Source organism: Emydura macquarii, unplaced genomic scaffold (genome assembly GCF_026122565.2).
Source record: "Emydura macquarii macquarii isolate MOO-44397 ecotype Brisbane River unplaced genomic scaffold, CSIRO-AGI_Emac_v2 contig_1790, whole genome shotgun sequence".
Classification (NCBI taxonomy): Eukaryota; Metazoa; Chordata; order Testudines; family Chelidae; genus Emydura; species Emydura macquarii.
Genome location: NW_027131927.1, coordinates 16644747 through 16770143, shown reverse-complemented (window position 1 = coordinate 16770143; position 125397 = coordinate 16644747). Strand labels below are relative to the sequence as shown.

General features: G+C 39.6%; 2 protein-coding genes across 3 annotated transcripts; both read left to right on the top strand.

Annotated features, from left to right (window-relative positions):
- Window positions 1–34020: 34020 nt before the first annotated feature.
- MTHFD2L (methylenetetrahydrofolate dehydrogenase (NADP+ dependent) 2 like) lies at window positions 34021–111933 on the top strand. Of its 2 annotated transcripts, XR_010921562.1 has the most exons (10): window positions 49705–49833; window positions 52619–52741; window positions 67898–68050; window positions 69815–69922; window positions 87029–87121; window positions 91705–91830; window positions 100806–102012; window positions 105650–105739; window positions 111008–111125; window positions 111919–111933. XR_010921562.1 is itself a non-coding variant. In XM_067557364.1 (8 exons), the coding sequence occupies exons 1-8, from the start codon at window positions 34807–34809 to the stop codon at window positions 100916–100918; spliced, it is 1026 nt and encodes a 341-aa protein (XP_067413465.1). In that variant the 5' UTR covers window positions 34021–34806; the 3' UTR covers window positions 100919–102409. The 2 variants fall into 2 exon arrangements, 1 of the variants encoding a protein (XP_067413465.1); XM_067557364.1 differs by lacking the exons at window positions 105650–105739; window positions 111008–111125; window positions 111919–111933 and adding an exon at window positions 34021–34931 and having other exon boundaries at window positions 49649–49833; window positions 100806–102409.
- EPGN (epithelial mitogen) lies at window positions 105212–112805 on the top strand. Its single transcript, XM_067557365.1, has 5 exons — window positions 105212–105739; window positions 105936–106043; window positions 111008–111125; window positions 111919–112071; window positions 112484–112805. Exons 1-5 carry the CDS (start codon window positions 105631–105633, stop codon window positions 112515–112517), a joined length of 522 nt encoding a protein of 173 aa, XP_067413466.1. The 5' UTR covers window positions 105212–105630; the 3' UTR covers window positions 112518–112805.
- The last annotated feature ends 12592 nt before the right edge of the window (window positions 112806–125397 follow it).

The following is a 125397-nucleotide window of genomic DNA, read 5'->3' as shown; positions in this document are numbered from 1 at the left end:
ACTGAATAGTCCTTTCCACACAACACACCACTGTCAAAAAGTGCTAACGAAACTGACATGGTTAAATGGGTGATGTATTTACTGGACAGAAATCTCTCCTGAGCTCTACCTTTGTGGTGTTTGGCACAGCAAAAATCACCTTTCTAACATGTGAATTTTTCATGATTAGCACCATTTGCCATCTTTTCCCCAGCCTTTCTGCTTCACTCACAAGCTATGATGTAAAGCTGTAAAGTTTCATTGCAAAAAAATAGTCTAAATAATTCCATTTTTCAGTTAATGTTAAATAGGAAATTTTCCATTCTTATTTTCAGCCCACAGAAGGTGATTTCTTCGGTGTGGAAAGTTGTAGCCAACTCATTTCAGTTATTTGAACACACATGTAATCCCCATTAGGGATCTTTCCATTAGGAATCCAGTGCTCGGATAGTTAAAAGAAGATGGCATGTTTTGAGAATCAAGTTTGAAACAAGCCATAGTTAAGAAAAATATGTTCACTAGGATTTAAAGATAAAATTGTCAAGATGCCCACGTGATTTAGGAACTTTAGGCCCATTTTCAAAAATCACATTGAAAGTCGACAGGATAAAGGCCCCTAAATCACTTAGATGTCTTTTGAAAATATTACCCTAAATCATAACCATCTGAGTTTAGTACCTAAGGCCTGAATTAAGACAACCTTAACAGCATCCTCAAATTTTCCAGATGGCCCAAAACTTAAGATTGCAGAATTTTGGTGTTTAGATGGGTTAAAGAAGCCTCAGTTAAGGATGGTTGAGTTTATACAGGTTTTAAACCAAGGCTAATTGTTTGAAAAGCCACCTATCTTCTGCAAGAGTGCTCACCAATGTAAAGAAATGGCACCGAAGTGTATTTTCAAAACTTAAAAGTGTATGCAAGACACAAAATGGAATACCACAGATGGTTGTGAAATATTAGAAAACAGTATCTAAAAGAATATCATGGATTATCTTTTTTACAATATCCCAAAGTGTGCTAGTTATTTATGGAACAAGATGGGTTTCTGCCCCAAAAATCTTAGTTTAGAATTTTTATATGACACAGCATATAGAGATAGGAGAAAGATCACAATTACTAGATCATGTGGTTACTCAGTTTAGGCATGTGCACTCTTAAAAAACAGAATGCTAATGTATATTCACTATGACTCAATAAGTGAGCCAAATTCTGATTTTGGTTATACCAGTATAATCCTCAGTAACTCTTTTGGCTTGGGTTGTAACTGAGATCAGAATCTATCTTTGCAGTTTTATTTTAAAGAATTATATTTACGCTGATACGATCTGGTATTTTCTAACTTTCCTTCAGGCTTCCTAAACTACCTGGCAGATGGCCTTTATCTGTGTGAAATAGGGAGAGGTCTGTAAATATCTAATGGCGTTCTCACTGGTTCAGGAAGAATTGCTTTTTCACATAGCTCCATCTAACCTGACACTGAGGTGCTTTTCTAGTTTTTTTTGTTTTTTTTCCAACCGTCTCCTTTATCCACTCCCAACAGACCTGGAACTCAAGTGTTTATGTACTCCTCTGCCTTGTGAATATTATGTTTATGAAAGTAAAAGCTCTAGAAAGTTGTGATAATGTCTCAAATTCAGAAATGTCTTGTGTTTTTTAATACAACACAATGCACAGTGAGTGTATTTATAAATATTTAGTGGCTTTTTTGCTGAACTTTAAAATAAACGTATAAACATGCCCTTGTAACCAGACATTTAGCCTGATTCTTCTCTCCCTTAGCCGTAGTGTAAGACCCTCAAGCTGAGTAGCTTTACTCCTAATTATATTAGGTTTTCAGGATTCTGAATCTGCTGCAATCCAGTCTTATTTCTCTAATCCGTCTGACCTAAAATAAAGACTGGCAAAACCCTTCTGTTGTATATGGCACAAGAATATATATATGTATATGGCTTTTGAGGTCAATAGATCACAAATGACACACACAATTGTATTTTTGCTCTTCACATGGGTAAGGTTCCTCTTGGTGAATTATCAGGTACCCTCTTTCTAGGGCCAAGTATAATTCCAGCTCTTGTTATCAGATTTTCCTAGTTATCTTAAGGTATGTGACATATGAGTTTTCTTACGCTCTTCATTTTTTAATCTCTTATGACATTAAAAGCTGAATTTGAGTGTGGAAGTAGACGGATGAAGTGTTAACTAGTTATTCCTATCAAGCAGTTACGCAAAACAAACCAGAGTGTGCTCTTCAATGCCAGTTAATGGTTCAGACTGTCATATGGTGAGTGTTAAACAAGCAATGAAGACGACATTTGGAAACAAAGCAAGTGCTAATATGTCAGATTTAATTTTTCTGAGAATATTAGAAAAATGCACCCACTTCAAAATATTTGTGTCTGGAAGTGGTATTTGTTTATGCAATTTTTGTAAACCACAAGTATCCACTGTGGTGAAACAAATATTGAGTAAAGTTTCAATTTTAGGCCATTAATTTTGGAATAGTTTCTACTGGTTCACAGAAAATTTCACAATTATGGCACATGTTTAAAGCGGTTACAATACACTTTTTACGTGAAGGGAAGATGAATCCTTTGGCTTGCCCCATTAAATATCCTTGTTCATGTGGTAAACAATCCTTTAATAAATGCAAACAATATATCAGAATAAAGTGTTAACTTGATCCAAAATGTAACTTCACTGACTTCAGTGGAGTTATCCCAGGATATGCATTCCCCAAAGCTTTTCATCATCACTGATATTTCCAACTCAATCCAGTGCTGTTGAGACATGATTCAGGAAAGCACCTAACTCTCTATTTGAGTATGTACATGGGATTTAAGCACACACTTAAAGCTAAGTACATGCTTGACTGCTTTCCTGAATAAGGATGTCTTCCTAAATTGGTGCCTTGGCAACAATCTTGCACTCATGAGGATGCCAATGTCAGATATAAGCCTAATTCAAAGTTACTTTAATATTGTCAATCACGTGAAGATCTTTAATGTTTAGAGTAAACACATTGCTTTAACATTAAAGTTCCTGTATGATTGTTAAACCAAAAGTAATGCAGATTCAAGACTTTGATTTTGACATTGGGTTCCTGTAGTACTATTGATCTTTAGACAAATGGTCACATTGTGTTCATGGCATAAACACAGAAGTTAGATGAAATGCCCTTGCTGGAAGATTGCAGTGTAACACTATTTTGTTTCTTAGAATTCAGAACGATAACGCACAATAACCCAGAACCAGAGACAAATCAGAGGCACAACTCGCCCCCAACTTATTCTACACTGTCTAGCTGCAGACTGCCTTTAATCACATGCGTCCCTATAGAACCCAGTGACTGGGACTAAAAATTGGCCCTGGTATTTAAAGCACACTGGCCAGAGCGCTGCTGGGCTCACGTGGTGGGAGAGAGATGGGGGAAGGGGCGGGGCTGGGAGAGGGGAGCTGCTGCTGCGCTCTGGCCAGGCCGCCACTGGGCCCACATGGTGGGAAAAGGGCAGGGGCAAGGGGCGGGGCCAGGAGAAGGAGGTCCAATTGGAGGTCCTGATGAAAGGCTTCTGTGGCGGGCCGACCAGCCCACCAACCGTTGAGTGCATCGGCCACTCTGGCATTTGACAGAACTGCCAGATGGCCAGTCTACCCATGATAGAACCCCTAGCCTGCAAGTAAGATCAGGAAAACTCTTACATTTAAAGTAATAGCTTACCATTTTAACAGTTGTCAATACATCACAGTCACCACCTGCTGTTGGTTATGAAATAACTATTTCAATTAAGAATATGTTCACATTTATCACAGGTGTGTCTTATTACCCCATATTCACATGCAACTCACTGTGCTGAGGAATAGAGAATCATAGAATCATAGAATATTAGAGTTGGAAGGGACCTCAGGAGGTCATCTAGTCCAACCCCCTGCTCAGAGCAGGACTAACCTCAGCTATATCATCCCAGCCAGGGCTTTGTCAAGCCTCAGCTTAAAAACCTCTAAAGATGGAGATTCCACCACCTCCCTAGGTAACCCATTCCAGTGCTTTACCACCCTCCTAGTGAAAAACTTTTTCCTAATGTCCAACCTGTCCTCAAACAGCTCTCAGGAGTGGACTAGGTTTACTTGGTCCTGCCTCAGTGCAAAGGGCTGGACTAGATGACCTCTCAAGGTCACATCCAGCGTGATTCTATGTCATGCCTGTGTTTTCTGTTGGAACCTTTGATAGAGGAGTATATCAAGAGCAGCATGTGCCATGCATGCCAGCCAGATCATTTCACACACCCTTTTGTTCTCTCTGGTGCAAATTGAAGACAATGGGCTTGTGGAATGCAGTGGAAAGCATGCTTTGCAGGACAGTACTGAAAGAGGTGCATGTAATAAACAGCAGATCCAAGGATATGGTAATGGAAAGATACAATATGAAAATGTTACCTGAAGTGATTTTATTCAGCAAACACTATCTTCATGCCCATTCATTTTCAAATTTTCATTTCTCTCAAAGCAGAGAAACTTGCAAGGTAATATAACCATGAATTTTCAGAAGTACAGGTCAAAAACTGAAAGCCAAAAACTAGACTTCTAAATTTCGACTCCTAAATTAAGGTCTGATTTTCCAAATCTCTGAGCATCCAGCAGTTCCTACTGCAGTCAAAGATTTATTTAGGAGCCAAGCTTCAAGCATCCAATTTTGGGAATCTTGGCCAGTTTCCCTTTAATATTAAATTATTCCATCTGGCATAGGGGCTGTAAAGTAGATGTAAAATGCAAAGTGGACTAAGCTGAAGATAGTTCTTCAGGTTGAAGAGTCAAAGGGCTTGGTTCTTATTTCTCTTTCACCAGCCTCACTTCAATGTACCTATTGATTTCAATGGCATTACTCCTGATTTATAACTGTGTGAGAAGCCAGATGAGTCATATTGTAATGCTATTCCTGTATACAGCTTCTGTATCAGAAGTAAATATGCACCTATATTATAAGAAGGAAATCGTCACTCTTGTGTTTGATAGTATTGTATAGCAATCAAAGGACTCTTGGATTGGAGAATCCAGCCCATTCTCTTTACCTGTGTTATGCCATTCAGGCAGCACAACATAGACAGATTCTTGCTGGAAATGTTGAGCAGAATGGGTTCCTCTGCCAGATAAACCTCAGCCTGGAAAGGAATGTCAGGGGTAAGTGGAAACTGTTCTGCACTGGTGTAAAATGGAGCAATCCCCATCTGTTCTAACTTCTGCTGGGACTGACCAGCACCAGATCAGAGAACCATAATCACATGCCTGCAGCCATCCTACTGTGACTGAATAGAGCAGGGGTGGCCAAACTGTGGCTAAGGAGCCACATGTGGCTCTTTTACAGTTAAACTGTGGCTCGCGCAGCCCTCTACACCACCCCATTCTCTGCCTATCAGACTAGGGTAAGGAATTCAGGGCTTTAGCCCCATGACGGGGTGGTGGGGCTAGAGGCTTTTGTCCCATGGATGGCACCTGCCAGGGCTCATGGCTTCTGCCCCATGGCGTGTGCCTGCTGGGGCTTCAGCACTTCAGGGAGCAAGGGAGCAGGGTCTCGGGGCTTCTGCACTGTGGAAGGTACCTGCACTGTGGGGCTTCAGGGGCAGTAGCCCGAGCCCTGACAGGCACATCCCGTGGGGCAGAAGACCTGAGCCCCTCCACAAGGCTGAAGCCCTAAGGCTCGGCAGGGGTGCCGCAGCTCTCAAACTTCTGAAGATTGTTGTATGTGGTTCAGAGTCAGTAAATTTGGCCACCCCTGGAATAGAGCTTCGGTGGGACTGGGACTCTAGCCCATTCTTTGTGTGGTGTTTAATAGAGAGAGTAAACGTAACTTTTTCTTTGTGTCTTCTTCTCTTCTTGGTTGTAGCCATCAAAATGTCAGAAAAACTTACACCACCACCCAGGGCTTTCATTTGTATGAAATAAGGAAAGAGCTATATCTAATTTCTAAACAGCTATTTCATTTGGAAAAGTGTAACATCATTAACATAGCAGCACCAAAAAAAACAAAACAAAACAAAACAAAACAAAACAAACCCTCAGAAATTAAAGCATTAAATTTAACTATTTTTTTCTAGATTTTTAAAATTTATTTTGAAAGTAGCCAGTGTCTTTTTTTAAGAAAAGAAATATTCAGTTTTTCACTAGATGTGTCAGGCCCTGCAATAGGCTCGATGGACAACCTGAGGGACATGTATCCCTAGATCGTTTTAACTTAAAAAAGGGATAAAAAGCTAGTTAGACTGATCCCAGGTGCGTCATTTCCATGACAAAGCAGGTAGGGATGTTCAGCCAAATTGACCAATCACTTAGCTAAACATTAGAAGACCTTCTAATTGCATAGTAAGACTAAAGAGGTTATTCATTTCGACTTAATTACAGCAAGCCTAGGGCGCTGTTCAGTGCAGGAGGCCAAAGGCAAAATGAGAAATGTTGTAATAGCTGAGAAATGCAATAATTTCCATGAAATGCATTGCCTGACATGCCTTCGTATTTTTATTATTGCAAACCTGGCACAATCAACCATACCTGGGTGTTGAAATTTAATGGAAATTGGCCCCCAACTCCATTAGGCATCTTAGAAAAATCCCAGACTGCATAGTGAGATTAATTTCTCAAGTGGCTGCTTGAAGTCCACCAGGAGCTTCAGGGGTGTTCTATGGGCAAAGACTGCAGCAGGATGTGCTAAGTCAGCACATCCACAGCTGCGGTGGTCATGCCCCCTCCTTGGTAATGCTGGGTACATGGGAGTCTCATCCACAATAGAGAGGAGTTTGTGAGAACTATCACAGCTCTTCACTGCTGGGGATCTTCTATGCCACTTCCTAAAAGCACAGAACAGAAGTCAACCTGGTCCAGAGACTACATGTGACAGCAGGGATTAAGTACAGATTTCATTGAGCTACTAACCAAAATGAATAAAGAACTCTCCTTGGAGCTTGCATAGTGCTTTGTTCTTCATCTTCTGTGTATGCGTGTCATACTACTATGGTAATGACAAAGGCAAGAATCCATGAACTATTATGCAATCAAATACATTATGTATTTAGTTCTAGGCATCTTGCAATTTTTTTCCCTCTAATTGCTCATCTTCTGGCCCAGTTTTATGACCATTGCATAGTTTACTGAAAAGGATTAAGTAAAATAATAAAAGCATTGCTGCTAAATGAGTTTATTATGATTACCTTTAACCCAATGCATGCTAGTGAGATGAATAGCCTCCCATTGTCAGTGCTTGTGAGTGTACAAGGAGCCCAAAATCCAATTCTGTATTTGGGCTGAAATGACAAAAAGTGTTTTGATGAAGAGGGTAGTGTTTTAAGTAAGATTCACAGAACAAAGAGAGTTGTATTCTGTTCAAAATGGTGTTACAGAAGATATGTATTCTCAGTTGATCCATGGTTTATAAATATGGTCTATGTTTACTTTTTTGTTCCGTTGCCATACGATTATACTGATATGATCAGGCTTTTATAGAATAATCAAATGGATTTGTGGGAACAGACTGTATATGTGTACTGTAGGCCATTGGTGAATGAACTATCATACCTGCTCATATATGTGTGATAATTTATTGTACCCTCTGGAGATTGCAGCCTATAGAAGATACATACACAGGCAATAGCCTCTACATCTCTAAGGGCCTGCTCTGGCTCTGATTTAAGTCCGTGGCAAAACTCAGTGATTTCAATGGTGCATGGCCAGGGATTATGCTTCTAAAAGGAAAAAATAAAAATGAGTTTGCAGCTAAAAAAAATGAGAGAGAGCACAATGTCAAAGAGAAGAGGAAGAATAATCCTTAAATTCCTGTCCCAGGATGCCATGGGTTTATATTAAAAATTGAGAAAGATCAAAGCTTGGCAAAGCTTTATAACAGAGAACAGATTAAATGCATTGATTTAAAGACCAGAAAGGACTAGTCTGATCATCTAGTCTGACTTCCTGCATTATGCAGGCCAGGGAATTTCACGCAGTAATGCCTGTGTCTAGCCTAATAACTTTTGGTTGCTTAGAGCATATCTTTTAGAAAGACAACTTAATTGTGATTTAAAAATGTCAAGTGATGGAAAATGTACCTATCTTGGTAATTTGTTCAGTGATTAATTACTGTCATAGTTAAAAATGTGTGACTAATTTCCAGTTTAAAATATGGTGAATTCAAATGTGATTATTTAGAAGGTTGGATACAGACTGATCCTCTTTCTCCCTGGGTCTCTAGCACACACGTCTACCCAACAGTGTGTGATGCCTAGCTTCACCACACAGGGCTTCCCTAAATCCTAGCCTGGATTAGAAATCCTATGGAAAGGACATTTGATTTTGTTCTAAGGGCAGGCTCTGATGATTCTAAACTCCCGGCCAGGGGTTATTCTCAGGATGTTACCCAGTTATCTAAGATGACATTTCTGTCTTCTGGGGATATCTGCAAAGGCCATTTGCTCAGCCTCCCCTGCTGCAAAGCCATGATTCACAGCTCTGCTATGCCAGCTAGGAGAATGAAAGAAGGTTCAGGGCTAAGGTGTCATTTATTTACAAGCTTTTCATCACTGCACCATCCGTGTTCCTCCTAAATGTTAATGAATGTATCCTTCCATCCTTGTGAAATATTTTCCCTGTTTTACAGAGACTATAGGCCCAATATTCCAAAGAATTTAGGTCAAGATTTTCAAATCCTTTGCACACCCAACTGTAGCTATATTTTAAAAGAGCTCTGTTCCCATTTAAGTATCTAAATAAGGGAGAGATTTTTCAGTAGTGCTCAGAACCCAGCAGGTCCCATGACCAGATTTGCAAAAGGACTCAACATAAGCGCTTATTGTGGTGCTTAATGTAGTAATGTCAGTCCCAAGATTTACAAACTCATAAGTCAAGTTCCCAAATGAGATTAGCTTATCTTAAAAGTATTATTTAAACAAAAAAATACAGAGTTTAGCTTTTAGGCATCAAGTTTCTCTCTGCAACCATGAGGTCTAGAAACATAGCTTTCGCTATAAAAAAAGTGAGATTCTCACATAATCACTTGACCCCAGGAGCTGGGGCTTTATGAAGAACACTAAATATCACAATGCTAATGATAAAGTCATTGAAGGTAGCAACATTTTCTTTTGAAAATGCAGCTCTTCTGAGTCCCAGCCCAGTCCCTTCACAAGAACATCCTTGCTCTCATTAAATAATGATGTTTAGAACTGGAACACCGAGTCATGGGTAGTAGATTAGGGCTTGCCTACACAGGGAAACTGGCTGTAATAGTTATTGCAGAATAGCTATTCCTGTCAATTTCTCCATGTAGACAAGCCCTAAGGGGATGCATTCTGCTTCCCCAATGAGTTCAAGTTATCACCGCAAAGCTCTTTGCATGAAGTAGCTCACAGTCAATAACACCCAGCTCCGAAGTATGAGCAGCAAAAATTGTTATGAATGTTCTATAGGAAAGAGATATCTCTATACCTCTGAACTTTTAGATAGCTTATATAAAGAACACCATCTACTAGCAAATAAACGTATGTAGCATATTTCATTGGCATGTAGGTTCAATAAAGTTGCTGTTATGCACTGCAAATGGCTTCCTAATTAGGTCTTAACAAAAAATCTTATATAATTATAACAACCTCAGGGGTTGAGGCTGCAAGTTTGGCAACTTTGTCTGGACTGGCCTGGACAGCAGTAGTAATTATGTGTCTTTCAACAGAACACATTTATACATGATCTCTGTACTTCAAAAAGATGCCTGTACGTAAAACAGGAATAGGGTTGTGTAATGCACAGATCAGGTATGTGCTGGAAGGGGTTCTCAGATTAAAGGGAAAGCTAGGATGATTTTTCTGACTTTGGAATCACCCTCTCTCTGGGTACTGTAAATCCCCTCTTGCTAGAGACTATTGATCCCTCGGTTTGTAAAAATACTTCTGATGTTTTATCTTTGGCATAGGTCAGCTTGTAAGAAATGCAACAGGCATTTTTTGAAAAATGTACTGTGGGAGGATATGCATGGTTCTCCTAAAGATCTTCCCCCCACATCTCCAGTCACACTCAACTTCTGTAATTACTATCAATATATTCAATCTAGTTTTCTAAAAGCACAAATACTGTACTTTCAAGACAGGGCACCTTAAAAGCATTTCATTTGCTGCAGTGGTTGCCTATTTTTCTAATATACACTTCGGTATGCCTCTCTTCTTAGTTTGCAGTGATAAAGTTTGCAGCTATAAATCTGATTTTATTTTTTTCACATAGGTTTTTTCCTTACCGACGTTAGTGTAGTTGAGGGTTAGATGTGAACCAAGACCTCATGTCTCCCACACACTTTGAAGGAACTTCAATATCCTTTGTATTGTGGCTCAGTTAGTTTGTACTGAGTAAAATGTTGGTGACGTCTTTCACTAAGATTTGTTAGTCTCTAGGCGTTGGTGAACCCTGGAGAAGACTAATTAACAGTGCTTCCTCTGAAGCCCATCAGTGTTGATCATTCCTTCAAAGGAAAAAACCAACAAACAAATATTTTTTTAAAATATTGGCAGCATGGACTTCTTGTTGTCAGGTTGTTATATTGTTGGTTTCTTTTCTTTTGCAGCTCCCACTTCAATGTATACTAAAACACCATAAAGCCTCTAACGCTCTAATCTCACAGTTTCAAACTGTTCCTCTTTGTATCACTTTCTATTTTCAATTAAAAGAAATGTTCATGATTTAATTGCTACCCCTTGCAGGCTAAAAGATTTATTTTAGAAGCTATAAGCCTCTGGCTGCTTACACAGAAGATCCAAATGCAAGAGGCTACCACAGTCCTACACCCACAAATGCTGGGATGTGCTGAGCAGACAGCATTCACTCCTTGGGGAAGAGCCTCACCCAGGTACGCAGCAACCTTTTATGTATCTAAGGCCAGGAGTGGCACTGACAGATTACAGAGGGAGATATGATTAGCCTTAGTTGAGTAGAGAAATGATGTGCCAAATCTCAGGGCTCTACATGTGGGAGGAAAGATAAAGATGCTATCATTTTCAATGATATGTCATATTTACATAATAAGCAGCAAATTACCAGTGTTATTCCAAAATAAAGGCAAAACAGAGCACAGCTTTTTAAAATATGTATTAAAAAGCAGCAGACACACAGGACAAGAAAGGAAAACAGCATTACTGGAGGAGACCCAAACAGACACATTCTCAGCTCAGGCCGTGTGGGCATGCCCATCTTCGCACAGGCATGCTTCTCAGCACTATCACTTGCACATGTAGGTGACAGAATGCACATGTGCAAACCCAACCTGTCCAAGAGATAATCTTCAAGTGCATGTACTGGCAATAGTTTGTGTCAAAAGGTTTGAGCTAAAAGGTTGACAAAAACAGTCCTTTCTAGTTCTGGAACATTCATTTTGCATCTCTGAGGCTACTTTCCATTATATTTATTATGCTTTAAAATAGTGTCTCAACTATCATTCTTAGACATATTTCTCCCCTCCTCCTTTTTGGTCACATGTTCATTGGTACATCTTAACAGATTAGTTTGGAATCGGAGAGTGTCTCATTGTGCAAGTCTGGATTTTCTTCTCCTTTCCAGCAGTTATATATTGTTGTTACTGGAACAGGAGTTCATGACCCAAGAACAAAAAGAGCTAATAACATTAGAAAAGTAAACAAACTCCCCTATTTATTTAGTAGTTGTCTAACTGGTAAATGCTGTTAGTTCCTAAAAATTTTAGTTTTCTTCTTAAAGGTTCATATCTGTACACTATTTGGAGACAATGTTAAGCAAAAATATATACAACATTTGTAATATATGGAAAGTATACACAGTAGCTTGTAAAGCCATTTGAGTCATCTGAAGACATAAATCTACACTAGGCCAAACCCAAGGATCACAGAAATTTTGATCAGAAATTATTTGTTGCATGTCACTTAACACTTGTGGCCATTTTTGTTGGCCTAAATTTGGTGGAACTGGAAAGTGGATTTCTGGTTGAAGTTCTGGTTTGCAAAGTTACTAATGCAATGGGGACCATTCTTGGTTGGTCTCTAGACACTATGGTAATAAACATGATTAATATTAAATACCCCTGTTTATAAAAAGACAATATAAAAAGATAGGGAGGAATAGCTGAAAAGAAGACTGGATGCTTTCCTCAGTTGCCAACATTGTAATTTATAAAAAATTATTCAGTTTCCAAACTATAAATTACTAGTTCTACAAGGGATGTTTTGAGGATGGATACCAATAATGCTGAATACATTTTTGTTGCAATTATCTAAGCAAATATTTCTTTGCAGAAAAAAAGTTGCATTTCTTTAATTAAGAGTAAAAACTGAGGCATACCTGATGCTTATGAAAATCTCTCCAATGGAGCTATTCTGGGGATGGAACTATACGAGGGAGGAATCTGGCCTTATGTTTCCTGGCCTTCCCTATCACACAGTAATGAGAGATATGAATTATATTTATTAAAGAGTGAGGCCTCACCCTTTCAGAAGCTTCCCTCACATTCCCCTTTCTACCAACAGTATGGCTCTCTGCTCTAATCCCCTGCCAGCTCCCTTGTATGCTGGGGTGCATAGATGATCCCAGCTAATTTAATCTGCTTGGAACTTTCAATGTTCCTTTTAATCAACTGTAAATCCTTCTGTGTTTTATTGATTTTTGCATTTTTCATCCCCTCCCTGTCTTGAACAGATTCCTCTGTATTTGGTGAATGGGGTGGGAGGGGGGTAGGGGTGGGGGGGGGGGGGGGAGAGAGGAGGAAAATCAGTGGCTTTTTCAAAAAAATGAAAATTTCCTCATTTACCTAACAAAATATACCTTTATGTAATTGACACACAATAGATCAGTATTATACAAACAACATACCATTATATCAACCATTGTGTATTCTTATAAAGTAGTGAATAGTCTCTTTTCCCTAAATATTAACTGAATTGTTATCTCTATAAATTCATGGTAGGGTATTAAACTCTCCAGTTTAGAAAAGAAACAGGATTTAATCATACTGACAAGATTAAAAATAAATAAATATTTACAAAAATCAAATGCAAATTATGAGAAGCATATTTCAAATACAGACAGAAACAGAACTACTTTCAAATGCCCTTTTTGTTCTAATATGAATCTACAGTCACTTGATGTTTTATTTTGCCCAGCATAGCCTGGCTGGTCAAGGAAACTCTGGTCACTGATACTGAGGTTATTACGCTTCCTTCCCCATCCCCCCCCCCCCCAAATCATATGAATAGTCTGTTTTTTGTTCATATTTGAAAATATAGCTTTCAAAAAGATTTCTTCTGAAAATTCTTACATTTCCAAAGAGACAATCTTCAAAATCAGTTATGTGTTTTCATATATCCAAATTAATTCTATTTTGTGAAACACTCTCCCTGATCATAGCAAACTGTATCTGCACAAGATACTCAAGGGCCAAGCCACCATGAGTTTCTCTTCCAACAAGTACCCAACCATCATTACTTTTTTTTCTGTTCTACTCAGAGAAATCTTTCTCAACAACAAGAATTAATTTGCACTTGGTCTAAGCTTTTTCTTTCTAGAGCTAAAAAAGTTTCAACATTTTTACCCCTCCACTGTCTTACCCACTTGCTGTGAAAGTTTTTATGAGCAACAACATGGCTCTGAGTAAGGACTGAGGTGATTGTGATAGGGAGAAAAGAGCAATTTGAACAAGTGGCAACTACTACAATCAGAGCTTCAATTGAGAATTCCTGTCCACCAGTTATCAACAGGGTAAGCAGCTCTGTGGTCCTCTTGGACTCATTTTTGCTCCTGAACACTAATAATTGCAATTACTATAAAAAAATCTGTCATTTTCTACTAGAAAAGAGATTTTGTCCTGTCCTCTTGAAGTCAGCCATTGTGATCTGTAAATTTACCACCTCCAGGTTGGACTATTTCAACTCTCTCTACCTGGAGCTGAAGAGGAAGGCCATGTGGACACTGCATCTAGGTCATCACTGTCATGGGCACAGGTGGCTCCCATCCTGGTCGCTAGGCAACCCAGCAAGTTCAGCTGGGCACAATAAGTTCCCTCCAAATAGCTGCACTTCCTAAGTGGGCAGGGGATCCAGCAATCCACTGCTTGAGTCTTGCAGGAGCAGTAGTACAGTGTCTCCTCAATATATACTATGCCAGCAGCCAGAGGTGTGCATAAGGGGAAGCAAGTAAGGGTATTGCCCCTCTGCCCCCCCCCCAATAATCAGCAGGGGGGCATAGAGCTCTCCTGGCCTGTGAGGCCCCAGCGAGGAGGGCACATGCTCTTCTGATCCTGCCACAGCAGGAGCTGACAGCTCCTGGGGCCCTGGCAGGGACACAGAATGTGCCTATCCAAGAGCACTGGAATTTAAATTCCTGCACATGCCCTTGCTGCAGCTGTGCTTACTTAGCTCTCACTTCCACCTTCTACTCCAGTTCTTGGTTCTAGCCCAAGCCTCTGCCTGCCTGTCTGTTCGGGTTTCTGATGGCTCCTGGCTCCAACTCTCAGCTATGTCCCTGACTATGAGTTTTCCCTTCAGCTCAGACTTTGACTTCTGACTCCCAGCTCTGACCCCCTGACTACAACTCTGACTTAAATGTTGGCTTAGGCTTTGGCCTCTGAGTCTAGTTTTGACCTTCAGCTTAGCCCCTTGATACTGACTCTGGCTTCACAGTTGGACCAGTGCCTGATCCCTGGATCTTTGCTTGTCATTACCTGAACTGCCACCATGACCATCAGGCAAGGTCCTGCTTCACCCACTAGGTAGGCTGCCCATGCCCCAGCAGCTTACAATCATTTTCACATGATATCTCATTCCTTGAGCATGACAGCCCAAAGGGAATATATAATACCAGTGCTCTGCAACCAGTTTTAGCTTCAGATTTATTATTAATCAATATCAGTAATCCATATTAGTGAACTAAGCCTGCTCTCTCAGGCCTGGAAAAGATAACCAGAGTGTCACAGCTAAATACAAGGCGAGACAGATTGTTAAATGTAAGTGGTTAACACTTTTGTTCGTGTGGGTGAACACTTTTCACAAAGCAATCACTTTATATCTGATCTCAGTCTTACTCCTCAAAGGGAAGCTGCATAACACCCTTAAAAGATGAGCATGGGAACTTAAGCTCACAACTCTACTAGACAGTAAAAGTCATGGTCTCAAGAGAGACACTTTTTATGGTTCATTACAATTTGTAACCTGCATAAATTCTGTGATTAGATTTATCACAATAAATCAGTTCTAGGGGAAATCTACTGAATGCTTTGCAGGAAATAAAAACTAACGGGATGTAAAGAAAAAGGGTATTGTTAGAACATGAGCTGGTTGAGGAATATGATGTGAGTTTGATTTCAAGGATTAGTTTTTTTGTCTTAAATTTGTAATGACATCTTCCTTTTATGTTATTAATAATGCTGATTGCATTTTTGTATCAGTATAGTAAAATTTGGTTTCATTGATGTCTGCTAACAGGAAAACAATTTCCAGTATACCTTTTCTCTGGAATTTAGAATTGGGAGAATAAACTCTGTACTATAAAACATGCATCAAGGAACTTGTGGGTCCTGATGAGAGTCTTGCATATCTTGCATAATTTTTACCAGTTTGAAACAGGTCTTTTAGATAGGGTAGTATTAATGTCCTATACATATTAAACTCCTTTATACTTCAATGCTGTATGTCATTAATATGTTTCTTTAAAAGTGTGATGATTAAGTGTATCACTTCAGGTATCAACAATGCGTGACGAGATATCTCAATCCCTTGCTAGCAACGCTGGGGTTAACAAACTGGTGTGGGCCCAAGAGACTATGCCCTCTTCCCTTGTTGGGCATGCGCCCAGTGGAGGGGACATATAAAAGGAAGCAGCTCAGCTCAGCGTGGGCTGGCTGAGGAGTCCAGCCATGCACTGCAGGCTCCAGTAGAGGAGCCGCTGAGACTCCAGACTGCTGAGGCTGAGTACCCTGACTACGCTGTGGGGAATCTATCAGCTGCAGGGACCAAAGTAGATGCCAAGCTGCTGCCAGTGGAGGAGGTGCCTGAGGCGGGCTTAAAGGTAGGAAGGAACCCAGGGACACATTTGGAGACATGGAAACCTGAACCCTGCATCAGGGTAATTGGTTTCAGAGGGCCCTGGGTTGGAACCTGGTGGAGCAGGGTGAGCCTGGTTCCCCTACTCTCCCTGCACTTGCCACTATGCATTGCTGCCCAGAGAGAGGGCAGCCATGTGGACTCTTGCCACGAGGTTCCACTGCTGCTGGGAGGGAGTGACACTTTGGATTTGTAGTACTGGTGCCTTGGACTCTTACCACTACATGCCATTGCTGCCGAGAGAGGGGTGGCCACCTTGGAGCCCTGCTGCCCCCCATGACAGGTGGTGGAGAATGCAGGCAGTGATCGGGTCTTGGTAAAAAGACCAAGAGCAAGAGAGAGTGAAGGGTGATGTAGCTCTACAATCGTTATAGACATGGACAAATTATTAAAGTGGATGCTGAAGAGCCAACAGCAACAGGCAACCTAGCAATAACAACAGCAGACGCAGCTGCTACAGCAAATGGCTATCCAGCAACAGCAGCAGATGGCCCAGCAACAAGAGATACAACAACACTGATCTGGGAACTGGCAGCCCAACATCAGTTGCAACAGGAGCACCTGGTTCAGAAAATGGCAGAGGGGGTGGCCCCCTCGGACCTTCACTGCACCCATTGACACAATGCTACAGTAATAACTTGGGATAAACATAAAAATAAGTGAGGAAACAGTTCATCTGTTTCCTGGATGAACACACACATAATAATACAACACAGGCAAAGTATGCTGTCAGCCAAGGGCTCAATCTACTTCATTCACATCACCACTTCCAACGCTTTGTTCGTCAGAATGACATTTCTGGGCCAAACAGTGCTGATTTAGTAGTCACCAGAGCATCATTCCCAGAAGCATTGGTTCTTTGAGGGCAGCAAATGATGTTTTAGCTTTGGCAGTTCTTTGATGAAAGAAAGGCATCTGTAAGTAGATGAGGTAACAGATATTTTATTGTCTGTTAATCTCTAACATGTGCAGATGATTCCAGTTTATTCTTTAGTCCAGGAATTCTTTCATTTCTGCTTCTAGGAAATACCATGTATTTTTTACAAGACCATTTAATTCCTGTTAGTAGTATTCTCATAGTACAGACTAATTCTCATACAAATTCCCATTGGTGTACACTCTGAAATGTAGTGGTTATGTAGTTAGAGATGAAGATTTTTTAAAAGGAGCGCCTAAAGTTTGTCTCCAATATCTTTATTTAAGCTCCTAAATAAGTGGCCTGATGCTGAACTGCCCACAGCTCCCACTGAAGACTGTCATTCTCTTACAAATGTAGTTCTTTCAGAGGAATTTAATAATTTCTTATGGAGAATATAATTGTAACATTAGCAGAAAGATCGGAGGATCTTATTTCTTGTTATTTTCTCTTTTACATCTCGATGGTCTTAGCTATATCCACTGCTACTGTAGTATGTGTGACATTTTAAAAAACCAGTTTGTGCATTTCATGTGTTTTTTCCAAACTACTGATGTTTATAAAGGAAGTTGCACAAGAACTGGAAATGTGCAATAGTGTGGCTGTATAACATTTAACCAGCATATCCTCTGAACTCTTGTAGTTGCTGCCATCTAGTGTTTAATTTTATACAATGCATTTTTTTCTAAACAGACCTGACAAGAACTTTGATTTCTGTTATCCTGTAATAGAAGTTGACTTAATGGGGGATGGAGTTGCTGTGATATAGAATCTTGCATATTGGTAAATTAGATCACAATGACTGTGCAGAATGGGAATCTTTAGACCTTGCTTTGACATAATCCTTAAAATGGAAGGTCCAAAAACTTGGAGATTTTTTGAGTAATATGCATTCTTTTCATTTACATAAATGACAAAAAGTAACTAGATTGTAACACACCAGTGTTCAGAATGCATTACTCAGTATCTATTTATCTGCCCTCTTCTCTCTTTCTTTAACTCTCAGTCTAAGTTGTAAGTACTTTAAGATTTTTCCTATCAAGAAGTGAACACGGGAGTGACTTGAAAGCTCTGAGGAGACAGGTGGTTTTCCAACAGAAGCACAGATCATGTTTTCTATTGCACCTGTCCATCTCACATGTGGTAATCAAGACGTATACAAAATACAATTAATTTGGATTAAAACTGTATACATTAAAATGAGTAAAATCAATGCTGTCTGATGTGCCATGTGGCATTTGTGTATGTGTAGAGAGTTAAAAAATCCCTACAGCAATGATTGAAGTTTAAACTGGCCAAATCAAGGTTTGGTAATCTGCTCACTCACTCATCCCCACTTCCTATCAGGCATAAACAGACAACGCATTACTCCGTATAGAACGGGAAGCAAACTGCAAGTTATTTGTGTGAGTTATGTGACCACTGAAAACAATAACAATAATGAGCTGGAAAATGAATGAGTATTTACAAACTATTTTCATGTATGTTTTGGCAGCCAAACTATCTTTTTAGCATGACAAATTTGTTCTTTTAAAAGGATAGCTTGAATTTTCTCCTCCAAAGAAGTCAAATGCAGTTCCATTGATGAACCACTTCTTTTGGTGTTGCAGGCATAGAAGGTAGCAAAGATCTGTTGTTTAACCATCCTTTTTGTGGCCTCATCATTTAAATGTTTTAACATAAGTATCTCTGAGATATTAGCCCAAAGAATTCATACTTGTTAGTTTTTCCCATGTGTTTTGAATTAATGAGATGTAGACTGATTGACATGAATGTTCCCTTCTTACACAGCATAAATATCTTTAATAATGAAATCTTGTTTAGGCTTGTAATGGACTGGGTTATGGGACCTAGCATGGTGAGAGGCTGATAGCCGTGCAGTTGTGCTGACTACTACCAGAAATCGGGCCACCAGCATAGTTGTAGTCCTCACTATACTTCACAAAATCATTATAAGCAACGTCTAAGAATCCAGGGACACAGATCTGGAGAAGCCACAAATGACAAGCATTCCTTATAAACACCTCCATTTCCTTGATGCTTGGGAAAGTCCCCTATTTACAATAGTAGTTTAAATTAAATTAAATGAATATCTTTTCTATATGAATTAGAGATCAGCCTTTACTTCAATTTCATAGTATATCAGAGATTTATGTAGGTGCAGACAACACAGGTATGTTCAGAGCCCTTAGTTTGCCCTGGGCGCTTCCTGCAGTAATCTATATATTTATATGGTCTCTGCACCCCAGAATCTCAGGGCCTTACAATCATTAATGGATTTTATCTTCGCAACCTCCCTGTGGGGTAGGAAAGTATTATTCCCATTTTGCAGATAGGGAACTGAGGCATAGGGTAAATTAAATGACATGCCCAAGGTCACACAGGAAGTCTGTAGTAGAGCTAGGAGGAAACAGTGGAGATGATAATCAAGGACATGGATTTCAATCTCATAGTGTGGAAAGGGCATAATTCTATTTTTATTCATGGCCTGTGGAGTGGAGGATGCACAGCAAAACTCCTACTGATGTCAAAGAGAAGTTTGTACAAAAGTTAATTGATATGTTTTGTGTATCTTATAGTTGCATTCAGCATCACAGTGAGAAAATATGCTCACTAGAGCTGCTTGAAAACTGGGATGGGGGAGGGAAATCATGATAAATGTCAGTTGTTTCCATTTCACAAGGTTTTAAATTAACCATTTTTTACTTTCTTAAAAAATTTCAATGTTGTAGAAACCATTAACGCAATTATTTTTTTTTTCCAATTTACAAAAAGGTTTTTAGTGAATGAAAACTTTTTGTAATCACTTTGATAACAATTTATAGAAATGTATATAAAATCATGAAAATGTTGACAATTAAAATACAGGGGTTTTGCAAAATTTTCATTTTAGAAAAAGGGTTTTTCATGAAAAAACTTTTCCTTTGAAAAATTTCAACCATTTCTAATGCTCATCTTCATCTTTTTCCGCCATTTGGTTCTCTTCTTTCCCCATCCTGCTTTCTTTCTCTCCATTTTTCCTGTCTTTGTGTCTCTCCTACTTTCTTTTCTGTGCATTTCTCTCCCTTCAGCTACATCGTTTCTCCCATGAGCTTTGCTCTAACCCCTTTCCCATCCTATCTGCTAAAATGATCAGCAATGAAATAGTTAACATTCAATGAACTAGTTAATGCTGACATTTAAAGTGTCATCATTAAGTTTTAGGGTCAGCATCCCAATGAGATTAATGGGATATGGGGGAGTTCATACCTCCCAGAACCATTGTTTCAGACTGTTGGCAGAGTTAGAAAGATGTTGCAATGATTATACTTCAAGCTTCGAAGATTAACTTTGCAACTAAGAGGGATAGAAACATTTTATCTTAAATAAAAGTTTAAATTTTCCAGATTCTGAGTATCCCATACAGGTCACATAAATACATCAAACAAAGCAGGGGTTTGACTCCATTGAACTAAATCTAATGGAATGAAAGAATGGGAGAATTTATGGTTGTTTACCTGAAAATTTTCCTTTCTCCAAAAGGATAGATCCACAGATCCTCAGTGTGGGTCATTGCCTCTCTTAGCTGAAGGGGGCAGCATCAAAGCTGATTGGACAGCTGATGAGGGACTAGCCCTCACCTTCCACAGAACCTGTGTTTGTGGAGATCCTTCCAAAGCTAGCTCCTCCAGACTTCAGACTGCAAAACAAAATACAAATCTCTTGTGCAGCATCAGCAGCTTGCAAAAATATTCAACAAGAGAACATTATGAACAACAAGAAAAAATTAATTACTGCAAAGAACTTTAACCATAAGTTAAACAGATCTCCCATTTCCAAATAGGGCCAGATCTGTGGACCTATTCCTTCAAAGGGAACATTTTCAGGTAGGCAATCACAAATTGTCCTGTTTTCTCTCAGGGCTAGGTCTACAAATCCTCAGTGTGGGATTGTCTCAGCAGTGACAAAATTCCTAGGGAGAGATTAAAATAATGTCATTGAGAGAAAGGATTCCCTTATTCTAAGGAATCACCAGAGCATGCAGGACCTGCCTGCCAAAGCAACAGCTGAAGATTGAGTATTTAACTTGTAAAACTTGGTAAGTCTATGCAGGGATGATGAAGTTGGAGCTTTACAGATTTAATTGTAAGGGGCTTGCCCTTTCTCAGCCCATGGTGCCACTACTACTTGTGCTGAATGAGTTCTGATGCCCACTGGAGGATTGAGTCCTTTTGTTCTATACTCCTCAGTAATGCATCAGTATATCCACCGTGATTGATGATTTAGATTCCTTAGCACCTCTTATTCTTGGATAAAATAAGACCACTAAGGCTGTTGTTTTTCTTATGCTCTCAGTTCTTTTAAGATAAAACATTAAGGCTCATCTTACAACCAGCAAATACCAGTGCTTCTCCTTTGAGTGAGATTTTGTGGCCCAAAAAAAAAGGCAATAAGATTTCTTAAGCTCGATGAAAAAATTAATTTACTTTTGGAATAAAGGCAGGATCTGTTGTCAAAAAACCCTTATCTTTGTGAAAGACGGAGCAGGAAAGATCAATTGACAAATCTCCCAACACTGACACCCTTTCTGCTGAAGGAATAGCAATGACTAATTTTGATAATCAAGTATAAAAATGAAACTGATTTCACATGTTCAAAGGACATCTGCATTAAGACATTGAGCACAATGTTCAAATTCCAGGATGGAGCTCTATGCACCTTAGGAGGATACAGTAGCTGAACTGCTCTAATGAAGCAACATATATACTAATGGTGGGAAATGAAAGATTTTCTATACATACTCAAAACTGCATACAGAGTAGATATGTGTACTTTCGAAGTATTAGTTTGCAAGCCAATATCGAAACCATCTTGGAAAATATCCAGAACATGGGACACTTTGGTTATATGATGCTGTCTGTCTCCACACCAAACTTTGAATTTAGCCCAGATCCTGTTTGTTGGTTTCCCCCTAGATGCTAACAGAATTTCAATGAGACCAGAGGAATGGCCTTTTCGTTCTAGAAACTTCCTTTCAAAAATGCCAAAATGCTAGATTTAAGTACTTGGATCCTGGTGAAGAACTGGATCCTAGGAAATAAATCTGGCCTTAGACTCAGGAACAATGGTATCTCCCCTGACACCTTCATGGTGTTAGGGAACCAAGGGTTTCTGGGTTATTGGGGGGGGAGGCACTAAAATCACTTCCACTTCCTCCTTCCTGATCTTCTCTATTACTTTAGGGATGATGGGTGCTGGGAAAAAAACATAAAGCAAGCCCTTTGGCCACTTGAATAACAGGGAATCTATGTCTAGGGTTCCTGGGTCTCTTTTACTTGCAAAGAATTATATTTGCCTTGAATCCAAAATAATCCCGAGTCAGAACTTTGAAATTTCTGATGGTCAATTGAAGGATTCATTGTGAAGAATCCACTGTGCCTGACCCATTTTCCTTCTGCTGAGCCAGTTGGCCTTCACACTGCTGGTGCCCCTGACACAAAGGGCCCTGATAGACTGTATGTGGGCCTCCACCCACTGCATCAATGATGCTGCTTCCTTTTATAAATTCCTTAACTGTGTACCCACTTGATGCCATTGCTGATGTACTGTCTGTCATTACCGGAATATGATTGCTCAGCAATGCTGGAGCCAGCTGCTGAAGACCATATTTGATTGCTTTCAGCTCTAGATAACATAGGCTTTTTTTTTGTTCTGAGAAGGACCATGTCTCTTGAGCCACCAACTTCCTGGAGAATGCACCCCATCCTTCCAGACTGGCATCCGTTGTTATGACAGACCTCTCTGGCGCTGCCATCCTTTCATGTAATCTTCTGGATTTATCCACCAATCCAGGGGTTTCAACATAAGTGATGAAACTTTCACTTTCCAATATGGAAAAATCAGCAAATGGTAGGGAAGGGACAGCAGGGAACTTGGGAGAGTTCCTCATATGCATTCTTGCCCAAGGCACTATCTCAATGCAGGACACAATCATCCTTAGAACACTCATTAGGATGCCTACTGATGTCTGCGGGCACATCCTCAGGGGAGAAATTGCTGATCTGATTTTGTCCCATCTTTTGGCTGACAGAAATATTTTGTGGGCCTCTGACTCACAACACTCAAAGATGAATTAGGTGCTGAGGTGGTTGAAGATAACTCTTTCCAAAATTTACAATAAATCTATGCTGTGCCACATTTTGGATCATTGCCTTTGTCACTTAAGTGCAGTGGTGTGTGCAGGAATAAAAATGGACTGCTTTTGGAAGTGCACGTTTGGTGCCCCTACCGTGGCCCTGGGGCCAGAGGAGCTTGCTCTCCCCACTGCGACTCTGGGAGTTTTGTGCCCTCACTGATTATTGGGTGGGGCATGCCCCTGCTTCCCCCCCTTGTACATGCCCCTACTTGAGTGGACCTTTCTTGGACGGGACTCTGACTACACTGTCATCCAAGAAAGGGTACCCCTTCTGCCTGAGAAAAAACACTAGAACAAGGACTTCCATGAACATTCAGGGTGCGGATGAGTCTGAAAGGCAGCGTTTTGTACTGAAAATAATCAGACCCAGGAGCAAATCACAGAAATTTCCCATGCCCTGGTGAATTGGCACACAAAGATAGGACTCCTTCACATTGATTGATGTAAAGATTCACATTGATTTATCCCCCTGGCAGATTGCTGCTTCTATGGACTTCAAGGTCTCCATCTTGAATCTAGTCATCCTTGTCAACTTGTTCAAGTGTTTTAAGTCCAACATTGCTCTGCCCTTCCTGGATCGCTTGGGTACTAGAAATAAGACTGAGTAGTGGTTGGAGAACATTTCCGCTTCAGGAACTTTCTTTCTTTCTTGTGCTGATTCACAAAAGAAATATTTCACCTCTTTTTCTGATTTGAGGATACTGGAGAAGGGAGGAAACGATAATTCAGAACCTTTTACAATTATGTGATATACCCTTGTTGAACCACATCCAGGACCCATGTGTCTGACATGGAGAGAGGCCATTGGTTCTTGAATTTTAATAGTCTTCCTCCTAGGTGTTGCTCATCAGAACTCTCCTGACTGTAGTCAGGCATTTGCATTGCGGGAGGACTGATATCTCCCTTTTTTGCACTTAGACTTGTTCCATTTGCTTTGCTGTAGTCTCACCTTCTGTAGTTAATGGAATGTATCCATGAATATGATATTTGGCTGGCTATCTCTTTTCCCAAATTTGGAGTTAGATAATCATTTTGGATTTATCTGAGGATTCTGCCACCACTTTGTCTAATGGCTTCCCAAATAACTGACCTCCTAAATATTTTGAAGCCACTAACATGATTTTGGCCTTTATATCATGCTTCCAGGCTTATAACCAGAGGTGCCATCAGTCACCACATTTGAAGCCATCACATGTGCTGAAAACATCAAAGCATCCCTGGCTTCATGCGCTATGAACACTGAAGCCATTGAGATTTTCTGGGAATCTTTTCTAATGGGCTTGTCCTATAGAATATCCAAGTATCTAATCACCTTTCACAACATTGTCACAAATTAGTCAGTTGGAAAAAGATCCTCTTGCTTTACTTTGTCCTGCAATTCAGTGAGAATTCACCTTCCTCCTGTGAAGAACATCCTGACTTTCCTTTTGATTTCTTTTTTCCTCTTTTGGACTTAGATTGAACATATTTCCTGGTCTTCTTTTCTATGGTGATGCCCATGAAGATGAGGATGAAAATGAATTAAATGATGATGAAGAAGAACCTGACACACAACAATTCTATTTAATTCCTTTTATTATGCTTTGGGAGCAGAACCTTTAGCTCTGGTGCTCTTTGGTGATAAGTCAGGGGTACTATGGCTATCTGCAGAACAAGCCAGTTTTCTCCTAAGTTTTGGAGGTAATTTCCTGAGCATTTTTAAACTTTTTTTTTTTTTTTTGGTTACTTTCTTGAGGGGGTGGAGATTGGGAACCTGAGTCAAATGAGGAGTCCTGAGAGCCTCTTCTGCTAACAGGCATCTTTTTCTCTTTGCCCTTTTGCAAGTGGATAGACGGTCTTATGGGACATTGCAGCTGCTGCCTAAAGCTCAAAAGATGGCGGTTTCTGAGGTTAAAGGTGCTTTTTGTGCCAAATCCAAGAGCTCCTTACTCCAAGAGGGAATTTCTTCCTGAGGGGGAGATTCCCTTCTTCTCCCCTCCATGCAGAATTCCTGAATTCCCCTGGGGTTTAGGGTGGAAGACCAAATTGCCCAATGAGGGAAGGGGAGAGAGTGTGATAAGTCCTGCACTGAAGGAGGACACATGCCCAAAATGGTCTGACTAGGCCACTCCTTACTCTGTCTATGGTGGATTCAGCTGGTCCTGCTCATGGTTTTCCCATGCTGGGCCACTGCCCTTTGACGTAACTACAAAGTGTGTGATTAACCAGTCAGTTCGTAAGTCTGATGTTCGTAACTCTGAAGTTATACTGTACCTCCAATGGTCTCTCTTCATTTTCCTGCTATCCTTCAAGACTTTTATGGCCTAGCTATCAAACTCTCCACTGGAGGGGTAACTCTTTGGGAACGAGCTCCTGGGTTAGGGTAAGGTGGCGAAAGTTAAACATTTCTTACTTGGCAGATGAGGAGACTGGAGTGCCCACGGCACAAACCTCTCCTTCTGCTCCCTCTGGCAAGGACAAGAGGAACAAAGTCTGGTCTCCTGTTTGGATGTTTTTCCTCCATCCTCTTAGCCTGTTATCTGAGCCATCAGAGTGGGGGATGGGGCGGACTGTAGTAATTCCAGGCAGATGCCAAATTCCACCACCCTGCCAGTAGCTACTGAAGGCAGAATAAAACTGAGGGGGTTGCCAAAAAGTGGAAGAACAGTTCCTTGCAGTTGTCCAATCAGTTTGATTCTGCCCTCAACATCTACAGACAGGCTATGATCCCCACTGAAGATCTGTGGACTTACCTGAGACAGAAAGGAAAAATGCAAAATTTGATTTCAGAGGAAATTTCCTTACCAATATATATGTAATAATCTCCCAATGAAAATAGGAGAAGACCCACTTAGAACTCTTAGTACTAGTCAGGACAAAGCACTAGTGAATATCATATAGATCAGTGATTCCCAACCTTTTTTCTGCTGTGGCACACATTAATACCTTTAATTATTTTGAGGCACACCACCATATAGTCTCCAAATGAACTCATGAATATTCATGAGCCAATCCAGAACTCTTCAAGTAGTTCTTCAAAAAATTCTGTGGCACACCAGCTCAGGCCTGACGGCACACCAGTGTGCCACAGCACACCGGTGGGAAACACTGATGTAGATAACAATCTTGAACTAGTAGGAAGGTGGATTTGTTATTTTAAACTTCTCTAACTTTCATGATCTTATGAATAGAACTATGAAGCCTAGAATATACAACAATTTATATATATTCCATGGACAAGGAGATTATTTTATGTACTGATAATCTCTTGTATATGCATGCTTTCTCTTTCTTTCAATCATTCATTTGCTGAATAAACTCAGGGAGTTAGGAAGATAATTTTGTTCTATATTTATCATTTGGTACCATAAATTTCCAAAGCAGAAGTCACAACGCTTGCCCCTAACTGTTCAGTCTTAGACAAACAGCAAATAACTAAGGATGAGTTAGAGGTGGAAGGGACAATGATTATAAGTGAACAAATGTGCCTTGGCTAAGTGTTCCTTATTATTTTTTGTGTAAATATAAACAAAATAAATAATAATATAATCCATATTAGACTGTGTATGAAGTTTGTGATTGTTGTAGTTTCTGTTCATCTGAGATATTGGCAAGGCAAAAGAGATGATTTATGTAATATGTACAATATTAGAAAAAAATACGATATAATTGTTAAAAAGTGGATGTAAATTTTCTGTACAAATGCTTCATGATTATTTAGTTTGTGATACAATGCAAGTATTCATAAGCTGATCTGCCAGTCTCAAGAAGCAGAAATTGTAAACTCACTGTCACATTTGGATATTTCACAATGCAGCAGAACCCACCAGCTAGCTAATGAAATTATCGAACTATGACTAGAAGCATACTGGGGCTGATGTTCCCATCACTTTGACATGCTGCTTGTTGTGTGGCTCTTATTTTAGGATCTTATAATTGGTTTATAACCAAAGCCCCATCACTACACCCACACTAAGGTCTTGTCTACACTAGAAAGTTTTAACAATACAAGTTACAGCGATGATCAAAAAGCGCTGTAATTACAATGCTTGTGCCTGTCCACATAGCACTCATGTCGCCGAAGCGCATCCACAGTTGGTGCTCTAGCATCAACAGTAAGAGCAATGCACTATGGGCAGCTATCCCACTGTGCAACTCACCACCTTGTGCCACTAGCAGTTGTGGGGAGGCAGAGAGGATTGCAGTGCATCATGGGTGCAGACTCAACATCCCATGATGCAGTGATTTTTGTCCCACCATTCCATGGGTTTCCGACTGTGTTTTGTGGAATTTTTCAACGGCCCCAGTTTCCTAAGTGCCCGCCATCTCTATCTGAAAGGATGGATCCTGCACTGCTCTCCATTGTAGTATTCAGTGTTCTGAACACATCACGGCTAGTCATGCAGTATATTATGAGCTCCCATTTGGAACTGGAATCTGAGGCACTGATCTGCTGTGGGCCATGCAAACAAACAATGCCGGATTTCTGTTTGCATTCATGGAGCATCTGCACACAGTGCACCGCTGCTTTTGTGTACATGAAACAAGCACTGAGTGGTGGGATCACATTGTTATGCAAGTCTGGGATAATGAGCAGTGGCTGCAGAACTTTTGAATGCTCAAAGCCACCTTCATGGAACTCTGCAAAGCTTGCCCCTGCCCTGTGGTGCATGGACACCAGAATGAGAGCTGCCTTTTCGGTGGAGAAGCTCATGTTGATTGCCATGTGGAAGCTGGCAACTCCAGACTGCTATCAGGTTGCTAATCATTTGGAGTTGAGCAGTCCACCATTGGAGCTGTGTTATGTGCAGGGCCATCAATCGCATTCTGCTACAAAGGACTGAGTCTTGGAAATGAGCGTGAAATAGTGGATGGCTTTGCAGTGATGAGATTCCCTAACTGTGGCAGGGTGATAGATAGCATGCATAACGCAATTTTGGCCCTGGACCAGCTTGCAACCGAGTACATCAATAGAAAGGGATACTTCTCTACGATACTGTAGGTGCTTGTGGACTACTGTGGACATCTTACTGACAACAATGTAGATCGGTAAGAAAAGGTGCATAACACAAGTATCTTCAGGAACACTGGCCTGTACAGAAAGCTGCGAGCAGGGACTTTCTTTCCAGACCAAAAGATTCCAATGAGGGATGTTGAAATGCCCATAATGATCCTGGGAGACCTAGGCTACCCCTTACTGCCATGGCTCATGAAGCCTTATACGGGCAACCTGGATAGCAGAAAGGAGAGCTTCAATAACAGGCTGAGCAGCGGCTGAATGACCACTGAATGTGCATTTGGCAGATTAAAAGATTGCTGATGATGCATTTTTGGGAGGCTAAATTTAAATGAGGAAAATATTCCCATGGTTATAGCCCCCTGCTATGTGCTCCCTAATATCTGTGAAGCTAGGTGGAGTGGAGTGCAGAGGCTGGTGGAGTGCAGAGGCAGATCGCCTTGTGGATGATTATGAACAACCAGATGTCAGGGCTATTAGAGGGGCACAACAGAGGGCCATTAGAATCAGTGAGGCCTTGAGGAACTATTTTGACAGTGAGCACCAACAAGGTGTCTTTGTAAACAGCACTGTGCCATGCTATGACGGCTATCCAACTTGCACTGTGTATCAATGTGAGGTGCAATCACCGTGTGCAAGAGACAAATAATTGTTTATTCTGTACAGAGTATGTCTTTATTAAATAACAATTATTCACAACACAGACAAAAAGCTGGGCTGGAGGGGAAAAAGCAGTGAGGAGCAGGGTGAGCTTTGACAGCTTGGTGTAAATCCAGCTATCATCCTGGAAGTTGTCTGAAGGGGTGAAATTAACAGGTTCTGAGATGGGCAGGGAGTTTGGTAGGGATGTGTGGGTGGCATTTGAGGAGGGCATGGAAAACAGTTCTGTATTGCCTGCAAGGGGAGGCGAACATGCATGAATTTAGTCTGCTATGAATGACTTTAGCAGCTCTGTTTGTTCCTCCATGGCTTTCATCATGTGCTTGTGACCTGCTATCACTCAATCATAGAGTTGGAAGGGACCTCAGGAGGTCATCTAGTCCAACCCCCTGCTCAGACCAGGACTAACCTCAGCTAAATAATCCCAGCGAGGGTTTTGTCAAGCCACAGCTTAAAAACCTCTAAACTTACCACCTCCCTAGGTAACCCATTCCAGTGCTTCACCACCCTCCTAGTGAAAAACTTTTTCCTAATGTCCAACCTAGACCTCCCCAACTGCAACTTGAGACCATTGCTCCTTGTTCTGTCATCTGCCACCACTGAGAACAGCCTAGCTCCATCCTCCCTGGAACCCCCTTTCAGGGAGTTAAAGGCTGCTATCAAATCCCCCCTCATTCTTCTCTTCTGTAGACTGAACAAGCCTAGTTCCTTCAGCCTCTCCTCATAAGTCTTGTGCTCCAGCCCCCTAATCATTTTGTTGCCCTACGCTGGATTCTCTCTAACTTCTCCACATCCTTGTTGTAGTGGGGGGCCCAAAACTGGACACGATACTCCAAATGCAGCCTCACAAATGCCGAATAGAGGGGAATGATTACTTCCCGTGATCTGCTGGCAATGCTCTTACTAATACAGCCCAATAAGCTATTAGCCTTCTTGGCAACGAGGGCACAATGCTGACTCATATCCAGCTTCTTATCCACTGTTACTCCCAGGTCCTTTTCTGCAGAACTGCTGCCTAGCTCGTCGGTCCCCAGTCTGTAGCTGTGAATGGGATTCTTCCATCCTACATGCAGGACTCTGCACTTGTCCTTGTTGAACCTCATCAGATTTCTTTTGGCCCAATCCACCAGGTTGTTTAGGTCCTTCTGTATCCTATCCCTACCTTCTAGGGTATCTACCACTCCCCCCAGCTTAGTGTCATCTGCAAACTTGCTGAGGGTGCAATCTACCCCATCCTCCAGATCACTGATGAAGGTGTTGAACAAAACTGGCCCCAGGACAGACCCCTGGGGCACTTCGCTTGTGACCGGCTGCCAGCTAGACATGGAGCCATTGATCACTACTCGTTGAGCCCTATGCTCTATCCAGTTCTCTATCCATTTTATAGTCCATTCATCCAACCCATACTTCCTTAACTTGCTGATAAGAATACTGTGAGAGACCGTATCAAAAACTTTGCTAAAGTCAAGGTATATCATGTCCACCGCTTTCCCCATATCCACAGAGCCAGTCACCTCTTCATAGAAAGCAATCAGGTTGGTCAGGCATGACCTTTCCTTGGTGAATCCGTGTTGACTGTTCCTGATCACCTTCTTCTCTTCCAAGTGCCTTAAAATGGATTCCTTGAGGACCTGCTCCATGATTTTTCCAGGGATTGACGTAAGGCTGACCGGTCTGTAGTTCCCCGGCTCCTCTTTCCTCCCTTTCTTGAAGATGGGCACTATATTTGCTTTTTTCCAGTCATCAGGGACCTCCCCCAATTGTCATGAGCTTTCAAAGAAAATAGCCAATGGTTCTGAAATCACATCAGCCAACTCCCTCAGCACCCTCCGGTGCATTGCATCCGGCCCCATGGACTTGTGTATGTCCAATCTTTCTAAACAGTCTTGGTCCTGGTTTTCCCTCCTCTCCTGCCTATCAATTGTCTGATTTTCGGACACAGTGTGTCTCCAAGCCCTTTTTTTTCCATCTCAGACGACTGGAGGAACTCTTGGAACATCTCCTTTGCTTCTCCTTGGTCGTTTTCTTATCCTCCATAGGCGCTCAAGCATGTGTGTGTAGGGATTTCCCCTCAAGGGCACATCTGTAGAAGCACAATAAACAATGAACAGCAGCATTGTTGTCAGAGCAATAACAACATTGATGCATTACTGTAAAATACACTTTTCTCACTGTCCCCTGGCAAGTGCACAGCTTGATGATCATGGTGAGTTGTACCTGGGAGGAAGAGGGCACTCAAGCTGGGGAAAAGGTTCTGGGCAGTTGTTTGGGGTACTGATGTAGGGATGCAGGTGTAGAGAGGGACAAAATTTCAAATTGTGCCACCATTTTCCACAGGCGGGGGCCATAGAAGCCAATATCTCACTCCTCAGAGTGAGCAGGGATGCTAGAGTGCATCTCCTCCATGCGAGCAGCTTCAAACTGGGTCCCTATGCTGCTCATCTGTGTGCCGTTTTGGTCCTTGCACAAGTGATTGCCGATTGGCATGGGAAAGTTTCCTACAATGGGGGAGGGAAGAAAGAAAGCAGCTCTGCTGAGGACTCTCCAGCAGATTGGCGAGTACCTCCAGGAAAGTTTCCTGGAGATCTCGCTGGAGGATTCCTGTGAAATCTCGGTATGCATTAATGCTTTTCTGCCGCACTGCCTAGCTGAACAGGGGAATGGGATGCACATGCAAACACAACTACTCTTGTGCATTTCTATCCCTTCAACCAGCTGTATAATGCAACAAAGGACAGCTGTACCTCATGTAACCAAGCAGCATCAGCTCAAAAAATCACGTACCCAAACTCCCCTCTCCTGCAGCCCGCACACAAGAGCTGTAGGGCTGGGACTGGCTTGATGCCTCCTGAGCAGAGAAGAGGTCCTGGCTCCCCATGTCAGCAAATGACTTGATCTCTGCTCCGCATCGTCCTCTAACTCGACCTCCTCACCCACAACTTCTTCATCGGGGCTGACTCGTTTCCGCTGCCTCTGGGCCCACAGGGGTATCCATAGGTCTCTGGGCAATGGAGGTGGGGTTGCCACTGAGGATGGCTTCTAGCTCCTTATAGAAGCAGCAGGTCTTTGGTGACGGTTTGACTCCCTAACCTTTTGGTACCCCTGCCGCAGCCCCTTGATTTTCACACGGCACTGCAGCGTGTCCTGGTCATAGCCCCTCTCCGCCATCGAACAAGAAATCTGACCGTATGTGTCATAGTTCCTTCAACTGAAGTGGATCTGGAACTGCACAGCCTCCTCTCCCCAAATGCCGATCAGATCCAGAAGTTCCTGTGTGCTCCAAGCAGGAGAGCGTTTGGTGCATGGAGCCGCCATGGTCAGCTAGGAAGATGATATGTGAACTCTCCATGCCAACCAAGCAAGAAGTGGAATTTCAAAAATTCCTGGGATATTAAAGGGGGAGGGGTGCATGGCTGCAGGGCAGCAGAGTTCAAACTGATTGCCAAAGCAGTCATGATGGGCATTGTGGGACACTTCCTGGAGGCCATTTACCACGACATAACCAAGTGTGGTGTCTATAATGATGCTTTGTTGCTAAAAGTTTGGTGCAAAAAGCTCTATGCCTTTCGTCAAGGTGGTTTTATTTTGTTGCAAAATCAGGGGAGTTGGGTAAGCGGGAGAGGGGCGGGGGGGTGATTGCAGTGTGCACACCAGCACTGTTTTGGCACAAAAAGCTGACTTTGGTCAACAAAAATCTCTAGTGTAGATCAGGCCACACACACAAATCAGAAGTAGGATTTAAAAGCTCCTTTCAAGACAAAAAAAGAGCAACATTTGAGAGCTGCAACAAACAGAGTAGTCATCAGACAAAGTTTGCACTGGGAAGACAATACAAACACAACAGGGAGGAATGACAATAGATATAAATGTTCCTCTGGATGATAAAGCTGATGAGTATTGCTAAGTGAAGTGTACTGAATGTGACTTTGGGTGAAGGCAGGAGAATAAGCCAAAAACATAATTTGAAGTAAGTTACACTGGTTAGATGATAGATTTCCTAATATAACATAACATTCTCACAGTCACATTCAAATATTTATAATCAAAATTTTAGTGCTCTATGGATAAAGGATGTACAATAGTATATTAAAAGCAGCTTCCTAACAACATACTAAAGTTCCATTCAAATAAGTGGTGTACTATAGAACTGGAATGGTCCTTGAGTGTGCATAGATACCAGCTGATTGTACATCTTTCTACACATATTAATAAACCCTGTACTTGCAAAACTGGATAATACGAGTTGTAAGGACCACAAATCAGAAATATATCAACAAATAGTAGAGAAGGAAGGTGGAGACTATGTGGAGTAAAATTTATTTGGTGTGTATGTTTTCTATATACTCAATTTTAAAAGTAAGAATTTAACTTAGAACAGTAAGAAATGCAGAAATAAAAATACCAGGTTTGTGTATATTGAAGACACATTTAAAACTTAAGTGAGTGAGGCACTATGCACTGAGATGCAGCCAAGTGGAATTTCTAAGGACTTGTGTATATACAACCTCAATATGTAAATGGCTATTAGACTCCTTATGTATGTGTGCATTGTACATAAACATGTATTATTAGAGATCATAGTGTGAGAATATACTGCTCTCCCTTCTTGCAATGAGAGGAAATGAAGCCTCTTCCTTGTTTTATGATTTTTAAGGTTATTTCTCGTCAGATTTTAGTAGTGGTGATTCCTGCCTTTATTTAAGATGCTTATTTTTGCGCAAGATCCTGAAACTTGTTCTTTATTCTACAATTTTAAATTTTCTTCCCTTTTTTTATATCCTTGGCTTGCTGCCACTGTTAATTACTGCAGGAGAATTTATGAGCCTGCATAAATTACAAGTTTGCTAACATACAGCATTTTATTAATAGCTGGCAACGTGTATGACATCACTAAGCACAATGGGGCCATTGCATGCTGGAGGCTACTACCCAGCTAGCACTTGTTCTGTCATGTCTGCGATAGAGACAGAAATATCCTCTGCTTTTATTCTGACCCAGCCTGTATATTTCACCTTGTTAAAAGAGTGCATGGCACTGGACTAGATGACATCTTGAGGTACTTTCCAGCCATTCAGTTCTATGATTGCAAGCCTGCTGAGTCTGAATGGTTTGGAGGGAGATGCTCTGGCTTTGGAGGCACGTTTCCCTGTGGGGATGGAAGGTTTTATAGTATATGTCTGTGGAAGACGGTGTTTTGAGCAGTAATTTTGCACCTCCCTCTCATCTGTTGGCCATTCTATGTCTACACTTCAATAATACACCCACGGCAGATCCGTGTCAGCTAACTCGGGCTTGCAAGGTTTTGTCTGGGGGGCTATAAAATTGTAGTGAAGATGTTCAGATGTGGGCTAGCGCCTAGGACCCTCCCCTCTTTTGGGGCCCCAAAGCAGAGCCTGAACCTCTACACCGCAATTTGATAGCCCCCCCCAAGCCAGAGCCAGCTAAGAGGGGCCACCCACAGATATTTCATTGCAGTGTAAGTGTAATCAGTGAGCTCAGCAAGCAGGGGCATGGACAGCCGAAGCACAGCCTGGCTAGTGAGGCGAGGGCTGCCTGTGTAGGGAATGCTTATGGCCCTTTGTGAGCCTCACAAACTTTAAGGCTTTTATCCCCAGGGCACTCAGGGACAGGGAGGTGCCATAGGTCGAGGAGCTGAGGCCCAGCCTCTCAAAGGTACTGAGGTACCCAGCTCCTACTGCTGTTAATGGGAGTGAGGGGCCTAAATACCTTTGAGGATTAAAGCCAACCCGACCTGCCCACGGGCACACCTGGGCTCCAGCCCACTTGCCCCCCTGAGGTGCCCGCAGCTCTCACGGCCCGGCCTGGCTGTGCCCGGCCGTTGACCTTGGGCTCCCGCAGTTTTGCAGTGATACCTAGGCTGGCCGCTCTGCGGCTTCTCCGCCATTGTGCCCGTGCTGGGGCGCAGCGCCTCGGGGGGTGGAAGGGTGGCGGGGGCGGGGCGCTCTCTGTTGCGGGGACTCCATTATTCCGGGGATGCAGAGCGGACATGGCGGCGGCCGCTGGTGTCTCCGCGCTGCGCTCCTCCCTGCTGAGTCTCGGGAGATGGCGACCCCGGCCCGCAGGCGGAGCCGGCTACAGCAGCAGCTGCTCTTCCCCGCGCAGCGCCGCCAGGTACTGGTCCCTCCAGGAGGCGTGGTGGGGACCGGAGAAGGTCAACGGTCGGTCGCCCAGCCCCAACAACTCCCAAACCAACCTCCCGGCTCCCGCCCGGGGACGAAGACTCTTTCCACGGGGCGGCGCGCGCAGGGCCGTTGCTGGGATGTGGTGGTGGGGAAGGTGTCGCGGGGCAGTGCCTCAGGCTGCAGCGGCTCCTCCGCGAGCAGCTCCTGCTGTCGCCCGGCTGCTGCGCGGCACTCTGGCGTGTTGCTCGGCCCCGAGAAGCGCCGCCTCCTGGGCGAGGAGAAGGGGCTGCCTGGGGGAGTCCCAGGCTGCCCTCCCCAACAGTGGCTGGGGTCAGCGGGCCGGCGGTTTAACGGCTGGAATTCGAGACCCTAACGGCTTCTCTGCGAACGTTCGGGGCTCGGTGGGCAGCGCGCGCGCGGCGGGGCTCGCTCGCTCACCCGGGGCAGCTCCCGCCTCAGGGTCCCATTTGGCTTCTTCCGCACGTGTGCGCCGCAGGAGCCAGCGGCTCCCCATTGGCTTCGCTCGGCCATGATTCAGCCCCTGTGGGCGGGCTCGGGGCAAGGCGTGACCACGTGGTCTGTGGTGTGACGCTGGGCAGCGCAACTAGATGCCTAGCTCCCATGGTTGGGTGTCGAAATGGATTGTTAGGCGCCTGTGCCGCCCTCCAGACAGGTCCTAGGTACCTGCCGGTGGGGCTCTTTCGCACCCTAGGCAGAGCCAGTGCGGAAAGCCAAGCCTCCCTGTGCAAAAATCCTTATTAGCCAGACCTGGAGAATCCTGAGATTTGGCCTGAAAATCATGAGACTTTCTTTCCAAAATAATGCAAGTCTGTCTGTTTGCCTTCTGGTTTCTGCACCTCAAGAATTCCCCCATGGCTCCTTTTCTAGCTTTGCTCTGCCACTCCGGAGGCCACTTGCTTTTTTCCCAGTGAAAACTGAGATTGGGTGTGTGTTCCTCTGACTCCAGCAGCTGGGGCTTGAAGCAAAACTACAAATGTTGCCAGATTCACAATGAAATCATAAGTTGTCAGTGTTCCCAAGTCAGAACTAAAATATAGGAGTTGGGCAAGCATCTGTATTTGGCAATTGAGCTCCCTGACTGATCTCTCCATAGAGTCTCTGGGTATGTCTGTGCTATGGGGACTATATTGGCATAGCAACTTCACTGTAGCTGTGCTGGCATAACCCTGTTGTGTAGACACAGCCTACAGTGATGGAAGAGTTATTTCCATTGGTATAGGAACAGCAGAAGCGTTTTCCTGTTGACCTAACTGCATCTAAACAACTGATTAGATTGGCCTAGCTACTACTCCAGTCAGCAGTGTGGGTTTTTCATATCCCTGACTAACGTAGCCTGTTGATCTAAATTTTAAATGTAAACCAGTGTCACAAGCTGTTCAGACAGATTGAATGAAGGAGAGAGAATTGCAAAATATTTACTCTGAAAATGGAATTTTAATGGATTTATTGAAACATACAATCTTTAATGCCCAGAAGCAGACACTGTAAATGTGCCTGGAACCTTAATCGCCCATGTGGGAGGGGTAATTGGAAATTGATTTGTATTTTTAAAAGGTTTTATTTGACCAAGAGCCACTTCTAGCTACCATTTATTCTGGGTCAAGAATTATTACTGTGTTAATAACCCACAATCTAATATTTTCTCTTTGATAAAGTGTTCCTCTTTATACAAAGACAATGTAATATTGTGTCACTTGTTTGTCCTTTTGTATGGGATTTGAAAAAAGAAATGAAAGATATTGTAGTTGGATGCCTTGTGTTTTAGGATCATTTATTCAGGAACATCTTACAAAAAGGACGAAGTTTTTTTTGTGGGAAGTATGTTTAATATATCACAGCAATGAACAAAAAATCTTGTCAAGTTTCCCATCTCGACTGTGTCGTACATAATTAAACATGCTCACGTGTTGGTTTGCTCATTTAGCCCATAACTACTCTTGGTACCACAGTATGACAACTTTTTGCTCTTGTTGGATGTGGAAGAGGGGATTTTGATCAGTTTAATACCAGGGACCCTTTTTTATCTAAAGAGCCTGTTCTACGATAAATATTAGTAACACTGGCCTTTAAGTACATCATATGAAAAATATCCTACATGGAAGCAATACTATTTGCTCTTCACTAATTCTAAAATGAAACAATCTGCCAGCACTACTGAGACAACATTAAGTAAATGTCCACCCAAATATCTCTTCTTTCATTGCTCTGGAAAAAGTGGAGAGAACTGATCCCATTGTTCTGAGATGGATGTCTAACAACATTGCCTTTTTATATGACTAGCTTTTTGGATGTGTGGTGCTTTTTGCTGTTATCCTTTTTCAGATCTGCCCAAAAATAATTGCTCCAGTAATAATGAATTCAACAAATCACATAGTTCTAAGTATATTGATCTTAGGGGCATTGGCATATCAGGGATTCAAATGGACAGGATGTAATGGGATCTCCTGTGTTGTAGTATTTCTATAACCCTCTGAAATTGATGCTGGGCAACTCTATCTTTGTTATACTTTGCCAGTTACTGCATTTATTAAGAAGAAACATTCACTGTATATACTATAGTGCTGTAAGTCTATACAAGCTTTACAAACATAAGAGGACATTATTTCACTGTTGGGTTTTCTCAGAGCTCAGTCATTGAAGCTTTGTCTATATGGGGGAGAGGGGGGATTGTGATGTAACCTAAGATGTGAGTTTAAACTGACAGTTAAACCAGTATAACCGCCATGTGTAGACACTCTTTTTCTGGTGTGAGTGCCTTTTTTGGATTAATTTTATGTTGCTTGAGAATGAGTTTAAGCTAAACTGAAAAAAATCTACTCTTATACTGGAATAAAAACATCCACACAGGGAGGTGTTACACTGGTAAAACTATATTAAATATAGTTAGTTGAACTTTCCCATGTAGACAAGTCCTTAGAAAAAGGTTTGTCTTCAACCAGTTACTTTCATTGACTTGTTCAGTGCACAGAAGTGCAGTCTCATGGGTTTTTTCCTGAAGTACTGATATTTTATTTCTTAACTTAGTAATTTAAGTACTAATACTAGTTTTGTCTTATTTGGAGTAAGTTGTCTAGATTTTGACCTCTGTAGGCAAGTAGGGAAAAAGGTTTAAGTTGGATTTTTTTATGCTTACAAAATAGTTGAAATCCCCTTCCTTGATGAAAAGTCATATAAACTGTTCTCATCAATATCATAACTCACAGCAGAAGGAAAGTAGTTTGAGATATCAAGGTGCCAGAGGGAGAAATGACAAAATATTGGAATTTTCAATTTGTTTTTCTTTTAAACTATACCTTCTGGACAGTCAGAATCAATTATGATGAAATGGGCAATTGAGATAATGTACAGGGATTTTCCAGTCCAAATGCAAAAGTGACAGTATTTGCTGACTGTTATAAATGAGTGTTCAAATAGTTGCCTCAGTTATATAGGGAATCCCTGGATAGTTGGCTTTCTTCAGAAGAATAAATGAGAGATGTTTCATGCAAAACAATCATCCTATTTGAATTCAGAAAATCTCAAGTTTTTTAGTAGCAGTCTATGCTTGTTTTACTTTAGAGAATTAGTCTCCCAGATTTTTTTTTTTTTAAATTAGGAGATGAATTCATTTGGATTGTTTTTGTATTAGGCCAACTAATACAGGAGTGAGAGTGCAGTATGTGTTACTACTTAAGTACATCTTCCATAGTGTATTTGTCACCAACTCCTTTAAAGTATGCTGAGACTCCTTTTACCATTAATAGCAGTTACATAGTTTGAGAATGTACTCTATAAGATTCTATGGATAGCTATGGAGCAAATAAATGGTGGGAAACTTCATATTTTAGATGAAAAATAGCAGTTACATGATCTTTGCTTTCAATATAACTTGTATTTTACACTTTTTTAGAATGTTTGCTGAAGATGTGAAAGAATATAGTCTTTTCTTAAAGAGAGAAATGCACAAGATAGAAAATATTTACTTTGGAAGGAGTATATTTTTGCCTAAATATTAAATGGTGGCATTGTCTTCTGAGTTTTATATCCATATGGACGCCTGGGAGCTCATTTGCAGTTTCTGCCCATACTGCTGTAGTCCCAAATAATCACTTTCAGCAAGTTGGAAGATATCAGAAGCAATAGTAAAAATGTGAAGTTTCAATATGGTGAAAAAATTCTCATAATAAGTGTTTCCAGAATGTTATAGTGATAAAAGTAATGTATTTATTAATATAACATAATTCATGCAAAACAGTGCCATGAAGAATTAGAATCAGGTTGTGAATGGTGTGATGTTGCATTATAGGACACAGCTAGGGAGGATGCAGGACAGTGTGTTTATGCTTATTGGTTTCTCTTTTCTCTTCTAGGACCAGCAGAGAGAAGGGATTCCATCTCCCAGAATTCACCACTGTCTGCTTCCCCCCATATGCTCCCCTAGATCTGTTTTTTTTAATCATTAAAGGGACACTGCCAAGTAATATTTTGGAATAATTCTTAATATTAATTTTACACTACATTGTATTTAATTGTACTTAATCTTCGTAGAAGTCTAAACATCTGTTATCTCTGCTGATTTTGGATATTTTTCCTTTATCTTGAATCATCAACAATTTTCATGTTATTTTAATTTTTTTATTGTCATGCCAAAATATCTTCATGTCTCTAGATCAGCATACTCGGTTGATGTTAAGATGGCTTTGGGGAAGTAATGGTTAAATGTTACTCTAGTAGAGAAGGCATACAATGGTGGTTTTAGGAGACTTGGAGAAATATTGCGTCCTCTAAATACATTTCTTGTTTGATCAAGTAATAAACTAAAAAAAATGAATTCAAAGGACTGTACTCATCAGACATCAGTTTAAAATTTGTCAAAATTTTGAATCTAAAAACTTTGACAGTGTCCCTTTTGAAAACCTGTTATAAATGTCTTTATAGTTGAAAATATCAAATTACATTTTGCATTGGTGATTTTTAACTTTTGTATATGTATTTGCATAAGAAATTGGGTGGTGGTTTTGTATTGAACATTATAGATTAATTAGCCACTCCCCCTCAAAAAATCATATTTATCACTGTCACAAAACATTGAGCAATTTATTTTACTAAATCTAATAAGAAAGTAGAAATTAACAACCAGCATTTTTCTTTTAACATGCTTTTCTTTACCACCAAAATCAGCATATTCTCTATATAGATTTTTACTGAAGTTAAAGCCACATGTACAAATCTGACTAATAATATACTTTTCCAAGATGCATTGGGCTTGCACATTAGGCATGGACTTCTAGGGTGAAATTCTGACCCCCCACTCACTGAAGTCAATGGGAGTCCTGCCATCGACTTCAATGGGGCCAAGATTTCACTCCTAATTGTTCTTTTTCATAATGTCCCAAGTCCATATTTGTCAAACAGAGCTTAAATAGAAATACATAATATCAGATAACAGGGTATTGATAAGAAATTTAAATAGAAAAATCTCATTTTAACAGCCGTTATTGGTATTGCACATTATAAAACAATCATACAAATGAAGAATAACTTACCTCTCTACTGCACTGACACTTGACATGCACAAGTCTATTTCTTTTTTAAATGTTGAAATAAATAAATTTATCGATGTTATACCTAAGAAACATCTCCACTGTACATCTGCTATAGTAGTCTCAGGAGTTCTTGTTTGTGTAACTGAGATGTCTCAACACACATGGAAAATATGGCAAATTGTGAAAGTATATTAACATATTCTGTCAATGTGCCTTCTATTTTTCTGAATAAAATATGATAAAGAGAATAAGTGTTTATGAATAGCCCCAAAGCATTTAATATGTTCTTAAAGAATGAATATAATAATGTTTTAAAAGCAGCGTGATAGTCTACGCATAAGTATTCTTTCTTTGTCCTTACCTTGATTTGAAATAATTTAAGCACAAGTGGAAATTGAGCAAAATTTTTGCTGGGTGTTTGGCCGTTTAAGGAAGAAGATGGAGTAGTCTGCAAGAAAAAAGAGGTGGCCTGTGATTATTTTGACAAGACTATACACTTAGTATATATGAAGAGGGGCAAGCCTCCAAATCTAGTTTATTTATTTTTTCTCCTTCTGTGGCATCTTCAGGTTGTGTTCTTTGGAAATACAACTATAGGCATAGCAAACAGTGAACTGCTGCACCGAACACTGATTTGTGCCACAGAACTGTCTACGTTTTGGCTCCTGTTGTGTCACGTCATGTATCTTTGCATCTTGTAACTGGTCCAAAGAATTAGGGAGGCATTTTTAATAGTCTGGGAATAATATGGTAGTTGTGATCTTGGATTTCTGAATGATTAAAACGTTGTTTGTCTTTGCTCTTCAGGGAATTTGTATTGATGACAGTTGTGTTAAGTTTTTGTAAACGATAGTGTGGCTAAGGCCAAAGAACATACAAAATGCAATATGTTGGGGTAGTTTTAAAACTCTAATGTTAAAGCCATGCAAGCAAACCATTTCAAAACCGGAGAGTGTACCTATGAGCTCAAAGGCCCACCACTATATGGTACAATAACTCCCAGAGTTCTGATAGGCATAGATGGCAGTAAATAAATAAATGCAATAAAAATAAGATGGTTGGGTCCACTGGACCGTGGTAAAGACAAGATGTGAAATCCTGGCCATTTTTAAATCGATGATAAAACTCCCATTGCCTTCAAATGGGGCCAATATTTCACCTGAAGGGTTTGATTCACAATTTCAAAGAGTCTTGAGTGAGTTAAGGGTTCACAATCAGATCCAGAAGGAGTAACCAATAGTACCATCATTGGCAGTTGAGAGTTCTGTCACCCTAAGTAATACAGAAATAACTAAAGTTTAGTGTCCTTTGTGGCAAAGATTAGTAATTAGCAAAATAAAACATATTTTTTTTACATAGCCAGTTTCAAACTGAGAGTTTCTTTTAAAATAGAGAAGCACATCAAACAGAGATGATCTGTTTCTGCAGGAGTACCCAGGGTAAAGTACCTAAAAGTGAGCTGTGTGTAGTGTTGTAGCTCACTTGCATTTTCCGTGTTACAAACAATATTTTAAATAAAATAATGCTATTAGCTGTTACCTATTTAGCTGTGAAATTTACAAAGTTCTATGTCTTTGATAAAGATCAGTTTCACGTCTACAACTGCTAATCAAATAATTTCAGCATCCTTTAAATAATTTGAATTTATTAATTAAAGAATACATGGAAGAACCAATTTAGGGACAGACAGGAATTTTCTATCATTTTAAAATTTAATCCCCTATATGTAAATAATCATAACATATAATGTCCTTTACACCCCAATAAGACACTGGTTTTACAGGTGTCCTTTTACATTTTTTTTTAATCTTGATTAAGGGGCTTTCTGCAATTACATTTGGAGGTTAAAAATTCAAAACACTTGAATAACCTCTAAGGAGGGAAATGTTGTCTGTGTATTTAATGCAGCCTTAAAAGTTCTGCCTGTCAGCTCACCAGGGACATTATATAGATATATATATATATATATATACATACACATACACACACATATATTATATTATATTTATATTATTTTTAGGTCAGACGTAAAATATCATTAGCCTTATCATCTTGGTAAAAGTGAGAGAAAAGATTCAGTGCATGGGTTGTTAAATTTTCTTTAAACATTTTCAAGACTGATTTAATGCATGCTTTTGTTTGTTTTCTACACATGTCCATGTGTTTTTCTTTGGTTGCTGAGTTTAAGCAGACCCATTCAACTTTAGCAATTTTGGCTAGACTGGCAAAACTCTTTATTTTCCTGCTTGTCCAAAATGTATCCATTTACAAAGGGGCCACCCTAAGGATTTTGCAGAGGTTTAGCAGGATTGGGTTGGTTTGTGTTTTAAGGGGTGGTGGTGCATATCTACAATTAACAGGCTCTTTTTACATACTGAGTATGAAAATAGTCTTTAATGCTGCATTTGCCTGAGGCATAATGATTGCTTTACATTGCTTTGCATTTTAAAGTTTATCTTCACAACAAAAAGGGCTGAAACCTTTTCATCTATGCAAAATGAGATATTTTTTAACATTTCTACTTCCCCCATATCATGGGGGTCTGCAGTGGCATGCTCCTTTGTGCTATAAAGGCCATTTTCACAAACAATAAGATCTCCCTCCCCCCAAAAGCCTTATCTTCAATTTATAGAGGTCTATCAGAGATACGACCCTCACTACTGATCGATTTTATATCTTCTTTGGACTTTTCTCCAGAATTTCTACATATTGTAGAAGTAATATGCCTGAAACTTGGCATGCCATTGCAGGTGGGCCTTGCCATGGCCTTCTACAGAGGTATACATTTGCTTGTTTTGTTTATGTTTATTTACATCTTCTGATGTAGCCTGGAATCCCGTGGACCTTCTGTTAACTGAACAAACTGTGTTCATTTTCAAAGTAGTGCTAACTTGAAGCCTTCCTTTCATTGCCAGTACATTCCACTACTTTATTCTGCATGTTAGAGCTTTGCATTATAATTTTTAATCAATCCATCTCAGCTCTTAAATTTGCTTATATTAAAATCTATCAACTGTTTTATAATTCACTCCCTTAATATGCTTATGTCTTCTTGAAATTTATCCTTGTTACTTACAGCATTAGTGCTATTGTGAATGTCAGTGATTTCAGCAAAATGCATCACTAGGCAGGAACAGCTCTGCATTAGGTTGTTAAAATACATTGAGAAAGCAACATTCTCCTGTGAGCTGTTGCCATTTACAATTACCTCTTGCTTATGCTTGCATATTTTGTTTTATATCAATTATATTTAGAAGGAATAGTTTAGGTACAGGCATATCATGTCTTTTAAGAAATATATATGTTACCTATCAGCCACAATACATTGACATGCAGTTTGTTTTTGACCAAGGTCAATGCACTGTATTGATCTGTTGCATTTTTAATCTGGCACTTCATGCTCTAAAACGTTAGTTTATACCACCAATTTCAGCTTGATGAATGTTAGGGAGTCCTAAATATTTTATTGTATGTAAATTCAGACTTGAATGATGACAGCTGTCTTAGACCTATGTAATGGGACTGGTGGTACTCTTTAAGGAAAAAATCTTGCCCTTTGACGTATTAGAAGGCAGTTTATGTAAGATTAAGAAAGTTAATCTTTGATAATACAGTTACAGTGAAAACTAGGAGAATAACATGATTTCACTTATATACAGTATGATAAAATGTTTTAAAGAGCAGATTAAATACGTATAGAATTGCCAAACACAAGTAACTATAAATCCTTAATTAGCATAAGTACAGAAAAAGAGAGATCAGTGCCAAAGAATTGTAATAGCCAAAGCATATAACATGCAAGATGAGAGAGAGCCATGTGAAGGATAAATAATGACATATATATAACTGAGAAGCATGAAATTATATGTGTCTCCTATCTCTTGTATCATAGTTAAGGAAGGATAGAGTTTCCCAATACAAAATATTGTGGGAGAAAATGGCTAAAACCAGCTCTTGAATGAAAAGAAAAGAACACCAGCTGCATGTTAGTGGTTCCATTTGAACTGATACATATTTATTGTTTGATTAGCTTTGCTGTGGAACAAGTGGAGTTTGTTCTCAGCAGGCTGTTTATACCGAACACTATGACCTTTCTAAGAACGCCTCCTGTGCTGGTTGGTAGTATTAATTGGTAGTTGCTAGAAAAAATACTTTCTAAACAAAGTTTTTCTTGTTACTCACATGTAATTCACTTATTCTAAGTTGAACTCAGTTCAAAGCAGGGCTTTGTCTCTTGCATAGTGTGTGAATGTGTGTATGTATAGTCACAAAACCATATTTCCCTTTCAGAAGAAGGATACAAGGTGTGTGAATGGGAGGGGTATTGCTCATAATCACGCTTCCCTTCTAGAAAAGCGGGAGCAAGCTTTCTATAGGGTTCTGCTCCTTTTGCTGCGGGTATGTGGACCACCAGCAGTTATCCTAATGAAGATGCTGTGTGTAAGACTAGACCACTGGTATTCTCCACTGTGCAGTTCTGTGTTTTGGAGTAAGAGTAGACATGTCCACTGGTGTGGCACTTCATGTGTATCTTGTAAATCTTACTTTCAGAGGCTTAAATGTTACCTATAAAAATGCAGTCAGACATAACAGACATAATTTATTATGCAAAGATCTACTATTCCTGTCCAGAAACAATATTATTTATCTTTTATTTACAATATATTTATCTTGCTTGGCTTCCTTGGAATGTGTGAAAAGGCAAGGATTTGAAATAGTTGAGATAAACATATAATGACTTCAGAGGAAGTAGAGTCAAAGTAGGGTCACATTGTAGACAGGCAGTGTTAGAGCAGAGCTAATACACACATTTACCAACATCAGACAGGTGAGACTGAGAGTCCAGAGTCAGTGAAAACAGGGGGAGTACAGACAGGAGAGTCAAATGGGAGATCTGGATGGAGAAGATGGAATTGCCTGAGGATGCTCTTGTCCAAGTGAATGACTTCCATTTTCAAACAATTAGGGATGTTGGGAGTAAGCTGTAAACTCAGTTTGAGACAAGGATAGAAAGTCAACAGAAAGGAGTTAGTAAAGTTGTTGAAATATAAGTTCATTTGAGTATCAGCAGTATAAGAGTGGTAGTTAAGGTTAAAGGTAGTTTTAATAAGACCAAGAGAGAGAATGCTAAAGTTTACTCAAAAACTGCAGCTAGTGAGGAATTCAGCTGTTCATTTGCTTAGCAGTGCTTCTAGCAGGCCACTATTAAGCTGTATTCCATAATCCATGCAGCTATTTTCAAGTACAGTTCAAGGTGTGCTTACTACTTAAAGACCATATCTTTTTAAAAAAGAGGCGTGAATAATGGCAGATTTTAGAGTTTGAGAATTAAAGTTTCTGTAATTTCTGTTGCCCAGAATTGTGGTAAGTTGAATTTTGGAATTCTTTCTTGGAGGTGGTTCCCTAAAGTCGATGCTCTTTTTTTCCAGAGCTACAGTGATTTTACAGTGGCATCCTGACAAGAGTGAAAAAATATAGGCTCTGTTTCTCTGCAGTTCTGTATTTGGTGATTTAGGTTGGCCCCCTGTATGAGTCTGGGGAGACCACAGTTCATTTTTGTTCTGAGGTCCATTCAGACAGCAGCCCACATTAATATTAAAGAGGGTGCACAAGTTTCTGAAATAGTAAAGTAGGGTTGTAAGAAGAAATTGGTTTATGGAGGGGGCAGTTTGATACTTTGCTAAGAAAGCAGACCTGGCCTTATGCAACGTAAGCAAAGATAGAGGTTATAATTTTGGTTTCATTTTTACACATAAAGGTGGTTTTGGATTGATTGGGTCATGCAGAACATCTTGTTCCAAACCAGATAAATGAGTCATGTTTTCTCTTTGATTAAAAATGTTATAGTTTTAAATATTTAAGGACTGCATTGCCTGACACAGCAAAAATGAATCCTCTAATATCTGAAAGTCACACACTTTATCTTTTCTGCGAAAAAGCAACAGACTGGAATATAAGAACAAAAAATTAGTAAGTGCCTGATCTGGATAATATAACCTGCAATCGACTGGCCCAAATGTGAAACACTGTAGCCAAAAAACCCTATATAAGGAAAAGAACAAACTAAGATTACAAGATGTGTAAACAATGTGGGACTGACCTCTCTAGCATTGCTAATACTATCTGTAACCTCAGCTTCATGATCTGACATTTTTAAAAAGGGGAGTGAATAGTTAAAAGAGCATAAACTCTGGAAGCTGAAGTGTAAAAATATAATTAGGAAGGCCAAAAAAGTATTAGAAGAACAGCTAGCCAAAAACACAAAGTAACAGTAACATTTTTTTAAAGTACATCAGAATCAGGAAGCCTGCTAAACAACCAGTGAGGCCACTGGACGATAGACATGCTAAAGAAGCATTCAAGGAAGATAAGGCCATTGCAGAGAAACTACATTATTTTTTTGCATCAGTCTTCATGGCTGAGGATGTGGGAGAGATTCCCAAACTTGAGCCATTCTTTTTAGAAGACAAATCTGAGGAACTGTCCCAGACTGAGGTGTCATTAAAGGAGGTTTTGGAACAAATTGGTGAATTAAACAGTAATGAGTCACCAGGACCAGATAGTATTCACCCAAGAGTTCTGAAGGAACTCAAATGTGCAATTGCAGAACTATTCATTGTGGTATGTAACCTATCATTTAAATCAGCTTTTGTACCAGATGATTGGAGGATAGCTAATGTGACACCAATTTTTTAAAAAGGCTGCATAGGCGATCCTGGCAATTACAAGTCGGTAAACCTAACTTCAGTACCAGTCAAATTAGTTGAAACTATAGTAACAAACAGAATTATCAAACATAGAGATGAACACGATTTGAAGAGACAATATGGCTTTTGTATAGGGAAGTCATCCTTACTAATCTACTAGAGTTCTTTGAGAGGGTCAATTAGCATGTGGACAAGGGTGATCCAGTGGCTATACTGTACTTAGATTTTCAGAAAATCTTTGACAAGGTCCCTCACCAAAGGCTCTTAAGCAAAGTAAGCTATCATGGGATAAGAGGGAAGGTCCTCTACTGGATCAGTAACTGGTTAAAAGATAGGAAACAACGGTTAGGAATAATTGGTCAGTTTTCAGAATGGAAAGAGGTAAATAGTGTCCCCCAGGCATCTGTACTGGGACTAGTGCTATTCAACATATTCATAAATAATCTGGAAAAAAGGGTAAACAGTGATGTGGCAAAATTTGCAGATGATAGAAAACAACTCAAGATAGTTCAGTCCAAAGCAGACTGCAAAGGGTTACAAAGGGATCTCACAAACAGGGTGGCTGGTCAACAAAACAGCAGATGAAATTCAATGTTGATAAATGCAAAGTAATGCACATTGGAAAAATCATCCCAATACGACTATGGGGGGATATGAAAGACACATATATACAAGGTCTATACAATCATGACTGCTTTGGAGAAAAGAAATAAGGAAATGTTATTTACTCCGTCTCATAACACAAGAACTATGGGTCACCAAATGAAATTAATAGGCAGCAGGTTTAAAACGAACAAAAGGAAGTATTTCTTCACACAATGCACAATCAACCTGTGAAACTCTTGATATTGTGAAGACCAAAACTATAACAGGGTTCAAAGAAGAACTATATAAGTTCATGGAAGATAGGTCCATTAGTGGCTATTACCCAGGATGGGCAGGGATGCAAAACCATGCTCTGAAGTTATCCTAGCCTCTGTTTGCCAGAAGCTGGGAATGGGTGACAGGATGGATCACTTGATTACCTGTTCTGTTCATTCCCTGTAATGCACATGGCATTGGCCACTGTCAGAAGACAGGATACTGGGCTACCTGGACCATTGGTCTGATCCAGTATGGCCATTTTTATGTTCTTCTTTCTGATGACTAATTTACTACAAGATAATTGTGGGACAGGCAATTTTGTATCTAAAATGAAGTATTTCTGTTACAATCAGGGACAATTGAATGGCATGGTGGACAAATTTTTAATGTTGCTCTTACTTATAAAATGCAGATCCCAATTTCTTCATGCACTTCTTGAAATCAGTGAGTTCTGACTCTGTAAAATGTACAGGATTGAGTGCTAAAGTTGGGGAGTTGCTGTCTTTATGAACTGTAAATCTTTACTTCATCTTGTCAAGTACTAAACCCTCCTAAGAGAGAACTAAGTTATTTTAAAAAATGTTGTTCATAGTTATAGAAGAAGTCTGACCTCTAGTAGTTGTGTGTGTGAAAGGAAGAGAGGGAAGCTGTGGAATGGTACAAAAGCCCTCAATGTTTCTTTGGTCTGTATCCCTAACAAAATACAACTTTCTGGCTACTAACAATGCAGTGTTTAGAACCCACTTACTCTGCTTCTAATTCTTACTTATTTAGGAGAGAGTTTAGGACTATCTTATCCAACTGCTCTATGGCATAGCTTTATTTTTTTTATTCTTATTCTTATTTTGCATCAACAATGTTTACCTTTATAAATCTAGAGAAACTCTGGGAATCAATTGTTCTTATATATGGAGCAGTCCCAGCCCCTGTCAGATTTCAGTTCCCTGAGTTCCTTCATCCTATGAAACAATATCCCCTTTTTTATCTGGATTGAGCTTCAACCAGCTTGTTCTCACACAAAGCTTTATCTTAAGTAGGCCCTGGGAAAGCGAAAAAATGGTACCACATAGATCTGATAAAAGGGATTATAATATAAATAATGGGACAATTATAACTTTGAATTAAATATGGGGCAAGACTATCCCCTACTGTGAGAGGGGGGAAAAAAGCCATAGGAAGGTTTTAAGGAACGATACCTCCAGCCAGATTCCCTTGGATTTTATCCTCAGACTCTGCCCCCAATCCCATGGATTTGTGGGGTTTAACTTGATGATGCAGCCAGCTGTGTGATGTAGCAAAGTGGGACAACAATGCCACACAGGTTGCTGAGCTACTCTTCTGGATGTGCAGGGATGCTCTGGATGTGGGACCTTCCAGCTCCTTATGGTTTAGAAAGCATCTGGCATGCCACACTGTAACTTCATACTATTATTCATATATCATTCAAACAGTAGGTTGATATCTATTGGCCCCAACATTTGTAAATATACAGTACAGCAGATCTGAATATTTTAAATATTTTGATTATGAAATTTTTTACTTAAGATGGTAAGTTTTTAATGTTTGAATTCGTATCTTTGCTTTTATAGTGACGAAGCAACCATTATCTCAGGGACTCAGCTTGCTAAACAAATCTATAAGGAAGTCCAGAGGGATGTAGAAGCATGGATGTCCCTTGGGAACAAGAGACCTCATCTCTCTGTCATTTTAGTAGGAGACAACCCAGCCAGTCATACATATGTAAGAAATAAGATAAAGGCAGCTGCTGCTGTAGGTATGTGACGTATAAGAACAAATGTCTGCATATTAAGCACAAAATTGTGTTCTTGTTCAATATGTCCAATATCTTGGTTTCATTTTGCATCATTTCATTTTTGAATACCCATAATTTACATACTGTAGACAGTATTGTATTGTCATACTGCAGGAATACAGTCAAAAGACAAAGAACTATTTTCATATTATATTAATATTAGGCATGTGTGTGGTGTTGGCCTTCAAGGAAGTAATTTTCTACACTTTAAATGTTTTTGAATGAATTATTTGCATGCATTTGCTCAGAGATCAGAAACTAAGGGAAAGCATAGGGCAGAAATGCTTATGGCTTCTCAAATCTTTGTACGGTGCTTTATGGCAATACCCCATAGTTGCTTGTCCTGGAAAGACAGATAATTAAGGATAGTCAAATGGAAGTCAGTCCAGTTTTTGGTCCTCCCCACAAACTACCCCAGGATAATTTATTTTAAACTTTTTATTTAAATGTAAAAGATTAATTCAGTTTGGAAAGGTAGTCTTTCTGTATTAATAGATAAAGATTAATCCCTACAAACAAGTTCCGATACCCTAGAATTGGAGGGAACTGAGCTTATGAATTGAGATGGCTCAAAAGAAGTAGCTATATTTTGTAGGAAAATTTTGTATAATAATATCATGATGGCAGGCATTGTATAAAGTTATAGCCACAGTACCTTGTGGAATTCCTTTTGCTACTGAATAACTTTTTTCTGGATTCATAAATAAAAGTAACCGTGTCACACCTCTAAATACGAAAAGCAACAGTCTTAGCACTAAGAATAGCCAATGACAAGTGTAAATAGCTCATAGATTCTCCAGTCTAGTGCCCATTCAATAGACCACATTTCCTCACTACTACTCCCTATAACTCATCTAACTCTTTTGCACTATCAAAATTCTAAAAAGCTTCTGCTTATGATTCCATCTCAGAGGCTGATTACTTCTCAATGGGATCCACAATGCTAAAGGCCTAGATTCAGTTCTGCAAATGTAAGTTCTAAGCATGGTCAATTCTAATTCACTTCTGAAAATCAGGCCACTTATTTATGTGATTAAATAAGGATTGAGTTGCCTAACTTTAGATACCTAGTTTTTAAAATGTGTGCTTTTACCTATGCTATCTTTCTGAAATCAATTCCCTTTAATAGCTTTTCTCAAGTATCATTTATAGCAATAATATCTCTGGCTAGAATTAAGTTGCCCAAACTTCCTGATGAATACTTCTTTCAATATTCTTTAGAGTGGGCTCAGGATTCTTGCCTAAAGAGGATACCTATTTTCGTAAGACAAAGCACATTCTTTATTTGGTTCAAATATCATTAAAAGAATAAGAAATTACATGATAACCACAAAGAACTTTACAAAAAATCACATCTTTTGTCATCTTTAAGCAAAAATAAAGCATATAAGATCATCTAGTCTGTCTTTCTGCAAAATGAGAGGGGTGGACAGGATCCAGGTCTTCCCTAACAAAATTTTAAAAATAAGTTAAAAATGCTTTTTGAAACCTTCAGTTATGGTCTGACTACAAGAAGTACATCTATATCCTGGCATAAAGGAAACTGCCTTTCCTAGCACATAGATGTAATGGAGCCAGTTGCTCAGCTATAATATTTTCATACTACATAACAGACACACTGCTTCTGCAGAGGCAGAATTTCACCTCATACTTTACACCAGTGTTTTGATCACAGTATAAAGCCAGTAGCAGTGAAGAAAGGATAATAACGAGAAAAATTAATTACATATCTGTAACAGGGCTGACTCTGGGTCCCCACTCCCTAAAAGGGGACAGATAATCCTGTTACAGTCAAAACTGTTGCTTTTTACCCCTATTTTCAGCTCCTTCAGTTTTGACTTTTTCACCCTGCTCAGAGAGGGTTGTGGATTATACTATGGGACAGGATGCGCTGACACCATGGTGAAAAGTGTGGTATAAGAACATAAAAACAGATAGGGTGTGGGTGTTTCTTTTAGGTGTCCTTAATACCTGCTTTAAACAAAAATCCTTGCCTTATACTTTATTCCCTGTAATAACGAAAAGAATGAATTAGCCCATTAACAATCAGCTGGTTTTATATATTTTTAGATTAAACTGTGTCGTTTTGATGCATGGGTTTTATATTAAGTTGAAAACAAAACAAAAAAATTGAGCTGCTCAGGAGTTTCATATGATATTGCAAAATCTTTATTTTCCCCCTATAATTTTATTATTTCAGTTCATAGGGGAGATGGAGAACTTGGAATATAAAACAAAATTCAAATGCTGTTATATTGTCTCCTTTATAGAAGAATTACTCTTATATTATAAATGTTTCCTCTAAGATCCTGAAGAAAAATATATTTAATAATGACTACATTGGAAGAAATATGCAGCCCTCTTGAATTAACACCACAGTTTAAATGGAAATCTAAATCACTTTGATATCAACACAATACAATTCTATGATGTTGCTTGACAAATTATGTGATTAGGATTTTCCAAACATTTATCAATGCGTTTTAATTTTGTTAGACCTACTGACTTAAAACATTTAACTTCCTATTAATTTCTTTGTTAGATTACACATGAATTATATATGCATATTATTAAAGTTAAACAGATTTTGATTAGTGCTCAGTGCTTATCAAAGACAGTCATGGGAGTAGAGTTGGGTGAGTGCTGGGCGTTTTTGAAAATCTTGCCCAAAATGTCTTAGCTCACCTTAGAAAAAGAATCAAATACTTGTACTATGCAAATGACTTTTGTTTTGCTTTTTTATCAGGCATTTGTAGTGAGATAATATTGAAGCCTAAAGACATTTCTCAGGAAGAACTTTTAGATTTGACTGCCAAATTAAATAAGGATTCAAGAGTTAATGGTATATTAGTCCAGCTACCTCTTCCAGGTAAGTAATGCAGTTTTATCATATACTTTACATTTGGACAGTTGTAGGAGAGAAACTGTAAACAATTTGTGTATCCAAGCTGTATCTCATAACAATAAGAAGCTCTTGAGAGGAAATTGCTGATTATAATGAGTTTGTCTGCATGATGCTTACAGCCATTATTTAATACTGACTCCTTATTTTGTCCTATATCTCATGAATCAAACAGTGAAGATTATTTCTTATTGAAGCTGAGGTTTCTTATCAAGCACACAAATTTCAACAGATTTTGGAATTCTGTATAGTTTTCTTCATGTTGTTAAGAGCAAGTGTTTTCCAAAACACAAAGATAGCACTGTTAATATATTTTATTGTTTATTTCTGTCATCTATATTACATGCTATGTGCAGCTATGCAAAACCTCTCACCATTAAAAGGTTCTTCTTTGGATAACTAACGGTTTTTAAAGTACCCCTCTAAAATCAATAATCTCATTTTACCTTACAAAGTGTTTCTGCTTAAGACTTGTAAGAAAGATAGGGTATAAAACAAACCTTAGTTAAGCAACTGATTACCTATACCAAATTTTTAGAGTTTGTTTAATTTTGAAAGAAAAGGACTCAAGCTGAATTTTATTTTTATAGGGTTTTATTAAATATCGGTAATAACAGCAACTAATAGTATAGAGGATATTACAAGTCAAAAATAGCATTGGACTATGATTTGGCTAACAAACTAGAAAATTAGTTGATACACATTTAGGTTTTCAGAATTAAATCGTACAACGACAATAGAAAATAACACTTATACTCAATCACCGTCTAGGGAAGGTGGGTAAGATTGTTTTTGACAGTGTCCCTTACAATAGGCCTCAGTGATGCCCATAGGTTATCTGCTCCAGTATTGATAACACAAGAGAGGAAAAACAATCCAAAGCTAGATCGCAAGACAATTTAGTCAATTATTTACTGGCCAGTTCACCAAGATCTCTATTCCACTGGCTCTATAGTAGTCAACTCTTTTTGCCTACTTTTCCACCAAGTATATTAGCCCCCGGATCTGACTAACACTCCTTACTATCTAACATGCTTCTATATTTCTGTTTGAAGTGTTGTAACCATGTTGGTCCCAGGATAGAGAAGTTGGACCTACAGAAATTAGATCGTCAAAAGAGCTCTGTGTAGCTTGAAAGCTTGTTTCTTTCACTCACAGAAGTTGTCCAATAAAAGATATCACCTCACCCAGTTTGTGTTCTACACTTATGACAGACTGTATAATTTAGAGGTTTCCAAACTGTTTTTTGCTGCACTCCAATTCAGAGATTCAAGTCACATATGCACCCCACTCTTTCTAAGAAACAATAGTTCTGCAGATGCCTGGCATCTGGCAGCCCATTGTGGCTGGGATGACCCACTGTTCCCCAGCACTGTTCCCCTTCCTGAAACACACTCCAGGTGGATGGTACCAACAAGACACAGACAGCTGGGCTATGCTCCTCTTTGTGTCCCCATCCCTGGAATCCCCCAGAATCACTCACAGGCTACTTCTGCGGCAATCCCCATCACACATGCACAAGAGCCTATGTGGGCAGGGAGGAACTACCTCTAAAGAGGGTGCATGAGCATCAGGCTATACAGAAGAGAGTAAGCTGGAATGGGCCCCCCGTAGTTCATGTGCAGGAAGAGGCCATGGCCCCTCATATATCATCCCTCCAACCTGGCACCAGTGACTCAGCAGTGAGAGGAATTCTTATTTTATCAACAATATTTTGAAGAAACAAGAAAAACTTCTTACCCCATTGGGTCCTCATGCCCCCTGATAGTCTCATTACACCTCCAATGGTATAGACTGAGTGCAGTTCAAAAGGCTTTTTCAGTTGGTCTGGTTTCTGTCTACATGCACCTAGAACTTGAAAGTTAGTATGAAACCATTGGCTCTGGGTAGACACATGTACAGTCTTCTACAATCTTAATTAACAACAGTAATTTGTTCAGGTTCAAAGCTACTTTACAACAGTCTTGATTGAAACCTGTTACAAAACAAGGTTGCACACTGTAATGTGTGACAATTTTAAAAGACGTATGCAAGCACGTACATTTCCTTACTAATTCTTGTTTTCCAGCCAGCCCTATGAATACATCCTTTATTACACTAGGCATCCTTTATGGCACTTATTAAATAGATATGGGAAAAAAATCTAAGGCTGTAATGTTTTTTTTTTGTGTTGTGCAACAGGTTCAGACGTGGCTTTTCTTTCGAAACTCTTGATTACTAAGATTCCACTGAATTGGTATTTTAATTGATTAATGTCTGAGGAATGTGTGAACAAATCTGGCTGACTTTGGGATGTGTCCTCTGAAAAGATAAGATACTTGGAGAATCACTTTGCAGAACCATCTTGTATATCAGATATATGCAATCAATAATTTTGAAGGTCCTAAATGACTGCTTTCATGTTCTTTAAAGTGAATATTTTCAGTGTTCCAGTTTATTTATCATAGGTGTCAGTTGCTCCTTTTGGCATGAGCTGATGCCTGGTCTGCCAGCACTGTCAGTGCAAAAGTGGTATAGGAAGGGGTGTTCTGAATATCCTCCTGAATATGCCTCAGGGTCCCTCTATTCTTGATAAGTCATCTGCCACTACATTTTCTTTTCCCTTGATATGGATTATATCCATGACATACTCCTGTAGAGACAGGCTCCAGTGTAGCAGTCTGGAATTGGTCCCTTTGATCTGGTATAACCAGATCAGAGGGGAATGGTCCATTAGAACTTTGTTTACTTTCTCCACACCAGTCATGATTTTATAGATCTCTACCATATCCTCCCTTAGTCATCTCTTTTCCAAGCTGAGAAGCCCCAGTCGTATTAATCTCTCCACATATGGAAGCTGTTCCATACCCCTAATCATTTTTGTTGCCCTTTTCTGTACCTTTTCCAATTCCAATATATGCTTTTTGAGATGGGGCGACCAGATCTGCATGCAGTATTCAAGATATGGGCATACCATGGATTTATAAAGAGGCAATACGATATTTTCTGTCATCTTATCTATTCCTTTCCTAATGATTCCCAACATTCTATTAATTTTAAATTTCTTCCACACCTTAGCATCCCCCTCCTCCATATCATTAAAAACTTGGCTCACTTTCCCAGTTAATCTGATTAAGAGGATAGGTACCTGTTTATGCTCTGGAATATTGTGCATACCACTTATTTTCTCAAAGGTGGACAGGAACTCTTCTAGAAGTCAGTCTCTTTATAAATTGGGCTGACTTTCTCCTACTCCCCTGTGTTTTGTGTGTGGGGGGTGGGGTGGGTAGGGGTATACGCATTGGATGGTGAAGCTGTGACATACCAGGGTACAATCCAGACTAATGAGTAGCTGTGTCACCCCGCCCTGTAACCTGGGGTTCCCTTTCCAATGCTTTGCTGCTATAGCCACCAACTTGGACTACTCACAAACAGCTTCCAGCATGTAAATCACTTGCAGCTATGTCTCTGTGTGTGCTGCAGCCTGCCAGCCATACCTTAAAAATCATCACAAGGTAACCCCAACATACTCCCAGTTCCAGATTTTCCCCAAGAATAGAATAATAGAATTACAGAGTTAGAAAGGACCACAAGAGTCATCTAGTCTAACCTCCTGCCAAAATGCAGGATTTGTTGTGTCTAAACCATTCAAGACAGATGGCTATCCAGCCTCCTTTTGAAAACCTCCAGTGAAGGAGCTTCCACAACCTCCTTAGGCAGTCTGTTCCATTGTCCTACTGTTCTTACGGTTAGGAAGTTTTTCCTGAGAGTCAATCTAAATCTGCTATGCTGTAGTTTGAACCCATTGCCTCTTGTCCTGCCCTCTGTGGCAAGAGAGAAAACTTTTCTCCATTTGTTTTATGGCAGCCTTTCAAGTATTGAAGACCGATATCATGTCCCTCCTTAATCTCCTCTTTTCCAAACTAAACATACTCATTTCCTTCAGCCTTTGCTCATATGGCTTGCATTCCATCCCTTTGATCATCTTTGTTACTCACCTCTGGATTCTTTCCAGTTTCTCCACATCCTTTCTATATATTGGTGACCAAAATTGGACACAGTACTCTAGCTGAGGCCTAATCAGCTCTGAGCAGAGCAGTACTATCACCTCCAGTGACTTAGATGCTATGCCTATGTTAATGCAACCTAAAGTCGCATTTGCTTTTTTTGCAAAAGCATCGCATTGCTGAGTCATTTTGAGGTTGTGATCCACCACAACTCCCAGATCCTTCTCAGCTGTGCTGCTGCCAAGCCAGTTGTCCTCCAATCTGTATCTGTGCATTTGGTTTTTCTTCCCTAAGTGTAGCACTTCACATTTATCTTAGTTTAATTTCATTTTGTTGTCTATAGCCCAGTTTTTCAATTTGTCAAGATCCGTCTGAATTTTAGCTCTATCCTCCAAAATGTTGGCAACCTCCCCTAGCTTTGTGTCATCTGCAGATTTGATCCTACATCTAAGCTATTAATAAAGATGTTAAATAACACTGGATCCAGAACAAATCCCTGTGGAATCCCACTTGAGACCTTCTTCCAATCTGACATCATTCCATTAATAGTTACTCTATGTTTGTGGTTGTTGTAGCCTGATTTTTAATTGTATCAGTATTGAATATGGTTATAGGTTTGCAATTGATCTGATTAGAGGATCATGAGGTTCGTGTCCTAACCAGGCTCCAGGAAAATTTATAAGGACTCTTGGGGGTACCACAGGAATATTTCAATGATAACCAAATTTGTATAATTTTATAATTTATTAAGATAACATAAAATGATAAACAAATGACTGATATAAAGTAAATGAACAATCAAATGAATAATGGATAAGACAATCTTAATTATAGAGACTTATATAATATAGTTATGATATTCTTTAGCCTAATATACTCACACCTTCCCTGATGACTTGGTTGAGAGATGTCTCACCTCCAGAGGGGTGGAGGGGTGGAGTAGGCAATGCAGAGAGCTAAGAGTAAAGAAGCTTCAAGCAGGAATAGATGACAATCGCCTCAAATAGCACGATCTTTCCATTCTTATACTCTGAGAATATGGGTCCTCCTTCTAAGTCCATACTTGGATTCCTACCCCAGAATAGTGGGGTACCCACATGTCATAGGCTGATCATTCATGAATATTAATGAGATATCCTCATCACTTATCAGAAGTTTCCATGATCTCACCTTTGCCTTTTTGACCCTCTGTGGGTTTTGTGGTATATTTGTTTTTCTGACAGGAAAAGGGTCCCGAGTCTTATGATGTATTGGTTAATACCTGACATCACCCCTTTCAACATCTAGGTCAAAAGGTCTGCTAAATCTTGATAAAAACAACTCCATATATGTCTTGTTATGTTATACCTCATCTCTTTCAACACTTAACTAAGTCAAAGGTCCCAAATTGCGTAGCTGTCTTACAGGATTTTTGGCCCGTAAGGTACTTGGCATTACAGCAAAATATATAAACTTATAACTCTATTATTAATCACACCATCATACTTAAATCTTATAAGAAAAGATATATCCCTATAGAATCCCTATAGAATACAAGCATGCAGGATAGTTTTATAGGCTACATTGTTTAACCAATTATGTATCCACTTACTGATAGTTCCACCAAGCCCACATTTCTTCAGTTTACTTATCAGAATGTCATGTGGGACTGTGTCAAAAAGCCTTGCTGAAGTCCAGGTATATTATGTCCTCCACATCCCCCCATCCACCAAATCAGATACCTGGTCAAAGAAGGAAATCAAGCTGCTTTGGCATGATTTGTTCTTGGTAAATCCATGCTGACTACTAGTGATTACCCCTTCATCCTCCAGGTATTTGCAAATTGAATATTTTTATATTGTTCTAGCAGCTTCCCAGGTATCAAAGTCAGGGTGACTGGTCTATAGTTCACTGGCTCCTCCTTTTTAAAGATGGGCACTGTTAGCCCTTCTCCAGTCTTCTGGGACCTCTCCTGTTATCCATGAGTTTGCAAATATTATTGCCAGTGACTCTGAGATTTCTTCAGCTTATTCCGTACCCTCGGGTGAATAACATCAGGCCCTGCTGATTTGAATTCATTCAGATTGATCAGAAGATCTCTTTGTTCTTTACTTATCCTGATCTGCATTCCTTTCCCTTTATTGTTTATGGTAACTTCACTAGTCATCTGATCACATATTATTTTTTGTGAGAAGACTGAAGCAAAGTAGGCATTGAGCAGCTCTGCCTTCCTATCATTTTCCATTACTAGCTCACCTTTCTCCATTGAGCAGCAGACCCACATATTTGAATAACCCCTTCTTGTTATCTCTAACATTGTTTGCTAGCTATAATTCATTCTTTGCCGTGTCATTTCTGATTTTGTCCCTACATGCTCATGCTATTACCATGTATATCTCCTTGGTGACATGCCCCTCTGTCCATTTCCTGTATGTATCCCTTTTGGTTTTTAGATACCTAAAAAGCTCCTAGTGCAGCCACATTGGCTTCCTGTGGCTCTTTTTATCTTTTCTCTGTGTCAGAATAGCTTGATGTTGAGCATCTAGTATTACATCTTTTAGGAACTGCCAGCCCCCTTTTACTCCTTTTTTCCTAATTGTTCTTTCCATGGGCCTTTGCCTATTATTTCTCTGAGTTGGTTGAAATCTGCCTTTCTGAAGTCTAGTGTCCTTGTTTTGTTGTTCTCATGCCCTCCTTTCCATAGGATCTTGAATTCTACCAGATCATGATCCCTTCATCCCAAGTTCCTGACCACTTTCATGTTTGCAACTAATTTATCCGTGCTGATCAAAACCAGATCTAACATAGATGACTCTCTAGTTGTTTCCTCAGCTTTCTGAAACATATGTCCTGTACTGTCCAGCCCTCTCCTGGACAGGACAAATGTATTGAATCCATTATTCCTTTAAGGGAATAATATGTACACAACTTGTTACCCCAAATGGAGTTATCCAGATACTTCAAGTTGAACACACTGGATTAGATAAAATAATAAAACAAGTTTATTAACTACAAAGAAAGTTTTTTAAGTGAGCACAAGTAATGGGGCATAAAAGTCAGAAATACTTACAAGAAAAATAAAGATAAAACACTTACTGGTGCCTAACTTAACAAACTACATGAGATTCAAAGCAAAGTTTTCTCACCCCATGCTTTCAGCACTCTTAATGACCAAACTCTGTAGGTCAGGACCTGTCCCCCAGAGTCCAACAAATGCTTCCTTTATCTCTTCAGGTGTAATGAATGCGATGGGCAGGGAGAGAGAGAGGAGTGCCACAGGGTGTTTGTCTCCCCCTTTGTTTATAGTTTCAGCCCCCTTTTGAAAAAACATTTCCAGCTGAGAACCAGGAGCTAAAGTATCTGTGTGGAAAGATATTGCCTGCTGTTTTTTTTCACCTGTTTAAACTTCCTTAACTCCTGATCTGGGGTTTTCCTTTTAAGGATATTTTCTTCTGCAGAGATAAATATTCAGATCTTTTCACTCAAGACCATCATATGACTGTGGTTCACTCATTATGTCTATTCTTTAGCCTTTAAAACTCTCAATATTACGTTTGAATTTTAACAGTTCTGGGGTTCTGATCTATAAACTTAATTGACCAAAACTTGTGAATCCTGCTGACTATGCCAGCGTAATGCTCCCAAGGGTGATGCAAGAGCATGAGTACCAACATCAGGGCAGACTGTTAAAAATCAGAACATAAACCCCAAATTGATTGTAAGTTCTAAACTTAGATTTCACCAATCAACTGTACCAAATGCAACCTCCTCAGACACTTTAACAGCCTTACACAGAGTCACAGACAGTCTCTTGGGTATTCTGGTCTGTCTTCCCACCCAGGTGAGCATAACTCTGTGATAGATGGCAGCAATATTCAAGTTACTCCTGATACCAAAGGACAGTCACTTACCCCAGGTCAATTCCGCTTTAGGTCTCACCAAACACAACACTTGTAGCCAATCCTATAGTAAACTATATGAATATTTATTAAATAGGAAAAGGAAATTAGAGATTGACAAGGTTAAAGCAAGAAAACATAGTCACACAAATGAGTAATAATTTTAGGTTTCAAAAGGTAATAAAGGCTTCTATAGTCAGCAAGTTCTATTTGACCATTAGGGCTAACCCAGGCTAAGCAGCTGGGGCTCTCTGGTATCTCCTTTTTCAGGATGGGCATAACAATTTCTGTGGAAGAGTAGTTCTTCACAATAATTAATGTCCCTCTTCTATATGGTGATTCATTTAGTCACAGAGGCTCACAGTACAATAATTCAAATATTGTATTACAGTGTGGAATACAGATATTACAAGATTAATACATGCAGCAATTTACAAGCATTCAAGAGTCTAAACGCTAAACACTTTCTAATTCTAATTTCTAATTCTAATACCTGTTTTATCAATATTAACCTACAAGTGAGCCAGATAGATTCCAGCTATGTATCTGTCAGTATTCAGTTGTGACTTGAGGACCTTGGCATGAGCTGGCACCTAGTAAGCCAGTGTTACATAACATTCAGACACATTTGATTAGAGATGACTTGCATTGCAAATGCTTAGCACGTGGCAAATATCTTTTAATTTAAGAAGTACATAAGCAAGCCACAATATAACTGCCTGAAGACCCATGCTGATCCAACTGTGTTTTTGCATTAACTATGTACTTCAATTTTTTTCATAAATACTAGCCTTTTTCCAAAGTAATTTGGTTCTTTTGGATGTTCTCAAAGATGAGGCAGTATGCTTCATTACACTGCTAAAATATTCAGTTGTGTCTCTTTCCTTTTCTGGCAGAACATCTCTGTTCTTTCTCTCTCTCTCTTCCTCCCCCCTTCCCCCCTTCCCCCCCACACACACGCACACACAGAGGAATGTGAAATGGGAGCTGTTAGGTCTATGTAGCTTCTCTAGGATGAATTAACTGATGGTCAGCCACAAATAGCCTTTTTTTTTTCTTTTTTTTTAAACTGGAGCTCTTGAAAAGACAGAACCTTGCCTTTTCTTTGGTGGTTTTTATAGTCTGCAATCTCTTTCTTTTCCAAAAGTGTTGGAACACTTCACAGACATAATATAGTAATTAAATGTGTATCATAGCAAATAATTTATGATATTAAAATATAACTGTTATAATAAAAACTAATTACATAACACACAAATATATGTGCAATGCTAATTATAAAAATGGGCCATTAGAAATATAAGATCTGATTGCTTTGCTAACTGCTTTACTGTTTCTGACTCCAGGGAAGTCCTAATTTTACAACTGAGCTAAACCTTTGTTGGCAGAAGAACTCTGAACCACTTAATGATTTGGTTCAACTACTTGTAAATTCACATTAAGTGGAGCCCCAGAAATCATTGATTAATGTGAGCCTTGTATAGGTGTGCATGGAGGTGCCCCTTCACAGGTGATTTTCAGGATGGTGCATGTGCAGAGTGGGACAAGCATATGAGATGTCCTTGTTGTATAACTCAATGTGCACACATGGATGCTATGGCAGAAGCAGGTCTACTAGTGCAAATATCGAAAGAGTTAACCATTTCAGGCCTTTGCCTTTTAGACACAATTCTTTGCTGAGTGCCAGTATGCGGACCTTACATGCATCTCCTGATGAGCCAGCACACTCCTTGGGTCGATGTGGAGGAGAGGTGGGGTCCTGATTCCCACTGTTCATTTTGCTGTATTATATGCTATACCGGCATTTGGCAGCTGCTGTGTACTCCCCTCCATTTCAAAGAAGCACAAACATTTTAAATAAAGTGCTTGCTGTTTCTTAATTATCATCCCAGCCACGGAAAATTTTGTATTGATTGCATTAAGGGTCAAACACCTTTCTGTTTTCTTCTTGACCATGGCCAACTTTATCATTTTTATGGGACATGCAAGTGGGCTTTTTGTTTTATGTTGTTCTGGTTTTAGGTTACTAGTTCTGCTAATAATGTTCCTCATTAGAGGTGACCTCTTTATACCTATTAATCATAACCTTTGGTTAGCATTTTCTGCATGTTTTTTCTCCATGTGAACACAAACCAGTATCCGGCTAATTAATAAATCAGTAAACTAATTACAGCTATTGTATAGCTTCCAAAGAAAAACATAATTTCATAAAATAGCAGCTAGAATAGAAGTAAGAAACGGATTTAATTTTTTTGCAGAGGAAACATGATATCATGGTTAAAGCATGCTTCTTAATCTTTCCTCCCAAACTACTCTTCTACATCCCTACTTACCTCTGTCACCATGTACCCCACTGTGGTTCGTCTTGTTATTTTATCCTGGCATCATTTTTGACACTGCCCTTTTTCTAGATCCACGTATCCAGGCCACATTTAAATCTTGATGCTTCTTCCTGGACGGTATCTCTCAGGATACATATACACTATGAGTTAGGGGTGTGATTGTATACACATACTTGTGCTAGCTCTTTTCAAGCTAATACACTAAAAATAGTAGTGTAGCTACTAGCTGCCGTGAATACAAATTCACCTGAGCCCTGTGGGTACATATTCAGAGCAGCTAGGCCGTGCCATCACTTACCACTGTCTGTGTTACCACAGTTATTCTACTGCTTTTAGCATGCTAACTGGATGAGAGCTAGCTCAAGTATGTGTACATGAGCTGAGTATCACACCCCTAATTCATGGTGTAGACATACCCTAAGATTCAGCCTCTCCTCTCTGTCAACACAGCTAAAATCTCATGCAGGCTCTCAGCATCTCACAACTTGACTGCTGCAACTTTTTTCTTTCTAGTCTTGATAAAAGTCATCTTATCTTGCCCACCACCCCTGAAGTACATTCAAAACATTGCTGCAAAGATAATTTTCTTGACTTGTTGCATTGTCACTTTCTTTTGCGTTCTTCCATTGGTTCCCTCTTCTCCACTGCATAAAACAAACTTTGTCTTCACTTTTAATGCCATTTTATAACATATCTCCATCCTACCTATTATGTCTTGTATGCTATCAAGTGGTCAACCTCACCTCTGTTCTGCCAGCGATGCTAGCCTTTATCACTTATTAGTTCAATTTTCCCTCAAAGAGCTTCACACTTTTTCTCATGTTCTCTCTTATGCTTGGGATGAGCTCCGTGTAAAAATCAACAAAGCCTTTATTTTATCCTCCTTCAAGTCTCTCCTAAAAGCCCACCCATGCTGTGATGCCTACAAAAGACTCAGCAATGGCTAGGCAGTTGGTGTGCTTTGACCACTGCTCACTGTGCTAATCATAATCTGTTGCCTTATGTTCCCCTCTGTTGTGTCCACTTGTTGTCTCATCATGCACTTGGATTGTGAGCTCTTAATGACAGGAACCGTCTTTTGGGTATACATGTGTACAGTGCCTAGCAGAATTGGGCCCTGACATCTGATTGGGGTTTCTAAGGTCTACTGTAATACAAATAATAATAATTAATAATAAATAAAGCACAGGACTGTAAGTTAGATCAAGTTTCCATCTTTGCCACTAGTCTTACTCTTTGACCTTGGACACCTCTTTGTGCCTTAGTTTCCCCATCTGTAAAATAGGCATAAATAATCTATACTTCACAAAGGTTTTGATGTTTAATATCTGTAAACTGTTTTGAGATCTGTGGCTGGAAAGTGTTTTTTAAAAAATGCTAAACATTATTATGCATTATTATCATCTAGTATTAATTTCAGCAGCTTTCAATCAGTGAAATGAATTGGCCACATGATGGCAGTGTAACATAAGTAAGGAGGACAAAGTCTGATTTACTGAATAATGCTTGACTCTGGAAATAGATTGGAGCGTGCTGACTTGTAGCTATAGGGTCATTGTTTTTGTCTGAAAAGAAGCAGCTGAGATATTAACAGATTCAAGGGAGTGTTGTTTATTAAATATTTCTTGTGAATTTAGAATGAGTGAAAGGTACCACATCGAAGCCTGGGGATTGAAGTCCTCGGCATATAGTCAGAACAGTTATACCACGTGTAGTCACTTTGCAAACTCCCCTCTCTCTTGCAGAGCCCTACCTTTAGGCTTCTGCACTGATCTGGAGGGATCACCTCTAAGAATGAGTGGGTAAATCATTCTCCTTTCCAAATTTTTCCTTGGCTACTCTGTATAGACTGTCAACCAGTTTGTCATTTGATAGCACTTATGGTGGTGGTTTCTGTGACACAGACATCAATCCACTGGAACCTGCACTGAGACCACTATATTATTTTCACACAGACCAATGAACAGCTGTAATTTGAGAACAGATTTAAATTTTAACTCACTTGGTATCTGGACTTAAGTTGTCTATATTAGAAAAGTGAAAGTTTAACTAAATCTATTTAAAATAGATCTCAGTTAAACTACTGATTACCATATGTGGGGTTAGGAAGGAATTTCCCCCCAGATCATATTGGCAGTGAATTTGGGCAGTTTTCACCTTCCTCTGCAGTGTGTGGATGCGCTCACAGGGATCACCTGGATATAGCTCACTTATTTCTCTGTCATTGAAGCAGCCTTGAGCATTGGTGCATCTTGGTCCTTCCTATTCCCTCCCTGTGGCACATAAGAGTTTAGTCTTCTGTGGACTGTAATACTTTGATCTAATTCCAGTTGTTGGATTTAGTGTGCTGGATGGCTTTTGGCTGTGATATGCAGGAGGTCAGACTAGATGATCTAGTGATCCCTTTGAGCCTTAAACTCTATGACACCGTGCAAACCCCTACTGTAGATGCACTTAAATTGGCTTATATTGGTTTAGCTTGAATCAGAAAATTACTGCATTTCTAATTAAACCTCCTCTGGCTCACACAAAGTTGGCAGTTTGAGACCTGGCTACAAGGTTTCTTTCTGCTCTTGCCTAAGTAAGGAAACCCTTAGCAAAAGCCTTACTACCATTTGTTAACTAAACAAACAATCCATTAGCATTGCAACCCTATGTAACTTAAAGCTATATGGTAGGGTTATGTGTGCAAGCCCTTAAAATATTGTGGGAGGAAGTTTCTCAAATAGGTTTCAAATATAACTTCTTGAATGCTGAATGCTCTTGACGGATCTCTTGTTTTAAGAATATCTTCTGTCTTTGTCCTGTGCCAGTGTTCCCCAAAAGGAATGACCTTTGAAAATAGAGAAGTACAGATTACTTTGTTTTTAAAATTCCATTTAAGTCGTGTTGTGAGGGTACAGAAAAAAGCCTGACAGGTGAAGATGGAGAAACATGATGAGTAATAGTGTTTATATTAGGTATTCTTTCCTTGTATTCTTTAGGTAACACACCATACAAAAGTGTGGCTTTTTATCATCATTTGGATAAATATAGAAGCAGAAGATGACTTTGTTTTCTTTAAAATGGAATCAAGATACTTCTTCTGGAAGAAATATGATACACTAAAGTATTCAGTTTTGCATGTCAGGATAATTTATCAGATTGTGCTGTCTGCCTAAGAACTTAGTTTTCTTCTGTGGACCTTTTTGAATGCATAATTTTTATATGATAATGTAAACTCTTTTTCTTCTTTGAGTCATTTATTGTCACTCTTAAACACTTTGTATTGTTGGCCACGGCCTGCTGGTTATTGCCTTCACATGGAATGGCAAAAATAATGAATGTTCCTTCTCAGATGTGAACTGTTATGAAAATTGAGACAAGCTAGCCTGAAACAACTGGTTCTGTGCGATACAATTTGTCTGGAAGTATTTGGCGAGGAAATCTTGTATGAAGATTTTGATGACTCTTCCTCACACATTTAATGTATTTCCTGTTCTACATAAACTCATTTTGATTGCTAGGGCTAATTTTCTTTTATATTGCTGTTTTATTTTAATAAATTTTCTGTTTTCAAAACTAACCTTCAATCTCACTTTTATTGATTTCATTTGAATCAACTTAATTTTCTTGACTTTGTAAATATATAAGAGATTTTGGTGTGTCTGAAAAGCTGGTGTGCCCAGACTAAGGCTAGTCCAAAGTCAAAACAAAACAAAACAGCGAGCACAGTAAGGTAACCCTCTGTGTGAGAGACTAGATCTAGAAGAAAGTGGATTTATGTAAGAGGATCAGTGGAAGAAAGACTGAGTATGAGAGTCATTTTAAATTATATTTATCTTGACACAGTTTTCTGAGATAGAAGCCAAACTTGTGACATGTTTGGGAGACGTCTGTGAGAAAGGCAAATTTGGGGATGTGTTTGAGAGAGGTTTTGTTTATTAAACTCTGAGGGAAATGCCTAAGGTTATTACTGTAATAGTAGGGTATTATGTTTGATACACAGAAGAAAGAATACTCTCTGCATCATGTCCGGGCAGCAGAGGGTCCCATTTATTTAAGCCCTTCTGTTAGATTCTTTTTGAATAAACCATATTTATATCTGAGACTGTCTAATCTAGTGGCTTGGTAACTTTAAAGAGATAGAACCAGCCGATTCACACTACTTGCTGATAAATACCTCCTATACCAAAATGTAAGCTTTCAGCAAATTCAATATTCCCATCTCAATAGCCCATGAATTGTTATGAATAGATCAGTATTATTTCCTTTACATTTAATAAAGTCTGAATCTGTTATGCAGAGTACCATAATGGAACCAGCATGTGTGTGTTAAACTCTTATAAAGAAGTACTGGAGAAAGATCTCACAACTGTCTTGTTAACATAATGTTCTGATAGTCTGTAAATCTCTTGAACAGATAAGTCTTGAAAACAACTGTCATTTTACAGAATAGAAATTAAATCCGTTGTGACCTTGCATTCATCTTGCTCCAAAAGTCTGTAAGACCTTTTTACTATGAAGTTTTTCTTTCCATATGATAGAAGCCTCTGATTCATGGAAAGTTACAGGGAAATTGACCTAAATGCCTTGCTTAGCTATCAGATACTTTTATGATTATTTGAATCATTGCTTTGTTTGATACATGTCTGTAATATATTACATAAAGCTATTATGTTGTCATTATCACACATGGAATCACTTAAACTTCCAGCAGTTAGCTCAGAAACGTGTAATTAAAACTTAAAAACAATAAAAATAACAACATAAAATCCAGTTTACTCATGGTGAATAATACTTAACTTGTGACCTTACAGACTGTTGAACTGAATAAAATGTATGTGGTTTTCCTTAAAAATAAAATAATTGGGCTGGGAGCACTCACTTTTGTTGACAGCTGAGAAGAAATATAATTTTAAAACAACAATTTCCCAGATCATATAGATGAACGAGAAGTCTGCAATATTGTTGTACCTGAAAAGGATGTGGATGGATTCCATATTATCAACATTGGACGACTGTGTCTTGATCAGCCTTCAGTAATACCTGCCACTGCTGCCGCTGTTTGGGAAATTATAAAAAGAACAGGTAAGAAACTAAATGTCTGTTGAAATGTTCTGGAGAAGAAAAATGAATGCTGGCAAGAAGGCACATAATATATAATTACAAGGAAATTTATGTGATAGAATACAGCAGAATGGATTGATTTAAATCAAAGCGATTTAAATAATCAATATTAATCAGCAAGTAGGAAACTTTGATTTAAATAAACTATTTTAATTGCATTTTACATTTGTACTTTTTAGTTATTTCCTAAAGACAGGCTGATCCTCATTGGTTGGTAACCTTTCAAAACATGTTGAATTGCAACTAAATATAGCTTTTCGCTAAATTTGGTGCTTCTTTTGCTAACCAGGAGGATACACTATACATATTTATTTAAGTGATTATTTGAACTTAATGTCTAATTATTGAAATTCTTAACTTTTACCTTTTTATTATTTTAGAAAACGAAGGATTATGCCTTCCTTATTAACTAGATGATGATTAATTTTTTACTTGTGATTTGCACTAAATTTTATTCAGGTGAAAATTCAAATTCAGTTAAAAATGAAAACAATTCATTTTAAAAAAATAAAACTACCTTAAATGTACAGGATATATAAGAAAAAAAAGTTTTAGATGTAAAATAAAGTTATTCAAAATGTGTGATAAACTTAACTGATTTATGAAACAAAAAATATATATTATTTGTAGTTAGTGAATAGAACAGATTGCTTCTGGTCACCATGTTCTTCAAGATTTTAGAAGTAGTAGATCCCATGCTTTCACACCAAGTTTTTATTCATAGATTGGAAGAGGAAAACAAGCGTTTCCTGCTTTTTCAACTCCCTATTGATTTCTTAACTTTGAATGAACTAGTCATTGAATTTAACTAGTTGAATAAATTGAAGTGAGAGAAGTGTTCTCTCTGCACTGCAGAAGAGATTAGTGCTGTCAAGAGCTGGTTTAACACTTCAAAACATGGCAGCAAACCATGTACTGCTTCATATTATTTTTATGTTTAAATTATTTTAAATGAGTTTAAGCCTTAACATAGACTGTCAATTTCAATTTTAATTTTAAACATTTCTTTTTTAAAATAAAGTATTTAATTTAATTTTTTTTAAAATCTGATTTAGACCAAAAATCTAATTTAAATAAAAAATTCTGTTAAAAAAAAAATCATCAGTTTTTATTCACCCTGAGCTACAGGCTGGTTACTGTATTGGACTGAATGGAGAAGAAAGGATTAAAAGAATATTTAAATAATATTAGGATTGATGGAGGAGTATTCTGTAGATAGAATAAGATATTTAAAGCCAGTAGATGTATTATAAATTGAGCACAAAGAGAACAGTCATACAGAGAATATTCTATGTAAAACAATTTGTTGATATTTCATGATGTAATTTTATGGTCACCAATATATTTGCATATTTTATAGTATCACAAGCAAATACCTATACTAGAGTTTGTCTGAGCCCCAGTTTTCAATAACAAAAGATAATTTAAGTGATAAATTGGACATGTTCTGCAGAAAAATATAAAATTGAGGGTAAAAATTCCCTATTTGTAAACACATACTTTAACACTAAAATAGGAAAGAACAGATTTCCTGAAAGAAAAAGTAAAATGATGGTGTAGATCAACTATACATATACTAAATTTGATTTTGAGAGGAAATTTCAATAGGCAATCAAATAGTTCCTTTACTGTTTCAGACTGCTGACATGTCAAGTTCAAGTGTTGAGGGTTTTTTAGGTCTTTTAGACTAGCTGAATTGTTTTGTATTTTGTTTTTCTCTGTAAGGAATACAAACATTTGGAAAAAATGTTGTTGTAGCTGGAAGATCTAAGAATGTAGGAATGCCTATTTCAATGCTTTTACATACAGATGGAGAACACGAAAGGCCTGGAGGTATGTCCCAGTGTATTACAATTTGCTTTAATAATTGATCTGTGAAGATGCCCAAAATGAGGAATAGACAAAGGCGGGCTGGGCGAGGAGCACAGAAAATGAGAAGCAGATCATCCCTAATACTCTTGCTCATTTTCTGAATCATGCTCAAACAATCTTTTCTGTGTTCCTAAAATATTTGGATTAATAATGTTTCCTTCCAGTTTCCATGCAGAAGACACCATGCTCAAAATTGCATGAGAATATTTGTTCTTGCAAAATGTCCAGCTTAATTGTTTAGACTCAGGAGGTTCAGATAGTTTGGATAAGAATCTGAACTTTTGGATACTTATCCAAATCCAGCCAAAATTCTGTACTTCTGAGGCTCACCATTCCCTACTTAAAATAAACACACTGGATTTGTCTAGAGGACAGTTGTCATTTTTGGAACACTTCCTAACCATCCTGTTAATGTGTAGTTCCTAATTTTACTTTGTTTAAGTGCATAACTAACAATTTGAAATCTCTGTACTCACCAACAGATCTATTCAAAATTCCTCTATTCTGAATATGATGACAAGCACAGCTAAAGCAGTTATAGTAGTCTCTAACAATGTATTAAGGAAGAGGTTGATTTAAAATTAAATTAAATTTTCTATAAGAAATGTTGACCATAGAAATTTATAAATGGTGTGCTGTGACTTAATTTCTTATGCGTGTCCATGCTTAGGATCTTACTGAAAACTTGCTAAGAAACACAAATCCTGAAGCAGAAATAGTGGTTTGTTTCTAGTTCACAGCGTCAGTATGATAAACTATCCATAATCCAAACTCTTCCTGCCTTCCTTGTCCCTTGTTTTTTCTGGGCCAATCACAATATTTCATCACTGAGAATAGTCTCAGCAACAACCATTTCATCATGATTTTGAAGCCATGGGCCAAATGCAGCTTGTCTTTCTCACACAAATAATTACATTGATTTAAATGGGACTATTAGTGTAAGGCCCTTAATTTGGACTTCGTTTTACTGAATGATAAGTATTAATTTACACCACAGATTAAGATTAAATCCTGAAAGGTGCTGAGCATTTGCTGAATTCCTGCAATTATCATTGGCCTTAAGATCATGTCCTTTCCTTTTTGCCTCCTTATACCTAAGAGCTAAGGCCTTGATTCAGCAAAGTACTTACACATGTTCTTAACTTTAAGCACACAAATAGTCCTATTGACTTCTAATAAGGATGCGTTTTTAAGTTATATTAATGAGAAAATACATCCATAATAAGTAAACTTTGTCTGTTCCAGTATAGCTAAAAACTGTTGATAATGACTGATTTTTCAATGTATTAAAATAGTATCTTCTGTCTGTAATGTTGTCACAATTACAGGGTGAGATGTACTTTAGACCCCTTTTAATCTCTCAAATTGCACCCCTTTGGGGACAGGTTTAACTACCTTCACCCCTCTCTGAGTGGAACCATGTGGTCCTACCATTCTTAGACTTGATCTCTGGGCTTCAGTCCCCTATTTAACCACTTTTAACCAGTGTTTTCCCCAGGAATTGAAATTAGGGGGGATGTTCAAATTTACAGGAGGGGTGAAGGTGGACTGTATGGCATCATAGTAAAAAACTGAAAAATGTTTCATAACCATTTTATTAAACTCATGTTTTAAAATGATCACACAAATTAAAGTTGGTGACTCAAGCCTACTATGAAGCACTACATCTACATCCTTCTTGGTTTCTTGTTGTAATTTTGCATAACTCTGTTAATGAACTTCTCAGTGCAGTGCGTTCATCTTTGGTGGTTTCTTGTGTATATTTCCAGTCCTTCATGATATGCTCATGATCAGCAGAAGGCGACAACATTCTATTCAATGAGGAAAAAGAATGCTCAGTTGTATCTGTTGTGACTGGCAGTAGCAGGAGATGAATTCCTACTTCTTTCATCCCAGGAAACATAGCACAAAGATTGGGTCCAACCACTAGTGATGATAAAGAAAAAATTGAAGTCAAATCTTCATTCATTCAATGTATGACATTCCCCTCTGTGTTCAAATTCTCTTTTCTGTCCCGATCACATAGCAGCCCCATTGCTGGTAATGCCTCACTCTACTCAACTGTCAGTATTTTATAAGACGGGCATCTGTAAAAGCTACATAGAGGTTGATAGAATCCAGAAGTTGCTGATGTAGATTTGTAAGAATCAAGTCTGTGACTTTTTCAGCTGGCTTAACAAACACTTCTTGTCCTCTTCATTTAAGGATTCAGTATAAGTGCCTTCATTAGTCAACTTCTGGACTGAAGTCTTTGCTTCTTCCAGTACATTTTCAATGGATATCTCTCTGATTGTTCCAAGTGTAGCTTCTACTGCTGGACAAAGATCTACTACTGCTGTAGCACATGCCTAGATGGCATTGCTTAATGACCCAAGTGGTTTCAACAGTAGACTTACGAGAGAGACAATGGTGATAATCTTCTCTGAATTTAGTAGCAAAAGTGGTCCGCCAGCCTCACTACTTAGATCCATTACGCCTCGGTAGATACTTTCCTAAGCCAGTAATAACAGTTGCAGTAATTTTAAGACAACAGTCAAGGATCACTTATGAGAAAGCCAGCAGGTTTTCCCAGGTTGAACTAATATAAACATCTATTTTTTCCAAGATGTTCAGTCCTTTTGGATTCTTGCTGAAAAAAGAGTATAACGAAGATATTACATTTATGGCTTTTTAAATGTCTTTTAAGATTCTGCAGCTTGTACTAGTGCTAGTTGGAGTAGATGGCCTCTGCAGTGTGTATAGGAGAGATTAGAATTACACTTTTCTCTGAGCAAAATTTGTATTCCACTGTCTTCCACAGAAGTTTGCAACTCCATCAAATGCACAAGCAACCATCTGTTTGGGATTCAATTTACAAGCATTTAACTCTTCTAAGATGTGGGTTGTCACACCTGCAGCTGATGTGCCTTCTATGACCTGAACATCTAGAAATGCATCTATTGGCATACCACTAACATCAAGATTAATACTTGATGCACAATTGCATCAGAGCATTCATCAGCCACGTATGCACATTTTTTTAATGTGGTGTGAGAGTTCTTCACTTTTTCAACTACTCAGTCTTTCACTGTTGGACCACGTGCTTCTAACCAGTCAGCTGAGTTTCTTGCAGAAAGATGGTGAGCATTTGCCAGTCATGTTCAGAACCAGTGTCCAACTTCAAGATTAACAAGTGACAATGCACTTAACATTGGCTTCCCGTTTGTAGTGTCTGGTATCTCTTGCTTAAGAAGAAAGTATGATGCGACAGCCATGTTTGTTAACATAAACTGTGTTGTGTCTCCAGCATTCTTAGCAGTCTCGTTATGTATGTCGAAAATTGGCTTTGACAGTGACTGGCTTATAAAGCTTTCTGCATGTTGATACAGTCCATAGGCTTTGTTTTTACAGCCTTTTCACGTAGGTTGTCAGCATTGGCTTTGCTGATCAGTCTGGCAAACCAAGCTCCTCCACTTTTACTATATAAATCCATGGTACACCTACATTTTGAGTACTGCATGCAGTTCTGATCACCCCATCTCAAAAAAGATATATTTGAAAAGGTACAAAAAAGAACAACTAAAATGATTAGGGGTATGGAACATATTCCATATGAGGAGAGATTAAAAAGACTGGGACTTTTCAACTTGGAAAAGAGACAACTAAGAGGGGTTATGATAGAAATCTATAAAATCTTGACTGGTGTGGAGAAAGTGAATAAGGAAACATTATTTACTCCTTCATCTACCACAAGAACTATGGGTCACCCAATGAAATTAATAGGCAACAGATTTAAAACAAACCAAAGGAAGTACTTTTTCACACAACGCACAGTCAACCTGTGGAACTTTTTGGCAGGGGATGTTATGAAGCCCAAAACTATAACAGGTTGAAAAAAGAATTAGAAAAGTTCATGGACAATAAGTCTATCAATGGCTATTAGCCAGGATAGGCAGGGATGCAAAACCATGCTCTGAATGTCCCTAGCCTCTGTTCGCCAGAAGCTGAGTGTGGACAACGGGGGATGGATCACTTGATGATTGCCTGTTCTGTTCATTCCCTCTGAAGAACCAGTGATTTGTGACTGACACCAGCTAAAATTGATCACTTGGGCAACACAGCTCTATCTGCTGGATACCTAGGCAGAGTAGGTGTGTTCATTTATATACAGTCTGGTCCTGAAGCCTTTCCCCACAACACCTCTGGCTCATCACTAGCTGTCAGGGGAGAACTCATTCAGACCTTGCTTACAAATCATAATTGGAAATTTTTAGGCTGGCCAACATCACCAAAACGAATGCGCCGACATTGTCATAAAAAACAACAGCGATGTTAGGAAGTGAGTCTTTGTTCATATTTTTCAAACCTATTATGCTTGGTCAGCTACAAGTATTTTATCATATACTGCATATGGTTTTAAAGTGTGTATTAATGTTTCAATTTCAATTCAAATTTCCAACCAATGACTAAATTAGCAATACTGTCTAACCACTGGAGGTTGTGTTGGAGAAATTTGGGGGGGAGGGGATCTAGGGAAATCCCTGGGATTGCCAGCAATCTGTAAATTTACGGATAGTCAGTAAAAAAAAATGTACAAATTGAGCACTGTCAGTAAATCTGTAAATAAATGAAAATGTCCATGAAATTAGGAAGAAATAGAGCATATTCTATTTTGGCATTGATTGTCATCATTTAGAATTACTTCTTGTATCATAAAACTACACTGAGCATGACTTTCATCATTTTCCTGTTTTCTATTATTGCACACACCTAAAGAACCTGATTGATCAATTCATTGCAGCTAAAACAATTGCATAATTCTGAATTCCTGTGTACAGAATATCACGAGTGAGTAACACTTTTGTGACATTATTGTATTGTTTATGGTATTTTTAGTGATGTCAGTAAAAAGTTTATCATGTCAGTAAAAAAAATCAACTTCAGATCTTCATGTCGGTAAAAACTAAAATGCAAGGTTGGCAACCCTTTAACCCCAAAGATCCAACTGTGTTTGACACCTGTAAATTGTTTTCCTCTGGGAGCCTATAACAGCAATTGATTAAAGTAACTGAAAAATAGCTTATTTAAAACAAAGCATTATGTATTCAGCCAAAGGTACATAACTCACACAACAAAGGATAACAACACAAAAAACTTATATGCATAGGTCTTACCTATACTGTAATCTTTCCTTGCAAGCTTTTGTAAGTTCCCCTCCGCCTCGCTATCTCCATATCTGGGTTGGGAGAGAGAGCCTGCTTGCTGCAGTTTCTGTGTTGCTTTCTGTGTGTCTCTGTCAGCATTCTTCGTCCCCCCCCCCCCGCCCCTCCCCCCCCCGACCCCCACAGCTGCTGACAACTGACTCTACCTACTTCTTTCCTAGGCCAGCATCTTTAAGGTTTTAGCATCCCTTGTGATCCTAGGTACAGACTGGGAAGAATAAACTTTACCAGTCAAATTGGAGTCTGGACCAGGGGTATTCCAAATTGATAGCTTCCCCATTAATTCCCCAAGGAGACCAGGTATTCTCTGGACTGTTCCTTATTTTTGCCATTGTTTCATTTCCTGTTGATTTCCCCCTAACAGCATCCTTTGATTTAACTCTATGGAATCAGGCAGGATATCACAGAGGTAAACTGAGATACATATGATATTCATACATAAATAATACAGATACAGCCCTCATTCTCCAAACTTGTATATTATTTTTATTTTTTATATTCTTTTAAATTATTAGTATGTATATCTGACCACTTTTGTAGTAAATTATATTATTTAGGTTATGCTTTTCAACATTTATAAATGAAAAATAAAGTATCTTTTCAACTTGAAACCTATAATGTTAACTCTTAGCCTGGAGGAATTTAGTTATGGTTCAGTTTATTTCCCCCTGAAAGCAAGGAAAAAGAAATGTTTATAGCGGGAATACTGATGCTTCCTTAATTATAACGGCATTAATATGCCGCTATAATTGTAGTGTAAAAAGAATAACTAATGCTATTTAATTTTAAATAAGATATTACACTATTGCAACATTGTTTTGATGTTAGAAACTGAAGAAGTGTCGTTTATAAATGAAGTAAACATGGGTGTTGCTTAATTTCAGTCATGTTTAGTCGGAGTGTAGTGAAATGTATTATTAATATAATGAAATGTTGAAAGCTTCTTACTAATCATATAGTTGTTTTTTCCATGAAGTCTCTGTGGGAAAGTTAGAGTTTGAAACTTCTCTGTATGTTTGTGTAGTAATTATAGTCAGTGAAAAGCTTTGGGCTCAGTCCTGGTCTCACGAAAATCAGTGGGCGTTTCCTTCACTTTTATTCAGGATTTGCCTCTGTTCTCCCATGGTTAGAATTGTTGATATTTAAATGAACCAGTTCTCCCAGTGTTTTCTTTGTAGGGACTGCCATGGGAGTTTATTTGCTCCAGTGAAAACTTGGTCTGCTTCGTGGTCATTCTCGAGTTACTGTTGTCAACTTGATGAGCCTGCTTCCTGAGCATCCTGATACTTACTATTGTTGTCATTTAGGCCCTGACACATGGGGCCTAAATTACATGAAAATGAAATTAACAATCTGCACAGCTACATCTATAACTACTGTTCAACCTTTTTCTTAAATCTGGACATGACTTCCTCATGTGCAGTGCAATGAAGCATTCACCTTTGGTTAATTTTTACGAACAGGAACTTCTGAAAACCTGTTCTTTGCTATTATATTGGATGTACTGTCATTGAAGCAGCAGTTCAGTATGGACTTTATATAAGCACTTTGTCATAGGACTTCAGATATCTTCTTAATATTCCTTTCAGAGAAATCATCAAAAATTTCTCCTTTGTATCTTGCAAAGTAGTATTACCACAAAGTAGGCAATTTTCAAAGAAACCTTTATATTGCATGACTCATGCAGTACTAATGATACATACTGAGTTGCATTGATATCAGCTAACACAGGGATGGCCAATCCATGGCTTGCGAACCGCATGCGGCTCTTGCTCATACAAATGCGGCTCCGCGCATTGTATGGTGCGCCAAAAAGTTTTTACTTTCAAATGTGAAATTGACAAGCTGCCGCCAAAATTGACGAATCAGCGTGAATTTTTGGTGGAGGGTAAGTTAAATGTGGCTCCTGGTTGGCCACCCCTGAGCTAACATTTCAATTGGTAACTTCACTGAATGTGAGTAATATAGTTTTTTCCATAATTCTAGCTGTAAGAGGCAATTCTTTTAGTTATTTATATATATATAAAACTGCTGGTTTTCCTTTCTTGGTTATTACCAAAGGGCTATAAATCTAGTTAAGTTTTTATCTGTTGCAAGTATTCTGCAGAAAGCATCCCCTTATAAAAGCACAACATCTCTGATTTTATTTGCAAAAACTCTCAAAGCTTTTTTTTTGGTGCATCTTCAAATGGTTATTTGTTTGCAAAATATGTGTGCTTTTCTGTCCCTGCATTGTTTATATCAACAAAGCACTTTAAATTCAGCTGGCTCTTAAAGAAAAAAAAGCCCATATACATTTGCAATTTAGAACTGCAAATAGCAAATAGTTTATTTGATTAATTTAGTCCTTCCTAGCATCTTTCAACCTATGGGATTGCACACAAATTAAAAGCAATTCCTATTCACCCTCCATAATTTATTATTCATGCTGTGTGACTGGGCATCTGATTCCCAGGGCTATTGTTTCTGTTCCATGACAGGGTGTCTGTAACGTTTATATACAGGGGAGGGCTTGAATAAGTCACTGGAGCTGTTTAAGTCAGTTTCAAGATGACCATGAAGCAAATTACTTCACAGAACTTTGCAACAATATATTTGCACATGTATTTGGAAGACTTTTGCTTTCTATGAATGTTCTTGCACTTGAAAGTTATCTGTATGAATATTTATAGGAAAGAAATGAAAGGGTTATGAATTACCATTGAAATAAATTTATGGGTTTTATTCAAGCAAATATTTGCAAATGCTGTTTCGCAGGATTCACTCAGCTTTCTGAAAACCCTCCTCCTGGAAACATTTCCTGTTACATTGTTTCACCCCAGAGGTACTTAACAGCTATGAAAAGACTTCCTTCTTCACCTTTTCTCAAGACATATTTTAAATTCAATGAGCCTTGCTTCATTAGAAAATCTTTTCCATGCCCCTTGAGCTATTTTGTCAAGTTCTGTACTCTCTCCAGAATTTGAACATCTCTGTAGACTCAATATTCATTTCTGTATTGTACACAATATACTGTCATCCAACATTTCCTTCTAAAAGGGAAGCATTATCCTACGTGGCCTTTACATTCTTACCCTGCATATACTTTGTAGGATTTTATTTGCTTGTTTTATTTCTGTCAAGGATGGAGCTCTATTTCTGACTATTGATACTTTTAGGTCCTTTTCCTCCTGTGTTTCTGTGCATAAGGTACCATTCACCATATAATTGGCTTTTTCATTGGCTCTCCTTTAAAGCAGGGTTTTATATATATTAACATGGGAAAATGAAGTGGGTGGGCCCCCAGGCTAAAGCTTCACCTAGCCACAGAAAAGAACCCACTTTTTTGTATAGCTTAATAAAGTTTTGATAAAGGAGATCACCCTCATGCCTAGAGCCCCTCCTCACATTTCCCTAGTATCACTCAACCACAATGTCTGCTCCCAACTTGTGCCTCCAGCCTACTCTTTTGTTTTCTCTTCTATGTTGAGACTCCCAATATGCTCCTGGCTGGCAAGGATACAATATGGTGCTCCCTTCCCCCACCCCCCTCTCCGGCAAATGTATTATACTTCTATAGAGATGTGTTTGTATTTTTTAGGTTAAAATATATATTCTTATGGTCAAAGCGGACATAACAAAACAAGTATGGGAATGAAAGGAAGATGGATGTGTAGGTGTGTAACAAGGCTTTTGCCATCCCAAAAGCTGGCCATAACTTGGGAATTAGGTGATTTATTATTAGAGAATGAATTAATTAAATGTGTCTAATAGTTTAACAATTATTTGACTTGATCGGAGCTTTGTAGGAGATCCAAGAGTCGTCTTTCTGGCCCCCTGAAATATTACTACGGTGTATTCATGAAGATCACATGACTTCCATATCTATTTATGACTTCCATATAACATGACTTCCATATATATTTAATCACCCTTTATAAAGTGATTGATTTATGGACACAAGGGGCCAGATTCTGCCCTATGCTGTGACCCCTGTATGCTGGCTCCAGGAGCAAAACTAGTGTATCTCCCCACCCAGGGAAGGCTCCCAGTCTTAGAAGGCATTCCCTACAGCAATTTAGCCAGCAGAACAGCATTATATTCCCTTCCTTATGTAGCCCCTGGGAGAGTGTTAAGGAGCTACACCCTACACTGTAGTGGGAGGTGGCTCTATGGGGAGTCATTGCAGCTTAGCATATTTAGAGCAGCCCATGCTGTAGCCTAATCTGGGAGGTGCAAAAGTAGTAACAGCCATCTTTGAAATATAATAACTATGAATAGAATTTGAATAGAATTTTAGGGCTCACCCAGATGTGTGTGTGTATATTCGTGCAGACAAAAATATGGGCTAACTATATACAGAGAACATGTAATTATCAAATAGGGCTTTATGGAATCATAGAATCATAGAGTTGGAAGAGACCTGAGGAGGTCATCTAGTCCAACCTCCTGCTCAAAGCAGGACTAACCTCAGCTAAATCATCCCAGCCAGGGCTTTGTCAAGCCGCAGCTTAAAAACCTCTAAAGATGGAGATTCCACCACCTCCCTAGGTAATCCATTCCAGTGCTTCACCACCCTCCTAGTGAAAAACGTTTTCCTAATATCCAACCTAGACCTCCCCAACTGCAACTTGAGACCATTGCTCCTTGTTCTGTTATCTTCCACCACTGAGAACAGCGTAGCCCCATCCTCCCTGGAACCCCCTTTCAGGGAGTTAAAGGCTGCTATCAAATCCCCCCTCATTCTTCTCTTCTGTAGACTGAACAAGCCTAGTTCCTTCAGCCTCTCCTCATAAGTCTTGTGCTCCAGCCCCCTAATCATTTTTGTTGCCCTCCGCTGGGCTGTCTCTAACTTCTCCACATCCTTATTGTAGTGGGGGGCCCAAAACTGGACATGATACTCCAAATGTGGCCTCACCAATGTTGAATAGAGGGGAATGATTACTTCCCATGATCTGCTGGCAATGCTCTTACTAATACAACCCAATATGCTATTAGCCTTCTTGGCAACCAGGGCACACTGCTGACTCATATCCAGCTTCTTATCCTCTGTTACTCCCAGGTCCTTTTCTGCAGAACTGCTGCCTAGTTCGTTGGTCCCCAGTCTGTAGCTGTGAATGGGATTCTTCCATCCTACATGCAGGACTCTGCACTTGTCCTTGTTGAACCTCATCAGATTTCTTTTGGCCCAATCCTCCAGTTTGTTTAGGTCCTTCTGTATCCTATCCCTACCTTCCAAGGTATCTACCACTCCCCCCAGCTTAGTGTCATCTGCAAACTTGCTGAGGGTGCAATCTACCCCATCCTCCAGATCATTGATGAAGGTGTTGAACAAAACCGGCCCCAGGACCGACTCCTGGGGAACTCCGCTTGTGACCGGCTGCCAGCTAGACATGGAGCCATTGATCACTACTCGTTGAGCCCTATGCTCTAGCCAGTTCTCTATCCATTTTATAGTCCATTCATCCAACCCATACTTCCTTAACTTGCTGATAAGAATACTGTGAGAGACCGTATCAAAAGCTTTGCTAAAGTCAAGGTATATCACGTCCACCGCTTTCCCCACATCCACAGAGCCAGCCACCTCTTCATAGAAAGCAATCAGGTTGGTCAGGCATGACTTTCCCTTGGTGAATCCGTGTTGACTGTTCCTGATCATCTTCCTCTCTTCCAAGTGCCTTAAAATGGATTCCTTGAGGACCTGCTTCATGATTTTTCCAGGGATTGACGTAAGGCTGACCGGTCTGTAGTTCCCCGGCTCCTCTTTCCTCCCTTTCTTGAAGATGGGCACTATATTTGCTTTTTTCCAGTCATCAGGGACCTCCCCCAATTGCCACGAGCTTTCAAAGAGAATAGCCAATGGTTCTGAAATCACATCAGCCAACTCCCTCAGCACCCTCGGGTGCATTGCATCCGGCCCCATGGACTTGTGTATGTCCAATCTTTCTAAATAGTCTTGGACCTGTTCCTTTAGCACTGCGGGATATTCACCTCCTTCCCATTCTGTGCCGCCCCGTGCAGCAGTCTGGGAGCTGACCTTGTCTGTGAAGACAGAGGCAAAAAAGGCATTGAGTACCTCAGCTTTCTCCACATCCTCTTTAAACTGTATACACAATAAAACAGAAAGAAAAAAAATGAAAAACCCTCAGTATATACATTATGTATGTACAATAGATATTTATAATCTGCAACATATTCACATCTTTGGTTATAAAACAAAGTGAAGTTTCTTTATGTATGATATTTGTATTATTTACTGCACTGTAGACAAGTTACCCAATGCCCAGATAATGGACAACATTATTGTAATCCCTGAGAGCAGAGAGATAGTAGCTATAGGAATATTCATTGAATTTTCTATTAATTTGAAATCTCAAAAGTAGCATTTTGGCATACATTTTTACATATATTTTCTTTGTTATAATCTATAAAAGAGAGTGAATATACTAATTGTGATAAAATGATATAACAGTATAAATCTTTTTAAAAAGCATGTATGTTTCCTGGTTACATTAAGGGTTATAATTTTCATCATACAATGTTTGACCCTGCCCACATAAACCATCTACCTCTTACCATCTGATTTCTAAAAAGTAAGATGCTAGTCAGAATTCTTCCCTCATTCTAACCCCTCACTCTGCTGAAAAAACAGTGACCCCACAGCGATGTCCCAAGACCATCCATGCCAACAACACCCCACCTGGCATACAGCAACCTGTTAAAGAACATCTGGAGACCAACTGCACATCATTTTGGGTCAGGGTAATTGATGATGATTTGTGAGGAGAAAAGAAAAACAGCTTTCCTTTCAGATATCACAGAGAGCTTGAAGGTCTAACTTTTTAAAAATACATATTTTTATTTATAAAATTAAGAATTTTATCTGAAATCAATGAAGGACAATAAGCATCAGTCCCAACAGTGTCATTTTTGCAGCCACTGTTCAGAGTAGAACCACACTTTAAACATTCATGACCTCTTGGTGGAACATCTCTGCTCCTTACAAATCTCACTCAACCAAGTCCCATTTCTGTATTTCTCCTGAGTGCTTGTTTCTCTGACTACAGTGACTCCTCCTCCACCACCAATAAGGGCAAAGGCCAAAAGTAAGTAAAAACAGTCACCCTCAGTTTCTCCTAAAAATAAGACATCTGCTCCCCAAAAAACCTCAAGACAAACCCTTAGAAAAAACTTTAAAATGTTTCCCTCTTCCTCCTAAGAATCCAATGTGTACAGTAAATGCAAATCCTCAAATGATGACTCTTTGAGAAACGTTAAATTGGATGGAATCAATAATCTGATTACATTATTTTCTTCTCTTAAAGCTGAAAAAGTTATGGGGTAGGGGAGAATCTTTCTACATGCTGAGAGGGGAGACAGAACTTTTCTAGCTTTATCCAGTCAGGGTTAGGTTGTATCAGATGTCAGAGATTTTCCTGATGAGGAATCCCCCATACCTGAAAGTTTTGATAAATTGGTACAAATTCTTTACAGGCATATCTCAATTCTGGGGCTCTTTTCCTATGATGGATTCCGCCATGATGGAATGTTTCTAGAAATCCTTCCATCCTGCAGATGGCAACACCTCCCTATCTGATCCCTCTGACAGGAAAGTTGACACTGGCCTCAGAAAGGAAATTTTATTCTTCTCTAGAAGCCTGACAGCAATCCTAACTATATTTGAGGGTGGTGGAGTGATTCAGCGGGAGCAACAAAAAACCTTAGTCAGCAGAACCTTTTCCTCCAAATTTATTCTTGAAGCTCAGAAAGTGATGTATTGAAAAATATATATACAGACTATTTTAACATAACCACAAAATAAATAGAAAAAATCCCTACTTCGAGGTTCATGCAAGTCCCATGACAACTGCTGTGGATGTGAAGCCCATTCTTCAATGGAGCTGCTAGTTCTTTGGCTTTAGGCATTGCCTAAGGACAAATTCTTCATCAGAAGCTCTAGGGAAAACCTGGGATGTTCATCCTTAGAAGCTGATTAAGTTTTTAGCCTACTCTTATTGAAAAACTTTGCAAAATCTATGGCCAGTAATAAAATAGCTCAAAAGACTGTGGTTAGATAAATGAGGGAAAGGTATTTTCTTCTAAACAAGCTGGCACTTCTTTTCTTCAGAGGAAGTCTCTTTGATGAAAGCATGGAAGGACTTTTCAGCTTTAAATAAGTCTTCCTTTCTAGAATCTAATAAGAACTGTGCCCATATTTCCTGTTTTAAAAGTTGTTCTTCTTTAGATACACAGCTACATTTTTTGGCTCTGGATTCTATAAGGTCAGGGTCTATACTTCCCCTCCCTTGACTCTTTTTCTTGAGGGAGTGGGAACTGATAACATCAGTTTCTAATTGCTACCTCATGGACATTTCCTCCTCTGTGGCCTCTCTGCTTTGTCCCTTTTGATTTCTTCATCAGTCTAGAAAAGAAGGCAGGCCTACAGCTCTGCATCTCTGGTGTTGCAGATGTCTCAGTTTTAGCACAGGACAGGAAGGTAGGAATGCCACTCTTTTCTTCACAGTTCAATTGAAGGTTAAGGATGCCAACCAACAGATGTAAAATAGTGGAATTCTTTTGTTCTTCACAAGAAATTTTGAGATCAGAGGCAGCAGCAGTTCAGTCGTGGCCTTACTTATGCTTGAAGGAGTCGTGTTACACATTCCAGTAGCTCAACAGTATTATTAAATCCCACACTTGGTAATATAACAATTGGTACCAGCGTAAAGCTTCTCCATTCAGGATAGCATCTACAACTCAGGCTGTTTTCCAGAGTCTAGATTGTCCTGGCAATGTGAGAAATTCAGTGTTCTCTCCTGAAATCTCAGCAATTTTGGATCAACGCAGACAATTTGGAATCTATTATTTATATCAACGAACATGGAAATCCATAGTGCTAATTTCCTAAGATGAGATCTAGTGGTTCTATAATGAGTGGAAAAAAATAAATTAACTATAGAAGTTGTTCACCTCATGTAAGCATCTCAATATGCAAGCAGATTGGCTAAAATACCAATTCACTTATATGAGAGAGAGATCCTTGAAGAAGATAAATTTTTACTATGTGAACAACCAGTGGAATGCTCCCTCATTAGATCTTTTTGTGCCAATGGTAATTGGTAGGTTGAAAGATATTACAGCAGATTTCCAGAAATAATAACATCTCCTTTATCTTTCCACAATACTTGTTTTGTGCATTTCCTTTCAGTTACTGATCCCTAAAATAGTAAGGAAGGAAAATTTAGCTTTAAGTAGTCTCAAGGCCTAGGCTCATCTATGGGATTCTTGACAAGAATGGCTGGGGGTATTGCTATCACAACAGATCTATTAGCTAAGATATTTTAGAGGAATGGTCCGTTTCCATCCATCCAACTGTAGCCAGGCTCTTCATCCTTGTATCCTGAATTTGATTATGAAAAGTTGCTGCCCTCCCTTTGGCCCCTAATCACCGTTTCTGTCTGTTTTCTGTCACTTAGAATTGTATTTCATCCAGCCAGCCAGCCAGGTTTTTTTTCCAGGGAGCCCATCAACAAAAAATCTAAGTGCTAACTGTTAGATCAGATCTGAATGCTGATGTCCGTAGGCTACTTTGTAGGGGATTCACCCTTCCCAGTTTCTATTGAATCTTTGCTTGTTTGTTTCCTTTTGGCTCATTTGTTTGTTTGTTTGGTTGGTTGGTTTTTTTAACTCTGGTTATGGATAAGCTTTAACATATAGATGGGTTTTGCAACAGCTTTTTAAATGCTCTCTATGTAACCTCCTCTGGTCCACTGATTCAGTGAAGCTGTTCCCACACTCTGGGTGTCTCCCTGCTGCCAATTACTGAAGTGTTTGTGATTCATTTCTCTTGTGGGAGAGCACATAAAGTACCAAGATATGCTGGAAGAGGGAGTGACCTTCACAATAGGGTGGATACGTGAAGAATGGATAAGGAAGAAGAGCAAGGAATCTAGCAAGGGCACAGTTTGAAGGGATGGGGGGGAAACTGTCAGTGAAATGAGGTGCAGATTTGGTCAATAAGAGACGTTCCTGAGGTGTCAGAACAGTTGTCAGAGTTTGAAGTAGTGAAAACTGTAATGTAAAATTTTAAGAGGAGACAATGTGAATGGGGTGGGGCCTGAAATGGATGGAAGGTGAAAAATATGGAGTGAAACAGGTTCAGGATATGTAGGAAAGATAGCAAAGTGAAAGAGAGCAGGCCTCATGCTCAGGGCCTGGAAGAAGTCTCCTTTACTGACTGTTGCCTTCATTCCTTTCCCAAATATCTCCTTCTTTCTTTCGGAAGACAACTAGGAAGCTCGGTCCCCATGTTCATGAACCTCCTTGATTAGCGTGATAGGTTACTTTCAGATTGTCTAGCAGGTGCCCCACAGTTGTACAATTTTTCATGTCTAGTGTTTGGAGCCACAGAAAAACTGTCCTTCCCCAGCCATATACACCATGCAAGGGCAGGTCTCCATAGCTTCTGAGTTTGCCCAAAAGACTTTAGGTGTCCATTTGCCATTCATGCAAACTCTTCCTATTTTCTCTGGCACAGGTGAGTGATCCTGCAGCTTTTTGTTTAACAGCAAGTAACAGGAGAAGGTGGAACAAGACTTTTCTGCATCTGCAATGAAAGAAAAGCAGAAATGGAGATTTGGGGGATATTTTCCTTTCTCCTTTTTTTGGTATCCATATTAATGGAATAATATGTGTCTGAGCTGTGTGAGATGAGCTATCACTGTGCACCTCTTGGTGTCTAGGCGAGGAAGGCAGAGCACATGCAAGTACCTCACTTGATACCATATGATTTGGTCTGGCTAATTTCTTCTCCTAAGTGGGTACAGTGACAGACATTCTCAAGTCTGTCTAATCGGAATTTTACCAGATACATAAATAGTGACAATGTTGTTAATTGTTTTGGGCATGTATGTTTCTTAAAGAATTCCTTGCCTCTGAAATCTGCTAGGGCCACTGTAATCAACAGGGATATTCCATATGCTGCCCCCAAGGTAAAACTATTGCTGGCCAGGGGCGGAGTTTTGTATGCAGAAGTTCTTTGGTTGTAGACTTCCGTATTGTTATCCCAGGACTCCCCATGCAATCCAAGCTCTGTAGTGGGTAGAATGGAGGCAGAGCCATGGATGTTTCCTTCCTGTATGACGAACCATTTCCAAATCTATGAGGAAATACCAACAAGAATGAACACTGTTCCTGTTAACATTAATTACCACTGGTTGCCCTTTTGTATATTCAAAGTCTCCAAAACGCACATTGAAAACTAAACTCTGACCTCAGGGAAATGGAGAGAGATGTGAAGATAACTGTGCTGTTGCTTCAGGTCATAGATACAGAGAAGTCCATAGTCTCCCTTAGAATTTGTGCCACAGAATGGCAGGTGAGGTGCACAGCAGGCACCGAGAGAGATAAATGACCAAGGGTCTATGAGGAGAAAGTTATAAACATAGTCCTCTAGTATCCGGTGTTTTAGATTGTGGTAAATGAAGGGGTCTTATAATGCTATACTCATCACATTTATTAAGATAGATATATGAGGCCAGATTCATTCCCATGTAATTCCATGAAACTCAGTGACATTAACCCAGGAAGGAATTTAGTCCACACTGCTCAAAAACATAACCCAGTGCAATTGTTTAAGAATGAGAGTGATGTGGTTGAAGTTCTTTGTACATGTGAGAAGGCAAGCAATGGCATTCTGCATGTGCTGAAAAAAGGTGTCAGTTCATAAAAAAATAAGTGTATCTGATCAAGCGTCAGAACATAAGAGGAATTTATCTGATTAACTGTATGTTCTTAATGTATCAAAATCTAATGAATCATTTCCATATGTTAATAAATTGTGGGAGTTTTATAAATGACAATGAATTGTGAATATTGTACATTACAGGTGATGCTACAGTGACAATTACTCACAGATATACTCCAAAAGAGCAGCTGAAGATCCATACCCAGCTAGCTGACATTATAATAGTAGCTGCAGGTAATGCTAAGTGTCCTTAATACTACAGAGGTAAATGTTAAAAACTCACCAGGGGTGCTTGGTTTCTACAACTATGGTGCCACTAACTGTTTTAAATGTGCTACCTAAGTGGGTTGTGATCATGCTTGCTGAGGATGCTTCAGTGGATCTGCTCGTTTTGAGTAAGGGAAGAGTTTTGGCCCTCAGTTCTTGTCCTTCATATTTGCAGATTCATAAACTAATTTCTCATCACATATGACACCTTCCCCTTAGGGAAGCATAAGGGTGAACTCAGGAATGGAAACCAGTCAGTGCACAGCTTATACAGGTATAATTATATAAACTAAAACATTTTCTGTACAGTACAAAAATGGTGAGTCATTCAGCTTCTGACAATAGGGTTCCCTTAAATCAGCTGGAGGCCATGTTCAGGTAACAATAGTGCCTTTCTTTTGCTATTAGAATTAAGGGCGATCTTGGCAAATTAAATGTGGTTGTTTTGGTATTATGTACATATTATTCATCCCTGTTTTGTGCAATTACAGTATGAAGAGGTAAATGGAAGAATGGGTTGTTGAAAGAATGGAGTTTCTATAATTAGTAACTGGAAGTTCAGTGGTTTGATATTACTGAAGATATGTAGACAGAAATACTTGCCTTTTGATTTAGCTTTTCTTTACTAAATAAAGAACTAATCAGAGTTCCAGCTTTGAATAGCAAATATTGTTGCTTTAATGGTATTGTTAATAAACATCCTAACAACATTATAAACAAGTCTGGCCAATTTCTAGGCAATTCTTCTATTTGTTTTTTCACAGTGGTCCTTTAATCCCCTCTTCGCGTTCACAGGATTTGTGCCATTCTGACTCCCCCCTTGCGCTCTTCCACACTCTGAACCCCAAGTCTTGCTAAACGCCCTTCCTGATGAAGAGGGATGGATTTGGCTTACTCTGAGGCTCATCATCTCTGTTCAAGTATGAAGAGAGGTGTCCCTTTCCCTCCCAGGCTAAATGCACTTCCTTCTTCACATCCCATTATAGGAGCGAGAAAACGAGCTCAGGTATTGAGCTCAGATTGCCCACATGGTGATTCCTAGCCTGTGCACCTAATCAGAATTCACACATGATAAGTGGAAAATACTAACGGATGTGGCATCATTTTCTTTAGCATGACTGTGTAGATAAATGCTTCTTTGTAGCTCATCAGAACTTACTGGCAGGGTTTAACCACTGCTTCTGAGCCAGTGCTTAACAGTTAGTTGTTTGCTCTGCGTGCAGTTAAACTGTGTTCAGTACCAATTCAGCATAGCTGCTCCTTCCACTGTTCCTGTTAGTGGGACATGATACAACACTCATTACGCAACATGAGGCATATCTGGAATGATGAAAACACCTAGGGCTAGATTGTGCAAAGTACACACAGCCCTGCTTGGGGTGTGGTGTGGAGTTGCACAGCCGCAGTGGAAGCTCAGGGAGAGACAGCGCCTCAGGAAGGCATAATCCCTTTAAATTTCCCTGAGTTCACAGGCACTGTGCAGACTGCATCATTCCCTGGGATGGTGCAATAGTCTCTCACCGATGTGCCTGACTTGCTCTGCTGCTAGTATGAAGGGGGTTCAGGTCATGAACCTACTTCTTCCCCATCCCCTTTGTGGGGGGATTGCAGTTGTGACAGGTCTGTATATGGGAAGTGCCAGAGGATGAGTGCCAGCCGTGTGTTCCCTAACGCACCTATAGAAGGTCCACTCGCAATCTGGTCCTCCATTTGACTCCTTATCTGCAATAAATGCTGTTCACGAGGCAATACTCTATCTTCAATTTAATTGTTAGTTTTTGAAGCCTGCGTTTTATCAAGCCAATGGTTTATTCATTTCCTCAGACATTCTTGTTTCAGATTTAAGCTTTGCCTAAAATGTGATTTTGAAAAAATAGATTAGCTTTTTCTGAAAAACCTACAAATTGAAGAATTTTCCACATTTCAGAAGAAAAGCATTTTGGGAGACACTGGTCTCCTAGCAGTTGGTATGCAAAGGAGGCTTTGATAAATCACAGAATCCTAGAAATGTAGGGTTGGAAGGGATCTCAAGAGGTCATCTGAGTCAAGTTTGTTATAATATATATCTACGAGGGGTAATGTAGATGTTTTATTTTACAGTATTAGAATGACCATATTACTAATGAGTGGCTGAGTCAGAAGTGAGTGAAGATATCCCCATAACACATGAAGCAATACTGTATTTTATTTTAAAGATGGAATAACTTCTCATTTAAAAAGTGGGGGGGTTCTGTAATGTAATAGGTAAGAAAATTTGGAAATGGTTTTGAGTGTTTATACTGAAAGGAATGATGTTATTCTGATTAGGTCATGCAAAATATCATATGTAAGTAATGTCAACATATGGAACTCTTTGCCAGAAGATGTTGTGAAGGCTAGGATTACAACAGGGTTAAAAAAAGAATGACATAAGTTCCTGGAGGATATTTCCACCAATGGCTATTAGCCAGGATGGTCAGGGATACAAAACCATCCTCTGAAGTGTCCCTAGTCACTGTTTGCCGGAAACTGGCAATGGGCAACAGGGGATGGATCACTTGATGATTACCTGGTCTGACCCAGCATGGCCATTCTTATGTTCTTAACTGTTAGCTCACTCCTGGCTAGGCAGATAGTTAGCTATATGATGCCTAGTCAGATCAGTTGCTGTTGTTTCTCAAGCCGCAGCAGTAAGTTATCTTAAAATATAACATGCTCTAGGTTTATTTAATTATTGGAATGTAGTTAAAAAAGATGGCACTAAAATTCTATTATTGAAAGCTAGAGTTTATCTCTGCTTCAAAGAGAAATGTTTAAATGGTACAAAGAGGTTATCTTGAATTTTAGCAGAGCCTGCATGCCAGATTAGAGCAATGAGCTCTCTGAGTAACCCCGGGTGTTAAGATCAAGCCCCTAATGATGATGATGCTTGCAAAGAGGAAAGTCTTTGTGGACCAATCCTGCTCACACTGAAATCAAAGGAGTTTTGTTGTTGTCTTCAATGGGAGCAAGATCAGGCTGTATGTATGTCTACAAAGAGGTCACCATACTTACTAGTTGTCTTAGATAACTAAATAATTATGCCGTGGTATTTGCAGAATTCTAGTTACTTCCTCTCATGATTATAAGGAAGTTTAGCTAACACTGCAAATACTGAGGTAACTTTCCATTCTGTTCTTGTTCTTATATCACATCCATTACCATGGTATCTGGCTACCTTCCAGTGTAGTGTATTAAATGACATGACTTTCATCTGTCATGTGTAGTTTTCTCTTTCTCCCATCTTCTCTCTGAGCTGGGGGGAAATTACGTGGGTTTTTTTCTTTTTATGTGTATTAAGTGTTTTATTAGTGATGGCTGGTTGAAGACATGCACCTTGTACTTGAAATAGATGATGATGAGGTTTGTGGTGGTTCTTAGCTCATGCAGGAGTTCATTCTACAGAAAGCTCTGTCTCCTGCACAAACAAACTTTACCATTGTGGTAAATAGGTTCATTATGTTTGAGACACAAAGCTGTTGACCTCGGTCCTTGTCCCAAAGCTTTAGGTAATTGTTTAGGTTTCCTGGACCCCAAACATTGAGTGCCTTGGAGAAAGGATGAAGTGCTTACATTTGAATCAGTATTCTATAGCGAGCCAGTTTAGTGAGGACAGGGAGGTTTTTTTGTGCACACAGTAGCTGAGGAGATGCTGCTGCAGTCTATACTAATTGGAATTTCTCAGTTGCTGAGGGCTTCACGCCCAGGTAGGCTGCACTGCTGTTGTCCAGCTATAAGTTGATAAAGGTATGTATTACTGAGGCCAGGTCATCATTCATCAGATGGGATGTGATCTCCTAACTAGCCACAGGTAGTAGAATTTTTTGTTAGTGTTATTATGGAGATTGCTCTATAAGTGCTTAGCATCAGCAAGGCATCCAAGAGCACTCCTAAAATGTGGACTGATTAACCAATTGTGGGTGTGTACCGTCAGCCAAAGGAGACTGTTTCATAGCTGCAAACTTCTCTGTGTTTACTTCTGCCAGCAGCATAACCTCCACTTGCTCAGGTTCAACTGCTCTTCAAGTTCTGGGTTAGCTTGGTAACAGTGATGTTATCATAGGTAGTAAAAGATGGAGTTGTGTGTCACCCGCATATCTTAAGTCCACAATGTCTTGATAGTTCTCCTAGTAATTGCATGTTGTTGCAATATTTTATCTGCTTCTAGAATAGTAAAATTTGGAGCAGCAACGTTACATAAACAATATTGTACCTGTTCAGGTAAATGGTTGGAATGTCAAGTATCTAACAATTAAACATATGAGAAATCAAAGAATCCAAAGATGTGCTGTAGAAATAGGGTCTTATGTAGCCTAATTGAAAGTATTTGCTCACTTTAGAGACAGCCTCTTGACATCAACTTTGTTTCTGACCCTTATCATTTAGTTAAAAACATAGTATTTTCTGTATATCAGAACTATGACAAAGACACTGAAAAAAGAAACCTATTTTTCCTGCCTTTTCTCTAATAAGAGCAGATTACATAGTTCTATATCTGGTTGTATTAAGCAAATATTTCTTGGTGATTTCAGGTATTCCAAAATTGATTACAGCTGATATGGTTAAAGAAGGTGCAGCTGTGATTGACGTAGGTATCAATCATATCCATGACCCTCTGACAGGGAAAGCCAAATTAGTAGGAGACGTGGACTTTGAAGGTAAGATAAAAGTATTGGCTAAGTTGGGTTTAAGGTATTTGATTATTTAAAAAAATGAGATGTTAAATTAATTTGTCAAATCAAATATTTTCTCCTCATTTGAAGTGTATTGAAGAAGCAAGAAGTTCATGTATCTAAACATAATATATATGCTATTAAAGAGACAAAATATGACTGTTTTTAAAGGAAACTGGTATGTATAATATTAAAATGCATGCCAGCACTGATGGCAGGTGCAGTGGAAGCAATGGCAAAGCGCTATGATGGCCCCTCCTCCCCAAGTTTTCCTGCTCCCTTTAGGCATCTTGTGTCCATGACTACTAAAATAAAGCAATTTCCAGACGACAACAAGTTTAGGGTCTCCAATTGCATATAGTCAAGCCACCGTTATCAAGGTTCTTTTTGCACTTCAATTGGAAACTCATATTTTAAAATGTTAATAACTTTGCTTAAGTAATTTTCTCCATGCTGAGACTTGGTATATATAAATCTTTTGATCCTGAAAATTGTGGTGCAAACGATCCTATCTTAAATCACAAATGACAATGTGCACATTGATCTCATTTTAGTTTTCTTTTTTGTGCAATGTATTACCAAACAACTGCACAATACATCTTGGTTGACAATGTCTGCTCAAGAGAAGCTCCAGACTGGAATAACAGGATTGTTGCAGTTCAGAATTAAAGTTTATTGGCAGAGCTGTGTGTGGGAAGCTTACCAACATGATAGCTATTAGTCCCTCCTTTTGATATGCATGAAATTCACATTTTTTAATATAGATTTTCAATTCTTGGCATACAGCAGTGGTTCTCAAATGTTTTGTATTGGTGACCCCCTTTCACACAGCATGCCTCTGAGTGTGATCCCCCTTAGAAATTAAAAACATTTTTTATATTTAACACTATTTTAAATGCTAATTTTATAACCTTATTGTTTAAAATGAATTTGCTTTTCACACTGCTTTTAAATTGACTAAAACATATTTTTATTGTATTGTTAAGCATAAAAGTTATTTTTTAAATAGTTGCTGTTTAATACTGGGGGACATGAAGAAATTTTGTCAGTATGACTTTGCAGAGCAGACTTAGCGCCCTATTACCACCCTTACATCTGCACGGCTGCTGGTGGCACAGAAGTAAGGGTGGCAATGGGGTGCTAAGTCTGTTGTGGAAAAATGATATTGACAAATCTTACTTGTGCTCCCCCCAGAGAACCACTGGAGTTTGCACACCTCATCTAGCCCACTTCCATCCCCAACAGGAAGAGGCTGGCACTGCCCCTGAATCACGAACCCCACATAATAATCTCTTGACCCCCTGAGGGCTTGCAACCCCCAGTTTAAGAACCCCTGGCATACAGGCTCTGAGTCCGACAGCCCAATTGTATTAAAAAAGCTTTTAAAAGGACTACTAGAGCTTCACTTACATAAACTAGATGAAATCCTGCTTACTTTACTCACACATAAAGATCTATTAAAGTCAATGAAGGTACTGTCATGAGTAGAGCAACAGGTTTGATCCTAGATATATTTTAGACATGTATGTGCGTATGTATAATTACATGTTTAAAATAGAGACATACTGGAAATTATTATGAAAATACAATTGTAACAATTCTCTCTTCATTTTTTGCTTTGTACAGTAGTAAGTAAAAGATGGTAAAATGATACAAGAAATGTTACAGAGTAGATGTTCAGAACTGAAACAAAATGTAGTAAAGAAAAGTTCAGCAAACTACTAGTATATACAAGGAAACATAATTTGCATAAACACATCTTACATTTATGTGCCACATTTCAATTGGCTTCTTAAAATGTTTGTTTGATACTCTGAATATAATATAAAGCTATATCTGGATAGCCAGGTTGTGATTCAAAGTTGCTGTACATGCAGACCTATTACTGTACTGTGTATGTCTTGACATGTTCTGCTGTAAGTAGGTTCCTTAGGATTTTACCCGGGGTGAGGGAAGATCCCAGAAATAAGGAGGAACTTTGTTAACTTGGGTTATGCCACTGAAGTTACAGGTAGTACTTAGCTGAATATTGCCATAGGGAGATTGTTTTGTTTTGATTAATGATTTAGTGAAACTTTCACCGATACTAATGAACCAGCAACAATCTGATGCGTATAAGCTATAAAGTAAAACATTTACATGAAAATTATTTGACTTAGTAATTAGGAAGTGGAGCAAGCCATTATATCGCGTGAAAATGATAACGTAATCACAATCTGAGTTATTAGTTATTTGCTTTTTTATTTAACGTATTTAAGTTACGTTGTGTTTTACCAACAGTATCTTACACTGAGCAAAGTATTGTACTGAGAATAACTTAATGATTCCTTGCATTATAATCAGTACACAAATCTGACCATTTGGCTGAATTTATATTTATACACATCTGATTTTTTTTAAAAAAGGTTGACCATCAGATGCTTAAAATGGTCAGCACCAATATGCAGTAACAGTTTAAAGTGTCACCCGGCTCCAGCCTGCCACCCTCCCTGATCCGAGCTGTTCTCTATTATTAAACCATCCTTGAAAAATGTGGTACTGCAATGAAAAGCTGGGAATTAACTCTCACATGAGCAATCCAAAGTTAAATTTCCTTTATTAGAAAAATGTATAAATATGGCTTGGATTAATCGAGCAGTATGATTTGATATCACCTGTGGTGTTAATATACTTTAACAGCAGGGTGGGAACTTCAGTTGCTACATCACAACTAATATCTTGAATTCCCTGCTCTGAAAATACTGAAAGATACAATTTTAAACTAGAATAAGCTTTTAATGTTTTAAAAGTGGACAATGGGATGAATTCCCACATCTGATGGAGAGTGTTCTGGATGGTTCTCTACACCTGTTTTTAAAGGTCTTACAAAGTTTTACTTTATGGTAGGTACAAAATGTCTCTTTATGCACAATGAAACTATAATAAAATGAAGTTTTCAACCTTTACATTTGAACAGAGATGAGGATCAAAATCATGTGGGTGTTCATACTTACTTTCCCCCCACCCCCACCCCCTGAATATAAGGATAAAACAGACACTTGATGGAACTCAAAGGAAACAAACATAAAAATGCTAATAGAGAATAGTTGTGCAGCATACAAAACATTATATAATTAGCCTGTGGCACTCATTTCCACGAGTATCATTGATGTAAATAGCTGAGTAAGTTTCAGAAGAGGAATAAGTATTTTGGTGCAGGCCCAACACAGTGGGCTCTGATGCAGGACTTTATCATCTACCAAATATTCCATGTTCAAGAACTGATGTCAAAGGGCCTAATCATGATGTTTGAGTTTTTAAGTATTCTCCCCTATTAGCCCTGAAGGAGATTTTCAAAATCACTTAAGGGGCTTAAGAGCACAAGTTCCACTGACTGTCAGTGAAATTTAGTTCCCTTAGGTGCTTTTGAAAGCCTCCCCTCTTGTCTCTGATTTGCAGGTGAATTCTATCCCCAAATTTCAGGTTGGGTCTTTTCTCAGTAGCCATTTCTAATGTGCCTGGGATATCCTGACATTTTCTGAGAACTTCCCGGAGTTTCTCCTATGGCTCAGCTTAAAAGCCTTCTTTTTCTTCCCTTATTCCAGAGTCTGGGGTATCACAGATTTGGCAGGAAGGATACAGCAGAACCTGTATATGTCAGTAAGGATTTTGCAGCAGATAGTGAATTTGAAGAACCCCAGAGCATATTTTCTACACGAAACACCCAGAGTTTCTGACAATGCAGAGATGCACACCACATCCATAGGAGGGAATCTGTTCTCAGATGTTCTGATTTGGTCAAGTACAGGGACAATGTGAAATTAGCTATGATCTTCCAAGCAGAATCAGGCCTGAGTCTCTTTCCATCCAGATTGTCTCTAACTTCTATTGGACTCTGAACCAGATTTAATCTTGGTGCAAAGGGCTGCAAGTCCATTGCCTTCAAAGGATTTACACCTGTGTACACCAATGCTTAATTTGGCTCTGTGTGCTTACTACACCCCAAATCTATTAAATTCATTGTTCTATCCACATATTGTTCAAACTCACACACTCACTCCGGTGGTTCTGGTGTGTTTGGATCTGCCCTTTTGGACTGAAGGAGACAGCTTCTGTTGAAGGCAATGATAGCTGTGGCTACTCAGCACCTCTGAAAATCAGGCCTTAGTGCCAAGGCCTGTACAACAAACTTCTACTGGCCTAGCTATATTGGCGATGAGTATGATGAGGTGTGGTCCCTGACAGAGCTATGCTGGCAAAAGCCCTTAGCATAGATGCAGTTATACTGGCAAAACTGAGCTTCTGCCATTGTAACTTATTCCTGCCCACACCCTCACGCCCAAATAAAGTAAGCTGTACTGACAAAAGCTCAGTTTTGCTGGTATAAACCGCGTTCACACTAGGAGCGATTTGCTAGGCTACTCTACCAGTATAGCTATACCAGTATATCACTCCTTGTGTAGACATACCCCTAGGTCTCTGAGGTATGGCATCCAATATTAGTGGGTGTTTTGAAAAATTGGCCAATACCTGCAAGCATCTACCATGTAGATTGGCTGTCGAACATTCTACACACTGGAAATCAGGTTGAGTCTATGTGCTTCCCCTTTCAGAGCAAAGGATGCTCAACAGAGAAGACAACATATTGACCTAAACATACACAACCAGAGCAATAAATACAAACCTGTTCCCTCCTCCTAAAAAACAACACTTTCAATACATTTCCTTTCCACCCATGGGAGGAGTAGTTAATGTGGGCAAACAATGAATTATTCTTCCTAATTACTTTACAAAGCACCTGCATACTATGGTGTTAGGCACTGCACAAATTGCTAGCTAGCTGGATTCGATCAGATAGAATAGGTTTTATGGACCAGAATTCCTTTCACTTTCACCTTAAATTAGAAACAATGTAAATTAGAAACAATGGAGCTACACTGGTGTATAAGTATTATACCAACTGGAGAATCACAGCCTAGGATGTTCACATAGGAAAAACAGTACAATGTGCAATATATATAATGAAAAAATTACATTTTAAATTAATGAGAATTTGGAGTAAATAATGTGCTAAATGTAATGTTAGTGCTGAGATACTCTTGTGACTGTTGTACATAGAACAACATGTGCCTTTGATCTGCAAAAATTGCAGATTGCTCCTTGAGACGTTTACCCATAAATGTTCAGTTCAAAGAGTGAAGTTATGTTTGTATCTAGCTGTCGTTGACAAGAGTGAATCTAGTTTGCTGACTCAAGAGCACTGTCTTCTACTCTTAGTTTGCGTGATTAATCCTCTTAGATGTATGATGTCCTTAATTTTAAAGGAACCTAGCAATGAAGACTTTTTCCAAAGTAGAGGATCCTGTTTGTCAAGGAAACAATCTGCATTTCATTTCTTGTTAAGAATCAAAGAAATATTTAAAGTTCTAAAGAAGCTGCAGAATGACAACTCATTCCCCTCAGGCACTTAATTAGAACACTGACCTTTTCCAGGCTTCCAAATAAATGCTTAGGGGGGCTGTATGTATCAAGAGTCTCCATACAGTTAAATCAGATTCAGAAGATAAAGCTTTTACACCACCAAAAAGTGAAGGTGAGACAACATAAAGTAATTGGCAATGAAACACCTCATTGGCTGCTGGTTGGTCTGTCATATCCAAACACCATCTCAGAAACTGCACATTGTACAGTCAAACCAAGTCTACTTAGAACTTTAAGGGCTAAATTTTCAGATCTGGGCACCTACGTTTGTCTGCAAAATATACATTTAGCAGATCCACATTTACTCCTCTAGATAGGGATTTACTAGCTTGCAATCACCCTTTTGCCTGGGCAAAATCATTTTTAGACAGCTTTACTTAAGTACCTGTTGTTCATTTAAAAATGTGGCCCTTGGATTTCCCTTTGCAAACAGATACTAGGAAGGTAGTTATATAAACCAGTATAAAATTAAACCTCCGTCCCACTCTGATGCAGGATAACGATACAGTACATAACATAACGCACGGTACAGCGATAGGCACTGGCCAGCACCTGGGGAAAACAGTACCACATGCATTTAGTCTGAACTGGGTCACTAGCACTGCAGGTAATTAATGCTATGCATGGTTTTCATTGCTAAGCTTTCTTCAGGAAAAACATCATCCGATTGTAGATTGTATCTCTTTGTAAATAAGATGGTATAAATTGGATTCTGAATAGCACCGCAAAGAAAACCATGAAATATTACCATTTGGAAACTAATTTGTTTCCATCTGAGATACATTGTATTTTAGTATTTAGTATTAGTATTTAGGATTATGTTACTCCCTAAAACAGTATAACTGTCTTGATATATGCTAATATTACGTCAGGCAGGTATTACTACAACAGGGTTGGATTTTTCTGGCAAGTCCTTAAGAGCTAGCACAGACAATTACTTCAGGCACAGATATAGTACCATTCAATGATTATGACATTACCTGGAAGAGTGCAGTGAGAGCTGTATTAAATGAACAGACCAAATTCATTCAATAAATGAATAGTAAGTAGTTCAAAACTATAAAACTAATAAAAGAAAAGGCAGATAATTTGTTTCTGCGACTTTTAAGAGTGACTGTCAAATTTCCTCAAATTAATTCTTGTTGAATAATGTAACTGCAAGAAACCATGTTGTATTTTATGTTTACCTTTCGAAAACCTTTTAACAACGTCTGGTGGTATCAATCAATTGAGTAATTAAAATCCTCCTAACTTTAATTACCACTACTAGCTTTCTTCTCAGTAAGGGCTTGATTTGGCGCATCAGGCCCTAACTGCAAAAACTAGTATGGAAAGGTATCTTCAATCATAATCATTCATAACCAATAGTTAGTTACATTAGAACAACTAGAAAACTAATTAATATATTGTCCATTACATTAATAGCAACCTCACATTTCCCTTCTCAATGGTTCTTTTTTCAAGGTCTTTCATTTTACTCACCAGTCAAGCACCAGATACATGTCAATTTATCTGTAGTACTGTCAAATAATTTTATTCCTTATATTTTAACAGCCTAATTTTCCAACCCTTAATCTCCATGGATCTCATATAATGCTTAATTTGAAAATAATGGTGATATAAAAAATAAAAAATTATTGACTTTGTTGGGCTTACATCATAGGTGAACATGGGCCACTTAGGAAAAAAGATGTTTCGTTCTTAATCTATGTATATATGCTATGAATAGGTGCCTTTCCCAAACTGTTCTCCAACAGAGTCCACATGGTATTCAGAGTCCATCTCAGTGGCAAAGGTTCCAGAGGGGTAGCCGAGAGTTCTGTGGCACTTTAAAGACTAACAAATTTAATTTTTATAGGTATAAGCTTTCGTGAGACTCAGCTCACTTCGTCAGATGCAGAGGTAGAATGATACGGTAAATAGGAAACATAGATATGCAAGTGCATAGAGAACAATGGGGGAGGTGGATGAAAGCCGGGTACTTGAGGGCTAATGACAGTCATTGAGAAGGAGGTGAGAATGGGTGAGCAAAGCAATTACCGGTGTTTAGCATGTGAAATGTTCAGTTCACTCATCCAATCTATTTCATGCATTTGGATGGAACAACAGGTTTTGATTTTTCTGGCAATTCCTTAAGAGCTAGCACAGACAAATCTTAGTTGGTAATGGTGAGCTGAAGATGTACAACTCTAAAAAATCGTGAGCTCTTCAACAGTCTGGACAGTTGAGTGCAGAAATAAACTTGCCATGTAGAATAAACACAACTAGCACATAATTCATTGATTCCATTGTATCATTTGATGGGCTTTCAGAAAGTTAAATGATTCTCTTGCAAGTGGTGAGCCTGTAGTTCCAATTGTTAAGTCTTATGTAAAATATACAAGTATCACATTGTGTCAGATTCCATCTCCCAGTGCCAACAGGTTAACATGACACTGTTTTTCATTTCACCTGTGTCGTTAAAGGCTGTTTTTTAAATGTCCTAGATGGAGCCATTAGTATTTGCCCCGAGCTATGAAAGAATGTCCTAATCCTGTGTAATGTTTCAAGGTTTGTGACTGGATTGCGGGTGTAGCTTTCAGTATTCTCTTTGATTTGAGACTTCATTGGGACTCTGCACAGACATACAGATCCATGCTTGCAAATCCTGAGACAGCACTGGGGCCCTCAACTATAACGTAATATTGTTGGTGCTAGTAAATCAGGGGCTGCAGAGATGGCTACCTCTCAGTGGCAGTCAAAGCAAATCCTGTCCACAAAACAAGAACAAGTATTCTCCCTTTTGGGGAGGGAAGTATCACAGAGACTTAACCATTTTTCTCTTCATCAGTGTGAAGAGGCCAGTGTGTCTCTGAGGGATGATTTTGCTGGAATCCCTGAGGGTTTCCAGGGGAGTGTTGACCTGTGGGTTCAGAAGAGGAGAAGCTCCTAAAAGGCAGTTTTCCATTATCTCTTACAATGCCACCTGAGGAAAAAGATTCTGTGATGGTATAAGGTCCTGCCTGGTACATAGGGGTTCCTCATCTGCGGAAACTGATTATGTAAAACTGATGACCCACTGAGAATTTATTGCTTGAGGTACTGAATACATTCAGCCCTAGCTTCGGCATCTTTTCGTCTCATCCCAGATCTCTAAGAGATGTTAGCCACTAAATTCCTCTCTTATTTTACTCCTCCCTTTCCTTTGTTTGACATTACATATTTTGGCCAGAGGCTGTCAGCCAGGCTGTGGAGAGGGGTTTGAGACAGAAGGCTCAATCCGCAACTGCACCCCTGCTGTTCATTTTTAGAACAATGGTAGTGGAAGCTCATCTGTTATTTGTCCACCAGAAGCACAGGTGACTTTGACTTTCCCTTTTATTTTCAAAGTGAGATTCCCACACTTTCCTGAGATGCTCCACAGTAAATTCAGACACATTTTTTAAATTTCAGGGCATTTGAAGGGAAAAATATTGATTGGAAGTATTTTTACAGTAATATCTTTTTTCTGTTTATATTAGAGGTAAAGAAGAAAGCTGGTTTTATCACTCCAGTACCAGGAGGAGTAGGACCTATGACTGTTGCAATGCTCTTGAAGAACACACTCATTACCACTAAAAAGCTGATTTACTAGAGAGTAACTGCTACACTAAAAAATGAATCCAAGTCATTCTATTTATTTATACACAAAACATTTATTTTTTACTACAAAGATATTTATTTCTACATTGTATTTATTTTTTCATGTAAAATATTATGAATCTGATGATTTACAAAATATTACAATACCTTATGTTACCTCCTGCAGCTGAATTGTGAGTAAAACAAAGTGCAGTTACAGCTTTCGTATGTGTACTGTTCTGTGGGTCAATCTTGTTTATAAAAAATAAGGACCATGGGTAAAATTTTTTGAAAGCACGTAAGTCCTATTTTCAAAAGTGACTTCATCAGTTAGGACCCTAAATCTCATTGAAAGTCAATGAAGCTTAAGCGCCGTAAGATCACTTTTTGAAAATTGAACTTAGGCTCCCAAGTCACTTATGCACTTTTGAAAATTTTATTCTTGAAAATCTTGAATTCCTTGCAAATTCAAAACTTCTGTTGATGTCAATAGGAATTTTGCATGCACAACAAAAAAAAGATTCAAACCTAAGATTCAACTGCATCCCAGTAATGCTGAAATCATAAAAGATTCCTGTTCAGCATGTACATTTTTTAAATTAAAGTTAGCTTGCTCACAAAAGGCCAAATTCTGACTTTATATACATATCCAGAAGTCAGTGGGAACTACGTGCACTAGTGCATTAGACCAGAATTGGTCTCCTTCAAAATCCAGGCCTCGTTAGCCAAATGTTGATACACATGCAGTATGTTGTGTTTCTTTTTAAGCATGATCAATGTTTGTTCTAGCCTGATCCTACAATGTGACCTTGCATGGATCATTTAGCAGGATCAGAACTGGTATTAATAAGTATATAGTAAAATCTATGATGGAAATGTGTCATTGGTAACATAAAAGGGGAGAAAAAAAATCATCCAGAATGAAATAGTTGTGTTAAAACTTTGAACTATATTCCCTCTTGCCTCCTGAAATCAGCTTATGTCCTTAGTCCCTGCCAGAAGGCCCAGTCCTGGTCCCATGGGAGTTTTGCTATTAACTTCAATGGCCACAGTCACTTACAGAAGAGTGACACTGGGAAGAGGACGCTACTGCTCTAAAAATAAAAGGTAAAATTGGGAGAATAGGGAATATTTATCTGCATTTAAAGAAGGAATAAAAACTTTAATGCTCATTTATTCATTCAATGAGAGGGTTAGTTCAAAAGGTGGATTAGAATAATCAAACGCAATGTAAAATTAAAATGAGAATACCAATAAATACCAATAGTAAGCCATTCTAATGATGATTGCATACATTATTAACACTGAGGACCCAGTCCAGCTCCCACTTGAGTCAGTCAGAGTCAGATTGGGCCATTGTTTACATCTCTGAATCTCAGTAGAGATGGCTTTGATTATTTACTCTAATCAAGAGCCATTGATGTTTGCCAGTAGTTTGTAGATTGCTTGAATGAAAAAAGTCCAAATATAATGCTGAATATTTCTTCAGTTAAAAAAATTTACTTTCTACAATAAAAAATGTTGGAAAGTTACATTTGTACTGATTTTTCTTACGACAGTTTTTTTTGTTTCATTTTTAAACACTAAACACCTGATATTTTCTTTAAATGTACATGAAATACAAACATGAAAAGTAAAAATATTGGTATTTCTGCTAACATTTTTTCTATGTATTTAGAAAAATTAATGGTAGCCAAATAGAGAATAAATTAAATAAATTAATAAAAAATGTGCCAAATGAACAGAATAAAATTATAATTACTGCAACGTGTGTTTTACAGGAAGAATATTTGAAGCCTCAGACATAAACTGTGCCAACAATCATGTACAGTCCTGCAGACTTAGGCATGTGCTTAAGTTTAAGCACACACATAAGTGTTTGCAGGCTCAAGATATAAGGATAGAATTCTATTGAACCTGTTTGTCAGTAAGTCAGTGAATGAAGAGATATAAAATTAATTCATTGGCATATAATCCTTTAAATGAGATATTTGAAATATTGGCTTTTTTAAATTACTCTTTGTGCAGATTTGTTGCTAGTTATTTGTTATTACAGTCCTTAACTGTGTACAGTTGTCTAAAACTGGTATTCATTTTCCTTCTTGTAACTAAAATAGCCATTGTATTTTTGGTAAAATAACTACTATGGTATTTTGCCATAGCTTTCCTTACATCATATGTCACTTAAACTTTGGTAAATAGATCGGTTTATATTTTAGAAATAGATATTATTCACTACACAGCTTGATTAATCTCTCTCTCACCCCCCATCTCATTGCTGAGTGCTAGGCTAAAAATAAAGTCGAACATGGAATGGCGACTAATTGGTCACAACCATTGAATGAAAGTAATCAAACCTGTACCAGACTACAAGTCATTTTCAAATCTGCTCCAAACCTGTGTATACTGGTGATGTACTCTGTCATGGAGCGCTGGAGAGTTGTCTTGTCATTGCCCTGGGAAAGCTCCAGCAAACACTGGTGTGCTGAGACCTGGGTGTCCACTGTTCAGATCTAATCCAGGTACAAGCTCCCCATTAGTAATGCAATGGCAATGGACCAGCCTGAAATGTTGAGCCTTCCCACAGGTACACCACATCCTGCTCTTCTGATAATGAAGAAGCCACATTGTAGATACTAGTATAGTTAAGTTCCCATTGTGCATGTATGTGGATGGATGGATATAGAAAGCAAAGCTCACTTGATCCAGCTATCCTCCTGAATTGTGATTTATTGGCAAGGGCTACCTACCTAGGCATAAAGCACAAGCTGCCTCCCATGAATGTGCAGGTGTACAGGGACTCAGTACACCTGAAGGAGGTAAAAACCTACTGGCTCTAATACAGGAGAGTGAATTAGAATGGGCAAAGCTAGCACGCATTTCCATCCTGCCAAGTGAAGCTCCTGGATCTAATTCCATGGGTCACTGAGAGGAACACAACACCTGGGAATAACATGACACAGTGGGACACGGGCAGGGCATGTGCTACAGCGTACTTACATTGTGAAATGTTAGTACCTCATGCTAGCTCTCTCTTGAGAAAGTGAAAGTGACTGTAAACGTTCTGTGAGCATTACAATGTGCGAGAGTTAGGAGCAATGGGAATACTTGCATGTATAAGTGCTTTGCTGGATCAGGGCCCGCCGTATTTCAGTACATCTGATTAAATCGTGAACCCGGGAGGGACAAGTCCTAATTGTAAACGCTAATAGAAATGTAACCGATCTTGTACTATCTTCCAGGTATCTCCTCTGTCTTAGGTACTTATATGGCTCCTGTTGCCCTTTTGGCCTGAGCTGTTAGCCAATATGCAGGGCCTTGCAGGATTGTTTTCATTAGGAAGAGCAAAAGGTAATATGAGGGAGGTATGTTCGTCAGTGCAATCCTGTTTATTTACAAAGAATGTAAACTGAGTCCTGTTTCTCTGCACACAGTAGAAACAAACAGGAAGACTCAATTTCTAAGACTACCTTCCCAGCCAGTACTCGGCCCAAAGAGAAGCTGTCTTGGTTTTCTCCCAAGGCCATGCTATCAGTTATTCTCTGCCTTTTTTCAGGCTCTCTGCTTCTGGCCCACATAGCTCCAACCAATGAATGTCCCAGCCCCTGCATTTTCAATCCGTTTCAAAGAAACCCCTTGGCTTGCATAATTCAGTCTCTGCCCAGGCCTTATATGCAGCCAGTACCTTGGATGGTAGTCTCCCATTGTTTCATCTGTCACTAAACAAAGGGGCATTTCATTGCTCCCTTATTTGGCCTGAATGAGAGGTGGTTAGCACTTCCATCAGTTTAAGTGAGATCTGTATCTTCCAAGTCCTCAGCTAGCGCCTTAACCACTCACCCATCCTTCCTCTCTAGGAATTATATAAGCCTCCCAAAATACAAACCACACAGACAATACCTCACATTTATAAGTAGTACGTATATTTAGCATCATTAACTTCCGCTTCACTACATCTTGTTACTCTGCTTTGACAAATACCAGGTTTCTCCATAAAACAGTGTCCTTGCATGCACAATTATGCCCACAGGTAATAGGAAACTGGTGTTTCAAAAGAAAACCCAAACAGATTGTTAGATAATGGTAGTTTCCTAAACCAATGTGTGGTTGCCTCGAGGCTTTAGGTTGTTGCCAGATGCACATTTTTTTGGATTGGTAAGAACAGCAGATGACGCTTCATGGTATATAAGTGCAAGAAAGACACACGAGCACAGACAAGCAGAACAACCCAGCTGTCTGGAAAGGAGAGAGGAAAACGCTGTTAATTTGCTGCTAGATATGGCATTTGGAACGCTAATATATATTTTGCTAAAAGGTAGGTTTATTGGGGGTTTTATTGGTGTCTTATAGACATAGGTTTTGTATTTATACATTTGTTTAAGGAAAGTTCACTCATATTTTCTGTAATAAGCAGTAGAAAATAAATCCAGAGAGCTCATAGGAATTCAGAAACAAAATTAGTTAACTGTATTGTATACAATATAAAGTAATTACAATAAGATTTATAACAGCATGGATATGTATTCTGAGACTATACAAACAGTAGCTTGTTTTCTGTTCTCCACAGTCATAACTAAGCTGTGACAATAGGAGTTCAAAAAGGCAAGAACATAATAAAAAGAAACCCTCATTATTTCAGTTTATTAATTCAGAAGTCCATTCAATGGACACATTTGTACAGATGAAATAAGCTGCATGCAGAAGTGTTTTCCTGTCTAAGCCAATATGTCTTTGCATTATACAGCAATGGTAGCACTGGGCGAAGAGGCAGCTATTACTGTTTCGTCGCTAACCACAGACTTACGGAATAGCTGGGCAAAAAACAACACAGAAGGTATTTCTTCTCTGCTCTGTATTGTCCAAAATAAGCATTTGTAGACTGAAAAAAAAATCCTATATAGCTGAATTGTAGCTGAATTGATAACTAATCTTAATGTGATTGTCATTTAGTCAAATGGTAATGTTTATTGTAATGCGAACATTTCTCTACAAGGAAATTCTTTTTGAGACCACCTCCTCATTTCAAATAGGCCTCAGAAAAGAGCCCTCAGTGACAGCAACATTCAGTCACTACCCATCTGGATCAGAAGTGAACCAGAGACCGAGAAGTGAAAGGCTCCTTATCCCAAGTGATGCAGGTTTTTTAAAGTATTTTATAACCAGATACTGTAGATTCTGTGCACTCTCTGAAAGTCATTTCTGACAACTTTAACCACTATTCAGCTTCTAACTATCAGCAGCTATTTCTGAAATCTAAATTTTCATGTACATCAAGTGAGAATGCAGCTGATACACCAATACATTAAAACTAATGAGTCTCATCACTGTTACTGGATAACTTCTTTATTTTTTGTTATGTAGTTTTTGATTGCCAAAACCTCTACAGTTGTTAGTTGATGGTGTCCTTTTGTTCTTTTTCTTTTTTCTGTTCATTATACATCTGCTTCAAGGTGAACTTGAAAGGCTGCCAAGACCTGAGTACAGAGCTTTGTGTTTCTCCTACAAGAAAGAATTACATTGCTACCTTAGGTATTAGCAATGTAATTACTTGTTGATAGGGAAACAAGGAATCTTGAACTCAAGTCTTGGATTTTCAACTATTTTGTTTTAATTTTAAAATCTACTTATGTAGTCTATTAATGTTAGGTCATCTTAACAGTCTGTTGACTGGTCTTAGTCATAGTCACATGACAGTCATAGTAGTATGCAAAAAGTAGTACTGAAAGACATTCAGAATCATTTTTGTCCTGTTTTGCAAGTATAGTCCTTTCCTTTATCAATGTAGATGGAGCCCGTGATCTGGCTTAGAGTGTTTCTCTGTGACATGGGTGTTCTTCCAGGGTTGGACAAAGAGGAAAAAATGGTCCTCTTTTTTGTCACATTGCTGTAGACATTTACGTTGTGATTTGTTGAGTAGCCTAGCTGTCTGAAATACCATTTGTATTAGAGAGAGAAAATTGATTATGGGCCAGATTTTGACAAATGAGAGGTTCGCGTGCATGAACGAAGCCATGCGTGCAGCTGTAGCACCTCCATTGGCCCTTGCTGTCGTTATGGATATAAAATGCTATTTGCACAGTCAGCAGGACATTGACTCTCACAGCTGTAGCAACTGCTCACAAATGCAGGCACTTGCACACTTGGTTTGGCAGATATAAGTGGGTCCTCTACAAAATGTCACTCTTTAAAAGCCAGAGAACAGGATTTTGGGGTGGGAGGAAGAGCTTAAAGAATCATCTGTGGAACTGGCCACATCCCTTCACTCCATTCTTGCAGCTTCCATTTCTAGGAAGGTGGAACAGTAATTAAATAGTGAATTAAGGAAGCTCATAACCAAAGCATGTTAATAACAAACCGTTAGGAAATTAATTAAGTCCCAGGTGAATGCCGGTTGGGAAATGGCAATACCTTGTGGGATTGTGGATCCACAAGCAGGTGCTGTGTGAGAGAAATGGTGGGTATCTGGCCAACGAAAGGCAAGCGTGAGCAGAGTTCCATCCCAGGAACCTTCCTTCTTCCCTAGTCTGCATGTCATATACAGTCATCCTCAGCTGCAAACGGTGGGGAGAGGTGGGTGTCACCTTTAGTGGCAAGGTCATTGAGACAAAAGAAATACCATGGAGAGAAAAGAGGTTGGGCTGGCAGCTGCCTGGAAGATGATAGGGAATATGAGAATTTCCTCCTGCTTGAGGGGACACCTTCCAAAGTTCAGGAGGAAGGAATTAGAGATGCAGGGTCTTGTTTTACTATTAGTGGGGTGAGGGGGACCCAAACCCCTGCTGGTGCTGGGAGAGAGTTAGAAGAGCTGGATGGATGAAAATCTACATACTCATCGTCAGCACCTTATTGCCATCAACTGAGGGTGAATATGCTACTCTCGTCTTTGGTATCAAATGCAGGGAAAGGAACCTGTGCAGGCCCATCACTTCTTGCCAACTCATTACACAGCCTACTCCAAATAGCATCCTGATGGATCAGCTGCTGTATTGCAGTCAGATGAGTTCTTTGATGTATTTACCAGGAACCCTGGGGATGATTAGTTCTCATCTTCTCAGAAAAGGGGCAATATGCGTCAGAGTTAATGCAAAATAAATGATGGATCTCTGGCTGATGTAATTTCTATTAAGGGCATTGTGGTCTGGAGCTGAAGCTGGGCATTGTAGTTTATTTAGACAAATCTACCTCTCGCTGGCACTCATGATGTTTTTTGGATATTTTATGTGTGTGTGCGAGTACGTATGTGTGTTCACGTGCACACGTGGACTCACAGTGTATGTGTGTGTGTGTGTGTGTGTGTGTGTGTGTGTGTGTGCTGGTACATATGGAAATTAAATAGCATATACACTTCGTTTTTCTTTTATAGCAGCTCTGTCATTCTGTGTCAGACTGTAAAATTTCTCAGTTTTGTCATGACCAATCCTTCAGCTATCCATTATTTTGATTTAATGTCAGATCAGGTCAAATTCATCACTTTTGATGACTTACATGTGGCAAACACCCATCCAGATGCCTGCTTATACTGCATATTTTTATTCTTCACATGAATTAAAGGGCAAACTGGTACTAATACCTGGTTCTTATATGACGCTTTTCATTGTAGATCACAAAATGCTTTGCAAAATTCAGTATCATTATGTGCTCTTTAAACAGCTTATCCAGTGTCTAGGTGGATAATATGATATTTAAATTAGTTTAATAGTCTCAGTATCTGCTTAGAAAAAAGTTTTTTTTCTTTTAGTTTCAGATTTTATAATTCATTTGAATGTAACTACTCTTAAATTGTAGTGTTACAGTAGTTAGTACTTTTAATTTTTGTGTCTGGATGTGAGATCTGAGCTTGCAGCCCTTGCTTAGACAAAACTCCCACCGATGTCAGCAAGGGCTTTGTGTGTGTGAAGAATTCCTGTAGGACCATCCCCCTGACTTACAAGATTTTTCTCTCCAACAGTTTCTAGGCATGTTTTCGTTCCTGTTTTAAATTTATTTAGAATAACGATATTAAGTCTGATATAGCTATTTTGTACTTTTCATCCTATGAAAATGGAATGCTGCCACCTTCTGGCAATTTAAAGCGGTATCTAAACACAAAATCAGGAAGGGTTTTTCTTTTTTCTTTTTTTTTTATGCAGAGTGAAAATATTAGTTTTATTCTGACAGCTGCAGATCTTGTGGTTTTTTTCTATGTAGATTAGTAAATTTTAATTCTATATTTTTAATTTATTTTAATCGTTAACCATGGATTTAAGAGAAATATTTAGGAGAACAATCCTACATGCCCAGTATAATGGCAGTACATGCAAATCAAAATAAAAGGCAGAGCTTAACTTTCTTGTAACACTGTGTGTTTGCTCTTGTGCTCTGTTGTTGTGGTTTGTGTGAGTTAGTGCATGAATGTATGTACACAAGGAAGTGGAGAAGGAAAGCATGAATGTCTCAGTTACTTGTGCTTATGGTTCCAAATATTGTACTTGCAAGTTAGTATTATTTCTGACTTTTGTCTTACAAGATGTTTTTTCCCACAGGGCTGAGTCATGCAAGCCCCTTTTAGAGACCTGAGTATATTCTTCACTTCATTTTTCTCCTTTAACCTATCCTCCAAGATCTAGTTCTGTGCTGACTGTCCTCTTGGCTAGCAAAGCTGGAATCTGCTCTCTCCAGAGTCTGTCAGCATTACCCTCTGAGTCAGTCACAAGAGTTGCTAAAGAGTGACACAAGGTGCTTCTATACTGCGATTGGACATGTGCAGCTGGCCAGGGCCAACTGACTTGGCTCATGGGACTCAGGCTAAGGGGCTGTTTAACTGCAGTGTAGATCTTCAGGCTCAGGCTGGGGCTCAGGCTCTAGGACACTGTGAGGTGGGAGGGTCTCAGAGCTTGGGCTGTAACCTGAGCCTGGATCGTCTACATTGCAATTAAACAGCCCTGAAGCTTGCGCCACACAAGCCCCAGCCTGGCCAGCTGTGGATTTCTAATTGCAGTGTAGACGTACCCACAGAGCCATATAGATTAGGAGAAGAGGAAGAGCTCACCCAACTGAGGGCATGGAGGAATGTACCAATGCAGAATGGAATTTGGTCAGGAAATGGGGGGTTAATATTGTTACGCATGAGAAATGTGTCATGGGATCGTCAGGGACCACAAGTGGTCAGGACAAGACGTTGGGCTTAGATCTCTGACGACACCTCTGAATGCATAAGCACCATGTTGGAGCATTGTTTCAGTACTTAGTCAGAGGGAAGCTTTTCACTTGCCAAAAGACCAATACCACACTTTAGTTACTTTGAAACTGCATTGTTGTTGTCCTGCATGTTTTTGCTTTTCCTGCGGTCACGACTGAAAGCCAGTGTTGTCAAATATTCAGGTAAGAACTCACTCAGCTATGTCTAAAACAATCCCCTGAAATAACAAGCATTGACTGGACACTCCACCCAATCAGTAACTCCTGCAGTCAGAACGCCTGTTCAAACAAATGATTTCCTCAACTCTCAAGCCTTTGAGCCTTCCCTTCCTATACCCCACCACACACCCCCATCCCATGACCCAATACTGTTGTTGGCCATTGGCTGTGTTCTATCCACAATCCAAGTAAATTGTCCTGATTTGTACCATTTACCAGGGGAAGAGAGGGAAAATAGCTGCTGTTGTTGGGAACAAACTGTGGGCAAGCTGCCTTAAAGTAATGGTGTTTTGTCCTTTTCATTAAAAATTAATCACTTCAGAAGTACTGGCTGACAGCAGGGTAAATTACAGCTCTCTGAACCTGCTAATCCTCTTGTGCACCTATCCTGCTTGGTTTCAGACTGTGCAATACTGACATTAACTTGGAGTGAACCTAGCCTATTCATTAAACTTTTGCACATATGTTAAGAGGAAATCATGTATTTAAAACTGGTGTTTGAAAAAGCTCTGTGCTAAGGTGTCCGGTATCTCTGTTCTGTTTTAATTAGCCATGTCTCTATTAGTCTGCAGTTTTTACATCACATTAAATGGATCCAATGACTTGTAAATGGCTGTTCTTTTAAAAATGATGTGATCAGTTTCTGCAAACAATGGGATTTCTTCAAATGTAACTTTTCCTTCTCCCCCCACATCTTTTCCAATAGACTACCCAAAAGAACCTATGCTTCTGAAGTTTATGCAATCTTGTCTTGAAGAACACCACAGTTATTGTATTAATGGCCTCTGTGCTCTTCATAGTGAACTCAGGAAACCCATATGCAGGTAAATCAATTGCATTTTTTAAATACACACCCTTGGAGAAGTAGACAAGTTTATATTTTTTTTCTGTGTATGTTACATATAATTATTATCCTGACCTGTAATCTGCTCTGTACACAGGCATAGCTTTAACATTTTATTTAACATCTGAGTAGCCCCACTGAAGCCAATGGGACCTACTCACATGCTTCAAGCTAGGCGCCACGTAGCTTTAGGTTCTCTATTAACAAAGCTAATTAATTAAAGCTGTGACAACGTCATCCTCTTGCTGGAGAAAGCGAAAGCAGAAGAAACGGCGCTTGAAAGCTGCTTTTGGCAAATTCTGAACTCAGAACTACAGCATCCAGCTGAAATCTGACGCTGAAGGGTTAGATTTCCAGCTGTGCCCATTGTTTGACTGCTGAGCAGGGGCCATAAATGCAGGGGCCATAAATGCACTAACTACAGATTCCTGATTCTGAGTGGTTCTACATCAAATTCAGCCCTGACATACTTCTGGGCTTCCTGTTGCTATTATTGGCTCACTACAGCCCCAATGGCTATTACAACAGCTAGGTATCACCAAAGCACAATGTTTTCTCACTACACTCTCTCTCTGGAAGAATTCTCAGCTCCAGAGATCCAGCAGTTTTCTGACACCAAGCGGTTTGACCGCACAAAAGAATCTGCTCGTCCCAATTTAGTTTACTTCCATGTTTTAATTGTAAATTGTTTAAAATCAGTCAAAAGTAATATGTATCTTACGGTTTCAAGTTAAGATTTTCCGAATACTCTTGTGTTTTTTTTTTCTTTTTAGGTGCCTGACAGGTTATAATGGAGAAAGATGTGAACACTTGACATTAAGTTCTTATGCACATAATTCTTATGAGCATTATATTGCAGTGGGAATTGGCACTGGGATGTTACTGAGTGGGATCATTGCTATAATCTATTGCTATGTAAGAAAGAGGTATGGAAAATGGCATTTTCTGGGGCCTGAAAATTGTTATGGGAATTTTAAACCGTTTAGAATACCTTGAAGCATGAGCATTCCTATGGCAAGGATTTAAATTAAAGATGGTTCCTTTGCATTATATTAATATTAATAATTGGACAGATTTTGCTAAGTGTTGTCTAGTGGACAGAGCAGAGTGCTCAGGAATCTATTCCTGGGTCTGTCACTCACTTATTGTGTGATCTTAGACAAGTCACTTCACTGTGCCTCTATTCCATAAAGTGTAAAATTATTCTGAAACCGCCCACCAGCACTGATTTCATGGGGACTACTTACTTGTCTTAGGCAAGTTAGATTTGTCTCTATCTATATCTTTACAAGTTCTATCACCCTGTGATTAAATTCACAATTCTGTTATCCATTTTAGATGCAGGAAGTTGAAATCACCTTACAAAGTTTGAACTGGGAAGACAGCATTGAGAAGATCTGGCATAGGACACTTACCGATTTGCCTGTACATTAGAGGAGGTTCTAAGTTGAAAGTACTGCCAGTGCCAACAAAATACGAGCAGATGCCATGGCCTGACTGATAGCATGAGACAATGGAAATCAAATAGCTGGTACATACCTGGAACAGCTGTAGAACTGACTGGCTTCGTCCATTTTGGTGAAAGCCTTCATAGCTTTAATAAAAGTTGTTGGGGGATTAGATGAGTGGATTGAAATGGCTGAGGATCCTCCCCCCTGCTTTTTCACTACAGTTTGTTTGTTTTTGGGTGGAGATCTAACTTCTTTTAACTGCTTTTGGTAATTTCAAGCCTTGATTGTTCAACAGGGAAGGAAGTTCTGTGTGGAGGAAGACAACACTATGTCTCACATCGCTCTGATACAAAGAATGGAGCTCACACACTGCCAAAGGCAAGCAGTCAGTCTAGCCCACTTTGGGTTTCCCGGTGGCCTGTAGCATGGGTCTGGGCTGACATGAATACTGTGGATCTCTCAAGTGAGTTAAAAGCAATATGTGCTTCTGTTGCTACGATGGACAAAAGCATAAAAGGTTTTGGATTGGGAAATAGGTGAGTCACAAAAGGCATAATTAAAACTAAGAAGAATAAAGATCAGACAATGTTGGAAAAATAATATTGAGAAGGAGAGCAGTCCATGAGATCTTAGGGCACATAGGGTTCTTGAAGTTTTGACAAGAGTAGAGATCAAGTGACATCTTGAAAGTGTTCATGCGGTACAACTTTGATCTTCCAGTACATCAAATAGCAGCTCCCCACACTCCCAGACTTGTCAGTCAGACATCTTCTTGCACAGTGATCTGCACTGCTGGGCAAGAGGAACAAGCATTTAGTTGCTATGGAAGTTGCAATCTTGTTATAATTCCTTAATACAGTTCTACCCAGATGGCTTCACTCTCATGGAATGTATAGTATATCATCTTTAAAACAAGAATTTGCTCAGCTCCATCCTGCCAGATTAATATTATATGCTTTCTTTTTCTTCATTTTCATCCACAAATGGATGTCCTAAGAGGTCTTCAGATGAGGATATTTGTTCTTGAGATAGGGAAATAAAATAGATTCAGCAGACAATGGTACTTGGGAGACTTTGCAGCTTCTAACTGAGAGTTTGGGAATACTGGCAGGAGGCTGGAACAATTTGTGTAGTGGGGATGCTGAAAGCTATTGAACCAAACTGTAAACCCTGTATATGATGGAAACCACTTCAGCTCAGAGGGTGCAACATCACCCCCTACACCCATAGTTGCAGCATCTATAAATATTGGTGCTGATAATTCTCAACATTACTCAGAAAAGTTTTCATTTCAGGCACTGCACATTGTAGATCCAGATTTTAGCTGCATTTAGACACCTATGGGAAAAAGGCATTCAAGTGCCTAAACGTGTAAGGGCTAAATTGGGGACATAATTTTCATTTTGAATATCGGGCTCCCTTGTTATGTGAATTCACTTTTTCCAAGTGATGAGTGTCATGTTCTTTTAATATAATGTGCATTGGTAAGAGTTGAAATGCTCACAACAAAATATATAAGAAAAGGGTCCAGTTTAAAAGGGGAAATGTGCATTTTGAGCGAAGTTCTTTAGTATGCCCTGATTGATCAGAAGTGCGAATGTAGGATGAATACAGTAGCAAGGAGGTGTTGGCCAGGAGTTGACCTTCGGTGCATTGCCATCTATTTCCTCTAGATTTGAAGCGACCATTCCTATATTGTTTTGGTTTTCCAGATCCCTGACTTGCCAGTCTCCCTTTTCTCAACCTCGTTAAGCTCTCTAGGTGTCTAGTTAATCATCTTACACTATTTTTACTATTTTTTCCTATACTTTGGAAGGCAATTCCTGCTCCCACAGTTGTTCCATTCAGAGTAAATTCATCTGCTTGAATCAACTTACTTTGGTTTCACATGTTTGTAATGAGAGCAAAATTTTGCCTTGAACAATTGAATCCTTTGGGCAGGTACTGCATGTAAGCACCCATTAGAAACTTATGCTCAGCCTGCAGACAGTGGGCTAGACATTTTCTCACCAATCACGATTTCTCTCATGAAACTGGCAATGGTCGGATGGGTCAAAGACCTCATGTTTTTGTGAGTATGTCTCTTTACCCAGCAGTGATCGATATGTACACATACACAGACGCATTATGCAGCTTGCACGTGATTCTATCTGTGTACAGAATTGCTGCATGCCAGAATATAGACATACATTAATGAGTCTTTTGCAGGGCATATGTTTTGTGGGTATGAACATCAGCAACAAACAAAAATGTGTCTCTGTGTATAAACCTTATAACATCCTGACAGGAATTTCTAAGTCCATTAAGCTGACTTGGCTAAGTGGCCAAATAAGTATTTAACAGGGTGCATAATTAATTTGCAAAGGGGTGTCAAGGCACAGAGGGGATTTGTGTGCCTAAAATGTGCACACCTGATTCTTGTGTTTTGAGAGTTAGGTGTAGTGTAAGAGCAAACTGGGCAGGGAGATAGCTAAGCAGATTGTGTGGCCTGAAATGTAGGCATTTTCAGGGCACACCTAAATTGTTAGGTCCTCTTTCAGGGTCATCTCTAGTACCAGGGCAGCACTGAGGAGGCTGCATAGAGAGAACAGCTGAGGCTTCTGCTGATGGAGGAAAAGATCAGTAAAAGAAAACCCAGACAAGAGAGTGTTGCAGATTAGACACATATCATGAAAACGAGCAAGGTACAGAAAGAAAAGGGAAATGCAATGGGAAAGAACAGAGAAGGAGAGCAGAGGGTCCCGCTTTATTTCTCCACTGCCTTTCAGTGAGTGGCTTTGAAGCTTCCAAAGGTTGTACCTCACCAATCAAGTGCTGTGACATACCCTTATTATTTGGCAGACTGGGCAGGGACACTGATCTGGCCCACATCTGGTGTCGGTGACAAAGGTAAAGGTGGTTGATGGAGGGGATGATGTACAGGATGCAGCACGTGTTGTCACCACAAACCCAAGATATCTCACTAGGCTCCCTGTGCATCTGAGGCATTGGAGACGAATGTGTCAGTCTCAGGTACTGGGTGAGCAGCTGACTCAGTGACACCACTAAGGAAGTCCGTGCTCTGACAGATTCCTTCATGAAGTCAGTCATGCTGGGCCTTTGCTACCAATTTTGTCGGGCGTGCCAACTGCTTTTGGGCTTTTGCTGTATGTTGCTGCCTAGTTTGCCTAACTTCCTGTAGAACTTCTCCAGATTCTTCTTCAGGATGTGTGTCTCTGGATGCTCAACTTCAGATGCATGTGCACCTCACATGCCTTTGACTGCTGTATCCATTCAGCCCTCTCATGCTCCTTACGCAGCCCCATGACCCCGCACCTAGGCTATGTAGGGCTGCATGGGTGAAACACCCTCAGTTCCTTCTCAGCCATCATGGCCTGAGATGGAGCTTTAGATTGTCCACCTTGAGCATGCCTCAGCTAAAAGCTTTTTCTCCTAGTTGCTAGTTTAGTTTTAGATAGTTTTCTAGTTAATTAGTTAAATTACTTTAGTTTAGTAGTTGAGAGGGTCAGTTTTGTTCCTCTACCCTCCCTTGGAAAGGCATGCCCGGCTCACCAGGGTTCAAATGCTTCGTCACTTGCCAGGAAGCCATCCTGGTTAGCAACGGCCACTCCAAGTTCCTTCGCTGCCCTCAGAAGTGTAACTTCTCACTGGCCCTTCAGTCTAGGGTGAGGAAGAGCCAGAAGATTAAACTGAGGCTACTAATGATGGAGCGCTACCTTTTCCGCACTTCAAAGCCAGGTCAGGAGGCCTTCCCCCATACACCAGTCTCCCAGTAGATCCAGTGCCCCTTCAGCATCGGCTCAGCTCCACAAGTTGACTCCAGAGACCTCCTTGAAGGGTCCTAGGAAGAGAAGCTCTGACTCTCAATAAGGAGCCTGTTTCTAAAAGTCTCCCAGTAGGTTGACGGCATCAGAAGCTTCAACCTCTTGGCTCAGTATTGTATATGCAAAGGACTCATCCAGTGCCGGCAAGGCTGGAATGCTCCAAAGTTATTCCAAGAGCAAACACGGCTCCAACTAAGCCTCAGTACCATGTGTACGTGACCAAGAAAGCAAGGAGAAACATTACTCCAGACCAGTACTGTTGGGCTCAGCTTTACCATCAGTACCTCCTCCAATGGGTTCCTCAGTACCGTGCAAGCCTAAGTGCCTGACCCCTTGGCACCCACTCAAAGAACTCTAAATATTCAGTATTGTCTATATCTAGAGACAAACACACTGTCGTGTCAGTACCGCCTCTCCATTTGTTATCACCAGAACTTAGACACGCAGAGGATGTATTGGTGACAGATTACCCAAAATCTCCCCTGCTTATGGGTACTAAGTCCTCTTGGTACCAAGATCCACTCAGTCACTGGATTCCCATTTGTCTCCAGTACCGCCAAATTCACCACCCTTTTTGGCTGGGGCTCCTTCACTAGATGATGTCAAGGATGATGATAGACACCTCCCTTCAGTTTCTTCTATCTCAGTGCAGGGCTTCCTTACTTAGCCATACAAGAACCCTGTCTTTAACACAAGTTTCTATATCAACCTGTTGGAACTCAGAGCAATCAGGAATGCCTATTTTCATTTTCTGCCTCTCATCAGGGACAAGTCAATCAGGCTCACATGGTAAATGTGGCCTGCATGTTTTTATCAACCAGCAAGGAGGAGCAAGTTCCACTTTTCTTTGTGCCAAAGCAATAAAGTTGTGGATCTGGTGCATAATCCATTATATACACATTTTGGCAGTCCACTTCCCGGGTATTCAAAACACCACAGACGGTGGTCTCAACAGACACTTCTCCCAGGAATACGAATGGGAGTTGGACTCTTGGACCCTCCAAAACATATTTCAAACTCAGGGATTTCCAAAAGTGGACCTCTTCGTCATCTCCATGAACAGGAAATGTTCAGCTTAAGAGGTGGTCTATGCCGTCCTTCTTCCTACCTTGGATGAAGGGTCAGTTCTATGTGTTTACTCCAAAAGCTCTAATACTGAGAGTGAGGAACAAAATCAGACAGGACAAAGCCAGGGTTAGTCTAATAGTCCCAACTTGGCTGAGATAAGCGTGATACCCTTACCTATTTCACCTGTTCTTCTGTCCAGCAATCAAGCTTCCAATCATACCTCATCTCCTTTCCCAAGACACTGGTTGATTGTTTCATTCCAACATAGAAGTTCTCCACCTAATGAGGTGGCTCCTCAATGGTTCATGGAGCTAGAGTCTTCCTGTTCTGCGGTGCTATGAGAGGTGTTATTAAACACTAAGAAAGAATCGACCCTAAATATTTACTTTCAAGTGTGGAAAAGATTTAGCCATTGGCTTGAACTCCAGTGATTTGTACCCAACTCTTCCTCACTCTGTTATTCTGGATTACCTGCTGGAATTGAAGAAAACAGGATTATCAACCAGCTCAGTCAGGGGTTTCCTTGGCCCTGAAACAGCCTTTCATTCCGCAATAGAAGAATTCTCAGTGTTCTCTCCCTCAACAACTCTAAAGTTCATCAAAAGCTTAGGGAACCTTTCTGCTCAAATGAAAGGCTCCCACCTGGCTTGGGATCTCAACCTAGTTTTCAGACATCTCACAAGACCTCTCTTTGAACCTATGGCGACCTGCTTCTTACTTAACCTGTCTATGAAGATGGCCTTTTTGTTAGCCATCACATCAGCCAGAAGAGTTGGAAAAATTGAGACCTTAATGGCAGACCATTCTTTCACAGTATTCTTCAAGGATCAGGTTTCCTTACTTCCACATCTTAAATTCCTACCTAAGGTATCATCCAAGTTTCATCTTAATCAGTCCATTCATTTGCTGTTTTTTTCCTGAAACCACATAATTCTCAACAGGAGGCTTCCTTTCATATCTTAAATTTCAGGTGATCATTGGCCTTCTATCTAGCTAGGACCAAATTATTTTGGACATCTTCTAGACTGCTTGTTTCCGTTGCAGTCAGATCTAAAGAATCCACAGTCTCCACCCAGAGGCTATTGAGGTGGATCTGTGGGTGCATTATTTCATGTTATGATACAGCCAGCATTTGACCTCCTTGCAGTGTGTTGTCACACTCTATGAGGTTGCATCAACAGATGTGCCTGCAACTGAGGTCTGCAGAGCTGCTATATGGTCTCCAATACATACCTTCTCCAAGCACTGTGCCCTGGCCTATGCATTTAGATCCGACGCAGCAGTTGGCAATGAGATTCTGTCTTCAGTTCTCAACCCAAAATCCGACACACCCTCCTCCCCCGGGGATACCGCTGAGGAGTCACCTGACGTGGAGCATGCATAGAGACACTATTCGGAGAAGAAGAAAAAGGTTACTTACCCTGTGTAGTAACTGTGGTTGCTCCGCTATCCGCCCTCCTTCTCCTCTGCTTCAGTTTTTTTTGTGGGACTTTGCAAAGGAATTGAGGGTGGGTCGCCTGCACAAACCTGTGTAGCCTCCGCCTGGTTTGGACCATTTGCATATGGTAATCTGATATGCTGGAGGCATGGCCTTTGCGCTCTGCTAGTAACCAATCAAGTGGATGCATTTTGAAAATCACACTGTCAGCAGGAGGCAGGTTGGTGTCCCTGCATCCCCTCCAGCTCAGCACGCCTCAGCTTTGATTAGTGCACAGTGCAAGCAGAAATCAACCCAATTCACAAATTAGTCACTCCCAAAATTGCCTTCTGAAGACCAGAGTGTGCACATGTGCACGCACACTCACACACACAATCTTGGGCACACTTTCCGTAGGCTCCCTCTCCCTCCTCACTTTACCTTCTCCAATTCACTCTCCTCTGCTCATCCTCTGAGCACCTCTCCCTACCTTTATGTGGCTTCTGTCCCTCCACCTAACTGCTCCAAGCAAACTGCCTTGGAAAGTAAGTAGGAAAGGAAACTGAGTTTGCAATTTAGGCCCAAGAGGCATTGCTGTGAGGTACCAGTGACAGGGCAGGCACTCAAGGAGCTGTACATTTCTTTTACCCCGCTTTCCCTTTTCTCGTTCCTCACCTGCTTCTGCTGGCCTTTGGTATCCAGCTGTACCTATTGCTCCAGTGCAATGCAATCTAGATTTAGGCATTGTTCTCAAGCAGCAAGGGAAGAAACAGTTACCAGCAAGGCCAAAAGGAGTCGTCACCTTCCATTCCATGGTCCCATGCTCTAGACACCATCTAGGCTCTGTCCTGAAAGGCAAAGGACACAGAATAAAAAACAAAACAGAACTCCTTCCCATTTGAACCATGGAGTTTAGTGTAAACAGACATTAATTACCATGGCAGCAATACAATCTTGTAATATGACTACTTTATGGACCTGATTCTACTCTTTCTGACTTCAGTGAGAGCGGGACCTATTCGAATCAACCCTTATGAACCTGGAGGAGCTGGAATACTGCCTGACTCACAGGAAGGAGGCTGCCATCTCTGTGTAGTCAGAATGGTTGAACTTTGATTGCGTTCCGCAGGACAGATGTACACAGCAGAAATGATGATTATGGCAGCACCTAGAAGCCCCAATCAAGACTGAGGTCCCCTTGTGTTAGGTGCTGTACAACCACAAAAAGAGAGATCAGTCTTGCCCCAGCAAGTTTACCATCTCAGAACACAAGATAGACAAATGATGCGGGGGGGGGGGAACAGAAGCACAGAGAGGGGAAAGTAACATGACCAGGGTTGCACAATGACAGTGTTAGGAACAGAATCCAGGTCTCCAGCCCCACACTCCAGAGTCCTGTCCCTGGCCCTACTTCCAGAGTTGAGGCTCTGCTCATTTATTAGCCACTGCAGGAGATATTAGTGTAGTGTAAGGGTCTGAAAAGAAAGGAGAAATAAATCTGGAACTGCATCCTCTAGTCACCAATGTTTCAGCTCACACCTCTGAGCATTGGGGAGTCTTGGCAGGACAAACAGGAATTAGCAGTGTCCAGTAAGGGCATTTTCTTAAAATAGGCCAAAACAAAATTCTCAGCATTCTTGTGGTAGTTTCTGCCTTCTTGGGATTGCAACATGATAAACAAAGTCACAGAAATGATGTCAAATGGCAGATATTTAGAGTATGAAAGCCTTCAAGATACCTGTGACGTATCTCTCTCTCGTCCTTCTAGTTCATTTCACTCTACCCCTTCCCCAAAGCAGTACGGTCCCAATCCTGCAATCAATTCCATGTGGACACCATAGTTCTCATTGCCAGATTGGGGCCCTAGCAGTTTAATTTGTGAGATTCATTCATCGCTTTTGTTGGATAAGAATCTCAAACACAAGTTAGAAGAAAGACTATTTTAAATGCCCATCCTGCATAAGAATTAGAGATGGGTTTAGACGTGTCTCACTATTCCAGATTCCAGGCAGTTTTCAATCTGAGGTTTTTGTTTGCCCCATTATAGAGATTGGGCCATCTGTGGAATTCAGAGGTGGATTCAGCATTGAATTCCTAAGCACACGCCATTCAGAGATGTTCAGATCTGAGCTTTTGCTTCAGGACAATACTTAAAAATTGAGATTCACAAAAAATTTTGCAATGAAGACTGTGTGATACATTTATCTGATGAATGTCTTCAAACAGATTGTGATTTCCTCATTATTTATGTCTGTTCATCTTTTTTCCCCTTCTTTTGCTCAATGGATGAATTGTGAATAATTCACTATGCACATTTAATACTTGATATTTAAAGGTCAAACTGGGTGCTTAGTCATGACTGGTCAGAGAAGTCAAATAGTATTGTTTCTGTTAGAATCATAGAATCATAGAATATTAGAGTTGGAAGGGACCTCAGGAGGTCATCTAGTCCAACCCCCTGCTCAAAGCAGGACTAACCTCAGTTATATCATCCCAGCCAGGGCTTTGTCAAGCCTCACCTTAAAAACCTCTGAGGATGGAGATTCCACCACCTCCCTAGGTAACCCATTCCAATGCTTCACCACCCTCCTAGTAAAAAACTTTTTCCTAATGTCCAACTTAGACCTCCCGCCCTGCAACTTGAGACCGTTGCTCCTTGTTCGGTCATCTGCCACCACCAAGAACAGCCTAGCCCCATCCTCCCTGGAACCCCCTTTCAGGTAGTTAAAGGCCGCTATCAAATCCCCCCTCACTCTTCTCTTTTGCAGACTAAACAAGCCCAGTTCCCTCAGCCTCTCCTCATAAGTCCTGTGCTCCAGCCCCCTAATCATTTTGGTTGCCCTCCGCTGCACTCTCTCCAACTTGTCCACATCCTTTTTGTAGTGGGGGGCCCAAAACTGGACACAATATTCTAAATGCGGCCTCACCAATGCCGAATAGAGGGGAATAATCACTTCCCGTGACCTGCTGGCAATGCCCCTCCTAATGCAGCCCAATATGCCATTAGCCTTCTTGACAACCAGGGCACACTGCTGATTAATATGTAAGCACTTCCAGCACAAATACATATGATATTGAAATTTGATTTCTGCAAACACTGATTACGGTGGAATTCAAAGGTTCATGGGAAGCAAACAGAAAAGGGTCACAAAAAAGGGTGATGTTTTCACCCTGTGTGTTTAAAGCTGATCTGAATTTCTACTTTAGTGTCACAGTGGTTTGTCATGGATCTTAGCCTTTTGTGCTAGACGCTGAGACAGACTGTGATATTATACGGCCAACATCTGTGTATTAGATGTTTTTCTAAACCACATGTTCTAGTTCAAACTGAAATTAATTCAGAGAAGTCCTATGCCTTGTGTTATACAAGAGATCAGATTAGATGATCACAGTTATCCACTCTGGCTTCATAATCTGTAAACAGTTAAACTTGCAACCTATTATCAAATGTGATTTTTGACTTTGTCTAACTTTGGCATACACAGAATACCATTCTTTTGGCCAGAAATGTCTGTCTTATACTGGCAGACTTTTCTTTTCTTTTCAGTTCAAGCAAATGATTTCAAAGTTAGGAACCTGTTCAGTTTCCAGTGCCTTCTCACTTTTACAAAAAAAGTATTTGCCTTTGTTTGATGATGTATATCACTCAAAAATAGCTCAGCTTTTGGCATTCAAATGTCTTATGTAATTTAACCCTGATTAATTGAAGCACGTAAGTACATGCTTAAAGATAAGCCTGTGTTTAAATCTTATTGAATCTGTTGGATTTAAGGATGCGCTTAAAATGAAGCATGTGCCTAAGTGCTTTACTGAATTGGGGTTTAGAAACCCTGGCCAACACCCATTTAAAATCAATCAGTCTTTCCATTACATTTAATGGGTGTTGGATTGGGCCTTCGTGCAGTATCAGAGGGCAGAATTTAGTGCTTGAACACTGAAATAATTTATCAGTTCTCAGCAAAGCTCACTAGATATCAGTACTGAAAGTCACTATTAATACTGAGAGACTAAGGGCTCAGTTATGGCTTTCGCAAGCTGACCCATGCTGGGGGTAGGAAGCAATGGAGGTGGCAGTGCCTGTAAGTGTTATGAAAAGTATGGTCCAGTAAAACCCGCCTTAGCGACCACCTCTGAAGAGAGATCACCTGTCACGAATGACTACTTGCAGAGGCCATGGAACATTTTCCCCCTATAATTTAACTGTGAAGAAAATGTGAAGAGCGATGACCTGTCACCTGCGGCCAGTGACCATGTTTTGTTATTCCCACCATAAAAACAAACCTGTAGGAGAAATGGATCTTTCTCACTTCTGCACAATATTGCTGGCAGCGGCACTGCCTTGAGAGCTAGGTGCCTGGCCAGCAGCCACCACTCTCCGGTGTGCAAGCCTTTGAAGACAGACCACTTCTTACCAGCGACCACTTTTGCTAATTCCCATGAGGGTGTCGCTCATTGCTGGTTTTACTGTATAGCTAGGGGCAGGGGGAAGGTTGCCTTGCTACTCCTGTCCAACACATAAGCACAGCCATTCCGTCGTGCAGGGGGGATAGGATCACAGATCTGCCTAGAAATTCCCCCTCTGCAGTAGGTATCACTGCTGGCTGTGCAAACTTTCCAACCTTTCCCCTTCCCAGAACTGGAGCTAGATTACTGCTGGCCCCTGGATACGAAGTTCAGTACCTTTCTTTTCTATAGTGCACCATGGTGCGGAAGTATCCTTTAGTACTGGTTTTAAAAGAAACAGAAATCTGCCCAAATAATTCATATTCTAGAATGCTATGGAAAAGTGAATCTAGCTAGGAAATGTAGAAAAATATAACATCCAGGGCTGTGATAATTAAAAAGAGGAATAACTGTGCTTCTAGAAGTGCATGACTAACCCAGGCAAAGCTAATTACATTATGATGAAGTATTTAAATGGAACGAACTAGAGCTAAGAAACCAGCCTCAAGTGGATTATTTTCAAAAGAAGAAACAGTTGCTTGCAACCCTCACTTTAGGGTTTGTTTGGGGTGGTGTGCTCACATCATCTTAAAAAGATCTAGCTGAAGAAAGACAAGTTAGCTTTGGTTCCAGTTCCCACTCACACCAGGCGTTACCCATTTTAAAGCGCAGCTTGTCACTTGCTTCTTCCACTAATATTTTGGATATTACATGTACAATTTACTGTGCCAACATCACAGATAAACACAGGCTAAAATGTGACTGCTCCCTGTTTTCCATAGATGACAGTCAAAGCTGTTACTGAAGAGGAGCTCTGTGTAGCTGGAAAGCTTGTCTCTTTCACCAACAGAAGTTGGTCCAATAAAAGATATTACATCACTCATCTTGTCTCGCTAATATCCTGGGACAAGCCCGGCTACAATGATGCTGCAAACTGTAAATACAGTTGCACATGAGTCACAGATGTGTAGTCTACCTAGCCTTTAGCACAACCCCCCATTCAGCTCTGATTGTTGGAATGGACCAGCATACAATACAGCCACAAGGAAAGCAGGATGTCTAAAGATGCTGAAAACAGGAAATTCTGTTGCTCACCTGACCCCTCCCCCAGCCTTCTTAGTACCTTTGTCGACTTTTTCCCTTGTCACGCACTCATTACTTTCACACACAGGTGTTTCTGAAAGTACGTAAGCAGAATGGTTCTTTTCCCTCAGGTGCGTCAATAAAACCCCTAAATTCTTTCCGCCATCTCTAACTGCTTTTCCATCAAGATTAGAGCAGCAAAAATGTTCTCCATTGAGGCTGTGGGCCAGATGCTTCCCTATGCATGAAAATCTGTGCAGCCGCCAGCAAACTCCATGAACTTCCTCCTAATCATTCCAAAGAATGAGAGAGAAACAGGTAAGGGGCATGGCCCTCCAAATACAGTGCTCTCTTGAGATCTTGAAAGAAATCCCATGGATCTCAGGATGGCAGTAAGAAGCACGGCAGAGCCCCAGCTGCTCCAGAGCTCTCATTCCCTACTGTAGCGCAGCACAGCTATTTCCAGAGCCATCCTTCTATGGCTGCTCCAACACACCCTCCGCAAGGGCAGATATGTCTCTGCACAGGGAGATGTACTGGGTCCACTTTTTCTTTCATGAGGAAATCTCCATGGATATGCAGACAGTAGCCTCGCCCCAGCCCTGAACCCTGCATGCCCTCTTCTTAAAAGGTGAGCCATGCCCCTGTGGAATCAAGAGCAGAGAGGCTTCTGCAGGGTTGGGAGGAAGCATGCCATACAGTTACTGCTTCACCCTTCAGTGACCCCCTGGCCAATGTCCACCAGCTGTGACTCCCCTCTGCTCACTGTAGCAGAGGGAAGCATATGTCCTGGCGCTATGGGATACAGCAGCTGCCTTGATGCTATCACTCTTTAATGCTTCTGGGGGTGTATTCAGCAAAGGTGAGCTGCAGCATGGAAGACCATGGATTAGGCATTCTGGACGGCTTTGTTCTGAGCTATTTTAAAAAACAAACAAATATTTGTTGGCATTTGGCCAGTTACAG

What these genes read in the sequence shown, in the direction of transcription:
- MTHFD2L (XM_067557364.1), top strand. Translation starts at nt 34,807, where the DNA reads ATGGCGGCGGCCGCTGGTGTCTCCGCGCTGCGCTCCTCCCTGCTGAGT. An exon ending in AGTCCAGCTACCTCTTCCAG is followed by an intron (nt 52,742 to 67,897) that starts GTAAGTAATGCA and finishes ACAATTTCCCAG; the next exon opens with ATCATATAGATGAACGAGAA. An exon ending in CATTATAATAGTAGCTGCAG is followed by an intron (nt 87,122 to 91,704) that starts GTAATGCTAAGT and finishes TGGTGATTTCAG; the next exon opens with GTATTCCAAAATTGATTACA.
- EPGN (XM_067557365.1), top strand. Translation starts at nt 105,631, where the DNA reads ATGTCTTTGCATTATACAGCAATGGTAGCACTGGGCGAAGAGGCAGCT. An exon ending in GGCAAAAAACAACACAGAAG is followed by an intron (nt 105,740 to 105,935) that starts GTATTTCTTCTC and finishes CATTTCAAATAG; the next exon opens with GCCTCAGAAAAGAGCCCTCA. An exon ending in TATTGCTATGTAAGAAAGAG is followed by an intron (nt 112,072 to 112,483) that starts GTATGGAAAATG and finishes TATCCATTTTAG; the next exon opens with ATGCAGGAAGTTGAAATCAC.